At 36.8% G+C, this 144179-nt stretch overlaps 18 protein-coding genes across 18 annotated transcripts; all 18 read right to left on the reverse strand.

Moving 5' to 3' along the window:
• Window positions 1–1779: 1779 nt before the first annotated feature.
• Window positions 1780–2234, reverse strand: LOC142242606 (histone H3). The gene has a single exon (XM_075314172.1). It carries the CDS (start codon window positions 2188–2190, stop codon window positions 1780–1782), a length of 411 nt encoding a protein of 136 aa, XP_075170287.1. The 5' UTR covers window positions 2191–2234.
• Window positions 2235–7689: 5455 nt separating this feature from the next.
• LOC142242613 (histone H3) lies at window positions 7690–8144 on the reverse strand. The gene has a single exon (XM_075314180.1). It carries the CDS (start codon window positions 8098–8100, stop codon window positions 7690–7692), a length of 411 nt encoding a protein of 136 aa, XP_075170295.1. The 5' UTR covers window positions 8101–8144.
• A 5455-nt stretch (window positions 8145–13599) lies between these two features.
• LOC142242611 (histone H3) lies at window positions 13600–14054 on the reverse strand. The gene has a single exon (XM_075314178.1). The coding sequence runs from the start codon at window positions 14008–14010 to the stop codon at window positions 13600–13602; it is 411 nt and encodes a 136-aa protein (XP_075170293.1). The 5' UTR covers window positions 14011–14054.
• A 5455-nt stretch (window positions 14055–19509) lies between these two features.
• LOC142242612 (histone H3) lies at window positions 19510–19964 on the reverse strand. Its single transcript, XM_075314179.1, has one exon. It carries the CDS (start codon window positions 19918–19920, stop codon window positions 19510–19512), a length of 411 nt encoding a protein of 136 aa, XP_075170294.1. The 5' UTR covers window positions 19921–19964.
• Window positions 19965–25419: 5455 nt separating this feature from the next.
• On the reverse strand, window positions 25420–25874 carry LOC142242610 (histone H3). The gene has a single exon (XM_075314177.1). The coding sequence runs from the start codon at window positions 25828–25830 to the stop codon at window positions 25420–25422; it is 411 nt and encodes a 136-aa protein (XP_075170292.1). The 5' UTR covers window positions 25831–25874.
• A 5455-nt stretch (window positions 25875–31329) lies between these two features.
• LOC142242609 (histone H3) lies at window positions 31330–31784 on the reverse strand. Its single transcript, XM_075314176.1, has one exon. The coding sequence runs from the start codon at window positions 31738–31740 to the stop codon at window positions 31330–31332; it is 411 nt and encodes a 136-aa protein (XP_075170291.1). The 5' UTR covers window positions 31741–31784.
• A 5455-nt stretch (window positions 31785–37239) lies between these two features.
• Window positions 37240–37694, reverse strand: LOC142242608 (histone H3). Its single transcript, XM_075314174.1, has one exon. The coding sequence runs from the start codon at window positions 37648–37650 to the stop codon at window positions 37240–37242; it is 411 nt and encodes a 136-aa protein (XP_075170289.1). The 5' UTR covers window positions 37651–37694.
• Window positions 37695–43282: 5588 nt separating this feature from the next.
• On the reverse strand, window positions 43283–43693 carry LOC142242631 (histone H3). Its single transcript, XM_075314200.1, has one exon. The coding sequence runs from the start codon at window positions 43691–43693 to the stop codon at window positions 43283–43285; it is 411 nt and encodes a 136-aa protein (XP_075170315.1).
• An 11225-nt stretch (window positions 43694–54918) lies between these two features.
• Window positions 54919–55373, reverse strand: LOC142242607 (histone H3). The gene has a single exon (XM_075314173.1). It carries the CDS (start codon window positions 55327–55329, stop codon window positions 54919–54921), a length of 411 nt encoding a protein of 136 aa, XP_075170288.1. The 5' UTR covers window positions 55330–55373.
• Window positions 55374–60900: 5527 nt separating this feature from the next.
• On the reverse strand, window positions 60901–61311 carry LOC142242616 (histone H3). Its single transcript, XM_075314183.1, has one exon. It carries the CDS (start codon window positions 61309–61311, stop codon window positions 60901–60903), a length of 411 nt encoding a protein of 136 aa, XP_075170298.1.
• A 5626-nt stretch (window positions 61312–66937) lies between these two features.
• Window positions 66938–67348, reverse strand: LOC142242630 (histone H3). Its single transcript, XM_075314199.1, has one exon. The coding sequence runs from the start codon at window positions 67346–67348 to the stop codon at window positions 66938–66940; it is 411 nt and encodes a 136-aa protein (XP_075170314.1).
• Window positions 67349–73586: 6238 nt separating this feature from the next.
• LOC142242617 (histone H3) lies at window positions 73587–73997 on the reverse strand. The gene has a single exon (XM_075314184.1). It carries the CDS (start codon window positions 73995–73997, stop codon window positions 73587–73589), a length of 411 nt encoding a protein of 136 aa, XP_075170299.1.
• An 11124-nt stretch (window positions 73998–85121) lies between these two features.
• Window positions 85122–85532, reverse strand: LOC142242629 (histone H3). The gene has a single exon (XM_075314198.1). It carries the CDS (start codon window positions 85530–85532, stop codon window positions 85122–85124), a length of 411 nt encoding a protein of 136 aa, XP_075170313.1.
• Window positions 85533–91158: 5626 nt separating this feature from the next.
• LOC142242628 (histone H3) lies at window positions 91159–91569 on the reverse strand. The gene has a single exon (XM_075314197.1). It carries the CDS (start codon window positions 91567–91569, stop codon window positions 91159–91161), a length of 411 nt encoding a protein of 136 aa, XP_075170312.1.
• Window positions 91570–100715: 9146 nt separating this feature from the next.
• On the reverse strand, window positions 100716–101126 carry LOC142242624 (histone H3). Its single transcript, XM_075314192.1, has one exon. It carries the CDS (start codon window positions 101124–101126, stop codon window positions 100716–100718), a length of 411 nt encoding a protein of 136 aa, XP_075170307.1.
• Window positions 101127–106752: 5626 nt separating this feature from the next.
• Window positions 106753–107163, reverse strand: LOC142242627 (histone H3). Its single transcript, XM_075314196.1, has one exon. The coding sequence runs from the start codon at window positions 107161–107163 to the stop codon at window positions 106753–106755; it is 411 nt and encodes a 136-aa protein (XP_075170311.1).
• Window positions 107164–118116: 10953 nt separating this feature from the next.
• Window positions 118117–118527, reverse strand: LOC142242626 (histone H3). Its single transcript, XM_075314194.1, has one exon. It carries the CDS (start codon window positions 118525–118527, stop codon window positions 118117–118119), a length of 411 nt encoding a protein of 136 aa, XP_075170309.1.
• An 11347-nt stretch (window positions 118528–129874) lies between these two features.
• On the reverse strand, window positions 129875–130285 carry LOC142242625 (histone H3). Its single transcript, XM_075314193.1, has one exon. It carries the CDS (start codon window positions 130283–130285, stop codon window positions 129875–129877), a length of 411 nt encoding a protein of 136 aa, XP_075170308.1.
• Window positions 130286–144179: the final 13894 nt, after the last annotated feature.

Below are 144179 nucleotides of genomic sequence, written 5' to 3' on the forward strand. Positions count from 1 at the left end.
TTCCTAAATGTAAATTCATTAACTGTTTTGTATATATAGAATCTAAAGTACGAGCAACTGTGTCAGTGGGGCGTGTGTGGTCATAGCTTCTGTGTTCTGTTGAACAACAGGTGAAAGCGGTGAGCATGCACGTTGCAAGTGGGACATAAGTGTGACTTTGGTCATGTGATATGAGAATCGCATGCATCTAAGTGACGCTCCATGTCCTCCACTTCCAGGTGGTTTCTGTTGAAATAGTCCGGCTAAAAGTAGTAGTAAGTGCTTAACCAATTCTGTTGATCTGCCCTTCTGGTAGATCTACAGCGATTGGATTGGTGTAAGGAAACTGGGGTAGGGTGAAGTAGAATAGAGCCACAAGACAGGGATAGAAATAAAAGAAAATAGTGGGAGGCAGGTGGGCGGGAAGGAGGGATCCAAGAGGGGGGAGGGGGAGAGAGCAAGTGGAAGTAGGAGGAAGATAAGTGGGAATAGTAGGGCTGTGGGGTGCCGCCCCGGCGGTGTCGCAAGAAGAGAGGGAAAAATGATATTTTCAACGCGCGAGGGGCCTCCGCGGAGGCCCCTCGCGCGTTGAAAATATCATTTTTCCCTCTCTTCTTGCTCCTATATATATGAATAATACATACCGCTTTTCCTACGGCCATTCCCTCTGTTGCGGCACAAATTTCTTAAATTTTTCAATTAATAATATTTTAGTATTTTTATTGAAAATTGTATAAAATAAAAAAATTATAGGGAATCTTGATATGTTTTCTTTAAAAAAATACGAAAAAATTATACATTTTGCATAGTTTTCATGGTAAAATATTCAATTATATTATGTCGTCTATGACAGTGGAATTCATCATATTGGGATATTTTCCATGAATAAAAGTTTTTCTGCAAATTAATTTGAAAGCTCAAAAGTAAAAATGTTTTAGGAAATTTTCATTCAAAAATATAATAGAAATCACAAATTTCTACTAAAATATAACATTATTAATAAAAAGTGTCAAATTGTAACCAAAAGTTAAAATAATCGTGAAGGTGTGGTATATCATGTACAGCGATGTTAACAATGTTGAATATAGTTGAAACCATAAAATTAAAATATTTGCAAAAGAAATGAAATGTATATATGAAAAATATTAAAACATCGTAGAAAAAATACATGTCGGATTATAATACCATTTTAACAAAATTTTAAATCGAAATACTATGAATAAAAATTTGCCATAGCTGATATACCACCTCTAGCCAAATTTTAAGAAGTAAAGTAATTGGGTATTTTTGATATAAAATTTCGCAAAAAAAACTAAAAGAATTATAACAACAGATGGAATAAATTTAAGTCTAACGACTTTAGGAAATATATAAACAACAAACACCCTAGAAAATTCAAAAATAATCTCCGATTTAGATTAGGGTTAGAAAATATTTCATAAAATGTTTGCCGCATTGAATGTAGCATTAGATGAAAATAAGAAACAAATCATCCTACTTATATATTTTCTTCTTTTGAAAAAATAAATTAATAGAAAATAAATTGTGAATGAGTACGAAAAAATGTAAAACCATTGGAAAGCAAAATTTACATCATATAACAACATTCCCTTCATATCCAACCTAATACAAAAAAAAAACACAAATGCAATATAGTTTATTGATATCAAATAATAAAGAATAAATTCTTGTCAACTGTAAAGTATTGAAAAAAAATTTTCTCTTTTTATAAAAATATTGTGGTCCTGAAAAGGACCGATTGTTTTTGTAAAAAAAGTTGGCTTTTAATATGTCAAAAATTTAAGCACGTTCTCCACGAATACGTCTGGCCAATTGGATATCCTTAGGCATGATGGTGACACGCTTAGCATGGATAGCGCACAAGTTGGTATCTTCGAATAGACCAACCAAGTAGGCTTCGCTAGCTTCTTGCAAGGCCATGACAGCAGAACTCTGGAAACGCAAGTCAGTTTTGAAATCTTGGGCAATTTCACGAACCAAACGTTGGAAAGGCAATTTGCGGATCAACAATTCTGTGCTCTTTTGGTAACGACGGATTTCACGCAAAGCAACGGTACCAGGGCGGAAACGATGGGGTTTCTTGACACCGCCAGTGGCTGGGGCACTCTTACGAGCAGCTTTAGTAGCCAATTGCTTACGAGGGGCTTTGCCACCGGTAGATTTACGGGCAGTTTGCTTGGTACGAGCCATTTTTCACTTTATATTTTTTTTTTCACTTCACGATATGAACACAAACACTGTCAAAAAGGTATTACTTGTGTGCCGAGCATGAACGCCATATTTATAGAAAAATTGAGCGCGCAAACTGTTAGTTAAGGGTGTGTGTAGTGAAAGATTGAAATATTGTATCTTACAGCTGCCTGTATATACACGAAGTATACACGAACGAACCCGAGGGTAGATCGTGTTATTAATATTAGTAAGCATTTCAAGGAATTTTTGTATAAATAGAAGCGCATAGGCTGCGGAACAGTATTAGTTCTTGTACAACGTTTGTGAAGTGAATTTAAAAAAAAGTGAAAAATGACTGGTCGTGGTAAAGGTGGCAAAGGCTTGGGAAAAGGTGGCGCTAAACGTCATCGTAAAGTGTTGCGTGATAACATCCAAGGTATTACCAAGCCTGCAATCAGACGTTTGGCTCGTCGTGGCGGTGTAAAACGTATCTCTGGATTGATATACGAAGAAACCCGTGGTGTCCTCAAGGTGTTTTTGGAAAACGTTATTCGTGATGCTGTCACCTACACCGAACATGCTAAGCGTAAAACCGTCACCGCTATGGATGTCGTCTACGCTTTGAAGAGACAAGGCCGCACTTTGTACGGTTTCGGCGGTTAAACATTTTCTTGACGCTATTTGGAGAATATTTAAATACTTTAATACAAAAACAATCGGTCCTTTTCAGGACCACAAAATATATTTACAAAAGAGATCATCTTGTTACAAATTTATTTAATTATTTTAATAATAAAATTTTAAATTTACTTGGTTTAAATAAAATTACAAACATTTGGTTTGCCGTCGGCAAAACATTGTTACTAACCCAATGAAACAATTATGTATGGACTTACCAAAGGCGACTAATATGCTATTTTTCTGCCGTCGGCACTTGAAAAACATGACATACACTACAAAATAAAAACTCTACGAATGTAATACATACGAAACATATATGCAATTCTCTATATGTCATTTCTCGTCCCATTCCCCAAAGAAAATGATTCTATGATTCTCTTACTCTCTTTTTGCAGAAATCAAAGAAAATGATTCTATGTTGCACTGTACTCGATCCTAGTCTCATTTGTTCTTTTGCGTGACGCTCTTACTCTCTTTTTGCAGAAATCAGTTATGTATGTATTGATACAAACAGCTTTCTCTGTCATCAACTATTTGCAACTTCCCGCTAGAAGTTACGAACACTTACGATCCTACTAGACTTCGGCTTTGCCAAAGCATACAAAAGATACATATGTAGTAAATAATCAGAGCTGATACAGATGAAAATAAAATTTGTTGTTTTTCGATATTAGGAATAAATGGCATTAGATAGGAACAAAATGAAAAAATGAAGTGACGAAATTTTTCGATGCCATAACTAAACTAAATATATGTATATATATCTTCATATAAATTTTTTATAGTAAATTTTATTGTTACAGAAAAAAGTATGTATGAAATTATATTATTTGAAAATATTTTTTCTCTTTTTAAAAATGTTTTGTCGTCCTGAAAAGGACGGATTGTTGTTTGATAGAGATACGATGGTCTGTATTTACATTTTCTTGTAGATAATTTAAGCCTTCTTTTCGGTCTTCTTGGGCAAGAGAACAGCTTGGATGTTTGGCAATACACCACCTTGAGCAATGGTGACACCGGACAACAATTTGTTCAATTCTTCGTCATTACGGATAGCCAATTGCAAGTGACGAGGGATAATTCTTGTCTTTTTGTTGTCACGAGCAGCGTTACCAGCCAATTCAAGAACTTCAGCGGCCAAGTATTCCATCACAGCAGCCAAGTAAACTGGAGCTCCAGCACCAACACGCTCAGCATAGTTGCCTTTGCGCAAAAGACGATGAATACGACCGACGGGGAATTGAAGCCCAGCACGATTGGAACGAGACTTTGCCTTTCCCTTAACTTTGCCACCTTTACCGCGTCCAGACATGTTTCAATTTTTTTTTCTTTTTCACTTCACTTCACAAAACACTAATGATAGCGTTTAACTAGTTGTCAGTTCTTTATATACTTTTCGTTCGAGCTATTTAATACATTTGGGGGTTGTTTTGCTGCTCGTTTTCCGCTACCTGAATATCTTGTGCACGAAATGGTACAAATGTGTGCTCACTGCTGCGCACACACAAATTTCTCTAAGCAGTGTTAAAGTGTTTGTGTGAAAAATAATAACTAGTGAAAATGCCTCCAAAAGCCAGTGGTAAAGCAGCAAAGAAGGCCGGCAAAGCCCAAAAGAACATCACAAAGGGTGACAAGACCAAGAGACGCACCAAGCGTAAGGAGAGTTATGCCATCTACATTTACAAAGTGTTGAAGCAAGTACATCCCGATACTGGTATCTCTTCAAAGGCAATGAGCATCATGAACAGTTTCGTTAATGATATCTTCGAACGTATTGCCGCCGAAGCCTCTCGTTTGGCTCACTACAACAAGCGTTCCACCATCACCAGTCGGGAAATCCAAACTGCCGTTCGTCTATTATTGCCCGGTGAATTGGCTAAGCACGCTGTCAGTGAAGGTACCAAAGCCGTTACTAAGTACACCAGCTCCAAGTAAATGGCTTTATATTTCGTCGAAAATTTATTTCCTCCACCATCAAAGGCCCTTTTCAGGGCCACAAAAATCATTAAAAAAGAGATTTTCTTTGTTGATCAACTAAAGACAAAATATCTTTATTTTATTTCAATAAAAAAAAAATACATCTTCCATCGAATAATAAGAAATAATTGATTTTTCAACTAAGAAAAATTCAATGTTGTAATCTTCATTTTATTAAAATTCTATTATGGCATTTCATTACTATGTCTAACTTCTATTAAAATTCTAATTTGGCATTTCATTACTGTTTCTTCAATATTTCTTCTTTTTATTTTTCTTCATTATAATAACGTCGCTATAATATTTTTCTCAGAGTAAAAGACTTTATTACATTGATCGTATGCATTACTGTAAATGGCGTAGTTAAAGGATGTGTGTGTGTGTGAGAGAGAGTTTTGATGATGACTCTATGCGTAGGTACATGAAACCTTTTTTTCTAGAATTCTAATTGCTGTGGTTTATTACCACATCCCAATAGGCTAATCCAGTTTTGGAAAAATTCCCATAAAACATGTGATTATAAATTTCAATTTTACCGTGAAAAATAGATTAAGTACAATGTATATTTATTTAAATAAAAATTAGGTAACAAAACAAAATTGTTTGCATAAAATTTGTTCTCTTTTTCAAAGATATTTTGTAGCCCTGAAAAGGGCTGTTAGATAAACTGCTTTCGAATATCGAAAATAATCATTCTGCCATGAAATAGAAAATTTACTTCTTGGCGGCGGCTTTTTTAGCAGCTGGTTTCTTGGCAGCGGCGGCCTTTTTGGGTTTGGCTGCTGCTACTGTTTTTGCCTTGGGTGCTTTTGGTTTTGTGGCGGAGGCCTTGGCCTTGGCGGCGGTTTTTGCTGGTTTAGCTTTAACTGTACCGGTCTTTTTGGCAGTTTTAGCCTTAGCCTTTTCGGTCTTCTTCTTTTCTGCTGTCTTCTTAGCGGCAGAAGGTTTCTTTGCAGCAGCCTTCTTTTCTCCACTGGCCTTTTTGGGTGCGGCAGCCTTCTTTTTCTTATCACCAGCTGGGGCCTTCTTCTTTTCGGCGCTCATTGCTTTAGACATTTTGAATGAACCAGATGCACCCTTACCTTTAGTTTGGATCAATTTTCCACTGGCAACAGCGCCCTTCAAATACTTCTTGATGAAGGGAGCCAATTTTTGGGCATCAACTTTGTAGGTGCTGGCCAAATATTTCTTGATGGCAGGCAATGACGAACCACCACGTTCTTTCAATGTTTTGATGGCAGCATCGACCATTTGTTGGGTTGGTGGATGAGATGGGGCAGCAGAGGGCTTCTTTGCCTTGGCAGCAGCTTTTTTAGGTGCCTTTTTCTCAACAGCGGCAACTGGAGATGCGGTGGCTTCAACTACGGCGGCGTCAGACATGTTTTTGTTTTTCACTTTGATTCACTTCAAGCACTAATATACACTAACACGCGTGTACGTTTATTATATATGATTTTTACCGTTCAACCTAGCTATTCTTGGGTACATCGGAATTATGAGAAGTACATAGTAGTCAGCTACGAAATTTTGTGAATTCTTGTGTGGAAGAGAATAAATTTTTTCACAAAAGTTTTGATAGAATAATTAAATTTATGATGACATAGTAAATATATTTAATTGGAATTTATCACATTTCTCTAGTAGAGATATCCACCTTAATGACAAAAAGGATTTCAATTAATAATATTGAAGGGCTAGAGTATTATAATCTTTTGAGTTGAAAGTTTATAAAAGTGTCATCATAAATTTCCAACTAAATTATATAAATTTTACTATTTTTATTGAAAATTGTATAAAATAAAAAAATTATAGGGAATCTTGATATGTTTTCTTTAAAAAAATACGAAAAAATTATACATTTTGCATAGTTTTCATGGTAAAATATTCAATTATATTATGTCGTCTATGACAGTGGAATTCATCATATTGGGATATTTTCCATGAATAAAAGTTTTTCTGCAAATTAATTTGAAAGCTCAAAAGTAAAAATGTTTTAGGAAATTTTCATTCAAAAATATAATAGAAATCACAAATTTCTACTAAAATATAACATTATTAATAAAAAGTGTCAAATTGTAACCAAAAGTTAAAATAATCGTGAAGGTGTGGTATATCATGTACAGCGATGTTAACAATGTTGAATATAGTTGAAACCATAAAATTAAAATATTTGCAAAAGAAATGAAATGTATATATGAAAAATATTAAAACATCGTAGAAAAAATACATGTCGGATTATAATACCATTTTAACAAAATTTTAAATCGAAATACTATGAATAAAAATTTGCCATAGCTGATATACCACCTCTAGCCAAATTTTAAGAAGTAAAGTAATTGGGTATTTTTGATATAAAATTTCGCAAAAAAAACTAAAAGAATTATAACAACAGATGGAATAAATTTAAGTCTAACGACTTTAGGAAATATATAAACAACAAACACCCTAGAAAATTCAAAAATAATCTCCGATTTAGATTAGGGTTAGAAAATATTTCATAAAATGTTTGCCGCATTGAATGTAGCATTAGATGAAAATAAGAAACAAATCATCCTACTTATATATTTTCTTCTTTTGAAAAAATAAATTAATAGAAAATAAATTGTGAATGAGTACGAAAAAATGTAAAACCATTGGAAAGCAAAATTTACATCATATAACAACATTCCCTTCATATCCAACCTAATACAAAAAAAAAACACAAATGCAATATAGTTTATTGATATCAAATAATAAAGAATAAATTCTTGTCAACTGTAAAGTATTGAAAAAAAATTTTCTCTTTTTATAAAAATATTGTGGTCCTGAAAAGGACCGATTGTTTTTGTAAAAAAAGTTGGCTTTTAATATGTCAAAAATTTAAGCACGTTCTCCACGAATACGTCTGGCCAATTGGATATCCTTAGGCATGATGGTGACACGCTTAGCATGGATAGCGCACAAGTTGGTATCTTCGAATAGACCAACCAAGTAGGCTTCGCTAGCTTCTTGCAAGGCCATGACAGCAGAACTCTGGAAACGCAAGTCAGTTTTGAAATCTTGGGCAATTTCACGAACCAAACGTTGGAAAGGCAATTTGCGGATCAACAATTCTGTGCTCTTTTGGTAACGACGGATTTCACGCAAAGCAACGGTACCAGGGCGGAAACGATGGGGTTTCTTGACACCGCCAGTGGCTGGGGCACTCTTACGAGCAGCTTTAGTAGCCAATTGCTTACGAGGGGCTTTGCCACCGGTAGATTTACGGGCAGTTTGCTTGGTACGAGCCATTTTTCACTTTATATTTTTTTTTTCACTTCACGATATGAACACAAACACTGTCAAAAAGGTATTACTTGTGTGCCGAGCATGAACGCCATATTTATAGAAAAATTGAGCGCGCAAACTGTTAGTTAAGGGTGTGTGTAGTGAAAGATTGAAATATTGTATCTTACAGCTGCCTGTATATACACGAAGTATACACGAACGAACCCGAGGGTAGATCGTGTTATTAATATTAGTAAGCATTTCAAGGAATTTTTGTATAAATAGAAGCGCATAGGCTGCGGAACAGTATTAGTTCTTGTACAACGTTTGTGAAGTGAATTTAAAAAAAAGTGAAAAATGACTGGTCGTGGTAAAGGTGGCAAAGGCTTGGGAAAAGGTGGCGCTAAACGTCATCGTAAAGTGTTGCGTGATAACATCCAAGGTATTACCAAGCCTGCAATCAGACGTTTGGCTCGTCGTGGCGGTGTAAAACGTATCTCTGGATTGATATACGAAGAAACCCGTGGTGTCCTCAAGGTGTTTTTGGAAAACGTTATTCGTGATGCTGTCACCTACACCGAACATGCTAAGCGTAAAACCGTCACCGCTATGGATGTCGTCTACGCTTTGAAGAGACAAGGCCGCACTTTGTACGGTTTCGGCGGTTAAACATTTTCTTGACGCTATTTGGAGAATATTTAAATACTTTAATACAAAAACAATCGGTCCTTTTCAGGACCACAAAATATATTTACAAAAGAGATCATCTTGTTACAAATTTATTTAATTATTTTAATAATAAAATTTTAAATTTACTTGGTTTAAATAAAATTACAAACATTTGGTTTGCCGTCGGCAAAACATTGTTACTAACCCAATGAAACAATTATGTATGGACTTACCAAAGGCGACTAATATGCTATTTTTCTGCCGTCGGCACTTGAAAAACATGACATACACTACAAAATAAAAACTCTACGAATGTAATACATACGAAACATATATGCAATTCTCTATATGTCATTTCTCGTCCCATTCCCCAAAGAAAATGATTCTATGATTCTCTTACTCTCTTTTTGCAGAAATCAAAGAAAATGATTCTATGTTGCACTGTACTCGATCCTAGTCTCATTTGTTCTTTTGCGTGACGCTCTTACTCTCTTTTTGCAGAAATCAGTTATGTATGTATTGATACAAACAGCTTTCTCTGTCATCAACTATTTGCAACTTCCCGCTAGAAGTTACGAACACTTACGATCCTACTAGACTTCGGCTTTGCCAAAGCATACAAAAGATACATATGTAGTAAATAATCAGAGCTGATACAGATGAAAATAAAATTTGTTGTTTTTCGATATTAGGAATAAATGGCATTAGATAGGAACAAAATGAAAAAATGAAGTGACGAAATTTTTCGATGCCATAACTAAACTAAATATATGTATATATATCTTCATATAAATTTTTTATAGTAAATTTTATTGTTACAGAAAAAAGTATGTATGAAATTATATTATTTGAAAATATTTTTTCTCTTTTTAAAAATGTTTTGTCGTCCTGAAAAGGACGGATTGTTGTTTGATAGAGATACGATGGTCTGTATTTACATTTTCTTGTAGATAATTTAAGCCTTCTTTTCGGTCTTCTTGGGCAAGAGAACAGCTTGGATGTTTGGCAATACACCACCTTGAGCAATGGTGACACCGGACAACAATTTGTTCAATTCTTCGTCATTACGGATAGCCAATTGCAAGTGACGAGGGATAATTCTTGTCTTTTTGTTGTCACGAGCAGCGTTACCAGCCAATTCAAGAACTTCAGCGGCCAAGTATTCCATCACAGCAGCCAAGTAAACTGGAGCTCCAGCACCAACACGCTCAGCATAGTTGCCTTTGCGCAAAAGACGATGAATACGACCGACGGGGAATTGAAGCCCAGCACGATTGGAACGAGACTTTGCCTTTCCCTTAACTTTGCCACCTTTACCGCGTCCAGACATGTTTCAATTTTTTTTTCTTTTTCACTTCACTTCACAAAACACTAATGATAGCGTTTAACTAGTTGTCAGTTCTTTATATACTTTTCGTTCGAGCTATTTAATACATTTGGGGGTTGTTTTGCTGCTCGTTTTCCGCTACCTGAATATCTTGTGCACGAAATGGTACAAATGTGTGCTCACTGCTGCGCACACACAAATTTCTCTAAGCAGTGTTAAAGTGTTTGTGTGAAAAATAATAACTAGTGAAAATGCCTCCAAAAGCCAGTGGTAAAGCAGCAAAGAAGGCCGGCAAAGCCCAAAAGAACATCACAAAGGGTGACAAGACCAAGAGACGCACCAAGCGTAAGGAGAGTTATGCCATCTACATTTACAAAGTGTTGAAGCAAGTACATCCCGATACTGGTATCTCTTCAAAGGCAATGAGCATCATGAACAGTTTCGTTAATGATATCTTCGAACGTATTGCCGCCGAAGCCTCTCGTTTGGCTCACTACAACAAGCGTTCCACCATCACCAGTCGGGAAATCCAAACTGCCGTTCGTCTATTATTGCCCGGTGAATTGGCTAAGCACGCTGTCAGTGAAGGTACCAAAGCCGTTACTAAGTACACCAGCTCCAAGTAAATGGCTTTATATTTCGTCGAAAATTTATTTCCTCCACCATCAAAGGCCCTTTTCAGGGCCACAAAAATCATTAAAAAAGAGATTTTCTTTGTTGATCAACTAAAGACAAAATATCTTTATTTTATTTCAATAAAAAAAAAATACATCTTCCATCGAATAATAAGAAATAATTGATTTTTCAACTAAGAAAAATTCAATGTTGTAATCTTCATTTTATTAAAATTCTATTATGGCATTTCATTACTATGTCTAACTTCTATTAAAATTCTAATTTGGCATTTCATTACTGTTTCTTCAATATTTCTTCTTTTTATTTTTCTTCATTATAATAACGTCGCTATAATATTTTTCTCAGAGTAAAAGACTTTATTACATTGATCGTATGCATTACTGTAAATGGCGTAGTTAAAGGATGTGTGTGTGTGTGAGAGAGAGTTTTGATGATGACTCTATGCGTAGGTACATGAAACCTTTTTTTCTAGAATTCTAATTGCTGTGGTTTATTACCACATCCCAATAGGCTAATCCAGTTTTGGAAAAATTCCCATAAAACATGTGATTATAAATTTCAATTTTACCGTGAAAAATAGATTAAGTACAATGTATATTTATTTAAATAAAAATTAGGTAACAAAACAAAATTGTTTGCATAAAATTTGTTCTCTTTTTCAAAGATATTTTGTAGCCCTGAAAAGGGCTGTTAGATAAACTGCTTTCGAATATCGAAAATAATCATTCTGCCATGAAATAGAAAATTTACTTCTTGGCGGCGGCTTTTTTAGCAGCTGGTTTCTTGGCAGCGGCGGCCTTTTTGGGTTTGGCTGCTGCTACTGTTTTTGCCTTGGGTGCTTTTGGTTTTGTGGCGGAGGCCTTGGCCTTGGCGGCGGTTTTTGCTGGTTTAGCTTTAACTGTACCGGTCTTTTTGGCAGTTTTAGCCTTAGCCTTTTCGGTCTTCTTCTTTTCTGCTGTCTTCTTAGCGGCAGAAGGTTTCTTTGCAGCAGCCTTCTTTTCTCCACTGGCCTTTTTGGGTGCGGCAGCCTTCTTTTTCTTATCACCAGCTGGGGCCTTCTTCTTTTCGGCGCTCATTGCTTTAGACATTTTGAATGAACCAGATGCACCCTTACCTTTAGTTTGGATCAATTTTCCACTGGCAACAGCGCCCTTCAAATACTTCTTGATGAAGGGAGCCAATTTTTGGGCATCAACTTTGTAGGTGCTGGCCAAATATTTCTTGATGGCAGGCAATGACGAACCACCACGTTCTTTCAATGTTTTGATGGCAGCATCGACCATTTGTTGGGTTGGTGGATGAGATGGGGCAGCAGAGGGCTTCTTTGCCTTGGCAGCAGCTTTTTTAGGTGCCTTTTTCTCAACAGCGGCAACTGGAGATGCGGTGGCTTCAACTACGGCGGCGTCAGACATGTTTTTGTTTTTCACTTTGATTCACTTCAAGCACTAATATACACTAACACGCGTGTACGTTTATTATATATGATTTTTACCGTTCAACCTAGCTATTCTTGGGTACATCGGAATTATGAGAAGTACATAGTAGTCAGCTACGAAATTTTGTGAATTCTTGTGTGGAAGAGAATAAATTTTTTCACAAAAGTTTTGATAGAATAATTAAATTTATGATGACATAGTAAATATATTTAATTGGAATTTATCACATTTCTCTAGTAGAGATATCCACCTTAATGACAAAAAGGATTTCAATTAATAATATTGAAGGGCTAGAGTATTATAATCTTTTGAGTTGAAAGTTTATAAAAGTGTCATCATAAATTTCCAACTAAATTATATAAATTTTACTATTTTTATTGAAAATTGTATAAAATAAAAAAATTATAGGGAATCTTGATATGTTTTCTTTAAAAAAATACGAAAAAATTATACATTTTGCATAGTTTTCATGGTAAAATATTCAATTATATTATGTCGTCTATGACAGTGGAATTCATCATATTGGGATATTTTCCATGAATAAAAGTTTTTCTGCAAATTAATTTGAAAGCTCAAAAGTAAAAATGTTTTAGGAAATTTTCATTCAAAAATATAATAGAAATCACAAATTTCTACTAAAATATAACATTATTAATAAAAAGTGTCAAATTGTAACCAAAAGTTAAAATAATCGTGAAGGTGTGGTATATCATGTACAGCGATGTTAACAATGTTGAATATAGTTGAAACCATAAAATTAAAATATTTGCAAAAGAAATGAAATGTATATATGAAAAATATTAAAACATCGTAGAAAAAATACATGTCGGATTATAATACCATTTTAACAAAATTTTAAATCGAAATACTATGAATAAAAATTTGCCATAGCTGATATACCACCTCTAGCCAAATTTTAAGAAGTAAAGTAATTGGGTATTTTTGATATAAAATTTCGCAAAAAAAACTAAAAGAATTATAACAACAGATGGAATAAATTTAAGTCTAACGACTTTAGGAAATATATAAACAACAAACACCCTAGAAAATTCAAAAATAATCTCCGATTTAGATTAGGGTTAGAAAATATTTCATAAAATGTTTGCCGCATTGAATGTAGCATTAGATGAAAATAAGAAACAAATCATCCTACTTATATATTTTCTTCTTTTGAAAAAATAAATTAATAGAAAATAAATTGTGAATGAGTACGAAAAAATGTAAAACCATTGGAAAGCAAAATTTACATCATATAACAACATTCCCTTCATATCCAACCTAATACAAAAAAAAAACACAAATGCAATATAGTTTATTGATATCAAATAATAAAGAATAAATTCTTGTCAACTGTAAAGTATTGAAAAAAAATTTTCTCTTTTTATAAAAATATTGTGGTCCTGAAAAGGACCGATTGTTTTTGTAAAAAAAGTTGGCTTTTAATATGTCAAAAATTTAAGCACGTTCTCCACGAATACGTCTGGCCAATTGGATATCCTTAGGCATGATGGTGACACGCTTAGCATGGATAGCGCACAAGTTGGTATCTTCGAATAGACCAACCAAGTAGGCTTCGCTAGCTTCTTGCAAGGCCATGACAGCAGAACTCTGGAAACGCAAGTCAGTTTTGAAATCTTGGGCAATTTCACGAACCAAACGTTGGAAAGGCAATTTGCGGATCAACAATTCTGTGCTCTTTTGGTAACGACGGATTTCACGCAAAGCAACGGTACCAGGGCGGAAACGATGGGGTTTCTTGACACCGCCAGTGGCTGGGGCACTCTTACGAGCAGCTTTAGTAGCCAATTGCTTACGAGGGGCTTTGCCACCGGTAGATTTACGGGCAGTTTGCTTGGTACGAGCCATTTTTCACTTTATATTTTTTTTTTCACTTCACGATATGAACACAAACACTGTCAAAAAGGTATTACTTGTGTGCCGAGCATGAACGCCATATTTATAGAAAAATTGAGCGCGCAAACTGTTAGTTAAGGGTGTGTGTAGTGAAAGATTGAAATATTGTATCTTACAGCTGCCTGTATATACACGAAGTATACACGAACGAACCCGAGGGTAGATCGTGTTATTAATATTAGTAAGCATTTCAAGGAATTTTTGTATAAATAGAAGCGCATAGGCTGCGGAACAGTATTAGTTCTTGTACAACGTTTGTGAAGTGAATTTAAAAAAAAGTGAAAAATGACTGGTCGTGGTAAAGGTGGCAAAGGCTTGGGAAAAGGTGGCGCTAAACGTCATCGTAAAGTGTTGCGTGATAACATCCAAGGTATTACCAAGCCTGCAATCAGACGTTTGGCTCGTCGTGGCGGTGTAAAACGTATCTCTGGATTGATATACGAAGAAACCCGTGGTGTCCTCAAGGTGTTTTTGGAAAACGTTATTCGTGATGCTGTCACCTACACCGAACATGCTAAGCGTAAAACCGTCACCGCTATGGATGTCGTCTACGCTTTGAAGAGACAAGGCCGCACTTTGTACGGTTTCGGCGGTTAAACATTTTCTTGACGCTATTTGGAGAATATTTAAATACTTTAATACAAAAACAATCGGTCCTTTTCAGGACCACAAAATATATTTACAAAAGAGATCATCTTGTTACAAATTTATTTAATTATTTTAATAATAAAATTTTAAATTTACTTGGTTTAAATAAAATTACAAACATTTGGTTTGCCGTCGGCAAAACATTGTTACTAACCCAATGAAACAATTATGTATGGACTTACCAAAGGCGACTAATATGCTATTTTTCTGCCGTCGGCACTTGAAAAACATGACATACACTACAAAATAAAAACTCTACGAATGTAATACATACGAAACATATATGCAATTCTCTATATGTCATTTCTCGTCCCATTCCCCAAAGAAAATGATTCTATGATTCTCTTACTCTCTTTTTGCAGAAATCAAAGAAAATGATTCTATGTTGCACTGTACTCGATCCTAGTCTCATTTGTTCTTTTGCGTGACGCTCTTACTCTCTTTTTGCAGAAATCAGTTATGTATGTATTGATACAAACAGCTTTCTCTGTCATCAACTATTTGCAACTTCCCGCTAGAAGTTACGAACACTTACGATCCTACTAGACTTCGGCTTTGCCAAAGCATACAAAAGATACATATGTAGTAAATAATCAGAGCTGATACAGATGAAAATAAAATTTGTTGTTTTTCGATATTAGGAATAAATGGCATTAGATAGGAACAAAATGAAAAAATGAAGTGACGAAATTTTTCGATGCCATAACTAAACTAAATATATGTATATATATCTTCATATAAATTTTTTATAGTAAATTTTATTGTTACAGAAAAAAGTATGTATGAAATTATATTATTTGAAAATATTTTTTCTCTTTTTAAAAATGTTTTGTCGTCCTGAAAAGGACGGATTGTTGTTTGATAGAGATACGATGGTCTGTATTTACATTTTCTTGTAGATAATTTAAGCCTTCTTTTCGGTCTTCTTGGGCAAGAGAACAGCTTGGATGTTTGGCAATACACCACCTTGAGCAATGGTGACACCGGACAACAATTTGTTCAATTCTTCGTCATTACGGATAGCCAATTGCAAGTGACGAGGGATAATTCTTGTCTTTTTGTTGTCACGAGCAGCGTTACCAGCCAATTCAAGAACTTCAGCGGCCAAGTATTCCATCACAGCAGCCAAGTAAACTGGAGCTCCAGCACCAACACGCTCAGCATAGTTGCCTTTGCGCAAAAGACGATGAATACGACCGACGGGGAATTGAAGCCCAGCACGATTGGAACGAGACTTTGCCTTTCCCTTAACTTTGCCACCTTTACCGCGTCCAGACATGTTTCAATTTTTTTTTCTTTTTCACTTCACTTCACAAAACACTAATGATAGCGTTTAACTAGTTGTCAGTTCTTTATATACTTTTCGTTCGAGCTATTTAATACATTTGGGGGTTGTTTTGCTGCTCGTTTTCCGCTACCTGAATATCTTGTGCACGAAATGGTACAAATGTGTGCTCACTGCTGCGCACACACAAATTTCTCTAAGCAGTGTTAAAGTGTTTGTGTGAAAAATAATAACTAGTGAAAATGCCTCCAAAAGCCAGTGGTAAAGCAGCAAAGAAGGCCGGCAAAGCCCAAAAGAACATCACAAAGGGTGACAAGACCAAGAGACGCACCAAGCGTAAGGAGAGTTATGCCATCTACATTTACAAAGTGTTGAAGCAAGTACATCCCGATACTGGTATCTCTTCAAAGGCAATGAGCATCATGAACAGTTTCGTTAATGATATCTTCGAACGTATTGCCGCCGAAGCCTCTCGTTTGGCTCACTACAACAAGCGTTCCACCATCACCAGTCGGGAAATCCAAACTGCCGTTCGTCTATTATTGCCCGGTGAATTGGCTAAGCACGCTGTCAGTGAAGGTACCAAAGCCGTTACTAAGTACACCAGCTCCAAGTAAATGGCTTTATATTTCGTCGAAAATTTATTTCCTCCACCATCAAAGGCCCTTTTCAGGGCCACAAAAATCATTAAAAAAGAGATTTTCTTTGTTGATCAACTAAAGACAAAATATCTTTATTTTATTTCAATAAAAAAAAAATACATCTTCCATCGAATAATAAGAAATAATTGATTTTTCAACTAAGAAAAATTCAATGTTGTAATCTTCATTTTATTAAAATTCTATTATGGCATTTCATTACTATGTCTAACTTCTATTAAAATTCTAATTTGGCATTTCATTACTGTTTCTTCAATATTTCTTCTTTTTATTTTTCTTCATTATAATAACGTCGCTATAATATTTTTCTCAGAGTAAAAGACTTTATTACATTGATCGTATGCATTACTGTAAATGGCGTAGTTAAAGGATGTGTGTGTGTGTGAGAGAGAGTTTTGATGATGACTCTATGCGTAGGTACATGAAACCTTTTTTTCTAGAATTCTAATTGCTGTGGTTTATTACCACATCCCAATAGGCTAATCCAGTTTTGGAAAAATTCCCATAAAACATGTGATTATAAATTTCAATTTTACCGTGAAAAATAGATTAAGTACAATGTATATTTATTTAAATAAAAATTAGGTAACAAAACAAAATTGTTTGCATAAAATTTGTTCTCTTTTTCAAAGATATTTTGTAGCCCTGAAAAGGGCTGTTAGATAAACTGCTTTCGAATATCGAAAATAATCATTCTGCCATGAAATAGAAAATTTACTTCTTGGCGGCGGCTTTTTTAGCAGCTGGTTTCTTGGCAGCGGCGGCCTTTTTGGGTTTGGCTGCTGCTACTGTTTTTGCCTTGGGTGCTTTTGGTTTTGTGGCGGAGGCCTTGGCCTTGGCGGCGGTTTTTGCTGGTTTAGCTTTAACTGTACCGGTCTTTTTGGCAGTTTTAGCCTTAGCCTTTTCGGTCTTCTTCTTTTCTGCTGTCTTCTTAGCGGCAGAAGGTTTCTTTGCAGCAGCCTTCTTTTCTCCACTGGCCTTTTTGGGTGCGGCAGCCTTCTTTTTCTTATCACCAGCTGGGGCCTTCTTCTTTTCGGCGCTCATTGCTTTAGACATTTTGAATGAACCAGATGCACCCTTACCTTTAGTTTGGATCAATTTTCCACTGGCAACAGCGCCCTTCAAATACTTCTTGATGAAGGGAGCCAATTTTTGGGCATCAACTTTGTAGGTGCTGGCCAAATATTTCTTGATGGCAGGCAATGACGAACCACCACGTTCTTTCAATGTTTTGATGGCAGCATCGACCATTTGTTGGGTTGGTGGATGAGATGGGGCAGCAGAGGGCTTCTTTGCCTTGGCAGCAGCTTTTTTAGGTGCCTTTTTCTCAACAGCGGCAACTGGAGATGCGGTGGCTTCAACTACGGCGGCGTCAGACATGTTTTTGTTTTTCACTTTGATTCACTTCAAGCACTAATATACACTAACACGCGTGTACGTTTATTATATATGATTTTTACCGTTCAACCTAGCTATTCTTGGGTACATCGGAATTATGAGAAGTACATAGTAGTCAGCTACGAAATTTTGTGAATTCTTGTGTGGAAGAGAATAAATTTTTTCACAAAAGTTTTGATAGAATAATTAAATTTATGATGACATAGTAAATATATTTAATTGGAATTTATCACATTTCTCTAGTAGAGATATCCACCTTAATGACAAAAAGGATTTCAATTAATAATATTGAAGGGCTAGAGTATTATAATCTTTTGAGTTGAAAGTTTATAAAAGTGTCATCATAAATTTCCAACTAAATTATATAAATTTTACTATTTTTATTGAAAATTGTATAAAATAAAAAAATTATAGGGAATCTTGATATGTTTTCTTTAAAAAAATACGAAAAAATTATACATTTTGCATAGTTTTCATGGTAAAATATTCAATTATATTATGTCGTCTATGACAGTGGAATTCATCATATTGGGATATTTTCCATGAATAAAAGTTTTTCTGCAAATTAATTTGAAAGCTCAAAAGTAAAAATGTTTTAGGAAATTTTCATTCAAAAATATAATAGAAATCACAAATTTCTACTAAAATATAACATTATTAATAAAAAGTGTCAAATTGTAACCAAAAGTTAAAATAATCGTGAAGGTGTGGTATATCATGTACAGCGATGTTAACAATGTTGAATATAGTTGAAACCATAAAATTAAAATATTTGCAAAAGAAATGAAATGTATATATGAAAAATATTAAAACATCGTAGAAAAAATACATGTCGGATTATAATACCATTTTAACAAAATTTTAAATCGAAATACTATGAATAAAAATTTGCCATAGCTGATATACCACCTCTAGCCAAATTTTAAGAAGTAAAGTAATTGGGTATTTTTGATATAAAATTTCGCAAAAAAAACTAAAAGAATTATAACAACAGATGGAATAAATTTAAGTCTAACGACTTTAGGAAATATATAAACAACAAACACCCTAGAAAATTCAAAAATAATCTCCGATTTAGATTAGGGTTAGAAAATATTTCATAAAATGTTTGCCGCATTGAATGTAGCATTAGATGAAAATAAGAAACAAATCATCCTACTTATATATTTTCTTCTTTTGAAAAAATAAATTAATAGAAAATAAATTGTGAATGAGTACGAAAAAATGTAAAACCATTGGAAAGCAAAATTTACATCATATAACAACATTCCCTTCATATCCAACCTAATACAAAAAAAAAACACAAATGCAATATAGTTTATTGATATCAAATAATAAAGAATAAATTCTTGTCAACTGTAAAGTATTGAAAAAAAATTTTCTCTTTTTATAAAAATATTGTGGTCCTGAAAAGGACCGATTGTTTTTGTAAAAAAAGTTGGCTTTTAATATGTCAAAAATTTAAGCACGTTCTCCACGAATACGTCTGGCCAATTGGATATCCTTAGGCATGATGGTGACACGCTTAGCATGGATAGCGCACAAGTTGGTATCTTCGAATAGACCAACCAAGTAGGCTTCGCTAGCTTCTTGCAAGGCCATGACAGCAGAACTCTGGAAACGCAAGTCAGTTTTGAAATCTTGGGCAATTTCACGAACCAAACGTTGGAAAGGCAATTTGCGGATCAACAATTCTGTGCTCTTTTGGTAACGACGGATTTCACGCAAAGCAACGGTACCAGGGCGGAAACGATGGGGTTTCTTGACACCGCCAGTGGCTGGGGCACTCTTACGAGCAGCTTTAGTAGCCAATTGCTTACGAGGGGCTTTGCCACCGGTAGATTTACGGGCAGTTTGCTTGGTACGAGCCATTTTTCACTTTATATTTTTTTTTTCACTTCACGATATGAACACAAACACTGTCAAAAAGGTATTACTTGTGTGCCGAGCATGAACGCCATATTTATAGAAAAATTGAGCGCGCAAACTGTTAGTTAAGGGTGTGTGTAGTGAAAGATTGAAATATTGTATCTTACAGCTGCCTGTATATACACGAAGTATACACGAACGAACCCGAGGGTAGATCGTGTTATTAATATTAGTAAGCATTTCAAGGAATTTTTGTATAAATAGAAGCGCATAGGCTGCGGAACAGTATTAGTTCTTGTACAACGTTTGTGAAGTGAATTTAAAAAAAAGTGAAAAATGACTGGTCGTGGTAAAGGTGGCAAAGGCTTGGGAAAAGGTGGCGCTAAACGTCATCGTAAAGTGTTGCGTGATAACATCCAAGGTATTACCAAGCCTGCAATCAGACGTTTGGCTCGTCGTGGCGGTGTAAAACGTATCTCTGGATTGATATACGAAGAAACCCGTGGTGTCCTCAAGGTGTTTTTGGAAAACGTTATTCGTGATGCTGTCACCTACACCGAACATGCTAAGCGTAAAACCGTCACCGCTATGGATGTCGTCTACGCTTTGAAGAGACAAGGCCGCACTTTGTACGGTTTCGGCGGTTAAACATTTTCTTGACGCTATTTGGAGAATATTTAAATACTTTAATACAAAAACAATCGGTCCTTTTCAGGACCACAAAATATATTTACAAAAGAGATCATCTTGTTACAAATTTATTTAATTATTTTAATAATAAAATTTTAAATTTACTTGGTTTAAATAAAATTACAAACATTTGGTTTGCCGTCGGCAAAACATTGTTACTAACCCAATGAAACAATTATGTATGGACTTACCAAAGGCGACTAATATGCTATTTTTCTGCCGTCGGCACTTGAAAAACATGACATACACTACAAAATAAAAACTCTACGAATGTAATACATACGAAACATATATGCAATTCTCTATATGTCATTTCTCGTCCCATTCCCCAAAGAAAATGATTCTATGATTCTCTTACTCTCTTTTTGCAGAAATCAAAGAAAATGATTCTATGTTGCACTGTACTCGATCCTAGTCTCATTTGTTCTTTTGCGTGACGCTCTTACTCTCTTTTTGCAGAAATCAGTTATGTATGTATTGATACAAACAGCTTTCTCTGTCATCAACTATTTGCAACTTCCCGCTAGAAGTTACGAACACTTACGATCCTACTAGACTTCGGCTTTGCCAAAGCATACAAAAGATACATATGTAGTAAATAATCAGAGCTGATACAGATGAAAATAAAATTTGTTGTTTTTCGATATTAGGAATAAATGGCATTAGATAGGAACAAAATGAAAAAATGAAGTGACGAAATTTTTCGATGCCATAACTAAACTAAATATATGTATATATATCTTCATATAAATTTTTTATAGTAAATTTTATTGTTACAGAAAAAAGTATGTATGAAATTATATTATTTGAAAATATTTTTTCTCTTTTTAAAAATGTTTTGTCGTCCTGAAAAGGACGGATTGTTGTTTGATAGAGATACGATGGTCTGTATTTACATTTTCTTGTAGATAATTTAAGCCTTCTTTTCGGTCTTCTTGGGCAAGAGAACAGCTTGGATGTTTGGCAATACACCACCTTGAGCAATGGTGACACCGGACAACAATTTGTTCAATTCTTCGTCATTACGGATAGCCAATTGCAAGTGACGAGGGATAATTCTTGTCTTTTTGTTGTCACGAGCAGCGTTACCAGCCAATTCAAGAACTTCAGCGGCCAAGTATTCCATCACAGCAGCCAAGTAAACTGGAGCTCCAGCACCAACACGCTCAGCATAGTTGCCTTTGCGCAAAAGACGATGAATACGACCGACGGGGAATTGAAGCCCAGCACGATTGGAACGAGACTTTGCCTTTCCCTTAACTTTGCCACCTTTACCGCGTCCAGACATGTTTCAATTTTTTTTTCTTTTTCACTTCACTTCACAAAACACTAATGATAGCGTTTAACTAGTTGTCAGTTCTTTATATACTTTTCGTTCGAGCTATTTAATACATTTGGGGGTTGTTTTGCTGCTCGTTTTCCGCTACCTGAATATCTTGTGCACGAAATGGTACAAATGTGTGCTCACTGCTGCGCACACACAAATTTCTCTAAGCAGTGTTAAAGTGTTTGTGTGAAAAATAATAACTAGTGAAAATGCCTCCAAAAGCCAGTGGTAAAGCAGCAAAGAAGGCCGGCAAAGCCCAAAAGAACATCACAAAGGGTGACAAGACCAAGAGACGCACCAAGCGTAAGGAGAGTTATGCCATCTACATTTACAAAGTGTTGAAGCAAGTACATCCCGATACTGGTATCTCTTCAAAGGCAATGAGCATCATGAACAGTTTCGTTAATGATATCTTCGAACGTATTGCCGCCGAAGCCTCTCGTTTGGCTCACTACAACAAGCGTTCCACCATCACCAGTCGGGAAATCCAAACTGCCGTTCGTCTATTATTGCCCGGTGAATTGGCTAAGCACGCTGTCAGTGAAGGTACCAAAGCCGTTACTAAGTACACCAGCTCCAAGTAAATGGCTTTATATTTCGTCGAAAATTTATTTCCTCCACCATCAAAGGCCCTTTTCAGGGCCACAAAAATCATTAAAAAAGAGATTTTCTTTGTTGATCAACTAAAGACAAAATATCTTTATTTTATTTCAATAAAAAAAAAATACATCTTCCATCGAATAATAAGAAATAATTGATTTTTCAACTAAGAAAAATTCAATGTTGTAATCTTCATTTTATTAAAATTCTATTATGGCATTTCATTACTATGTCTAACTTCTATTAAAATTCTAATTTGGCATTTCATTACTGTTTCTTCAATATTTCTTCTTTTTATTTTTCTTCATTATAATAACGTCGCTATAATATTTTTCTCAGAGTAAAAGACTTTATTACATTGATCGTATGCATTACTGTAAATGGCGTAGTTAAAGGATGTGTGTGTGTGTGAGAGAGAGTTTTGATGATGACTCTATGCGTAGGTACATGAAACCTTTTTTTCTAGAATTCTAATTGCTGTGGTTTATTACCACATCCCAATAGGCTAATCCAGTTTTGGAAAAATTCCCATAAAACATGTGATTATAAATTTCAATTTTACCGTGAAAAATAGATTAAGTACAATGTATATTTATTTAAATAAAAATTAGGTAACAAAACAAAATTGTTTGCATAAAATTTGTTCTCTTTTTCAAAGATATTTTGTAGCCCTGAAAAGGGCTGTTAGATAAACTGCTTTCGAATATCGAAAATAATCATTCTGCCATGAAATAGAAAATTTACTTCTTGGCGGCGGCTTTTTTAGCAGCTGGTTTCTTGGCAGCGGCGGCCTTTTTGGGTTTGGCTGCTGCTACTGTTTTTGCCTTGGGTGCTTTTGGTTTTGTGGCGGAGGCCTTGGCCTTGGCGGCGGTTTTTGCTGGTTTAGCTTTAACTGTACCGGTCTTTTTGGCAGTTTTAGCCTTAGCCTTTTCGGTCTTCTTCTTTTCTGCTGTCTTCTTAGCGGCAGAAGGTTTCTTTGCAGCAGCCTTCTTTTCTCCACTGGCCTTTTTGGGTGCGGCAGCCTTCTTTTTCTTATCACCAGCTGGGGCCTTCTTCTTTTCGGCGCTCATTGCTTTAGACATTTTGAATGAACCAGATGCACCCTTACCTTTAGTTTGGATCAATTTTCCACTGGCAACAGCGCCCTTCAAATACTTCTTGATGAAGGGAGCCAATTTTTGGGCATCAACTTTGTAGGTGCTGGCCAAATATTTCTTGATGGCAGGCAATGACGAACCACCACGTTCTTTCAATGTTTTGATGGCAGCATCGACCATTTGTTGGGTTGGTGGATGAGATGGGGCAGCAGAGGGCTTCTTTGCCTTGGCAGCAGCTTTTTTAGGTGCCTTTTTCTCAACAGCGGCAACTGGAGATGCGGTGGCTTCAACTACGGCGGCGTCAGACATGTTTTTGTTTTTCACTTTGATTCACTTCAAGCACTAATATACACTAACACGCGTGTACGTTTATTATATATGATTTTTACCGTTCAACCTAGCTATTCTTGGGTACATCGGAATTATGAGAAGTACATAGTAGTCAGCTACGAAATTTTGTGAATTCTTGTGTGGAAGAGAATAAATTTTTTCACAAAAGTTTTGATAGAATAATTAAATTTATGATGACATAGTAAATATATTTAATTGGAATTTATCACATTTCTCTAGTAGAGATATCCACCTTAATGACAAAAAGGATTTCAATTAATAATATTGAAGGGCTAGAGTATTATAATCTTTTGAGTTGAAAGTTTATAAAAGTGTCATCATAAATTTCCAACTAAATTATATAAATTTTACTATTTTTATTGAAAATTGTATAAAATAAAAAAATTATAGGGAATCTTGATATGTTTTCTTTAAAAAAATACGAAAAAATTATACATTTTGCATAGTTTTCATGGTAAAATATTCAATTATATTATGTCGTCTATGACAGTGGAATTCATCATATTGGGATATTTTCCATGAATAAAAGTTTTTCTGCAAATTAATTTGAAAGCTCAAAAGTAAAAATGTTTTAGGAAATTTTCATTCAAAAATATAATAGAAATCACAAATTTCTACTAAAATATAACATTATTAATAAAAAGTGTCAAATTGTAACCAAAAGTTAAAATAATCGTGAAGGTGTGGTATATCATGTACAGCGATGTTAACAATGTTGAATATAGTTGAAACCATAAAATTAAAATATTTGCAAAAGAAATGAAATGTATATATGAAAAATATTAAAACATCGTAGAAAAAATACATGTCGGATTATAATACCATTTTAACAAAATTTTAAATCGAAATACTATGAATAAAAATTTGCCATAGCTGATATACCACCTCTAGCCAAATTTTAAGAAGTAAAGTAATTGGGTATTTTTGATATAAAATTTCGCAAAAAAAACTAAAAGAATTATAACAACAGATGGAATAAATTTAAGTCTAACGACTTTAGGAAATATATAAACAACAAACACCCTAGAAAATTCAAAAATAATCTCCGATTTAGATTAGGGTTAGAAAATATTTCATAAAATGTTTGCCGCATTGAATGTAGCATTAGATGAAAATAAGAAACAAATCATCCTACTTATATATTTTCTTCTTTTGAAAAAATAAATTAATAGAAAATAAATTGTGAATGAGTACGAAAAAATGTAAAACCATTGGAAAGCAAAATTTACATCATATAACAACATTCCCTTCATATCCAACCTAATACAAAAAAAAAACACAAATGCAATATAGTTTATTGATATCAAATAATAAAGAATAAATTCTTGTCAACTGTAAAGTATTGAAAAAAAATTTTCTCTTTTTATAAAAATATTGTGGTCCTGAAAAGGACCGATTGTTTTTGTAAAAAAAGTTGGCTTTTAATATGTCAAAAATTTAAGCACGTTCTCCACGAATACGTCTGGCCAATTGGATATCCTTAGGCATGATGGTGACACGCTTAGCATGGATAGCGCACAAGTTGGTATCTTCGAATAGACCAACCAAGTAGGCTTCGCTAGCTTCTTGCAAGGCCATGACAGCAGAACTCTGGAAACGCAAGTCAGTTTTGAAATCTTGGGCAATTTCACGAACCAAACGTTGGAAAGGCAATTTGCGGATCAACAATTCTGTGCTCTTTTGGTAACGACGGATTTCACGCAAAGCAACGGTACCAGGGCGGAAACGATGGGGTTTCTTGACACCGCCAGTGGCTGGGGCACTCTTACGAGCAGCTTTAGTAGCCAATTGCTTACGAGGGGCTTTGCCACCGGTAGATTTACGGGCAGTTTGCTTGGTACGAGCCATTTTTCACTTTATATTTTTTTTTTCACTTCACGATATGAACACAAACACTGTCAAAAAGGTATTACTTGTGTGCCGAGCATGAACGCCATATTTATAGAAAAATTGAGCGCGCAAACTGTTAGTTAAGGGTGTGTGTAGTGAAAGATTGAAATATTGTATCTTACAGCTGCCTGTATATACACGAAGTATACACGAACGAACCCGAGGGTAGATCGTGTTATTAATATTAGTAAGCATTTCAAGGAATTTTTGTATAAATAGAAGCGCATAGGCTGCGGAACAGTATTAGTTCTTGTACAACGTTTGTGAAGTGAATTTAAAAAAAAGTGAAAAATGACTGGTCGTGGTAAAGGTGGCAAAGGCTTGGGAAAAGGTGGCGCTAAACGTCATCGTAAAGTGTTGCGTGATAACATCCAAGGTATTACCAAGCCTGCAATCAGACGTTTGGCTCGTCGTGGCGGTGTAAAACGTATCTCTGGATTGATATACGAAGAAACCCGTGGTGTCCTCAAGGTGTTTTTGGAAAACGTTATTCGTGATGCTGTCACCTACACCGAACATGCTAAGCGTAAAACCGTCACCGCTATGGATGTCGTCTACGCTTTGAAGAGACAAGGCCGCACTTTGTACGGTTTCGGCGGTTAAACATTTTCTTGACGCTATTTGGAGAATATTTAAATACTTTAATACAAAAACAATCGGTCCTTTTCAGGACCACAAAATATATTTACAAAAGAGATCATCTTGTTACAAATTTATTTAATTATTTTAATAATAAAATTTTAAATTTACTTGGTTTAAATAAAATTACAAACATTTGGTTTGCCGTCGGCAAAACATTGTTACTAACCCAATGAAACAATTATGTATGGACTTACCAAAGGCGACTAATATGCTATTTTTCTGCCGTCGGCACTTGAAAAACATGACATACACTACAAAATAAAAACTCTACGAATGTAATACATACGAAACATATATGCAATTCTCTATATGTCATTTCTCGTCCCATTCCCCAAAGAAAATGATTCTATGATTCTCTTACTCTCTTTTTGCAGAAATCAAAGAAAATGATTCTATGTTGCACTGTACTCGATCCTAGTCTCATTTGTTCTTTTGCGTGACGCTCTTACTCTCTTTTTGCAGAAATCAGTTATGTATGTATTGATACAAACAGCTTTCTCTGTCATCAACTATTTGCAACTTCCCGCTAGAAGTTACGAACACTTACGATCCTACTAGACTTCGGCTTTGCCAAAGCATACAAAAGATACATATGTAGTAAATAATCAGAGCTGATACAGATGAAAATAAAATTTGTTGTTTTTCGATATTAGGAATAAATGGCATTAGATAGGAACAAAATGAAAAAATGAAGTGACGAAATTTTTCGATGCCATAACTAAACTAAATATATGTATATATATCTTCATATAAATTTTTTATAGTAAATTTTATTGTTACAGAAAAAAGTATGTATGAAATTATATTATTTGAAAATATTTTTTCTCTTTTTAAAAATGTTTTGTCGTCCTGAAAAGGACGGATTGTTGTTTGATAGAGATACGATGGTCTGTATTTACATTTTCTTGTAGATAATTTAAGCCTTCTTTTCGGTCTTCTTGGGCAAGAGAACAGCTTGGATGTTTGGCAATACACCACCTTGAGCAATGGTGACACCGGACAACAATTTGTTCAATTCTTCGTCATTACGGATAGCCAATTGCAAGTGACGAGGGATAATTCTTGTCTTTTTGTTGTCACGAGCAGCGTTACCAGCCAATTCAAGAACTTCAGCGGCCAAGTATTCCATCACAGCAGCCAAGTAAACTGGAGCTCCAGCACCAACACGCTCAGCATAGTTGCCTTTGCGCAAAAGACGATGAATACGACCGACGGGGAATTGAAGCCCAGCACGATTGGAACGAGACTTTGCCTTTCCCTTAACTTTGCCACCTTTACCGCGTCCAGACATGTTTCAATTTTTTTTTCTTTTTCACTTCACTTCACAAAACACTAATGATAGCGTTTAACTAGTTGTCAGTTCTTTATATACTTTTCGTTCGAGCTATTTAATACATTTGGGGGTTGTTTTGCTGCTCGTTTTCCGCTACCTGAATATCTTGTGCACGAAATGGTACAAATGTGTGCTCACTGCTGCGCACACACAAATTTCTCTAAGCAGTGTTAAAGTGTTTGTGTGAAAAATAATAACTAGTGAAAATGCCTCCAAAAGCCAGTGGTAAAGCAGCAAAGAAGGCCGGCAAAGCCCAAAAGAACATCACAAAGGGTGACAAGACCAAGAGACGCACCAAGCGTAAGGAGAGTTATGCCATCTACATTTACAAAGTGTTGAAGCAAGTACATCCCGATACTGGTATCTCTTCAAAGGCAATGAGCATCATGAACAGTTTCGTTAATGATATCTTCGAACGTATTGCCGCCGAAGCCTCTCGTTTGGCTCACTACAACAAGCGTTCCACCATCACCAGTCGGGAAATCCAAACTGCCGTTCGTCTATTATTGCCCGGTGAATTGGCTAAGCACGCTGTCAGTGAAGGTACCAAAGCCGTTACTAAGTACACCAGCTCCAAGTAAATGGCTTTATATTTCGTCGAAAATTTATTTCCTCCACCATCAAAGGCCCTTTTCAGGGCCACAAAAATCATTAAAAAAGAGATTTTCTTTGTTGATCAACTAAAGACAAAATATCTTTATTTTATTTCAATAAAAAAAAAATACATCTTCCATCGAATAATAAGAAATAATTGATTTTTCAACTAAGAAAAATTCAATGTTGTAATCTTCATTTTATTAAAATTCTATTATGGCATTTCATTACTATGTCTAACTTCTATTAAAATTCTAATTTGGCATTTCATTACTGTTTCTTCAATATTTCTTCTTTTTATTTTTCTTCATTATAATAACGTCGCTATAATATTTTTCTCAGAGTAAAAGACTTTATTACATTGATCGTATGCATTACTGTAAATGGCGTAGTTAAAGGATGTGTGTGTGTGTGAGAGAGAGTTTTGATGATGACTCTATGCGTAGGTACATGAAACCTTTTTTTCTAGAATTCTAATTGCTGTGGTTTATTACCACATCCCAATAGGCTAATCCAGTTTTGGAAAAATTCCCATAAAACATGTGATTATAAATTTCAATTTTACCGTGAAAAATAGATTAAGTACAATGTATATTTATTTAAATAAAAATTAGGTAACAAAACAAAATTGTTTGCATAAAATTTGTTCTCTTTTTCAAAGATATTTTGTAGCCCTGAAAAGGGCTGTTAGATAAACTGCTTTCGAATATCGAAAATAATCATTCTGCCATGAAATAGAAAATTTACTTCTTGGCGGCGGCTTTTTTAGCAGCTGGTTTCTTGGCAGCGGCGGCCTTTTTGGGTTTGGCTGCTGCTACTGTTTTTGCCTTGGGTGCTTTTGGTTTTGTGGCGGAGGCCTTGGCCTTGGCGGCGGTTTTTGCTGGTTTAGCTTTAACTGTACCGGTCTTTTTGGCAGTTTTAGCCTTAGCCTTTTCGGTCTTCTTCTTTTCTGCTGTCTTCTTAGCGGCAGAAGGTTTCTTTGCAGCAGCCTTCTTTTCTCCACTGGCCTTTTTGGGTGCGGCAGCCTTCTTTTTCTTATCACCAGCTGGGGCCTTCTTCTTTTCGGCGCTCATTGCTTTAGACATTTTGAATGAACCAGATGCACCCTTACCTTTAGTTTGGATCAATTTTCCACTGGCAACAGCGCCCTTCAAATACTTCTTGATGAAGGGAGCCAATTTTTGGGCATCAACTTTGTAGGTGCTGGCCAAATATTTCTTGATGGCAGGCAATGACGAACCACCACGTTCTTTCAATGTTTTGATGGCAGCATCGACCATTTGTTGGGTTGGTGGATGAGATGGGGCAGCAGAGGGCTTCTTTGCCTTGGCAGCAGCTTTTTTAGGTGCCTTTTTCTCAACAGCGGCAACTGGAGATGCGGTGGCTTCAACTACGGCGGCGTCAGACATGTTTTTGTTTTTCACTTTGATTCACTTCAAGCACTAATATACACTAACACGCGTGTACGTTTATTATATATGATTTTTACCGTTCAACCTAGCTATTCTTGGGTACATCGGAATTATGAGAAGTACATAGTAGTCAGCTACGAAATTTTGTGAATTCTTGTGTGGAAGAGAATAAATTTTTTCACAAAAGTTTTGATAGAATAATTAAATTTATGATGACATAGTAAATATATTTAATTGGAATTTATCACATTTCTCTAGTAGAGATATCCACCTTAATGACAAAAAGGATTTCAATTAATAATATTGAAGGGCTAGAGTATTATAATCTTTTGAGTTGAAAGTTTATAAAAGTGTCATCATAAATTTCCAACTAAATTATATAAATTTTACTATTTTTATTGAAAATTGTATAAAATAAAAAAATTATAGGGAATCTTGATATGTTTTCTTTAAAAAAATACGAAAAAATTATACATTTTGCATAGTTTTCATGGTAAAATATTCAATTATATTATGTCGTCTATGACAGTGGAATTCATCATATTGGGATATTTTCCATGAATAAAAGTTTTTCTGCAAATTAATTTGAAAGCTCAAAAGTAAAAATGTTTTAGGAAATTTTCATTCAAAAATATAATAGAAATCACAAATTTCTACTAAAATATAACATTATTAATAAAAAGTGTCAAATTGTAACCAAAAGTTAAAATAATCGTGAAGGTGTGGTATATCATGTACAGCGATGTTAACAATGTTGAATATAGTTGAAACCATAAAATTAAAATATTTGCAAAAGAAATGAAATGTATATATGAAAAATATTAAAACATCGTAGAAAAAATACATGTCGGATTATAATACCATTTTAACAAAATTTTAAATCGAAATACTATGAATAAAAATTTGCCATAGCTGATATACCACCTCTAGCCAAATTTTAAGAAGTAAAGTAATTGGGTATTTTTGATATAAAATTTCGCAAAAAAAACTAAAAGAATTATAACAACAGATGGAATAAATTTAAGTCTAACGACTTTAGGAAATATATAAACAACAAACACCCTAGAAAATTCAAAAATAATCTCCGATTTAGATTAGGGTTAGAAAATATTTCATAAAATGTTTGCCGCATTGAATGTAGCATTAGATGAAAATAAGAAACAAATCATCCTACTTATATATTTTCTTCTTTTGAAAAAATAAATTAATAGAAAATAAATTGTGAATGAGTACGAAAAAATGTAAAACCATTGGAAAGCAAAATTTACATCATATAACAACATTCCCTTCATATCCAACCTAATACAAAAAAAAAACACAAATGCAATATAGTTTATTGATATCAAATAATAAAGAATAAATTCTTGTCAACTGTAAAGTATTGAAAAAAAATTTTCTCTTTTTATAAAAATATTGTGGTCCTGAAAAGGACCGATTGTTTTTGTAAAAAAAGTTGGCTTTTAATATGTCAAAAATTTAAGCACGTTCTCCACGAATACGTCTGGCCAATTGGATATCCTTAGGCATGATGGTGACACGCTTAGCATGGATAGCGCACAAGTTGGTATCTTCGAATAGACCAACCAAGTAGGCTTCGCTAGCTTCTTGCAAGGCCATGACAGCAGAACTCTGGAAACGCAAGTCAGTTTTGAAATCTTGGGCAATTTCACGAACCAAACGTTGGAAAGGCAATTTGCGGATCAACAATTCTGTGCTCTTTTGGTAACGACGGATTTCACGCAAAGCAACGGTACCAGGGCGGAAACGATGGGGTTTCTTGACACCGCCAGTGGCTGGGGCACTCTTACGAGCAGCTTTAGTAGCCAATTGCTTACGAGGGGCTTTGCCACCGGTAGATTTACGGGCAGTTTGCTTGGTACGAGCCATTTTTCACTTTATATTTTTTTTTTCACTTCACGATATGAACACAAACACTGTCAAAAAGGTATTACTTGTGTGCCGAGCATGAACGCCATATTTATAGAAAAATTGAGCGCGCAAACTGTTAGTTAAGGGTGTGTGTAGTGAAAGATTGAAATATTGTATCTTACAGCTGCCTGTATATACACGAAGTATACACGAACGAACCCGAGGGTAGATCGTGTTATTAATATTAGTAAGCATTTCAAGGAATTTTTGTATAAATAGAAGCGCATAGGCTGCGGAACAGTATTAGTTCTTGTACAACGTTTGTGAAGTGAATTTAAAAAAAAGTGAAAAATGACTGGTCGTGGTAAAGGTGGCAAAGGCTTGGGAAAAGGTGGCGCTAAACGTCATCGTAAAGTGTTGCGTGATAACATCCAAGGTATTACCAAGCCTGCAATCAGACGTTTGGCTCGTCGTGGCGGTGTAAAACGTATCTCTGGATTGATATACGAAGAAACCCGTGGTGTCCTCAAGGTGTTTTTGGAAAACGTTATTCGTGATGCTGTCACCTACACCGAACATGCTAAGCGTAAAACCGTCACCGCTATGGATGTCGTCTACGCTTTGAAGAGACAAGGCCGCACTTTGTACGGTTTCGGCGGTTAAACATTTTCTTGACGCTATTTGGAGAATATTTAAATACTTTAATACAAAAACAATCGGTCCTTTTCAGGACCACAAAATATATTTACAAAAGAGATCATCTTGTTACAAATTTATTTAATTATTTTAATAATAAAATTTTAAATTTACTTGGTTTAAATAAAATTACAAACATTTGGTTTGCCGTCGGCAAAACATTGTTACTAACCCAATGAAACAATTATGTATGGACTTACCAAAGGCGACTAATATGCTATTTTTCTGCCGTCGGCACTTGAAAAACATGACATACACTACAAAATAAAAACTCTACGAATGTAATACATACGAAACATATATGCAATTCTCTATATGTCATTTCTCGTCCCATTCCCCAAAGAAAATGATTCTATGATTCTCTTACTCTCTTTTTGCAGAAATCAAAGAAAATGATTCTATGTTGCACTGTACTCGATCCTAGTCTCATTTGTTCTTTTGCGTGACGCTCTTACTCTCTTTTTGCAGAAATCAGTTATGTATGTATTGATACAAACAGCTTTCTCTGTCATCAACTATTTGCAACTTCCCGCTAGAAGTTACGAACACTTACGATCCTACTAGACTTCGGCTTTGCCAAAGCATACAAAAGATACATATGTAGTAAATAATCAGAGCTGATACAGATGAAAATAAAATTTGTTGTTTTTCGATATTAGGAATAAATGGCATTAGATAGGAACAAAATGAAAAAATGAAGTGACGAAATTTTTCGATGCCATAACTAAACTAAATATATGTATATATATCTTCATATAAATTTTTTATAGTAAATTTTATTGTTACAGAAAAAAGTATGTATGAAATTATATTATTTGAAAATATTTTTTCTCTTTTTAAAAATGTTTTGTCGTCCTGAAAAGGACGGATTGTTGTTTGATAGAGATACGATGGTCTGTATTTACATTTTCTTGTAGATAATTTAAGCCTTCTTTTCGGTCTTCTTGGGCAAGAGAACAGCTTGGATGTTTGGCAATACACCACCTTGAGCAATGGTGACACCGGACAACAATTTGTTCAATTCTTCGTCATTACGGATAGCCAATTGCAAGTGACGAGGGATAATTCTTGTCTTTTTGTTGTCACGAGCAGCGTTACCAGCCAATTCAAGAACTTCAGCGGCCAAGTATTCCATCACAGCAGCCAAGTAAACTGGAGCTCCAGCACCAACACGCTCAGCATAGTTGCCTTTGCGCAAAAGACGATGAATACGACCGACGGGGAATTGAAGCCCAGCACGATTGGAACGAGACTTTGCCTTTCCCTTAACTTTGCCACCTTTACCGCGTCCAGACATGTTTCAATTTTTTTTTCTTTTTCACTTCACTTCACAAAACACTAATGATAGCGTTTAACTAGTTGTCAGTTCTTTATATACTTTTCGTTCGAGCTATTTAATACATTTGGGGGTTGTTTTGCTGCTCGTTTTCCGCTACCTGAATATCTTGTGCACGAAATGGTACAAATGTGTGCTCACTGCTGCGCACACACAAATTTCTCTAAGCAGTGTTAAAGTGTTTGTGTGAAAAATAATAACTAGTGAAAATGCCTCCAAAAGCCAGTGGTAAAGCAGCAAAGAAGGCCGGCAAAGCCCAAAAGAACATCACAAAGGGTGACAAGACCAAGAGACGCACCAAGCGTAAGGAGAGTTATGCCATCTACATTTACAAAGTGTTGAAGCAAGTACATCCCGATACTGGTATCTCTTCAAAGGCAATGAGCATCATGAACAGTTTCGTTAATGATATCTTCGAACGTATTGCCGCCGAAGCCTCTCGTTTGGCTCACTACAACAAGCGTTCCACCATCACCAGTCGGGAAATCCAAACTGCCGTTCGTCTATTATTGCCCGGTGAATTGGCTAAGCACGCTGTCAGTGAAGGTACCAAAGCCGTTACTAAGTACACCAGCTCCAAGTAAATGGCTTTATATTTCGTCGAAAATTTATTTCCTCCACCATCAAAGGCCCTTTTCAGGGCCACAAAAATCATTAAAAAAGAGATTTTCTTTGTTGATCAACTAAAGACAAAATATCTTTATTTTATTTCAATAAAAAAAAAATACATCTTCCATCGAATAATAAGAAATAATTGATTTTTCAACTAAGAAAAATTCAATGTTGTAATCTTCATTTTATTAAAATTCTATTATGGCATTTCATTACTATGTCTAACTTCTATTAAAATTCTAATTTGGCATTTCATTACTGTTTCTTCAATATTTCTTCTTTTTATTTTTCTTCATTATAATAACGTCGCTATAATATTTTTCTCAGAGTAAAAGACTTTATTACATTGATCGTATGCATTACTGTAAATGGCGTAGTTAAAGGATGTGTGTGTGTGTGAGAGAGAGTTTTGATGATGACTCTATGCGTAGGTACATGAAACCTTTTTTTCTAGAATTCTAATTGCTGTGGTTTATTACCACATCCCAATAGGCTAATCCAGTTTTGGAAAAATTCCCATAAAACATGTGATTATAAATTTCAATTTTACCGTGAAAAATAGATTAAGTACAATGTATATTTATTTAAATAAAAATTAGGTAACAAAACAAAATTGTTTGCATAAAATTTGTTCTCTTTTTCAAAGATATTTTGTAGCCCTGAAAAGGGCTGTTAGATAAACTGCTTTCGAATATCGAAAATAATCATTCTGCCATGAAATAGAAAATTTACTTCTTGGCGGCGGCTTTTTTAGCAGCTGGTTTCTTGGCAGCGGCGGCCTTTTTGGGTTTGGCTGCTGCTACTGTTTTTGCCTTGGGTGCTTTTGGTTTTGTGGCGGAGGCCTTGGCCTTGGCGGCGGTTTTTGCTGGTTTAGCTTTAACTGTACCGGTCTTTTTGGCAGTTTTAGCCTTAGCCTTTTCGGTCTTCTTCTTTTCTGCTGTCTTCTTAGCGGCAGAAGGTTTCTTTGCAGCAGCCTTCTTTTCTCCACTGGCCTTTTTGGGTGCGGCAGCCTTCTTTTTCTTATCACCAGCTGGGGCCTTCTTCTTTTCGGCGCTCATTGCTTTAGACATTTTGAATGAACCAGATGCACCCTTACCTTTAGTTTGGATCAATTTTCCACTGGCAACAGCGCCCTTCAAATACTTCTTGATGAAGGGAGCCAATTTTTGGGCATCAACTTTGTAGGTGCTGGCCAAATATTTCTTGATGGCAGGCAATGACGAACCACCACGTTCTTTCAATGTTTTGATGGCAGCATCGACCATTTGTTGGGTTGGTGGATGAGATGGGGCAGCAGAGGGCTTCTTTGCCTTGGCAGCAGCTTTTTTAGGTGCCTTTTTCTCAACAGCGGCAACTGGAGATGCGGTGGCTTCAACTACGGCGGCGTCAGACATGTTTTTGTTTTTCACTTTGATTCACTTCAAGCACTAATATACACTAACACGCGTGTACGTTTATTATATATGATTTTTACCGTTCAACCTAGCTATTCTTGGGTACATCGGAATTATGAGAAGTACATAGTAGTCAGCTACGAAATTTTGTGAATTCTTGTGTGGAAGAGAATAAATTTTTTCACAAAAGTTTTGATAGAATAATTAAATTTATGATGACATAGTAAATATATTTAATTGGAATTTATCACATTTCTCTAGTAGAGATATCCACCTTAATGACAAAAAGGATTTCAATTAATAATATTGAAGGGCTAGAGTATTATAATCTTTTGAGTTGAAAGTTTATAAAAGTGTCATCATAAATTTCCAACTAAATTATATAAATTTTACTATTTTTATTGAAAATTGTATAAAATAAAAAAATTATAGGGAATCTTGATATGTTTTCTTTAAAAAAATACGAAAAAATTATACATTTTGCATAGTTTTCATGGTAAAATATTCAATTATATTATGTCGTCTATGACAGTGGAATTCATCATATTGGGATATTTTCCATGAATAAAAGTTTTTCTGCAAATTAATTTGAAAGCTCAAAAGTAAAAATGTTTTAGGAAATTTTCATTCAAAAATATAATAGAAATCACAAATTTCTACTAAAATATAACATTATTAATAAAAAGTGTCAAATTGTAACCAAAAGTTAAAATAATCGTGAAGGTGTGGTATATCATGTACAGCGATGTTAACAATGTTGAATATAGTTGAAACCATAAAATTAAAATATTTGCAAAAGAAATGAAATGTATATATGAAAAATATTAAAACATCGTAGAAAAAATACATGTCGGATTATAATACCATTTTAACAAAATTTTAAATCGAAATACTATGAATAAAAATTTGCCATAGCTGATATACCACCTCTAGCCAAATTTTAAGAAGTAAAGTAATTGGGTATTTTTGATATAAAATTTCGCAAAAAAAACTAAAAGAATTATAACAACAGATGGAATAAATTTAAGTCTAACGACTTTAGGAAATATATAAACAACAAACACCCTAGAAAATTCAAAAATAATCTCCGATTTAGATTAGGGTTAGAAAATATTTCATAAAATGTTTGCCGCATTGAATGTAGCATTAGATGAAAATAAGAAACAAATCATCCTACTTATATATTTTCTTCTTTTGAAAAAATAAATTAATAGAAAATAAATTGTGAATGAGTACGAAAAAATGTAAAACCATTGGAAAGCAAAATTTACATCATATAACAACATTCCCTTCATATCCAACCTAATACAAAAAAAAAACACAAATGCAATATAGTTTATTGATATCAAATAATAAAGAATAAATTCTTGTCAACTGTAAAGTATTGAAAAAAAATTTTCTCTTTTTATAAAAATATTGTGGTCCTGAAAAGGACCGATTGTTTTTGTAAAAAAAGTTGGCTTTTAATATGTCAAAAATTTAAGCACGTTCTCCACGAATACGTCTGGCCAATTGGATATCCTTAGGCATGATGGTGACACGCTTAGCATGGATAGCGCACAAGTTGGTATCTTCGAATAGACCAACCAAGTAGGCTTCGCTAGCTTCTTGCAAGGCCATGACAGCAGAACTCTGGAAACGCAAGTCAGTTTTGAAATCTTGGGCAATTTCACGAACCAAACGTTGGAAAGGCAATTTGCGGATCAACAATTCTGTGCTCTTTTGGTAACGACGGATTTCACGCAAAGCAACGGTACCAGGGCGGAAACGATGGGGTTTCTTGACACCGCCAGTGGCTGGGGCACTCTTACGAGCAGCTTTAGTAGCCAATTGCTTACGAGGGGCTTTGCCACCGGTAGATTTACGGGCAGTTTGCTTGGTACGAGCCATTTTTCACTTTATATTTTTTTTTTCACTTCACGATATGAACACAAACACTGTCAAAAAGGTATTACTTGTGTGCCGAGCATGAACGCCATATTTATAGAAAAATTGAGCGCGCAAACTGTTAGTTAAGGGTGTGTGTAGTGAAAGATTGAAATATTGTATCTTACAGCTGCCTGTATATACACGAAGTATACACGAACGAACCCGAGGGTAGATCGTGTTATTAATATTAGTAAGCATTTCAAGGAATTTTTGTATAAATAGAAGCGCATAGGCTGCGGAACAGTATTAGTTCTTGTACAACGTTTGTGAAGTGAATTTAAAAAAAAGTGAAAAATGACTGGTCGTGGTAAAGGTGGCAAAGGCTTGGGAAAAGGTGGCGCTAAACGTCATCGTAAAGTGTTGCGTGATAACATCCAAGGTATTACCAAGCCTGCAATCAGACGTTTGGCTCGTCGTGGCGGTGTAAAACGTATCTCTGGATTGATATACGAAGAAACCCGTGGTGTCCTCAAGGTGTTTTTGGAAAACGTTATTCGTGATGCTGTCACCTACACCGAACATGCTAAGCGTAAAACCGTCACCGCTATGGATGTCGTCTACGCTTTGAAGAGACAAGGCCGCACTTTGTACGGTTTCGGCGGTTAAACATTTTCTTGACGCTATTTGGAGAATATTTAAATACTTTAATACAAAAACAATCGGTCCTTTTCAGGACCACAAAATATATTTACAAAAGAGATCATCTTGTTACAAATTTATTTAATTATTTTAATAATAAAATTTTAAATTTACTTGGTTTAAATAAAATTACAAACATTTGGTTTGCCGTCGGCAAAACATTGTTACTAACCCAATGAAACAATTATGTATGGACTTACCAAAGGCGACTACTATGCTATTTTTCTGCCGTCGGCACTTGAAAAACATGACATACGCTACAAAAGAAAAACACTACGAATGTAATACATACGAAACATATATGCAATTCTCTATATGTCATTTCTCGTCCCATTCCCCAAAGAAAATGATTCTATGATTCTCTTACTCTCTTTTTGCAGAAATCAAAGAAAATGATTCTATGTTGCACTGTACTCGATCCTAGTGTCATTTATTTGTTCTTTTGCGTGACGTTCTTACTCTCTTTTTGCAGAAATCAGTTATGTATGTATTGATACAAACAGCTTTCTCTGTCATCAACTATTTGCAACTTCCCGCTAGAAGTTACGAACACTTACGATCCTACTAGACTTCGGCTTTGCCAAAGCATACAAAAGATACATATGTAGTAAATAATCAGAGTTGATACAGATGAAAATAAAAACACTTCGGCTCAGAAAACGAATGCTCTCTTAATGAAATTGGTGGGAATTTGTTGTTTTTCGATATTAGGAATAAATGACATTAGATAGGAACAAAATGAAAAAATGAAGTGACGAAATTTTTCGATGTCATAACAGATGAAAACTAAATATATGTATATATATCTTCATATAATTTTTTTATAGTAAATTTTATTGTTACTGAAAAAAAGTATGTATGAAATTATATTGTTTGAAAATATTTTTTCTCTTTTTAAAAATGTTTTGTCGTCCTGAAAAGGACGGATTGTTGTTTGATAGAGATACGATGGTCTGTATTTACATTTTCTTGTAGATAATTTAAGCCTTCTTTTCGGTCTTCTTGGGCAAGAGAACAGCTTGGATGTTTGGCAATACACCACCTTGAGCAATGGTGACACCGGACAACAATTTGTTCAATTCTTCGTCATTACGGATAGCCAATTGCAAGTGACGAGGGATAATTCTTGTCTTTTTGTTGTCACGAGCAGCGTTACCAGCCAATTCAAGAACTTCAGCGGCCAAGTATTCCATCACAGCAGCCAAGTAAACTGGAGCTCCAGCACCAACACGCTCAGCATAGTTGCCTTTGCGCAAAAGACGATGAATACGACCGACGGGGAATTGAAGCCCAGCACGATTGGAACGAGACTTTGCCTTTCCCTTAACTTTGCCACCTTTACCGCGTCCAGACATGTTTCAATTTTTTTTTCTTTTTCACTTCACTTCACAAAACACTAATGATAGCGTTTAACTAGTTGTCAGTTCTTTATATACTTTTCGTTCGAGCTATTTAATACATTTGAGGGTTGTTTTGCTGCACGAAGAGGCTACCTGAATATCTTGTCCACGAAATGGTACAAATGTGTGCTCATCGCTGCGCACACACAAAATTCTCTTTTGAACAGTGTAAACAGTGTTTGTGTGAAAAAAAAATAGTGAAAATGCCTCCAAAAGCCAGTGGTAAAGCAGCAAAGAAGGCCGGCAAAGCCCAAAAGAACATCACAAAGGGTGACAAGACCAAGAGACGCACCAAGCGTAAGGAGAGTTATGCCATCTACATTTACAAAGTGTTGAAGCAAGTACATCCCGATACTGGTATCTCTTCAAAGGCAATGAGCATCATGAACAGTTTCGTTAATGATATCTTCGAACGTATTGCCGCCGAAGCCTCTCGTTTGGCTCACTACAACAAGCGTTCCACCATCACCAGTCGGGAAATCCAAACTGCCGTTCGTCTATTATTGCCCGGTGAATTGGCTAAGCACGCTGTCAGTGAAGGTACCAAAGCCGTTACTAAGTACACCAGCTCCAAGTAAATGGCTTTATATTTCGTCGAAAATTTATTTCCTCCACCATCAAAGGCCCTTTTCAGGGCCACAAAAATCATTAAAAAAGAGATTTTCTTTGTTGATCAACTAAAAACAAAATATCCTTATTTTATTTCAATAACAAAAAAAAAAATAAATACATCTTCCATCGAATAATAACAAATAATTGATTTTTCAACTAAGATAAATTCAATGTTGTAATCTTCATTTTATTAAAATTCTATTATGGCATTTCATTACTATGTCTAACTTCTATTAAAATTCTAATTTGGCATTTCATTACTGTTTCTTCAATATTTCTTCTTTTTATTTTTCTTCATTATAATAACGTCGCTATAATATTTTTCTCAGAGTAAAAGACTTCAATATTTCTTCTTTTTATTTTTCTTCATTATAATAACGTCGCTATAATATTTTTCTCAGAGTAAAAGACTCTATTACATTGATCGTATGCATTACTGTAAATGGCGTAGTTAAAGGATGTGTGTGTGTGAGAGAGAGTTTTGATGATGACTCTATGCGTAGGTACATGAAACCTTTTTTTCTAGAATTCTAATTGCTGCGGTTTATTACCACATCCCAATTGGCTAATCCAGTTTTGGAAAAATTCCCATAAAACATGTGATTATAAATTTCAATTTTACCGTGAAAAATAGATTAAGTACAATGTATATTTATTTAAATAAAAATTAGGTAAAAAAACAAAATTGTTTGCATAAAATTTGTTCTCTTTTTCAAAGATATTTTGTAGCCCTGAAAAGGGCTGTTAGATAAACTGCTTTCGAATATCGAAAATAATCATTCTGCCATGAAATAGAAAATTTACTTCTTGGCGGCGGCTTTTTTAGCAGCTGGTTTCTTGGCAGCGGCGGCCTTTTTGGGTTTGGCTGCTGCTACTGTTTTTGCCTTGGGTGCTTTTGGTTTTGTGGCGGAGGCCTTGGCCTTGGCGGCGGTTTTTGCTGGTTTAGCTTTAACTGTACCGGTCTTTTTGGCAGTTTTAGCCTTAGCCTTTTCGGTCTTCTTCTTTTCTGCTGTCTTCTTAGCGGCAGAAGGTTTCTTTGCAGCAGCCTTCTTTTCTCCACTGGCCTTTTTGGGTGCGGCAGCCTTCTTTTTCTTATCACCAGCTGGGGCCTTCTTCTTTTCGGCGCTCATTGCTTTAGACATTTTGAATGAACCAGATGCACCCTTACCTTTAGTTTGGATCAATTTTCCACTGGCAACAGCGCCCTTCAAATACTTCTTGATGAAGGGAGCCAATTTTTGGGCATCAACTTTGTAGGTGCTGGCCAAATATTTCTTGATGGCAGGCAATGATGAACCACCACGTTCTTTCAATGTTTTGATGGCAGCATCGACCATTTGTTGGGTTGGTGGATGAGATGGGGCAGCAGAGGGCTTCTTTGCCTTGGCAGCAGCTTTTTTAGGTGCCTTTTTCTCAACAGCGGCAACTGGAGATGCGGTGGCTTCAACTACGGCGGCGTCAGACATGTTTCACTATATTTTTCACTTCAAACACTAATATACACTAACACGCGTGTACGTTGGTTATATATATTTTTTACCGTTCAACGTAGCTATTCTTGGGTACATCGGAATTATGAGAAGTACATAGTAGTCAGCTACGAAATTTTGTGAATTCTTGTGTGGAAGAGAATAAATTTTTTCACAAAAGTTTTGATAGAATAATTAAATTTATGATGACATAGTAAATATATTTAATTGGAATTTATCACATTTCTCTAGTAGAGATATCCACCTAAATGACAAAAAGGACTTCAATTAATAATATTGAAGGACTAGAGTATTATAATCTTTTGAGTTGAAAGTTTATAAAAGTGTCATCATAAATTTCCAACTAAATTATATAAATTTTAGTATTTTTATTGAAAATTGTATAAAATAAAAAAATTATAGGGAATCTTGATATGTTTTCTTTAAAAAAATACGAAAAAATTATACATTTTGCATAGTTTTCATGGTAAAATATTCAATTATATTATGTCGTCTATGACAGTGGAATTCATCATATTGGGATATTTTCCATGAATAAAAGTTTTTCTGCAAATTAATTTGAAAGCTCAAAAGTGAAAATGTTTTAGGAAATTTTCATTCAAAAATATAATAGAAATCACAAATTTCTACTAAAATATAACATTAATAATAAAAAGTGTCAAATTGTAACGAAAAGTTAAAATAATCGTGAAGGTGTGGTATATCATGTACAGCGATGTTAACAATGTTGAATATAGTTGAAACCATAAAATTAAAATATTTGCAAAAGAAATGAAATGTATATATGAAAAATATTAAAACATCGTAGAAAAAATACATGTCGGATTATAATACCATTTTAACAAAATTTTAAATCGAAATACTATGAATAAAAATTTGCCATAGCTGATATACCACCTCTAGCCAAATTTTAAGAAGTAAAGTAATTGGCTATTTTTGATATAAAATTTCGCAAAAAAAAAACTAAAAGAATTATAACAACAGATGGAATAAATTTAAGTCTAACGACTTTAGGAAATATATAAACAATAAACACCCTAGAAAATTCAAAAACCATCTCCGATTTAGATTAGGGTTAGAAAATATTTCATAAAATGTTTGCCGCATTGAATGTAGCATTAGATGAAAATAAGAAACAAATCCTCCTACTTATATCTTTTCTTCTTTTGAAAAAATAAATTAATAGAAAATAAATTGTGAATGAGTACGAAAAAATGTAAAACCATTGGAAAGCAAAATCTACATCATATATCAACATTCCCTTCATATCCAACCTAATACAAAAAAAAAAACACAAATGCAATATATTTTATTGATATCAAATAATTAAGAATAAATTCTTGTCAACTGTAAAGTATTGAAAAAATTTTTTCTCTTTTTATAAAAATATTGTGGTCCTGAAAAGGACCGATTGTTTTTGTAAAAAAAGTTGGCTTTTAATATGTCAAAAATTTAAGCACGTTCTCCACGAATACGTCTGGCCAATTGGATATCCTTAGGCATGATGGTGACACGCTTAGCATGGATAGCGCACAAGTTGGTATCTTCGAATAGACCAACCAAGTAGGCTTCGCTAGCTTCTTGCAAGGCCATGACAGCAGAACTCTGGAAACGCAAGTCAGTTTTGAAATCTTGGGCAATTTCACGAACCAAACGTTGGAAAGGCAATTTGCGGATCAACAATTCTGTGCTCTTTTGGTAACGACGGATTTCACGCAAAGCAACGGTACCAGGGCGGAAACGATGGGGCTTCTTGACACCGCCGGTGGCTGGGGCACTCTTACGAGCAGCTTTAGTAGCCAATTGCTTACGAGGGGCTTTGCCACCGGTAGATTTACGGGCAGTTTGCTTAGTACGAGCCATTTTTCACTTTAATTCTTCACTTCACAAGATATGAACACAAACACTGTCAAAACGTTATTACTTGTGTGCCGAGCATGAACGCGCATATTTATAGAAAAATTGAGCGCGCAAACTGTTAGTTAAGGGTGTGTGTGGGGAAAGATTGAAATATTGTATCTTACAGCTGCCTGTATATACACGAAGTATACACGAACGAACCCGAGGGTAGATCGTGTTATTAATATTAGTAAGCATTTCAAGGAATTTTTGTATAAATAGAAGCGCATAGGCTGCGGAACAGTATTAGTTCTTGTGCATCATTCGTGAAGTGAAATTTAAAAGTGAAAAATGACTGGTCGTGGTAAAGGTGCCAGTCCACTTTAATACTCACAGTGTCAGTGCAAAGTGATAAAGACTAAAAAACTATATAACACAAATTGCTGTTTTACCGACGGCTTTTTGATAATTGACAATTGGTGTTTTGCCGACGGCTTTTGTATTTCACTACACTAGCTTGAAACAAAATTTTAATCCACTCAGTTTGAAACAAAAAATAATCTAAATCGCAGTGAATTTTGTGATACTTACCTGGATTTTTGAGAAGAAATAGTAGTCTTCGAATATTTTGACTATTGGTGTCACTTACCTGAAAAAGTGAGAATCACATAGTAAGCAGAAAATTTTTTCAACATTTTTCTGGTCACATGAAATTTTGAGAATCGAAAAGGAGGCAGTGAAAATTGAACTTTCTTCATATTGGACTCTCTAAGGAGGGTTGTTGCAACGGCCTCAAGCATGAGTGCCAGCGGTGGACGTGAGGAAGCCGTTGGTCATCTTGGGGCAGTTAAAAAGACTGGTAATATGTCTAATATAACTATTACAAACAACAATGGACATGGAAAAGCCATTGAAATAATCAATAATAATATGGGTGCCCCTGACAACGAGGGTGAATGTGCAACTGACGCCACCCTATGTACTTCAGATGGCTTTCAGCCCGTCGTGGATAAGAAGCATCGTAAGAAGAAAAGGAAGAAGAAGACTGGGGAAGACAGCGACTCCCCGTACGAAACCTTGAAATTCAATTTGGCTATCAAACAATTCAATGAGACAATTGAAAAATTGCAACAAGAAAGGCAACTTTTATTGAATAGAATAGCCGAACTGGAGAGGTATGTCCACGATAATAACAATGGCGCAGAAATTATTAATGCCTCGAATAATGCTGTGGATGAATTTATTCCATCAAATTTAAATAATAATAATAATGCTATCGAAGTAGCCGGAGGCTTCGATATGGCGTGTGGATATGAAGATGTCACAATGCAGGTGACTCCCAATGAAAATGAAATACCTTGCACAACCAACCGATACAGGGATTTAGCGGACGAGAGACACATTGACACCAGCAGAGGAGCCATCCCAAAGGGAGGTGGAGTGGAAATAGGTGCCTCAACTAAAAATGCAGAACAAGGAAATGATGACAACAATAACAATAACCAAAACAACAGGAAATCAGGTAAGACTAGACCACCTGTTATTAAAATATATAATGCCAATATTAAAGAATTAGGAAATAGAATCAGAAATTTGATAGGCCATGACCTCTTCACCTTAAGAATAGCAAACCGTAACATGGTATGTCTAAAGATGGTAGAACTTGTAGATTACGACAAAGTATGTAAGATGCTAGTGGATAGGATGTATCGTTTCTTTACTTACACTCCGAAGAATAGGAAACCATATACTTTGGCGATAAATGGGTTGTCAAAGACCTATGATGTTGAGGAGGTTAGGGCTTTTCTACTCAAGAAAAACCTTGACATAGACATAAAGAATTTAATGAACCTTGAGAATGACAGGTGGATCGTACAGCTCTCCATGGGGTCGGATGTCCAGGCGTTCCGCAAGATTCAGTATATCATAAACTGCAAAGTGAGCATGTCCAGGCTGAAGAAAGGAGGATTATTGCAATGCAGAAATTGCCAGCGATTTGGGCATTCGTCAGTAAATTGTCATTTAGAATTTCGATGTGTTAAGTGTGGTCAGTCCCATGGCCCCGGAAAATGCGAGATTCCTGATAAAGAACACAATAACAAGGAGTTCACCACCACTGACCCGAAAACTGGAGCAATAGTACAGACGATTGGGATTCCAGTCCGATGTGTTAACTGTAACATGGAAGGACATGTTGCTAGCGATAGGAACTGTCCCAGAAGACTTGATTTAGTCCGCAAAATAGCAGAAAGAAAGGCTGCTGATCAGGCAGCCAAGGCCGCGAGATATAATGCTATACCTGCTCGCAATGTTCCAAACCCGGGACGTAGTGCCCCCAGGACTGGCAATTTGTCTTATGCAAATGTTACACGAGGACCACAGGCGATGCCCTCCTCATTTTTGTTTATGAGCCCTGAGGGGAGAGAAGAAGTTCGAGGGAACAATACTGAAATGGCAAAGGCTAGCGCGGCAATGGCTGGCTTCAATAATGAGGTCAAAAGAGTATTAGGTCAGGATTTTCTGACCTGTATGAGAAGGATTGATCAGTTCCGGGTTGAGTATAGCCGCCTGAGAAATGATGACGAGAAGATGCAAGCCATGATGGGGTTGTTATGGAGTTTCCGTGAAAATGGACAACATTAAATGTATTTTCATCAATGTCAACTCTATAGTGTCCCTAGCTAGGAGACACTATCTTAATCTGTTTGTGAAGGCGAAAAAACCTGACGTCTTAATGGTCGCTGAGCATAAACTTAAGGACAATCATATTTTTGAACTGGAGGGCTACACGGTTTTTCGTCAAAATAGGAATAATGGTAATGGGGGTGGTACGGCGATATGCCTCAGGGAAAATATAAAGGGGGAAAGACTGTCTGTCCGTTTCATAGATCTGGAGGGTACTATTGTTAAAGTTAGGGGTATAGGCAATAGGGCGATTTTATTTATATCATTATATTCGAGCCCCAGGGCAGTGTTGAATAGGATAGACTTAGATATGTTAGAGACTATAATAGGACCTGATTATGCAGTGATTGGTGGTGATCTCAATGCGAGACACACATATTGGGGGGATTGTCTGGATAACACCCGTGGAAGGACTCTTAAAAGATGGCTTGATATGAGCCCAACGTTGGTAATTAGACCAACTAATAGCCCAACAACTGGGACATCATTTATAGACATTTTCTTGACTTCAGCTGATATAAGACTTACTGACGGACCAAACGGTGGACAAACAGTGAACGGACTGCGGACACTAGATTATGACTCGGACCATAGGGCAGTTGAGATTAATATTATGCTCAGCGACCTGGAGGTACGGGACCCTGATGAAATCTACTTATATGGGAAAATGAGGAACCGTGTATTTAACGACTCTTTGAATGAAATTTTGTCTACAAGAATCCCACCTGTGGACCGGAATTTGACAATATCTGAAATTGATGAGCACGTGGACTTCCTCACGGCTTCAGTGAAGACGGCCATGGAAAACAGCATTCCGAAGAGAAAACCAGGAGTCGGCAGGATGAATCGACTACCGAGGGACATAATTTCCTTAATCTCCCAGAAGAAAAACCTTAGAAGACGGATTTTCAGAATACACGATCATCAAGACGCAAGAGAAATTAGAGTGCAAATCCGCCTATTGGATAAGATAATAAGAGAAAGAATAACATTATTCGAGGAGGAACATTGTGTTAGGATACTGTCGTCGATTAGACCAGGTAATAATCTTTTCAAAGATGTGAAAAAACTCACATGCACCAAGGCAGGAAGGGCGACTGGTGATCTCATATGCAATGGAGGCCAGATTATTAGCTCTGATAGGGAGAAGACGGAGTTATTGGCATCAACTTTTGCTGACATCCAGGGACAGGTGAATACGGCTGGACTGGCAGTTTCTGGCGATCCCCCGCCCCCTTTAGCGTCTTTTGGATCTCAAATACTTGCAAATGGAGAACGAACTGGAGCATCATATACAAGTCCTATTAGGTTCATCAAATCCGATGAGATAGGTGCTAGATTGAGAAGATTGAACAATAAAAAGAGCTCCGGTGAGGATGGCATACCTAATTTTGTGGTAAGGAGAATTGATCGTAGAATCTGGACACACCTGGCCATTTTATATAATCAATGCCTAAACTCTGCATATTTCCCATCTAAATGGAAGAGGGCTATTGTTGTGCCGATATTAAAACCAGGAAAAGACCCAACAGACCCTAAGTCTTACAGGCCCATATCATTATTATCAAATCTTGGCAAACTATTTGAAGCTTTGATTCTGGATAGATTGGAGGATCAAATTGAGGATAACCATGTGGTTGGAGATTTCCAATTTGGTTTTAGAGCAGAGACATCCACGGAGCATGCTCTAACTGTTTTAACCGATAAAGTGTCCAGGGGCTTCATGGACCGTAGTGCGACGGTGGCGGTCAGCCTCGATTTTGAAAAAGCATTCGATACGGTCTGGCACGAGGGCCTTTTGGAGAAAATGGGAGATTATGGTATTGAATCACACTTGACCAAATTGATTGGAAATTATCTCATGGGAAGATCGTTCTCGGTGCGAGTTCAAGAGGAGACATCGGGTCCCAGGAGTGTCTTGGCTGGAGTGCCTCAGGGATCAATCCTGGGCCCGACACTATATAATTTATATCTGGCAGATATCCCACAGCCCCATGGTAATGATCTGTTGATAATGTATGCTGATGACATACTGGTAGCGGCTACTCATGCGAGGGCTAGGATCGCGCAAACCCGCCTAGAACAGTATTTAACAGTACTCTCGGACTACTTCGATAGATGGAGGCTGAAACTGAACATACCCAAATGTAGATCTATCATCTTCAAGGGCAGAAGAAACACATTATATAGGAATGCTAGGGGATTCACCCCTATGATCAGGATTAGAAATGAGGTTATCCGGAATGATGGTGAACTGAAATACCTGGGTGTGAAATTCCAAGAGAACTTTTCCTTCACCAAACAGGTGGATGAAGCAATTAGGAAAGGTAGGGCGGCGTATCAGGCGCTACAAAAGGCCATGGGACAAAGAAGGGGACTCACTCGACAGGTGAAAATGATAATATACAAGGTTGCTGTCAGACCAGTTATATCATATGGTTTCCCCATATGGTTTAATGTTTCCTCGACTCAAATGGAGAGAGTAAGAATACTCGAAAGGAAGATTTTGAGACATTGCCTCTGCCTTCGGGGCACTTCCATAGATGGACGTTATCGTTCGCCCTCTAATGAACTGGTATATGAATCAAGTGGAACGCCAAGGATAGACGCCTTCATGGTGAGGTCGACGCTGGCCAGAATTGGAAAGAATATAACGCACCCGAATGGTTTAGTCAGGGGTGGTTGTGCTACAAGGGAGGTTTATCAGAGGGCCGCTGAGATGGGCAGCCATCTCCCCCCTATATGCCTTCAGTACCTCGATGATGATGGTCTCTTATTTGATGATGATGGAAGACTGGTTTTCTTCAATAGAACGCTCGGGTCACTAGACTCTTTGAGCAATACGTACAGCCTAGCACAATGACCTTGTCGTGATCCACATAGTCCGGCAATCTTTGTAAATACGTTCCCTTAGTTTCTTTTTTTTCCTATTCCAATCTTTTTTTCTTTTTGTAAATACCTTCAATTAGTAGACTTGAATTCCCTATTTTATTTTATTTTATTTTATTATTTTTTAGTTTTATTTTTGTAAATAGTGTAAATATCGTAGTAGTTAAGCATCAATGAAAAAACCAAAAAGTGTTCCCGATTTTTTTACCCTTTTTTAACGGGAAATTCATACAAATTGAAATAACAAACAAAATTGGCATTATAAAGTGGTCTAGTCTTTCTGAGCTACTTAATATTTAACGAAACGAATGCATTCCTAGAAAAATGAATCTCTATGTTCATGCTGAGGAGTAGATATCAATATAATATAAGATACAAGATTTAAATATTGTAAAATTAGATTTAAGACTAATGGAAAATAAAAACGAATCTGAATCTGAATCTGAATCTGCGGAACAGTATTAGTTCTTGTACAACGTTTGTGAAGTGAATTTAAAAAAAAGTGAAAAATGACTGGTCGTGGTAAAGGTGGCAAAGGCTTGGGAAAAGGTGGCGCTAAACGTCATCGTAAAGTGTTGCGTGATAACATCCAAGGTATTACCAAGCCTGCAATCAGACGTTTGGCTCGTCGTGGCGGTGTAAAACGTATCTCTGGATTGATATACGAAGAAACCCGTGGTGTCCTCAAGGTGTTTTTGGAAAACGTTATTCGTGATGCTGTCACCTACACCGAACATGCTAAGCGTAAAACCGTCACCGCTATGGATGTCGTCTACGCTTTGAAGAGACAAGGCCGCACTTTGTACGGTTTCGGCGGTTAAACATTTTCTTGACGCTATTTGGAGAATATTTAAATACTTTAATACAAAAACAATCGGTCCTTTTCAGGACCACAAAATATATTTACAAAAGAGATCATCTTGTTACAAATTTATTTAATTATTTTAATAATAAAATTTTAAATTTACTTGGTTTAAATAAAATTACAAACATTTGGTTTGCCGTCGGCAAAACATTGTTACTAACCCAATGAAACAATTATGTATGGACTTACCAAAGGCGACTAATATGCTATTTTTCTGCCGTCGGCACTTGAAAAACATGACATACACTACAAAATAAAAACTCTACGAATGTAATACATACGAAACATATATGCAATTCTCTATATGTCATTTCTCGTCCCATTCCCCAAAGAAAATGATTCTATGATTCTCTTACTCTCTTTTTGCAGAAATCAAAGAAAATGATTCTATGTTGCACTGTACTCGATCCTAGTCTCATTTGTTCTTTTGCGTGACGCTCTTACTCTCTTTTTGCAGAAATCAGTTATGTATGTATTGATACAAACAGCTTTCTCTGTCATCAACTATTTGCAACTTCCCGCTAGAAGTTACGAACACTTACGATCCTACTAGACTTCGGCTTTGCCAAAGCATACAAAAGATACATATGTAGTAAATAATCAGAGCTGATACAGATGAAAATAAAATTTGTTGTTTTTCGATATTAGGAATAAATGGCATTAGATAGGAACAAAATGAAAAAATGAAGTGACGAAATTTTTCGATGCCATAACTAAACTAAATATATGTATATATATCTTCATATAAATTTTTTATAGTAAATTTTATTGTTACAGAAAAAAGTATGTATGAAATTATATTATTTGAAAATATTTTTTCTCTTTTTAAAAATGTTTTGTCGTCCTGAAAAGGACGGATTGTTGTTTGATAGAGATACGATGGTCTGTATTTACATTTTCTTGTAGATAATTTAAGCCTTCTTTTCGGTCTTCTTGGGCAAGAGAACAGCTTGGATGTTTGGCAATACACCACCTTGAGCAATGGTGACACCGGACAACAATTTGTTCAATTCTTCGTCATTACGGATAGCCAATTGCAAGTGACGAGGGATAATTCTTGTCTTTTTGTTGTCACGAGCAGCGTTACCAGCCAATTCAAGAACTTCAGCGGCCAAGTATTCCATCACAGCAGCCAAGTAAACTGGAGCTCCAGCACCAACACGCTCAGCATAGTTGCCTTTGCGCAAAAGACGATGAATACGACCGACGGGGAATTGAAGCCCAGCACGATTGGAACGAGACTTTGCCTTTCCCTTAACTTTGCCACCTTTACCGCGTCCAGACATGTTTCAATTTTTTTTTCTTTTTCACTTCACTTCACAAAACACTAATGATAGCGTTTAACTAGTTGTCAGTTCTTTATATACTTTTCGTTCGAGCTATTTAATACATTTGGGGGTTGTTTTGCTGCTCGTTTTCCGCTACCTGAATATCTTGTGCACGAAATGGTACAAATGTGTGCTCACTGCTGCGCACACACAAATTTCTCTAAGCAGTGTTAAAGTGTTTGTGTGAAAAATAATAACTAGTGAAAATGCCTCCAAAAGCCAGTGGTAAAGCAGCAAAGAAGGCCGGCAAAGCCCAAAAGAACATCACAAAGGGTGACAAGACCAAGAGACGCACCAAGCGTAAGGAGAGTTATGCCATCTACATTTACAAAGTGTTGAAGCAAGTACATCCCGATACTGGTATCTCTTCAAAGGCAATGAGCATCATGAACAGTTTCGTTAATGATATCTTCGAACGTATTGCCGCCGAAGCCTCTCGTTTGGCTCACTACAACAAGCGTTCCACCATCACCAGTCGGGAAATCCAAACTGCCGTTCGTCTATTATTGCCCGGTGAATTGGCTAAGCACGCTGTCAGTGAAGGTACCAAAGCCGTTACTAAGTACACCAGCTCCAAGTAAATGGCTTTATATTTCGTCGAAAATTTATTTCCTCCACCATCAAAGGCCCTTTTCAGGGCCACAAAAATCATTAAAAAAGAGATTTTCTTTGTTGATCAACTAAAGACAAAATATCTTTATTTTATTTCAATAAAAAAAAAATACATCTTCCATCGAATAATAAGAAATAATTGATTTTTCAACTAAGAAAAATTCAATGTTGTAATCTTCATTTTATTAAAATTCTATTATGGCATTTCATTACTATGTCTAACTTCTATTAAAATTCTAATTTGGCATTTCATTACTGTTTCTTCAATATTTCTTCTTTTTATTTTTCTTCATTATAATAACGTCGCTATAATATTTTTCTCAGAGTAAAAGACTTTATTACATTGATCGTATGCATTACTGTAAATGGCGTAGTTAAAGGATGTGTGTGTGTGTGAGAGAGAGTTTTGATGATGACTCTATGCGTAGGTACATGAAACCTTTTTTTCTAGAATTCTAATTGCTGTGGTTTATTACCACATCCCAATAGGCTAATCCAGTTTTGGAAAAATTCCCATAAAACATGTGATTATAAATTTCAATTTTACCGTGAAAAATAGATTAAGTACAATGTATATTTATTTAAATAAAAATTAGGTAACAAAACAAAATTGTTTGCATAAAATTTGTTCTCTTTTTCAAAGATATTTTGTAGCCCTGAAAAGGGCTGTTAGATAAACTGCTTTCGAATATCGAAAATAATCATTCTGCCATGAAATAGAAAATTTACTTCTTGGCGGCGGCTTTTTTAGCAGCTGGTTTCTTGGCAGCGGCGGCCTTTTTGGGTTTGGCTGCTGCTACTGTTTTTGCCTTGGGTGCTTTTGGTTTTGTGGCGGAGGCCTTGGCCTTGGCGGCGGTTTTTGCTGGTTTAGCTTTAACTGTACCGGTCTTTTTGGCAGTTTTAGCCTTAGCCTTTTCGGTCTTCTTCTTTTCTGCTGTCTTCTTAGCGGCAGAAGGTTTCTTTGCAGCAGCCTTCTTTTCTCCACTGGCCTTTTTGGGTGCGGCAGCCTTCTTTTTCTTATCACCAGCTGGGGCCTTCTTCTTTTCGGCGCTCATTGCTTTAGACATTTTGAATGAACCAGATGCACCCTTACCTTTAGTTTGGATCAATTTTCCACTGGCAACAGCGCCCTTCAAATACTTCTTGATGAAGGGAGCCAATTTTTGGGCATCAACTTTGTAGGTGCTGGCCAAATATTTCTTGATGGCAGGCAATGACGAACCACCACGTTCTTTCAATGTTTTGATGGCAGCATCGACCATTTGTTGGGTTGGTGGATGAGATGGGGCAGCAGAGGGCTTCTTTGCCTTGGCAGCAGCTTTTTTAGGTGCCTTTTTCTCAACAGCGGCAACTGGAGATGCGGTGGCTTCAACTACGGCGGCGTCAGACATGTTTTTGTTTTTCACTTTGATTCACTTCAAGCACTAATATACACTAACACGCGTGTACGTTTATTATATATGATTTTTACCGTTCAACCTAGCTATTCTTGGGTACATCGGAATTATGAGAAGTACATAGTAGTCAGCTACGAAATTTTGTGAATTCTTGTGTGGAAGAGAATAAATTTTTTCACAAAAGTTTTGATAGAATAATTAAATTTATGATGACATAGTAAATATATTTAATTGGAATTTATCACATTTCTCTAGTAGAGATATCCACCTTAATGACAAAAAGGATTTCAATTAATAATATTGAAGGGCTAGAGTATTATAATCTTTTGAGTTGAAAGTTTATAAAAGTGTCATCATAAATTTCCAACTAAATTATATAAATTTTACTATTTTTATTGAAAATTGTATAAAATAAAAAAATTATAGGGAATCTTGATATGTTTTCTTTAAAAAAATACGAAAAAATTATACATTTTGCATAGTTTTCATGGTAAAATATTCAATTATATTATGTCGTCTATGACAGTGGAATTCATCATATTGGGATATTTTCCATGAATAAAAGTTTTTCTGCAAATTAATTTGAAAGCTCAAAAGTAAAAATGTTTTAGGAAATTTTCATTCAAAAATATAATAGAAATCACAAATTTCTACTAAAATATAACATTATTAATAAAAAGTGTCAAATTGTAACCAAAAGTTAAAATAATCGTGAAGGTGTGGTATATCATGTACAGCGATGTTAACAATGTTGAATATAGTTGAAACCATAAAATTAAAATATTTGCAAAAGAAATGAAATGTATATATGAAAAATATTAAAACATCGTAGAAAAAATACATGTCGGATTATAATACCATTTTAACAAAATTTTAAATCGAAATACTATGAATAAAAATTTGCCATAGCTGATATACCACCTCTAGCCAAATTTTAAGAAGTAAAGTAATTGGGTATTTTTGATATAAAATTTCGCAAAAAAAACTAAAAGAATTATAACAACAGATGGAATAAATTTAAGTCTAACGACTTTAGGAAATATATAAACAACAAACACCCTAGAAAATTCAAAAATAATCTCCGATTTAGATTAGGGTTAGAAAATATTTCATAAAATGTTTGCCGCATTGAATGTAGCATTAGATGAAAATAAGAAACAAATCATCCTACTTATATATTTTCTTCTTTTGAAAAAATAAATTAATAGAAAATAAATTGTGAATGAGTACGAAAAAATGTAAAACCATTGGAAAGCAAAATTTACATCATATAACAACATTCCCTTCATATCCAACCTAATACAAAAAAAAAACACAAATGCAATATAGTTTATTGATATCAAATAATAAAGAATAAATTCTTGTCAACTGTAAAGTATTGAAAAAAAATTTTCTCTTTTTATAAAAATATTGTGGTCCTGAAAAGGACCGATTGTTTTTGTAAAAAAAGTTGGCTTTTAATATGTCAAAAATTTAAGCACGTTCTCCACGAATACGTCTGGCCAATTGGATATCCTTAGGCATGATGGTGACACGCTTAGCATGGATAGCGCACAAGTTGGTATCTTCGAATAGACCAACCAAGTAGGCTTCGCTAGCTTCTTGCAAGGCCATGACAGCAGAACTCTGGAAACGCAAGTCAGTTTTGAAATCTTGGGCAATTTCACGAACCAAACGTTGGAAAGGCAATTTGCGGATCAACAATTCTGTGCTCTTTTGGTAACGACGGATTTCACGCAAAGCAACGGTACCAGGGCGGAAACGATGGGGTTTCTTGACACCGCCAGTGGCTGGGGCACTCTTACGAGCAGCTTTAGTAGCCAATTGCTTACGAGGGGCTTTGCCACCGGTAGATTTACGGGCAGTTTGCTTGGTACGAGCCATTTTTCACTTTATATTTTTTTTTTCACTTCACGATATGAACACAAACACTGTCAAAAAGGTATTACTTGTGTGCCGAGCATGAACGCCATATTTATAGAAAAATTGAGCGCGCAAACTGTTAGTTAAGGGTGTGTGTAGTGAAAGATTGAAATATTGTATCTTACAGCTGCCTGTATATACACGAAGTATACACGAACGAACCCGAGGGTAGATCGTGTTATTAATATTAGTAAGCATTTCAAGGAATTTTTGTATAAATAGAAGCGCATAGGCTGCGGAACAGTATTAGTTCTTGTACAACGTTTGTGAAGTGAATTTAAAAAAAAGTGAAAAATGACTGGTCGTGGTAAAGGTGGCAAAGGCTTGGGAAAAGGTGGCGCTAAACGTCATCGTAAAGTGTTGCGTGATAACATCCAAGGTATTACCAAGCCTGCAATCAGACGTTTGGCTCGTCGTGGCGGTGTAAAACGTATCTCTGGATTGATATACGAAGAAACCCGTGGTGTCCTCAAGGTGTTTTTGGAAAACGTTATTCGTGATGCTGTCACCTACACCGAACATGCTAAGCGTAAAACCGTCACCGCTATGGATGTCGTCTACGCTTTGAAGAGACAAGGCCGCACTTTGTACGGTTTCGGCGGTTAAACATTTTCTTGACGCTATTTGGAGAATATTTAAATACTTTAATACAAAAACAATCGGTCCTTTTCAGGACCACAAAATATATTTACAAAAGAGATCATCTTGTTACAAATTTATTTAATTATTTTAATAATAAAATTTTAAATTTACTTGGTTTAAATAAAATTACAAACATTTGGTTTGCCGTCGGCAAAACATTGTTACTAACCCAATGAAACAATTATGTATGGACTTACCAAAGGCGACTAATATGCTATTTTTCTGCCGTCGGCACTTGAAAAACATGACATACACTACAAAATAAAAACTCTACGAATGTAATACATACGAAACATATATGCAATTCTCTATATGTCATTTCTCGTCCCATTCCCCAAAGAAAATGATTCTATGATTCTCTTACTCTCTTTTTGCAGAAATCAAAGAAAATGATTCTATGTTGCACTGTACTCGATCCTAGTCTCATTTGTTCTTTTGCGTGACGCTCTTACTCTCTTTTTGCAGAAATCAGTTATGTATGTATTGATACAAACAGCTTTCTCTGTCATCAACTATTTGCAACTTCCCGCTAGAAGTTACGAACACTTACGATCCTACTAGACTTCGGCTTTGCCAAAGCATACAAAAGATACATATGTAGTAAATAATCAGAGCTGATACAGATGAAAATAAAATTTGTTGTTTTTCGATATTAGGAATAAATGGCATTAGATAGGAACAAAATGAAAAAATGAAGTGACGAAATTTTTCGATGCCATAACTAAACTAAATATATGTATATATATCTTCATATAAATTTTTTATAGTAAATTTTATTGTTACAGAAAAAAGTATGTATGAAATTATATTATTTGAAAATATTTTTTCTCTTTTTAAAAATGTTTTGTCGTCCTGAAAAGGACGGATTGTTGTTTGATAGAGATACGATGGTCTGTATTTACATTTTCTTGTAGATAATTTAAGCCTTCTTTTCGGTCTTCTTGGGCAAGAGAACAGCTTGGATGTTTGGCAATACACCACCTTGAGCAATGGTGACACCGGACAACAATTTGTTCAATTCTTCGTCATTACGGATAGCCAATTGCAAGTGACGAGGGATAATTCTTGTCTTTTTGTTGTCACGAGCAGCGTTACCAGCCAATTCAAGAACTTCAGCGGCCAAGTATTCCATCACAGCAGCCAAGTAAACTGGAGCTCCAGCACCAACACGCTCAGCATAGTTGCCTTTGCGCAAAAGACGATGAATACGACCGACGGGGAATTGAAGCCCAGCACGATTGGAACGAGACTTTGCCTTTCCCTTAACTTTGCCACCTTTACCGCGTCCAGACATGTTTCAATTTTTTTTTCTTTTTCACTTCACTTCACAAAACACTAATGATAGCGTTTAACTAGTTGTCAGTTCTTTATATACTTTTCGTTCGAGCTATTTAATACATTTGGGGGTTGTTTTGCTGCTCGTTTTCCGCTACCTGAATATCTTGTGCACGAAATGGTACAAATGTGTGCTCACTGCTGCGCACACACAAATTTCTCTAAGCAGTGTTAAAGTGTTTGTGTGAAAAAAAAATAGTGAAAATGCCTCCAAAAGCCAGTGGTAAAGCAGCAAAGAAGGCCGGCAAAGCCCAAAAGAACATCACAAAGGGTGACAAGACCAAGAGACGCACCAAGCGTAAGGAGAGTTATGCCATCTACATTTACAAAGTGTTGAAGCAAGTACATCCCGATACTGGTATCTCTTCAAAGGCAATGAGCATCATGAACAGTTTCGTTAATGATATCTTCGAACGTATTGCCGCCGAAGCCTCTCGTTTGGCTCACTACAACAAGCGTTCCACCATCACCAGTCGGGAAATCCAAACTGCCGTTCGTCTATTATTGCCCGGTGAATTGGCTAAGCACGCTGTCAGTGAAGGTACCAAAGCCGTTACTAAGTACACCAGCTCCAAGTAAATGGCTTTATATTTCGTCGAAAATTTATTTCCTCCACCATCAAAGGCCCTTTTCAGGGCCACAAAAATCATTAAAAAAGAGATTTTCTTTGTTGATCAACTAAAAACAAAATATCCTTATTTTATTTCAATAACAAAAAAAAAAATAAATACATCTTCCATCGAATAATAACAAATAATTGATTTTTCAACTAAGATAAATTCAATGTTGTAATCTTCATTTTATTAAAATTCTATTATGGCATTTCATTACTATGTCTAACTTCTATTAAAATTCTAATTTGGCATTTCATTACTGTTTCTTCAATATTTCTTCTTTTTATTTTTCTTCATTATAATAACGTCGCTATAATATTTTTCTCAGAGTAAAAGACTTCAATATTTCTTCTTTTTATTTTTCTTCATTATAATAACGTCGCTATAATATTTTTCTCAGAGTAAAAGACTCTATTACATTGATCGTATGCATTACTGTAAATGGCGTAGTTAAAGGATGTGTGTGTGTGAGAGAGAGTTTTGATGATGACTCTATGCGTAGGTACATGAAACCTTTTTTTCTAGAATTCTAATTGCTGCGGTTTATTACCACATCCCAATTGGCTAATCCAGTTTTGGAAAAATTCCCATAAAACATGTGATTATAAATTTCAATTTTACCGTGAAAAATAGATTAAGTACAATGTATATTTATTTAAATAAAAATTAGGTAAAAAAACAAAATTGTTTGCATAAAATTTGTTCTCTTTTTCAAAGATATTTTGTAGCCCTGAAAAGGGCTGTTAGATAAACTGCTTTCGAATATCGAAAATAATCATTCTGCCATGAAATAGAAAATTTACTTCTTGGCGGCGGCTTTTTTAGCAGCTGGTTTCTTGGCAGCGGCGGCCTTTTTGGGTTTGGCTGCTGCTACTGTTTTTGCCTTGGGTGCTTTTGGTTTTGTGGCGGAGGCCTTGGCCTTGGCGGCGGTTTTTGCTGGTTTAGCTTTAACTGTACCGGTCTTTTTGGCAGTTTTAGCCTTAGCCTTTTCGGTCTTCTTCTTTTCTGCTGTCTTCTTAGCGGCAGAAGGTTTCTTTGCAGCAGCCTTCTTTTCTCCACTGGCCTTTTTGGGTGCGGCAGCCTTCTTTTTCTTATCACCAGCTGGGGCCTTCTTCTTTTCGGCGCTCATTGCTTTAGACATTTTGAATGAACCAGATGCACCCTTACCTTTAGTTTGGATCAATTTTCCACTGGCAACAGCGCCCTTCAAATACTTCTTGATGAAGGGAGCCAATTTTTGGGCATCAACTTTGTAGGTGCTGGCCAAATATTTCTTGATGGCAGGCAATGATGAACCACCACGTTCTTTCAATGTTTTGATGGCAGCATCGACCATTTGTTGGGTTGGTGGATGAGATGGGGCAGCAGAGGGCTTCTTTGCCTTGGCAGCAGCTTTTTTAGGTGCCTTTTTCTCAACAGCGGCAACTGGAGATGCGGTGGCTTCAACTACGGCGGCGTCAGACATGTTTCACTATATTTTTCACTTCAAACACTAATATACACTAACACGCGTGTACGTTGGTTATATATATTTTTTACCGTTCAACGTAGCTATTCTTGGGTACATCGGAATTATGAGAAGTACATAGTAGTCAGCTACGAAATTTTGTGAATTCTTGTGTGGAAGAGAATAAATTTTTTCACAAAAGTTTTGATAGAATAATTAAATTTATGATGACATAGTAAATATATTTAATTGGAATTTATCACATTTCTCTAGTAGAGATATCCACCTAAATGACAAAAAGGACTTCAATTAATAATATTGAAGGACTAGAGTATTATAATCTTTTGAGTTGAAAGTTTATAAAAGTGTCATCATAAATTTCCAACTAAATTATATAAATTTTAGTATTTTTATTGAAAATTGTATAAAATAAAAAAATTATAGGGAATCTTGATATGTTTTCTTTAAAAAAATACGAAAAAATTATACATTTTGCATAGTTTTCATGGTAAAATATTCAATTATATTATGTCGTCTATGACAGTGGAATTCATCATATTGGGATATTTTCCATGAATAAAAGTTTTTCTGCAAATTAATTTGAAAGCTCAAAAGTGAAAATGTTTTAGGAAATTTTCATTCAAAAATATAATAGAAATCACAAATTTCTACTAAAATATAACATTAATAATAAAAAGTGTCAAATTGTAACGAAAAGTTAAAATAATCGTGAAGGTGTGGTATATCATGTACAGCGATGTTAACAATGTTGAATATAGTTGAAACCATAAAATTAAAATATTTGCAAAAGAAATGAAATGTATATATGAAAAATATTAAAACATCGTAGAAAAAATACATGTCGGATTATAATACCATTTTAACAAAATTTTAAATCGAAATACTATGAATAAAAATTTGCCATAGCTGATATACCACCTCTAGCCAAATTTTAAGAAGTAAAGTAATTGGCTATTTTTGATATAAAATTTCGCAAAAAAAAAACTAAAAGAATTATAACAACAGATGGAATAAATTTAAGTCTAACGACTTTAGGAAATATATAAACAATAAACACCCTAGAAAATTCAAAAACCATCTCCGATTTAGATTAGGGTTAGAAAATATTTCATAAAATGTTTGCCGCATTGAATGTAGCATTAGATGAAAATAAGAAACAAATCCTCCTACTTATATCTTTTCTTCTTTTGAAAAAATAAATTAATAGAAAATAAATTGTGAATGAGTACGAAAAAATGTAAAACCATTGGAAAGCAAAATCTACATCATATATCAACATTCCCTTCATATCCAACCTAATACAAAAAAAAAAACACAAATGCAATATATTTTATTGATATCAAATAATTAAGAATAAATTCTTGTCAACTGTAAAGTATTGAAAAAATTTTTTCTCTTTTTATAAAAATATTGTGGTCCTGAAAAGGACCGATTGTTTTTGTAAAAAAAGTTGGCTTTTAATATGTCAAAAATTTAAGCACGTTCTCCACGAATACGTCTGGCCAATTGGATATCCTTAGGCATGATGGTGACACGCTTAGCATGGATAGCGCACAAGTTGGTATCTTCGAATAGACCAACCAAGTAGGCTTCGCTAGCTTCTTGCAAGGCCATGACAGCAGAACTCTGGAAACGCAAGTCAGTTTTGAAATCTTGGGCAATTTCACGAACCAAACGTTGGAAAGGCAATTTGCGGATCAACAATTCTGTGCTCTTTTGGTAACGACGGATTTCACGCAAAGCAACGGTACCAGGGCGGAAACGATGGGGCTTCTTGACACCGCCGGTGGCTGGGGCACTCTTACGAGCAGCTTTAGTAGCCAATTGCTTACGAGGGGCTTTGCCACCGGTAGATTTACGGGCAGTTTGCTTAGTACGAGCCATTTTTCACTTTAATTCTTCACTTCACAAGATATGAACACAAACACTGTCAAAACGTTATTACTTGTGTGCCGAGCATGAACGCGCATATTTATAGAAAAATTGAGCGCGCAAACTGTTAGTTAAGGGTGTGTGTGGGGAAAGATTGAAATATTGTATCTTACAGCTGCCTGTATATACACGAAGTATACACGAACGAACCCGAGGGTAGATCGTGTTATTAATATTAGTAAGCATTTCAAGGAATTTTTGTATAAATAGAAGCGCATAGGCTGCGGAACAGTATTAGTTCTTGTGCATCATTCGTGAAGTGAAATTTAAAAGTGAAAAATGACTGGTCGTGGTAAAGGTGGCAAAGGCTTGGGAAAAGGTGGCGCTAAACGTCATCGTAAAGTGTTGCGTGATAACATCCAAGGTATTACCAAGCCTGCAATCAGACGTTTGGCTCGTCGTGGCGGTGTAAAACGTATCTCTGGATTGATATACGAAGAAACCCGTGGTGTCCTCAAGGTGTTTTTGGAAAACGTTATTCGTGATGCTGTCACCTACACCGAACATGCTAAGCGTAAAACCGTCACCGCTATGGATGTCGTCTACGCTTTGAAGAGACAAGGCCGCACTTTGTACGGTTTCGGCGGTTAAACATTTTCTTGACGCTATTTGGAGAATATTTAAATACTTTAATACAAAAACAATCGGTCCTTTTCAGGACCACAAAATATATTTACAAAAGAGATCATCTTGTTACAAATTTATTTAATTATTTTAATAATAAAATTTTAAATTTACTTGGTTTAAATAAAATTACAAACATTTGGTTTGCCGTCGGCAAAACATTGTTACTAACCCAATGAAACAATTATGTATGGACTTACCAAAGGCGACTACTATGCTATTTTTCTGCCGTCGGCACTTGAAAAACATGACATACGCTACAAAAGAAAAACACTACGAATGTAATACATACGAAACATATATGCAATTCTCTATATGTCATTTCTCGTCCCATTCCCCAAAGAAAATGATTCTATGATTCTCTTACTCTCTTTTTGCAGAAATCAAAGAAAATGATTCTATGTTGCACTGTACTCGATCCTAGTGTCATTTATTTGTTCTTTTGCGTGACGTTCTTACTCTCTTTTTGCAGAAATCAGTTATGTATGTATTGATACAAACAGCTTTCTCTGTCATCAACTATTTGCAACTTCCCGCTAGAAGTTACGAACACTTACGATCCTACTAGACTTCGGCTTTGCCAAAGCATACAAAAGATACATATGTAGTAAATAATCAGAGTTGATACAGATGAAAATAAAAACACTTCGGCTCAGAAAACGAATGCTCTCTTAATGAAATTGGTGGGAATTTGTTGTTTTTCGATATTAGGAATAAATGACATTAGATAGGAACAAAATGAAAAAATGAAGTGACGAAATTTTTCGATGTCATAACAGATGAAAACTAAATATATGTATATATATCTTCATATAATTTTTTTATAGTAAATTTTATTGTTACTGAAAAAAAGTATGTATGAAATTATATTGTTTGAAAATATTTTTTCTCTTTTTAAAAATGTTTTGTCGTCCTGAAAAGGACGGATTGTTGTTTGATAGAGATACGATGGTCTGTATTTACATTTTCTTGTAGATAATTTAAGCCTTCTTTTCGGTCTTCTTGGGCAAGAGAACAGCTTGGATGTTTGGCAATACACCACCTTGAGCAATGGTGACACCGGACAACAATTTGTTCAATTCTTCGTCATTACGGATAGCCAATTGCAAGTGACGAGGGATAATTCTTGTCTTTTTGTTGTCACGAGCAGCGTTACCAGCCAATTCAAGAACTTCAGCGGCCAAGTATTCCATCACAGCAGCCAAGTAAACTGGAGCTCCAGCACCAACACGCTCAGCATAGTTGCCTTTGCGCAAAAGACGATGAATACGACCGACGGGGAATTGAAGCCCAGCACGATTGGAACGAGACTTTGCCTTTCCCTTAACTTTGCCACCTTTACCGCGTCCAGACATGTTTCAATTTTTTTTTCTTTTTCACTTCACTTCACAAAACACTAATGATAGCGTTTAACTAGTTGTCAGTTCTTTATATACTTTTCGTTCGAGCTATTTAATACATTTGAGGGTTGTTTTGCTGCACGAAGAGGCTACCTGAATATCTTGTCCACGAAATGGTACAAATGTGTGCTCATCGCTGCGCACACACAAAATTCTCTTTTGAACAGTGTAAACAGTGTTTGTGTGAAAAAAAAATAGTGAAAATGCCTCCAAAAGCCAGTGGTAAAGCAGCAAAGAAGGCCGGCAAAGCCCAAAAGAACATCACAAAGGGTGACAAGACCAAGAGACGCACCAAGCGTAAGGAGAGTTATGCCATCTACATTTACAAAGTGTTGAAGCAAGTACATCCCGATACTGGTATCTCTTCAAAGGCAATGAGCATCATGAACAGTTTCGTTAATGATATCTTCGAACGTATTGCCGCCGAAGCCTCTCGTTTGGCTCACTACAACAAGCGTTCCACCATCACCAGTCGGGAAATCCAAACTGCCGTTCGTCTATTATTGCCCGGTGAATTGGCTAAGCACGCTGTCAGTGAAGGTACCAAAGCCGTTACTAAGTACACCAGCTCCAAGTAAATGGCTTTATATTTCGTCGAAAATTTATTTCCTCCACCATCAAAGGCCCTTTTCAGGGCCACAAAAATCATTAAAAAAGAGATTTTCTTTGTTGATCAACTAAAAACAAAATATCCTTATTTTATTTCAATAACAAAAAAAAAAATAAATACATCTTCCATCGAATAATAACAAATAATTGATTTTTCAACTAAGATAAATTCAATGTTGTAATCTTCATTTTATTAAAATTCTATTATGGCATTTCATTACTATGTCTAACTTCTATTAAAATTCTAATTTGGCATTTCATTACTGTTTCTTCAATATTTCTTCTTTTTATTTTTCTTCATTATAATAACGTCGCTATAATATTTTTCTCAGAGTAAAAGACTTCAATATTTCTTCTTTTTATTTTTCTTCATTATAATAACGTCGCTATAATATTTTTCTCAGAGTAAAAGACTCTATTACATTGATCGTATGCATTACTGTAAATGGCGTAGTTAAAGGATGTGTGTGTGTGAGAGAGAGTTTTGATGATGACTCTATGCGTAGGTACATGAAACCTTTTTTTCTAGAATTCTAATTGCTGCGGTTTATTACCACATCCCAATTGGCTAATCCAGTTTTGGAAAAATTCCCATAAAACATGTGATTATAAATTTCAATTTTACCGTGAAAAATAGATTAAGTACAATGTATATTTATTTAAATAAAAATTAGGTAAAAAAACAAAATTGTTTGCATAAAATTTGTTCTCTTTTTCAAAGATATTTTGTAGCCCTGAAAAGGGCTGTTAGATAAACTGCTTTCGAATATCGAAAATAATCATTCTGCCATGAAATAGAAAATTTACTTCTTGGCGGCGGCTTTTTTAGCAGCTGGTTTCTTGGCAGCGGCGGCCTTTTTGGGTTTGGCTGCTGCTACTGTTTTTGCCTTGGGTGCTTTTGGTTTTGTGGCGGAGGCCTTGGCCTTGGCGGCGGTTTTTGCTGGTTTAGCTTTAACTGTACCGGTCTTTTTGGCAGTTTTAGCCTTAGCCTTTTCGGTCTTCTTCTTTTCTGCTGTCTTCTTAGCGGCAGAAGGTTTCTTTGCAGCAGCCTTCTTTTCTCCACTGGCCTTTTTGGGTGCGGCAGCCTTCTTTTTCTTATCACCAGCTGGGGCCTTCTTCTTTTCGGCGCTCATTGCTTTAGACATTTTGAATGAACCAGATGCACCCTTACCTTTAGTTTGGATCAATTTTCCACTGGCAACAGCGCCCTTCAAATACTTCTTGATGAAGGGAGCCAATTTTTGGGCATCAACTTTGTAGGTGCTGGCCAAATATTTCTTGATGGCAGGCAATGATGAACCACCACGTTCTTTCAATGTTTTGATGGCAGCATCGACCATTTGTTGGGTTGGTGGATGAGATGGGGCAGCAGAGGGCTTCTTTGCCTTGGCAGCAGCTTTTTTAGGTGCCTTTTTCTCAACAGCGGCAACTGGAGATGCGGTGGCTTCAACTACGGCGGCGTCAGACATGTTTCACTATATTTTTCACTTCAAACACTAATATACACTAACACGCGTGTACGTTGGTTATATATATTTTTTACCGTTCAACGTAGCTATTCTTGGGTACATCGGAATTATGAGAAGTACATAGTAGTCAGCTACGAAATTTTGTGAATTCTTGTGTGGAAGAGAATAAATTTTTTCACAAAAGTTTTGATAGAATAATTAAATTTATGATGACATAGTAAATATATTTAATTGGAATTTATCACATTTCTCTAGTAGAGATATCCACCTAAATGACAAAAAGGACTTCAATTAATAATATTGAAGGACTAGAGTATTATAATCTTTTGAGTTGAAAGTTTATAAAAGTGTCATCATAAATTTCCAACTAAATTATATAAATTTTAGTATTTTTATTGAAAATTGTATAAAATAAAAAAATTATAGGGAATCTTGATATGTTTTCTTTAAAAAAATACGAAAAAATTATACATTTTGCATAGTTTTCATGGTAAAATATTCAATTATATTATGTCGTCTATGACAGTGGAATTCATCATATTGGGATATTTTCCATGAATAAAAGTTTTTCTGCAAATTAATTTGAAAGCTCAAAAGTGAAAATGTTTTAGGAAATTTTCATTCAAAAATATAATAGAAATCACAAATTTCTACTAAAATATAACATTAATAATAAAAAGTGTCAAATTGTAACGAAAAGTTAAAATAATCGTGAAGGTGTGGTATATCATGTACAGCGATGTTAACAATGTTGAATATAGTTGAAACCATAAAATTAAAATATTTGCAAAAGAAATGAAATGTATATATGAAAAATATTAAAACATCGTAGAAAAAATACATGTCGGATTATAATACCATTTTAACAAAATTTTAAATCGAAATACTATGAATAAAAATTTGCCATAGCTGATATACCACCTCTAGCCAAATTTTAAGAAGTAAAGTAATTGGCTATTTTTGATATAAAATTTCGCAAAAAAAAAACTAAAAGAATTATAACAACAGATGGAATAAATTTAAGTCTAACGACTTTAGGAAATATATAAACAATAAACACCCTAGAAAATTCAAAAACCATCTCCGATTTAGATTAGGGTTAGAAAATATTTCATAAAATGTTTGCCGCATTGAATGTAGCATTAGATGAAAATAAGAAACAAATCCTCCTACTTATATCTTTTCTTCTTTTGAAAAAATAAATTAATAGAAAATAAATTGTGAATGAGTACGAAAAAATGTAAAACCATTGGAAAGCAAAATCTACATCATATATCAACATTCCCTTCATATCCAACCTAATACAAAAAAAAAAACACAAATGCAATATATTTTATTGATATCAAATAATTAAGAATAAATTCTTGTCAACTGTAAAGTATTGAAAAAATTTTTTCTCTTTTTATAAAAATATTGTGGTCCTGAAAAGGACCGATTGTTTTTGTAAAAAAAGTTGGCTTTTAATATGTCAAAAATTTAAGCACGTTCTCCACGAATACGTCTGGCCAATTGGATATCCTTAGGCATGATGGTGACACGCTTAGCATGGATAGCGCACAAGTTGGTATCTTCGAATAGACCAACCAAGTAGGCTTCGCTAGCTTCTTGCAAGGCCATGACAGCAGAACTCTGGAAACGCAAGTCAGTTTTGAAATCTTGGGCAATTTCACGAACCAAACGTTGGAAAGGCAATTTGCGGATCAACAATTCTGTGCTCTTTTGGTAACGACGGATTTCACGCAAAGCAACGGTACCAGGGCGGAAACGATGGGGCTTCTTGACACCGCCGGTGGCTGGGGCACTCTTACGAGCAGCTTTAGTAGCCAATTGCTTACGAGGGGCTTTGCCACCGGTAGATTTACGGGCAGTTTGCTTAGTACGAGCCATTTTTCACTTTAATTCTTCACTTCACAAGATATGAACACAAACACTGTCAAAACGTTATTACTTGTGTGCCGAGCATGAACGCGCATATTTATAGAAAAATTGAGCGCGCAAACTGTTAGTTAAGGGTGTGTGTGGGGAAAGATTGAAATATTGTATCTTACAGCTGCCTGTATATACACGAAGTATACACGAACGAACCCGAGGGTAGATCGTGTTATTAATATTAGTAAGCATTTCAAGGAATTTTTGTATAAATAGAAGCGCATAGGCTGCGGAACAGTATTAGTTCTTGTGCATCATTCGTGAAGTGAAATTTAAAAGTGAAAAATGACTGGTCGTGGTAAAGGTGGCAAAGGCTTGGGAAAAGGTGGCGCTAAACGTCATCGTAAAGTGTTGCGTGATAACATCCAAGGTATTACCAAGCCTGCAATCAGACGTTTGGCTCGTCGTGGCGGTGTAAAACGTATCTCTGGATTGATATACGAAGAAACCCGTGGTGTCCTCAAGGTGTTTTTGGAAAACGTTATTCGTGATGCTGTCACCTACACCGAACATGCTAAGTAGTCTTGGGCAAAATCGTTCACCATAGTGATTCGGACTCGTCGTTCCTTTTGTACAAAGGAACTAGTTCCTTCAAATCGTTCCATCGTTCCTTTTCGTTCCAGCTTTTTATATTTGTCATCACTGTCATCTACTAAAGACAGAGATGACATTGTTTACTTTGTGCAACGAAGTTCGTGGTCAAATGAAAGATACAAACAATATTAAAAATTGAATAAAATTACTTAAAACAGTTTATAGAAATATAGGAAGAAAAAATAATGAATGGAAAATTTAAAGAAGTAACTAAACTCATTGCAAGAAATTAAGAATCATTAGTTCCTGAAATGGAACTAATGGTTCTATTGAATAGCAGCATACCAATCAATGATTTAATATACATACGCGCCAAAATGAATAAATTGTCAAATATCTCAAACAAAAGTCAAAAAATCAAATTGCGATCCGCGGAACTATGGAGCGTAAGATGAACATAAAACTAAATGACAAAAGGAACGACGAGGACGAAAGAGATGGAACTAGTGACAATCGTTCCTTTTAGTGAACCGTTCATTGGAACTAGTTCGTTCCGGAACGACACAAGACTAATGCTAAGCGTAAAACCGTCACCGCTATGGATGTCGTCTACGCTTTGAAGAGACAAGGCCGCACTTTGTACGGTTTCGGCGGTTAAACATTTTCTTGACGCTATTTGGAGAATATTTAAATACTTTAATACAAAAACAATCGGTCCTTTTCAGGACCACAAAATATATTTACAAAAGAGATCATCTTGTTACAAATTTATTTAATTATTTTAATAATAAAATTTTAAATTTACTTGGTTTAAATAAAATTACAAACATTTGGTTTGCCGTCGGCAAAACATTGTTACTAACCCAATGAAACAATTATGTATGGACTTACCAAAGGCGACTACTATGCTATTTTTCTGCCGTCGGCACTTGAAAAACATGACATACGCTACAAAAGAAAAACACTACGAATGTAATACATACGAAACATATATGCAATTCTCTATATGTCATTTCTCGTCCCATTCCCCAAAGAAAATGATTCTATGATTCTCTTACTCTCTTTTTGCAGAAATCAAAGAAAATGATTCTATGTTGCACTGTACTCGATCCTAGTGTCATTTATTTGTTCTTTTGCGTGACGTTCTTACTCTCTTTTTGCAGAAATCAGTTATGTATGTATTGATACAAACAGCTTTCTCTGTCATCAACTATTTGCAACTTCCCGCTAGAAGTTACGAACACTTACGATCCTACTAGACTTCGGCTTTGCCAAAGCATACAAAAGATACATATGTAGTAAATAATCAGAGTTGATACAGATGAAAATAAAAACACTTCGGCTCAGAAAACGAATGCTCTCTTAATGAAATTGGTGGGAATTTGTTGTTTTTCGATATTAGGAATAAATGACATTAGATAGGAACAAAATGAAAAAATGAAGTGACGAAATTTTTCGATGTCATAACAGATGAAAACTAAATATATGTATATATATCTTCATATAATTTTTTTATAGTAAATTTTATTGTTACTGAAAAAAAGTATGTATGAAATTATATTGTTTGAAAATATTTTTTCTCTTTTTAAAAATGTTTTGTCGTCCTGAAAAGGACGGATTGTTGTTTGATAGAGATACGATGGTCTGTATTTACATTTTCTTGTAGATAATTTAAGCCTTCTTTTCGGTCTTCTTGGGCAAGAGAACAGCTTGGATGTTTGGCAATACACCACCTTGAGCAATGGTGACACCGGACAACAATTTGTTCAATTCTTCGTCATTACGGATAGCCAATTGCAAGTGACGAGGGATAATTCTTGTCTTTTTGTTGTCACGAGCAGCGTTACCAGCCAATTCAAGAACTTCAGCGGCCAAGTATTCCATCACAGCAGCCAAGTAAACTGGAGCTCCAGCACCAACACGCTCAGCATAGTTGCCTTTGCGCAAAAGACGATGAATACGACCGACGGGGAATTGAAGCCCAGCACGATTGGAACGAGACTTTGCCTTTCCCTTAACTTTGCCACCTTTACCGCGTCCAGACATGTTTCAATTTTTTTTTCTTTTTCACTTCACTTCACAAAACACTAATGATAGCGTTTAACTAGTTGTCAGTTCTTTATATACTTTTCGTTCGAGCTATTTAATACATTTGAGGGTTGTTTTGCTGCACGAAGAGGCTACCTGAATATCTTGTCCACGAAATGGTACAAATGTGTGCTCATCGCTGCGCACACACAAAATTCTCTTTTGAACAGTGTAAACAGTGTTTGTGTGAAAAAAAAAATAGTGAAAATGCCTCCAAAAGCCAGTGGTAAAGCAGCAAAGAAGGCCGGCAAAGCCCAAAAGAACATCACAAAGGGTGACAAGACCAAGAGACGCACCAAGCGTAAGGAGAGTTATGCCATCTACATTTACAAAGTGTTGAAGCAAGTACATCCCGATACTGGTATCTCTTCAAAGGCAATGAGCATCATGAACAGTTTCGTTAATGATATCTTCGAACGTATTGCCGCCGAAGCCTCTCGTTTGGCTCACTACAACAAGCGTTCCACCATCACCAGTCGGGAAATCCAAACTGCCGTTCGTCTATTATTGCCCGGTGAATTGGCTAAGCACGCTGTCAGTGAAGGTACCAAAGCCGTTACTAAGTACACCAGCTCCAAGTAAATGGCTTTATATTTCGTCGAAAATTTATTTCCTCCACCATCAAAGGCCCTTTTCAGGGCCACAAAAATCATTAAAAAAGAGATTTTCTTTGTTGATCAACTAAAAACAAAATATCCTTATTTTATTTCAATAACAAAAAAAAAAATAAATACATCTTCCATCGAATAATAACAAATAATTGATTTTTCAACTAAGATAAATTCAATGTTGTAATCTTCATTTTATTAAAATTCTATTATGGCATTTCATTACTATGTCTAACTTCTATTAAAATTCTAATTTGGCATTTCATTACTGTTTCTTCAATATTTCTTCTTTTTATTTTTCTTCATTATAATAACGTCGCTATAATATTTTTCTCAGAGTAAAAGACTTCAATATTTCTTCTTTTTATTTTTCTTCATTATAATAACGTCGCTATAATATTTTTCTCAGAGTAAAAGACTCTATTACATTGATCGTATGCATTACTGTAAATGGCGTAGTTAAAGGATGTGTGTGTGTGAGAGAGAGTTTTGATGATGACTCTATGCGTAGGTACATGAAACCTTTTTTTCTAGAATTCTAATTGCTGCGGTTTATTACCACATCCCAATTGGCTAATCCAGTTTTGGAAAAATTCCCATAAAACATGTGATTATAAATTTCAATTTTACCGTGAAAAATAGATTAAGTACAATGTATATTTATTTAAATAAAAATTAGGTAAAAAAACAAAATTGTTTGCATAAAATTTGTTCTCTTTTTCAAAGATATTTTGTAGCCCTGAAAAGGGCTGTTAGATAAACTGCTTTCGAATATCGAAAATAATCATTCTGCCATGAAATAGAAAATTTACTTCTTGGCGGCGGCTTTTTTAGCAGCTGGTTTCTTGGCAGCGGCGGCCTTTTTGGGTTTGGCTGCTGCTACTGTTTTTGCCTTGGGTGCTTTTGGTTTTGTGGCGGAGGCCTTGGCCTTGGCGGCGGTTTTTGCTGGTTTAGCTTTAACTGTACCGGTCTTTTTGGCAGTTTTAGCCTTAGCCTTTTCGGTCTTCTTCTTTTCTGCTGTCTTCTTAGCGGCAGAAGGTTTCTTTGCAGCAGCCTTCTTTTCTCCACTGGCCTTTTTGGGTGCGGCAGCCTTCTTTTTCTTATCACCAGCTGGGGCCTTCTTCTTTTCGGCGCTCATTGCTTTAGACATTTTGAATGAACCAGATGCACCCTTACCTTTAGTTTGGATCAATTTTCCACTGGCAACAGCGCCCTTCAAATACTTCTTGATGAAGGGAGCCAATTTTTGGGCATCAACTTTGTAGGTGCTGGCCAAATATTTCTTGATGGCAGGCAATGATGAACCACCACGTTCTTTCAATGTTTTGATGGCAGCATCGACCATTTGTTGGGTTGGTGGATGAGATGGGGCAGCAGAGGGCTTCTTTGCCTTGGCAGCAGCTTTTTTAGGTGCCTTTTTCTCAACAGCGGCAACTGGAGATGCGGTGGCTTCAACTACGGCGGCGTCAGACATGTTTCACTATATTTTTCACTTCAAACACTAATATACACTAACACGCGTGTACGTTGGTTATATATATTTTTTACCGTTCAACAGATTTCAAAATCAACGTAGCTATTCTTGGGTACATCGGAATTATGAGAAGTACATAGTAGTCAGCTACGAAATTTTGTGAATTCTTGTGTGGAAGAGAATAAATTTTTTCACAAAAGTTTTGATAGAATAATTAAATTTATGATGACATAGTAAATATATTTAATTGGAATTTATCACATTTCTCTAGTAGAGATATCCACCTAAATGACAAAAAGGACTTCAATTAATAATATTGAAGGACTAGAGTATTATAATCTTTTGAGTTGAAAGTTTATAAAAGTGTCATCATAAATTTCCAACTAAATTATATAAATTTTAGTATTTTTATTGAAAATTGTATAAAATAAAAAAATTATAGGGAATCTTGATATGTTTTCTTTAAAAAAATACGAAAAAATTATACATTTTGCATAGTTTTCATGGTAAAATATTCAATTATATTATGTCGTCTATGACAGTGGAATTCATCATATTGGGATATTTTCCATGAATAAAAGTTTTTCTGCAAATTAATTTGAAAGCTCAAAAGTGAAAATGTTTTAGGAAATTTTCATTCAAAAATATAATAGAAATCACAAATTTCTACTAAAATATAACATTAATAATAAAAAGTGTCAAATTGTAACGAAAAGTTAAAATAATCGTGAAGGTGTGGTATATCATGTACAGCGATGTTAACAATGTTGAATATAGTTGAAACCATAAAATTAAAATATTTGCAAAAGAAATGAAATGTATATATGAAAAATATTAAAACATCGTAGAAAAAATACATGTCGGATTATAATACCATTTTAACAAAATTTTAAATCGAAATACTATGAATAAAAATTTGCCATAGCTGATATACCACCTCTAGCCAAATTTTAAGAAGTAAAGTAATTGGCTATTTTTGATATAAAATTTCGCAAAAAAAAAACTAAAAGAATTATAACAACAGATGGAATAAATTTAAGTCTAACGACTTTAGGAAATATATAAACAATAAACACCCTAGAAAATTCAAAAACCATCTCCGATTTAGATTAGGGTTAGAAAATATTTCATAAAATGTTTGCCGCATTGAATGTAGCATTAGATGAAAATAAGAAACAAATCCTCCTACTTATATCTTTTCTTCTTTTGAAAAAATAAATTAATAGAAAATAAATTGTGAATGAGTACGAAAAAATGTAAAACCATTGGAAAGCAAAATCTACATCATATATCAACATTCCCTTCATATCCAACCTAATACAAAAAAAAAAACACAAATGCAATATATTTTATTGATATCAAATAATTAAGAATAAATTCTTGTCAACTGTAAAGTATTGAAAAAATTTTTTCTCTTTTTATAAAAATATTGTGGTCCTGAAAAGGACCGATTGTTTTTGTAAAAAAAGTTGGCTTTTAATATGTCAAAAATTTAAGCACGTTCTCCACGAATACGTCTGGCCAATTGGATATCCTTAGGCATGATGGTGACACGCTTAGCATGGATAGCGCACAAGTTGGTATCTTCGAATAGACCAACCAAGTAGGCTTCGCTAGCTTCTTGCAAGGCCATGACAGCAGAACTCTGGAAACGCAAGTCAGTTTTGAAATCTTGGGCAATTTCACGAACCAAACGTTGGAAAGGCAATTTGCGGATCAACAATTCTGTGCTCTTTTGGTAACGACGGATTTCACGCAAAGCAACGGTACCAGGGCGGAAACGATGGGGCTTCTTGACACCGCCGGTGGCTGGGGCACTCTTACGAGCAGCTTTAGTAGCCAATTGCTTACGAGGGGCTTTGCCACCGGTAGATTTACGGGCAGTTTGCTTAGTACGAGCCATTTTTCACTTTAATTCTTCACTTCACAAGATATGAACACAAACACTGTCAAAACGTTATTACTTGTGTGCCGAGATTTTTAGATTTAGATTTTGCACAAAGGCTATTTTTATTCCATTTCATTCCTATATACTTTACAATAACCTATATGTAAAATTTCTAAAATTACTACCCAGCCATATAGTTATCAGGGTCTTCCAAAATGTATTATATTTGTGATTAACAATATATATTCGATTACTCTACATACCCGTAGATATGCTAATATTTGAACATCGCTGCAAAAATTTAGGACTTTAAAAACAGCTCGTTTTTAGTAGTGATAAAAACAAAACAAAAAGAAAAACAAATTAACTAATCCAGTTCAACTTATATCTAATTACTATGCTACATATTTACAACTTATTACTAATTTTGATAATATCTACAACTTACAAACTAATAAACTATTTACATATATACAAATTTTATTGTACAGTAATATATACTGTATTGGTGAGGTCGAGAGAATCACTGCGTCTGTGGTAATACATCAATTTATCATCGGAATATAAATACCCCTGCTCATTCAGGCCCAGTAGGGCAGCTGGGCGAAGGTGCCTCATAGTTAAATTAGACTGCGGATCAAAGTCAGCCTCCATGCAAGCCTGCACTATCGTGTTCGTGGTGTCCTTACATTTATTCAGATGTTTCAATGCACATCGAATCATAAAAACGTCTATCCTATGAAAGCCAGCTGTATCATAGATCCTTCTACATGAAGGCGCTTTGATAGAGCCGTCTGCACATTGACGGTGACGGAGGCCCATACACATTTTCACTATACTTCTCTCCCATCTGCGAATCCTCTCCATCTGGTGAGAGGATATACCAAGAAAACATGGAAACGCATATGCTAGAATCGGTCTAATTATCTGCTTATAAATCAATAATTTTATCCTCGGAGAGAGGCCTTCCCTCATTCGAAGAACTCTGGAATACCCAAAATAAACTTTCCTAGATTTGCTAAGAATATGGTCAATGTGCCTGCAAAAGTCAAACCTCTCGTGAAATATTACGCCCAAGTATTTGATAGATTCCTCTACCAGTATTTGTTCCCCGCCTATCATAAGTACCGGTTTGTGCTTTCTGAAATTTGGGAATGTCACCCTGGGTTTGCCCCTGAGTTTCACAGCTACACATTTATCCACGTTGAGTCGTAGTCCCCAATCGCCAAAATACTGATTAAGATCCTCTAAATAAACATTAATAATTTTACATACATTGCTTGCCCTTGGACCAGTGGACACTATGAGCACATCATCGGCATAAGTCAGTAGCAGACTTCTCTCAGGAGGCCCAGGAATATCGCTGATGAAAATGTTGTACAGTATGGGTCCCAGCAGAGAGCCCTGGGGCACCCCTGCGTGTACCACATACTGTCCAGACAATTTTTCACCAACTTTAACCCTGTATATCCGTCCTTTAAGAAAGCTTGCTACTAACCTACACGTCTGATGATCAAAGCCGAATGAACGAAGTTTATATAATAGTCCATTATGCCATACTGAGTCAAATGCCTTGGCGAAATCCAGCCCAACCGCTATGGATCCCCACTTCCTCGCAAAACCTTTAACGACAAAGTCGGTGAAAGCCATGAGAGCATGTGAGGTTCCAAGGCCAGGCCGGAAACCGAATTGGCAGTCCCTCAGTATGTCTTTGTCCTCAATGGTCCTCTGGATCCTGGCCAGTACAAATGACTCATACAATTTTCCAAATGAGGATAATAATGAAATAGGCCTATATCCGCCAACTGAACCGCGATCAGCACCAGGTTTAGCAATCGGGACCACGACTGCCTCCTTCCAAATCTTAGGGAAATATCCGAGGTTCAGACATTGGTTGAAAAGCACAGTGAGAAATACCAGGGCATTCTCATTTGCTTGTTTCAAAACAATGTCTGGGACCCCATCAATTCCATAAGACTTTTTGGGAGGTCTTCGGGACAGGGCATCACGAACAGACCCCGGGGTGATAAAACCGCAGTTATACCACATATCTCTGTCCAATATCATAGAACCATCCGCCAAAAGTTCAAACGAAAAATTTACCATAGGGGCAACATTCCCAAATTCACAGACAGCACTATCTACTCTAGTCCGAAGTGAGTCATTCCTTGTAAAACCGTCTTGTATCTGTGTCCCCTGTATATACACAGCCAACGCCTCAGCCTTATGCGCATCATCTACAATCGTCAGTCCGTCAGCCCCAACAATGTCCCCCACAGGCTCCCTTGATGTCAGTCCTACAGCATTTTTCACCTTACTATACGTGCTCGAGTTCACCCGTATATCCTCTAACCGTTTCTTGAAGCGATCCTCCTCATAAGTCCGGATTGACCCCTGTATAATTCTGTCCAAATTGTAAATATCCGCCCTAAGAGTCGCATGTCGTCCAGGATCGCCTGTCGTATGTAACGTCCTTCGAAGTCTTTTGCGTTGCCTAATGAAACGAAGTATATGTGGTGGGAGATTTCCAAGAAAGCCCGCCCTCGCCTCTACTTTGGCAATAGATATTCTCATAGCCTCCGTAAAAACATCGTTCATGCCATCAATGCAATGATCAATCTCATCCACCGTTGCATTCGTGTCAATAGGCAACGCATGTCCTGGCAGATTGTCGTCTAAATGTCTCCTAAAACGTCGAATATTAAATTTCTTAAAGTCATAATAAGATGTCCTTTCCCTACTAATAATTCCCTGATTCGTCAAAGTAAATTCCAAAGCCCTGTGGTCAGATTCATACTCATGAGTCTTAATTAGGTCACGTCCACTATATGATAAACCCGCTGTCCAAAGAAAAAGGTCAATATATGTCCCTGTCAATCCGTTTGGTCTGGTGGGCAAGTCCGCTGGTCTTGTCTCAAAGTTCGGAAAGTCAATCAAAAACTGATGTAACTGTCTACCCTTCGTGTCACATTCGTCACCCCCCCAATCAATATGTCTTGCATTCATGTCACAACCAATCAATACCTCCCCCTGAGCGTTTAAATCCGTCAACGGCTCCAAGTCACACTGTCTGATGGCATCGCCCGGTCTCGAATACATTGAAACGAAAATAATCGACGTCCCGTCAGATCTGAAAACTTTACAGGCACATGACTCAATTAACCCGGTATCAATATGGACTCTCTCCGATTTAAATGTATCTCTAATAAAAACCGCTGTACCTCCTCCCATACCCTGTGTCCTATCCTGTCTATATATCGTATAGCCATTCAGTGAAATTCTATGTCGCGATGATAATTTGGTCTCAGCCAGTAAAACTACATCAGGGTCATGTTCCTTGACAAAAATACTCAAAAAATGTCTCCTAGAGATAGAAACAATAGAGTTGACATTAATAAATACAATTTTAAACATCATTAGAAACCCTGTATATGCATAAGCAAACCTAACAGTGCACTGGGGCCATTCCCCTCGCTCTCAAGTCTCCTGAATTCAGGGCCAAAATTTCTTATGTCAGCCATCACTGACAAAATATCTTTGCCAAAGTATGTTTGGCAAGACTCTGCAATAGATCTACCCCTTTGTGAGGCAGCATTTGTGGTCATCGGCAAAGTCGCCGTTGTTCTAATTTGGCCAGGGAGAGGAATTGCCCGGCCACTCAGGTCCGAAATATTTGCATGTGCGGTGGTGTGTGCGCGTGCAGCGCTGGCATATGAAACGCCGGCATTTAAGCCAGATAATCTTATAGAGCGTGTCTGAGCCCTATTTTGTGCCTCCAATTTCCTTTCAGCCACTTTCGCCAAAAGTGCCACTCGTTTGGGGCAAGTACGAGAGCTGGCGGCATGACCATCAACCTCACAGTTCGCACACCGCAATTTGGAGTCGTCAATCATAGCCGAGCCGTCCTCCAAAGCCACTGACCTTTGTCCCTTCGGTAAAATTTCACATTTACCCGGGCCGTGTGAACCAGCACACTTAACGCACCGATATTTCATTGTGCAATTCAAGGAGACATGTGAAAAGCGTTGACAATTATAGCACTGTACTACATCGCGGCTCTTGCTTTTCTTCATCTTAACACAACAGTTAATGATTACATTCATCCTATAGACACTTTCAATATCCGTATCCCTGCCTAGACGTACTATCCATTTATCCTCAGCAATGTTTTTAGCATCTAAGAAAACTACTTTAAATGGCTGCTCTAAGAAAAAATCACAAATCTCCTCTTTAGAATAATCATGGGATAAACCCAAAATTAGTACCGAGTACGGCAATAAAATCTTAGGTGTATGTGTATGGGCCTCATATCCCCTTTCTTTAAATATGTTCCTAATTTTGTCAAAATTATCAAGACCACGAATTCTAATTGATAGTGCAGACTTACCAGCTATTTTGATTATATATGCATCTTTTTGTAGATGTATATTAAGTAAATTGGTGATCTCTCTCACTCCTACATTATATATAGTTATTGCAGGTGAAAGTTTTCCTGCATTCGTTTTTGTACTGGGCGGTGTATTCATGTCCGCGGTATTTGTAACTGCTTGAGTTGCTTTTGGAATCGCACCGGTTTTCGTGCTGTTGGATGTTGATGTTGTGGCATTTTTTATGCCCGATGTTGTTGTTGTTGCATTTTCTATGCTGGATGCTGATGGTGTCATTTTTGCATTTTTTATGCCCGATGTTGATGGTGTCATTGTTGATTTCATTGTTGGCTTCATTGTTGTTGTTTTTGTTGCCGTCATCTTCGTTGTTGATATGTTATCCAGCTTCTTTGGTGGGATTTTGCTATTAACCATATCTTCAGGTTCTTCATTGCAGTCGACCGCCATACCTGTGTCTTCGGCTACACAGGCAGCATTATTGTTTGAAACTCCCCCAGCAATGGAGTTTCTAAGCTGACTAATTTCATAAGTGAGTTTTTCAATTGTCATTGTAAGCGCTTGTATTTGCTTGCGCTGGTCTTCAATGATGGAAATGAGTTGATGCGTGTTTGCTTTCTCTGATTGCAGGTCCTCAATCAGTTTTTCATTGGTCAGTTGTAGACGCATATTTTGATATGCCTCGCCTGAGTCTTCGCTACTATAGCCTTTTTTACGTCTTTTCTTTTTTCCCTTTTTAAGGGGTACTTGATTGTTGTCTGATATGGTACCAGCATCAGAGCCGTTAGTCCATATCAAATTGTCGTTGTTATTTTCATTTACATTTAATTCACTAGCCGCAACTAGTGAGGCATTTTGTTGTTGTTCAGCCATTATATGATGATATTCGACGATATTTAATGGATTTTTTGCAATTAAATTTTGGCAAACGGCCCCTTTCATCAGAAGGGGATTTATGCCAGCTCTGTTGGGTGCAGCGGCTTCCTCGCGTCCACCGCTGCACTTATTTTCCTCGAGTTTTTCGATGATTTCAGCCAATTTAAATTTTACTGCCTACTATGCAATTCTCAATGTACGCACTTAAACAAAAGTTCTTGCACTAGTTTTTGAGATTAAATCTCGTTTCAAACTAATTTTTTCTTCCGCTTCTCGATGTTATCACTTCAAGCACTGACACTAGAATCCTCACTTGTGTGCCGAGCATGAACGCGCATATTTATAGAAAAATTGAGCGCGCAAACTGTTAGTTAAGGGTGTGTGTGGGGAAAGATTGAAATATTGTATCTTACAGCTGCCTGTATATACACGAAGTATACACGAACGAACCCGAGGGTAGATCGTGTTATTAATATTAGTAAGCATTTCAAGGAATTTTTGTATAAATAGAAGCGCATAGGCTGCGGAACAGTATTAGTTCTTGTGCATCATTCGTGAAGTGAAATTTAAAAGTGAAAAATGACTGGTCGTGGTAAAGGTGGCAAAGGCTTGGGAAAAGGTGGCGCTAAACGTCATCGTAAAGTGTTGCGTGATAACATCCAAGGTATTACCAAGCCTGCAATCAGACGTTTGGCTCGTCGTGGCGGTGTAAAACGTATCTCTGGATTGATATACGAAGAAACCCGTGGTGTCCTCAAGGTGTTTTTGGAAAACGTTATTCGTGATGCTGTCACCTACACCGAACATGCTAAGCGTAAAACCGTCACCGCTATGGATGTCGTCTACGCTTTGAAGAGACAAGGCCGCACTTTGTACGGTTTCGGCGGTTAAACATTTTCTTGACGCTATTTGGAGAATATTTAAATACTTTAATACAAAAACAATCGGTCCTTTTCAGGACCACAAAATATATTTACAAAAGAGATCATCTTGTTACAAATTTATTTAATTATTTTAATAATAAAATTTTAAATTTACTTGGTTTAAATAAAATTACAAACATTTGGTTTGCCGTCGGCAAAACATTGTTACTAACCCAATGAAACAATTATGTATGGACTTACCAAAGGCGACTACTATGCTATTTTTCTGCCGTCGGCACTTGAAAAACATGACATACGCTACAAAAGAAAAACACTACGAATGTAATACATACGAAACATATATGCAATTCTCTATATGTCATTTCTCGTCCCATTCCCCAAAGAAAATGATTCTATGATTCTCTTACTCTCTTTTTGCAGAAATCAAAGAAAATGATTCTATGTTGCACTGTACTCGATCCTAGTGTCATTTATTTGTTCTTTTGCGTGACGTTCTTACTCTCTTTTTGCAGAAATCAGTTATGTATGTATTGATACAAACAGCTTTCTCTGTCATCAACTATTTGCAACTTCCCGCTAGAAGTTACGAACACTTACGATCCTACTAGACTTCGGCTTTGCCAAAGCATACAAAAGATACATATGTAGTAAATAATCAGAGTTGATACAGATGAAAATAAAAACACTTCGGCTCAGAAAACGAATGCTCTCTTAATGAAATTGGTGGGAATTTGTTGTTTTTCGATATTAGGAATAAATGACATTAGATAGGAACAAAATGAAAAAATGAAGTGACGAAATTTTTCGATGTCATAACAGATGAAAACTAAATATATGTATATATATCTTCATATAATTTTTTTATAGTAAATTTTATTGTTACTGAAAAAAAGTATGTATGAAATTATATTGTTTGAAAATATTTTTTCTCTTTTTAAAAATGTTTTGTCGTCCTGAAAAGGACGGATTGTTGTTTGATAGAGATACGATGGTCTGTATTTACATTTTCTTGTAGATAATTTAAGCCTTCTTTTCGGTCTTCTTGGGCAAGAGAACAGCTTGGATGTTTGGCAATACACCACCTTGAGCAATGGTGACACCGGACAACAATTTGTTCAATTCTTCGTCATTACGGATAGCCAATTGCAAGTGACGAGGGATAATTCTTGTCTTTTTGTTGTCACGAGCAGCGTTACCAGCCAATTCAAGAACTTCAGCGGCCAAGTATTCCATCACAGCAGCCAAGTAAACTGGAGCTCCAGCACCAACACGCTCAGCATAGTTGCCTTTGCGCAAAAGACGATGAATACGACCGACGGGGAATTGAAGCCCAGCACGATTGGAACGAGACTTTGCCTTTCCCTTAACTTTGCCACCTTTACCGCGTCCAGACATGTTTCAATTTTTTTTTCTTTTTCACTTCACTTCACAAAACACTAATGATAGCGTTTAACTAGTTGTCAGTTCTTTATATACTTTTCGTTCGAGCTATTTAATACATTTGAGGGTTGTTTTGCTGCACGAAGAGGCTACCTGAATATCTTGTCCACGAAATGGTACAAATGTGTGCTCATCGCTGCGCACACACAAAATTCTCTTTTGAACAGTGTAAACAGTGTTTGTGTGAAAAAAAAATAGTGAAAATGCCTCCAAAAGCCAGTGGTAAAGCAGCAAAGAAGGCCGGCAAAGCCCAAAAGAACATCACAAAGGGTGACAAGACCAAGAGACGCACCAAGCGTAAGGAGAGTTATGCCATCTACATTTACAAAGTGTTGAAGCAAGTACATCCCGATACTGGTATCTCTTCAAAGGCAATGAGCATCATGAACAGTTTCGTTAATGATATCTTCGAACGTATTGCCGCCGAAGCCTCTCGTTTGGCTCACTACAACAAGCGTTCCACCATCACCAGTCGGGAAATCCAAACTGCCGTTCGTCTATTATTGCCCGGTGAATTGGCTAAGCACGCTGTCAGTGAAGGTACCAAAGCCGTTACTAAGTACACCAGCTCCAAGTAAATGGCTTTATATTTCGTCGAAAATTTATTTCCTCCACCATCAAAGGCCCTTTTCAGGGCCACAAAAATCATTAAAAAAGAGATTTTCTTTGTTGATCAACTAAAAACAAAATATCCTTATTTTATTTCAATAACAAAAAAAAAAATAAATACATCTTCCATCGAATAATAACAAATAATTGATTTTTCAACTAAGATAAATTCAATGTTGTAATCTTCATTTTATTAAAATTCTATTATGGCATTTCATTACTATGTCTAACTTCTATTAAAATTCTAATTTGGCATTTCATTACTGTTTCTTCAATATTTCTTCTTTTTATTTTTCTTCATTATAATAACGTCGCTATAATATTTTTCTCAGAGTAAAAGACTTCAATATTTCTTCTTTTTATTTTTCTTCATTATAATAACGTCGCTATAATATTTTTCTCAGAGTAAAAGACTCTATTACATTGATCGTATGCATTACTGTAAATGGCGTAGTTAAAGGATGTGTGTGTGTGAGAGAGAGTTTTGATGATGACTCTATGCGTAGGTACATGAAACCTTTTTTTCTAGAATTCTAATTGCTGCGGTTTATTACCACATCCCAATTGGCTAATCCAGTTTTGGAAAAATTCCCATAAAACATGTGATTATAAATTTCAATTTTACCGTGAAAAATAGATTAAGTACAATGTATATTTATTTAAATAAAAATTAGGTAAAAAAACAAAATTGTTTGCATAAAATTTGTTCTCTTTTTCAAAGATATTTTGTAGCCCTGAAAAGGGCTGTTAGATAAACTGCTTTCGAATATCGAAAATAATCATTCTGCCATGAAATAGAAAATTTACTTCTTGGCGGCGGCTTTTTTAGCAGCTGGTTTCTTGGCAGCGGCGGCCTTTTTGGGTTTGGCTGCTGCTACTGTTTTTGCCTTGGGTGCTTTTGGTTTTGTGGCGGAGGCCTTGGCCTTGGCGGCGGTTTTTGCTGGTTTAGCTTTAACTGTACCGGTCTTTTTGGCAGTTTTAGCCTTAGCCTTTTCGGTCTTCTTCTTTTCTGCTGTCTTCTTAGCGGCAGAAGGTTTCTTTGCAGCAGCCTTCTTTTCTCCACTGGCCTTTTTGGGTGCGGCAGCCTTCTTTTTCTTATCACCAGCTGGGGCCTTCTTCTTTTCGGCGCTCATTGCTTTAGACATTTTGAATGAACCAGATGCACCCTTACCTTTAGTTTGGATCAATTTTCCACTGGCAACAGCGCCCTTCAAATACTTCTTGATGAAGGGAGCCAATTTTTGGGCATCAACTTTGTAGGTGCTGGCCAAATATTTCTTGATGGCAGGCAATGATGAACCACCACGTTCTTTCAATGTTTTGATGGCAGCATCGACCATTTGTTGGGTTGGTGGATGAGATGGGGCAGCAGAGGGCTTCTTTGCCTTGGCAGCAGCTTTTTTAGGTGCCTTTTTCTCAACAGCGGCAACTGGAGATGCGGTGGCTTCAACTACGGCGGCGTCAGACATGTTTCACTATATTTTTCACTTCAAACACTAATATACACTAACACGCGTGTACGTTGGTTATATATATTTTTTACCGTTCAACGTAGCTATTCTTGGGTACATCGGAATTATGAGAAGTACATAGTAGTCAGCTACGAAATTTTGTGAATTCTTGTGTGGAAGAGAATAAATTTTTTCACAAAAGTTTTGATAGAATAATTAAATTTATGATGACATAGTAAATATATTTAATTGGAATTTATCACATTTCTCTAGTAGAGATATCCACCTAAATGACAAAAAGGACTTCAATTAATAATATTGAAGGACTAGAGTATTATAATCTTTTGAGTTGAAAGTTTATAAAAGTGTCATCATAAATTTCCAACTAAATTATATAAATTTTAGTATTTTTATTGAAAATTGTATAAAATAAAAAAATTATAGGGAATCTTGATATGTTTTCTTTAAAAAAATACGAAAAAATTATACATTTTGCATAGTTTTCATGGTAAAATATTCAATTATATTATGTCGTCTATGACAGTGGAATTCATCATATTGGGATATTTTCCATGAATAAAAGTTTTTCTGCAAATTAATTTGAAGGCTCAAAAGTGAAAATGTTTTAGGAAATTTTCATTCAAAAATATAATAGAAATCACAAATTTCTACTAAAATATAACATTAATAATAAAAAGTGTCAAATTGTAACGAAAAGTTAAAATAATCGTGAAGGTGTGGTATATCATGTACAGCGATGTTAACAATGTTGAATATAGTTGAAACCATAAAATTAAAATATTTGCAAAAGAAATGAAATGTATATATGAAAAATATTAAAACATCGTAGAAAAAATACATGTCGGATTATAATACCATTTTAACAAAATTTTAAATCGAAATACTATGAATAAAAATTTGCCATAGCTGATATACCACCTCTAGCCAAATTTTAAGAAGTAAAGTAATTGGCTATTTTTGATATAAAATTTCGCAAAAAAAAAACTAAAAGAATTATAACAACAGATGGAATAAATTTAAGTCTAACGACTTTAGGAAATATATAAACAATAAACACCCTAGAAAATTCAAAAACCATCTCCGATTTAGATTAGGGTTAGAAAATATTTCATAAAATGTTTGCCGCATTGAATGTAGCATTAGATGAAAATAAGAAACAAATCCTCCTACTTATATCTTTTCTTCTTTTGAAAAAATAAATTAATAGAAAATAAATTGTGAATGAGTACGAAAAAATGTAAAACCATTGGAAAGCAAAATCTACATCATATATCAACATTCCCTTCATATCCAACCTAATACAAAAAAAAAAACACAAATGCAATATATTTTATTGATATCAAATAATTAAGAATAAATTCTTGTCAACTGTAAAGTATTGAAAAAATTTTTTCTCTTTTTATAAAAATATTGTGGTCCTGAAAAGGACCGATTGTTTTTGTAAAAAAAGTTGGCTTTTAATATGTCAAAAATTTAAGCACGTTCTCCACGAATACGTCTGGCCAATTGGATATCCTTAGGCATGATGGTGACACGCTTAGCATGGATAGCGCACAAGTTGGTATCTTCGAATAGACCAACCAAGTAGGCTTCGCTAGCTTCTTGCAAGGCCATGACAGCAGAACTCTGGAAACGCAAGTCAGTTTTGAAATCTTGGGCAATTTCACGAACCAAACGTTGGAAAGGCAATTTGCGGATCAACAATTCTGTGCTCTTTTGGTAACGACGGATTTCACGCAAAGCAACGGTACCAGGGCGGAAACGATGGGGCTTCTTGACACCGCCGGTGGCTGGGGCACTCTTACGAGCAGCTTTAGTAGCCAATTGCTTACGAGGGGCTTTGCCACCGGTAGATTTACGGGCAGTTTGCTTAGTACGAGCCATTTTTCACTTTAATTCTTCACTTCACAAGATATGAACACAAACACTGTCAAAACGTTATTACTTGTGTGCCGAGCATGAACGCGCATATTTATAGAAAAATTGAGCGCGCAAACTGTTAGTTAAGGGTGTGTGTGGGGAAAGATTGAAATATTGTATCTTACAGCTGCCTGTATATACACGAAGTATACACGAACGAACCCGAGGGTAGATCGTGTTATTAATATTAGTAAGCATTTCAAGGAATTTTTGTATAAATAGAAGCGCATAGGCTGCGGAACAGTATTAGTTCTTGTGCATCATTCGTGAAGTGAAATTTAAAAGTGAAAAATGACTGGTCGTGGTAAAGGTGGCAAAGGCTTGGGAAAAGGTGGCGCTAAACGTCATCGTAAAGTGTTGCGTGATAACATCCAAGGTATTACCAAGCCTGCAATCAGACGTTTGGCTCGTCGTGGCGGTGTAAAACGTATCTCTGGATTGATATACGAAGAAACCCGTGGTGTCCTCAAGGTGTTTTTGGAAAACGTTATTCGTGATGCTGTCACCTACACCGAACATGCTAAGCGTAAAACCGTCACCGCTATGGATGTCGTCTACGCTTTGAAGAGACAAGGCCGCACTTTGTACGGTTTCGGCGGTTAAACATTTTCTTGACGCTATTTGGAGAATATTTAAATACTTTAATACAAAAACAATCGGTCCTTTTCAGGACCACAAAATATATTTACAAAAGAGATCATCTTGTTACAAATTTATTTAATTATTTTAATAATAAAATTTTAAATTTACTTGGTTTAAATAAAATTACAAACATTTGGTTTGCCGTCGGCAAAACATTGTTACTAACCCAATGAAACAATTATGTATGGACTTACCAAAGGCGACTACTATGCTATTTTTCTGCCGTCGGCACTTGAAAAACATGACATACGCTACAAAAGAAAAACACTACGAATGTAATACATACGAAACATATATGCAATTCTCTATATGTCATTTCTCGTCCCATTCCCCAAAGAAAATGATTCTATGATTCTCTTACTCTCTTTTTGCAGAAATCAAAGAAAATGATTCTATGTTGCACTGTACTCGATCCTAGTGTCATTTATTTGTTCTTTTGCGTGACGTTCTTACTCTCTTTTTGCAGAAATCAGTTATGTATGTATTGATACAAACAGCTTTCTCTGTCATCAACTATTTGCAACTTCCCGCTAGAAGTTACGAACACTTACGATCCTACTAGACTTCGGCTTTGCCAAAGCATACAAAAGATACATATGTAGTAAATAATCAGAGTTGATACAGATGAAAATAAAAACACTTCGGCTCAGAAAACGAATGCTCTCTTAATGAAATTGGTGGGAATTTGTTGTTTTTCGATATTAGGAATAAATGACATTAGATAGGAACAAAATGAAAAAATGAAGTGACGAAATTTTTCGATGTCATAACAGATGAAAACTAAATATATGTATATATATCTTCATATAATTTTTTTATAGTAAATTTTATTGTTACTGAAAAAAAGTATGTATGAAATTATATTGTTTGAAAATATTTTTTCTCTTTTTAAAAATGTTTTGTCGTCCTGAAAAGGACGGATTGTTGTTTGATAGAGATACGATGGTCTGTATTTACATTTTCTTGTAGATAATTTAAGCCTTCTTTTCGGTCTTCTTGGGCAAGAGAACAGCTTGGATGTTTGGCAATACACCACCTTGAGCAATGGTGACACCGGACAACAATTTGTTCAATTCTTCGTCATTACGGATAGCCAATTGCAAGTGACGAGGGATAATTCTTGTCTTTTTGTTGTCACGAGCAGCGTTACCAGCCAATTCAAGAACTTCAGCGGCCAAGTATTCCATCACAGCAGCCAAGTAAACTGGAGCTCCAGCACCAACACGCTCAGCATAGTTGCCTTTGCGCAAAAGACGATGAATACGACCGACGGGGAATTGAAGCCCAGCACGATTGGAACGAGACTTTGCCTTTCCCTTAACTTTGCCACCTTTACCGCGTCCAGACATGTTTCAATTTTTTTTTCTTTTTCACTTCACTTCACAAAACACTAATGATAGCGTTTAACTAGTTGTCAGTTCTTTATATACTTTTCGTTCGAGCTATTTAATACATTTGAGGGTTGTTTTGCTGCACGAAGAGGCTACCTGAATATCTTGTCCACGAAATGGTACAAATGTGTGCTCATCGCTGCGCACACACAAAATTCTCTTTTGAACAGTGTAAACAGTGTTTGTGTGAAAAAAAAATAGTGAAAATGCCTCCAAAAGCCAGTGGTAAAGCAGCAAAGAAGGCCGGCAAAGCCCAAAAGAACATCACAAAGGGTGACAAGACCAAGAGACGCACCAAGCGTAAGGAGAGTTATGCCATCTACATTTACAAAGTGTTGAAGCAAGTACATCCCGATACTGGTATCTCTTCAAAGGCAATGAGCATCATGAACAGTTTCGTTAATGATATCTTCGAACGTATTGCCGCCGAAGCCTCTCGTTTGGCTCACTACAACAAGCGTTCCACCATCACCAGTCGGGAAATCCAAACTGCCGTTCGTCTATTATTGCCCGGTGAATTGGCTAAGCACGCTGTCAGTGAAGGTACCAAAGCCGTTACTAAGTACACCAGCTCCAAGTAAATGGCTTTATATTTCGTCGAAAATTTATTTCCTCCACCATCAAAGGCCCTTTTCAGGGCCACAAAAATCATTAAAAAAGAGATTTTCTTTGTTGATCAACTAAAAACAAAATATCCTTATTTTATTTCAATAACAAAAAAAAAAATAAATACATCTTCCATCGAATAATAACAAATAATTGATTTTTCAACTAAGATAAATTCAATGTTGTAATCTTCATTTTATTAAAATTCTATTATGGCATTTCATTACTATGTCTAACTTCTATTAAAATTCTAATTTGGCATTTCATTACTGTTTCTTCAATATTTCTTCTTTTTATTTTTCTTCATTATAATAACGTCGCTATAATATTTTTCTCAGAGTAAAAGACTTCAATATTTCTTCTTTTTATTTTTCTTCATTATAATAACGTCGCTATAATATTTTTCTCAGAGTAAAAGACTCTATTACATTGATCGTATGCATTACTGTAAATGGCGTAGTTAAAGGATGTGTGTGTGTGAGAGAGAGTTTTGATGATGACTCTATGCGTAGGTACATGAAACCTTTTTTTCTAGAATTCTAATTGCTGCGGTTTATTACCACATCCCAATTGGCTAATCCAGTTTTGGAAAAATTCCCATAAAACATGTGATTATAAATTTCAATTTTACCGTGAAAAATAGATTAAGTACAATGTATATTTATTTAAATAAAAATTAGGTAAAAAAACAAAATTGTTTGCATAAAATTTGTTCTCTTTTTCAAAGATATTTTGTAGCCCTGAAAAGGGCTGTTAGATAAACTGCTTTCGAATATCGAAAATAATCATTCTGCCATGAAATAGAAAATTTACTTCTTGGCGGCGGCTTTTTTAGCAGCTGGTTTCTTGGCAGCGGCGGCCTTTTTGGGTTTGGCTGCTGCTACTGTTTTTGCCTTGGGTGCTTTTGGTTTTGTGGCGGAGGCCTTGGCCTTGGCGGCGGTTTTTGCTGGTTTAGCTTTAACTGTACCGGTCTTTTTGGCAGTTTTAGCCTTAGCCTTTTCGGTCTTCTTCTTTTCTGCTGTCTTCTTAGCGGCAGAAGGTTTCTTTGCAGCAGCCTTCTTTTCTCCACTGGCCTTTTTGGGTGCGGCAGCCTTCTTTTTCTTATCACCAGCTGGGGCCTTCTTCTTTTCGGCGCTCATTGCTTTAGACATTTTGAATGAACCAGATGCACCCTTACCTTTAGTTTGGATCAATTTTCCACTGGCAACAGCGCCCTTCAAATACTTCTTGATGAAGGGAGCCAATTTTTGGGCATCAACTTTGTAGGTGCTGGCCAAATATTTCTTGATGGCAGGCAATGATGAACCACCACGTTCTTTCAATGTTTTGATGGCAGCATCGACCATTTGTTGGGTTGGTGGATGAGATGGGGCAGCAGAGGGCTTCTTTGCCTTGGCAGCAGCTTTTTTAGGTGCCTTTTTCTCAACAGCGGCAACTGGAGATGCGGTGGCTTCAACTACGGCGGCGTCAGACATGTTTCACTATATTTTTCACTTCAAACACTAATATACACTAACACGCGTGTACGTTGGTTATATATATTTTTTACCGTTCAACGTAGCTATTCTTGGGTACATCGGAATTATGAGAAGTACATAGTAGTCAGCTACGAAATTTTGTGAATTCTTGTGTGGAAGAGAATAAATTTTTTCACAAAAGTTTTGATAGAATAATTAAATTTATGATGACATAGTAAATATATTTAATTGGAATTTATCACATTTCTCTAGTAGAGATATCCACCTAAATGACAAAAAGGACTTCAATTAATAATATTGAAGGACTAGAGTATTATAATCTTTTGAGTTGAAAGTTTATAAAAGTGTCATCATAAATTTCCAACTAAATTATATAAATTTTAGTATTTTTATTGAAAATTGTATAAAATAAAAAAATTATAGGGAATCTTGATATGTTTTCTTTAAAAAAATACGAAAAAATTATACATTTTGCATAGTTTTCATGGTAAAATATTCAATTATATTATGTCGTCTATGACAGTGGAATTCATCATATTGGGATATTTTCCATGAATAAAAGTTTTTCTGCAAATTAATTTGAAAGCTCAAAAGTGAAAATGTTTTAGGAAATTTTCATTCAAAAATATAATAGAAATCACAAATTTCTACTAAAATATAACATTAATAATAAAAAGTGTCAAATTGTAACGAAAAGTTAAAATAATCGTGAAGGTGTGGTATATCATGTACAGCGATGTTAACAATGTTGAATATAGTTGAAACCATAAAATTAAAATATTTGCAAAAGAAATGAAATGTATATATGAAAAATATTAAAACATCGTAGAAAAAATACATGTCGGATTATAATACCATTTTAACAAAATTTTAAATCGAAATACTATGAATAAAAATTTGCCATAGCTGATATACCACCTCTAGCCAAATTTTAAGAAGTAAAGTAATTGGCTATTTTTGATATAAAATTTCGCAAAAAAAAAACTAAAAGAATTATAACAACAGATGGAATAAATTTAAGTCTAACGACTTTAGGAAATATATAAACAATAAACACCCTAGAAAATTCAAAAACCATCTCCGATTTAGATTAGGGTTAGAAAATATTTCATAAAATGTTTGCCGCATTGAATGTAGCATTAGATGAAAATAAGAAACAAATCCTCCTACTTATATCTTTTCTTCTTTTGAAAAAATAAATTAATAGAAAATAAATTGTGAATGAGTACGAAAAAATGTAAAACCATTGGAAAGCAAAATCTACATCATATATCAACATTCCCTTCATATCCAACCTAATACAAAAAAAAAAACACAAATGCAATATATTTTATTGATATCAAATAATTAAGAATAAATTCTTGTCAACTGTAAAGTATTGAAAAAATTTTTTCTCTTTTTATAAAAATATTGTGGTCCTGAAAAGGACCGATTGTTTTTGTAAAAAAAGTTGGCTTTTAATATGTCAAAAATTTAAGCACGTTCTCCACGAATACGTCTGGCCAATTGGATATCCTTAGGCATGATGGTGACACGCTTAGCATGGATAGCGCACAAGTTGGTATCTTCGAATAGACCAACCAAGTAGGCTTCGCTAGCTTCTTGCAAGGCCATGACAGCAGAACTCTGGAAACGCAAGTCAGTTTTGAAATCTTGGGCAATTTCACGAACCAAACGTTGGAAAGGCAATTTGCGGATCAACAATTCTGTGCTCTTTTGGTAACGACGGATTTCACGCAAAGCAACGGTACCAGGGCGGAAACGATGGGGCTTCTTGACACCGCCGGTGGCTGGGGCACTCTTACGAGCAGCTTTAGTAGCCAATTGCTTACGAGGGGCTTTGCCACCGGTAGATTTACGGGCAGTTTGCTTAGTACGAGCCATTTTTCACTTTAATTCTTCACTTCACAAGATATGAACACAAACACTGTCAAAACGTTATTACTTGTGTGCCGAGCATGAACGCGCATATTTATAGAAAAATTGAGCGCGCAAACTGTTAGTTAAGGGTGTGTGTGGGGAAAGATTGAAATATTGTATCTTACAGCTGCCTGTATATACACGAAGTATACACGAACGAACCCGAGGGTAGATCGTGTTATTAATATTAGTAAGCATTTCAAGGAATTTTTGTATAAATAGAAGCGCATAGGCTGCGGAACAGTATTAGTTCTTGTGCATCATTCGTGAAGTGAAATTTAAAAGTGAAAAATGACTGGTCGTGGTAAAGGTGGCAAAGGCTTGGGAAAAGGTGGCGCTAAACGTCATCGTAAAGTGTTGCGTGATAACATCCAATCCATCCATTAAATGTATTTTCATCAATGTCAACTCTATAGTGTCCCTAGCTAGGAGACACTATCTTAATCTGTTTGTGAAGGCAAAAAAACCTGACGTCTTAATGGTCGCTGAGCATAAACTTAAGGACAATCATATTTTTGAACTGGAGGGCTACACGGTTTTTCGTCAAAATAGGAATAATGGTAATGGGGGTGGTACGGCGATATGCCTCAGGGAAAATATAAAGGGGGAAAGACTGTCTGTCCGTTTCATAGATCTGGAGGGTACTATTGTTAAAGTTAGGGGTATGGGCAATAGGGCGATTTTATTTATATCATTATATTCGAGCCCTAGGGCGGTGTTGAATAGGATAGATTTAGATATGTTAGAGACCATAATAGGACCTGATTATGCAGTGATTGGTGGTGATCTCAATGCGAGACACACATATTGGGGGGATTGTCTGGATAACACCCGTGGAAGGACTCTCAAAAGATGGCTTGATATGAGCCCAACGTTGGTAATTAGACCAACTAATAGCCCAACAACTGGGACATCATTTATAGACATTTTCTTGACTTCAGCTGATATAAGACTTACTGACGGACCAAACGGTGGACAAACAGTGAACGGACTACGGACACTAGATTATGACTCGGACCATAGGGCAGTTGAGATTAATATTATGCTCAGCGACCTGGAGGTACGGGACCCTGATGAAATCTACTTATATGGGAAAATGAGGAACCGTGTATTTAACGACTCTTTGAATGAAATTTTGTCTACAAGAATCCCACCTGTGGACCGGAATTTGACAATATCTGAAATTGATGAGCACGTGGACTTCCTCACGGCTTCAGTGAAGACGGCCATGGAAAACAGCATTCCGAAGAGAAAACCAGGAGTCGGCAGGATGAATCGACTACCGAGGGACATAATTTCCTTAATCTCCCAGAAGAAAAACCTTAGAAGACGGATTTTCAGAATACACGATCATCAAGACGCAAGAGAAATTAGAGTGCAAATCCGCCTATTGGATAAGATAATAAGAGAAAGAATAACATTATTCGAGGAGGAACATTGTGTTAGGATACTGTCGTCGATTAGACCAGGTAATAATCTTTTCAAAGATGTGAAAAAACTCACATGCACCAAGGCGGGAAGGGCGACTGGTGATCTCATATGCAATGGGGGCCAGATTATTAGCTCTGATAGGGAGAAGACGGAGTTATTGGCATCAACTTTTTCTGACATCCAGGGACAGGTGAATACGGCTGGACTGGCAGTTTCTGGCGATCCCCCGCCCCATTTAGTGTCTTTTGGATCTCAAATACTTGCAAATGGAGAACGAACTGGAGCATCATATACAAGTCCTATTAGGTTCATCAAATCCGATGAGATAGGTGCTAGATTGAGAAGATTGAACAATAAAAAGAGCTCCGGTGAGGATGGCATACCTAATTTTGTGGTAAGGAGAATTGATCGCAGAATCTGGACACACCTGGCCATTTTATATAATCAATGCCTAAACTCTGCATATTTCCCATCTAAATGGAAGAGGGCTATTGTTGTGCCGATATTAAAACCAGGAAAAGACCCAACAGACCCTAAGTCTTACAGGCCCATATCATTATTATCAAATCTTGGCAAACTATTTGAAGCTTTGATTCTGGATAGATTGGAGGATCAAATTGAGGATAACCATGTGGTTGGAGATTTCCAATTTGGTTTTAGAGCAGAGACATCCACAGAGCATGCTCTAACTGTTTTAACCGATAAAGTGTCCAGGGGCTTCATGGACCGTAGTGCGACGGTGGCGGTCAGCCTCGATTTTGAAAAAGCATTCGATACGGTCTGGCACGAGGGCCTTTTGGAGAAAATGGGAGATTATGGTATTGAATCACACTTGACCAAATTGATTGGAAATTATCTCATGGGAAGATCGTTCTCGGTGCGAGTTCAAGAGGAGACATCGGGTCCCAGGAGTGTCTTGGCTGGAGTGCCTCAGGGATCAATCCTGGGCCCGACACTATATAATTTATATCTGGCAGATATCCCACAACCCCATGGTAATGATCTGTTGATAATGTATGCTGATGACATACTGGTAGCGGCTACTCATGCGAGGGCTAGGATCGCGCAAACCCGCCTGGAACAGTATTTAACAGTACTCTCGGACTACTTCGATAGATGGAGGCTGAAACTGAACATACCCAAATGTAGATCTATCATCTTCAAGGGCAGAAAAAACACATTATATAGGAATGCGAGGGGATTCACCCCTATGATCAGGATTAGAAATGAGGTTATCCGGAATGATGGTGAACTGAAATACCTGGGTGTGAAATTCCAGGAGAACTTTTCCTTCACCAAACAGGTGGATGAAGCAATTAGGAAAGGTAGGGCGGCGTATCAGGCACTACAAAAGGCCATGGGACAAAGAAGGGGACTCACTCGACAGGTGAAAATGACAATATACAAGGTTGCTGTCAGACCAGTTATATCATATGGTTTCCCCATATGGTTCAATGTTTCCTCGACTCAAATGGAGAGAATAAGAATACTCGAAAGGAAGATTTTGAGGCATTGCCTCTGCCTTCGGGGCACTTCCATGGATGGACGTTATCGTTCGCCCTCTAATGAACTGGTATATGAATCAAGTGGAACGCCAAGGATAGACGCCTTCATGGTGAGGTCGGCGCTGGCCAGAATTGGAAGAAATAGAACGCACCCGAATGGTTTAGTCAGGGGTGGTTGTGCTACAAGAGAGGTTTATCAGAGGGCCGCTGAGATGGGCAGCCATCTCCCCCCTATATGCCTTCAGTACCTCGATGATGATGGTCTCTTATTTGATGGTGATGGAAGACTTGTTTTCTTCAATAGAACGCTCGGGTCACTAGACTCTTTGAGCAATACGTACAGCCTAGCACAATGACCTTGTCGTGATCCACATAGTCCGGCAATCTTTGTAAATACGTTCCCTTAGTTTCTTTTTTTCCTATTCCAATCTTTTTTTTCTTTTTGTAAATACCTTCAATTAGTAGACTTGAATTCCCTATTTTATTTTAATATTTTTAGTTTTATTTCTGTAAATAGTGTAAATATCGTAGTAGTTAAGCATCAATGAAAAAACCGAAAAGTGTTCCCGATTTTTTTACCCTTTTTTAACGGGAAATTCATACAAATTAAAATAACAGACAAAATTGGCATTATAAAGTGGTCTAGTCTTTCTGAGCTACTTAATATTTAACGAAACGAATGCATTCCTAGAAAAATGAATCTCTATGTTCATGCTGAGGAGTAGATATCAATATAATATAAGATACAAGATTTAAATATTGTAAAATTAGATTTAAGACTAATGGAAAATAAAAACGAATCTGAATCTGAATGCGGAACAGTATTAGTTCTTGTGCATCATTCGTGAAGTGAAATTTAAAAGTGAAAAATGACTGGTCGTGGTAAAGGTGGCAAAGGCTTGGGAAAAGGTGGCGCTAAACGTCATCGTAAAGTGTTGCGTGATAACATCCAAGGTATTACCAAGCCTGCAATCAGACGTTTGGCTCGTCGTGGCGGTGTAAAACGTATCTCTGGATTGATATACGAAGAAACCCGTGGTGTCCTCAAGGTGTTTTTGGAAAACGTTATTCGTGATGCTGTCACCTACACCGAACATGCTAAGCGTAAAACCGTCACCGCTATGGATGTCGTCTACGCTTTGAAGAGACAAGGCCGCACTTTGTACGGTTTCGGCGGTTAAACATTTTCTTGACGCTATTTGGAGAATATTTAAATACTTTAATACAAAAACAATCGGTCCTTTTCAGGACCACAAAATATATTTACAAAAGAGATCATCTTGTTACAAATTTATTTAATTATTTTAATAATAAAATTTTAAATTTACTTGGTTTAAATAAAATTACAAACATTTGGTTTGCCGTCGGCAAAACATTGTTACTAACCCAATGAAACAATTATGTATGGACTTACCAAAGGCGACTACTATGCTATTTTTCTGCCGTCGGCACTTGAAAAACATGACATACGCTACAAAAGAAAAACACTACGAATGTAATACATACGAAACATATATGCAATTCTCTATATGTCATTTCTCGTCCCATTCCCCAAAGAAAATGATTCTATGATTCTCTTACTCTCTTTTTGCAGAAATCAAAGAAAATGATTCTATGTTGCACTGTACTCGATCCTAGTGTCATTTATTTGTTCTTTTGCGTGACGTTCTTACTCTCTTTTTGCAGAAATCAGTTATGTATGTATTGATACAAACAGCTTTCTCTGTCATCAACTATTTGCAACTTCCCGCTAGAAGTTACGAACACTTACGATCCTACTAGACTTCGGCTTTGCCAAAGCATACAAAAGATACATATGTAGTAAATAATCAGAGTTGATACAGATGAAAATAAAAACACTTCGGCTCAGAAAACGAATGCTCTCTTAATGAAATTGGTGGGAATTTGTTGTTTTTCGATATTAGGAATAAATGACATTAGATAGGAACAAAATGAAAAAATGAAGTGACGAAATTTTTCGATGTCATAACAGATGAAAACTAAATATATGTATATATATCTTCATATAATTTTTTTATAGTAAATTTTATTGTTACTGAAAAAAAGTATGTATGAAATTATATTGTTTGAAAATATTTTTTCTCTTTTTAAAAATGTTTTGTCGTCCTGAAAAGGACGGATTGTTGTTTGATAGAGATACGATGGTCTGTATTTACATTTTCTTGTAGATAATTTAAGCCTTCTTTTCGGTCTTCTTGGGCAAGAGAACAGCTTGGATGTTTGGCAATACACCACCTTGAGCAATGGTGACACCGGACAACAATTTGTTCAATTCTTCGTCATTACGGATAGCCAATTGCAAGTGACGAGGGATAATTCTTGTCTTTTTGTTGTCACGAGCAGCGTTACCAGCCAATTCAAGAACTTCAGCGGCCAAGTATTCCATCACAGCAGCCAAGTAAACTGGAGCTCCAGCACCAACACGCTCAGCATAGTTGCCTTTGCGCAAAAGACGATGAATACGACCGACGGGGAATTGAAGCCCAGCACGATTGGAACGAGACTTTGCCTTTCCCTTAACTTTGCCACCTTTACCGCGTCCAGACATGTTTCAATTTTTTTTTCTTTTTCACTTCACTTCACAAAACACTAATGATAGCGTTTAACTAGTTGTCAGTTCTTTATATACTTTTCGTTCGAGCTATTTAATACATTTGAGGGTTGTTTTGCTGCACGAAGAGGCTACCTGAATATCTTGTCCACGAAATGGTACAAATGTGTGCTCATCGCTGCGCACACACAAAATTCTCTTTTGAACAGTGTAAACAGTGTTTGTGTGAAAAAAAAATAGTGAAAATGCCTCCAAAAGCCAGTGGTAAAGCAGCAAAGAAGGCCGGCAAAGCCCAAAAGAACATCACAAAGGGTGACAAGACCAAGAGACGCACCAAGCGTAAGGAGAGTTATGCCATCTACATTTACAAAGTGTTGAAGCAAGTACATCCCGATACTGGTATCTCTTCAAAGGCAATGAGCATCATGAACAGTTTCGTTAATGATATCTTCGAACGTATTGCCGCCGAAGCCTCTCGTTTGGCTCACTACAACAAGCGTTCCACCATCACCAGTCGGGAAATCCAAACTGCCGTTCGTCTATTATTGCCCGGTGAATTGGCTAAGCACGCTGTCAGTGAAGGTACCAAAGCCGTTACTAAGTACACCAGCTCCAAGTAAATGGCTTTATATTTCGTCGAAAATTTATTTCCTCCACCATCAAAGGCCCTTTTCAGGGCCACAAAAATCATTAAAAAAGAGATTTTCTTTGTTGATCAACTAAAAACAAAATATCCTTATTTTATTTCAATAACAAAAAAAAAAATAAATACATCTTCCATCGAATAATAACAAATAATTGATTTTTCAACTAAGATAAATTCAATGTTGTAATCTTCATTTTATTAAAATTCTATTATGGCATTTCATTACTATGTCTAACTTCTATTAAAATTCTAATTTGGCATTTCATTACTGTTTCTTCAATATTTCTTCTTTTTATTTTTCTTCATTATAATAACGTCGCTATAATATTTTTCTCAGAGTAAAAGACTTCAATATTTCTTCTTTTTATTTTTCTTCATTATAATAACGTCGCTATAATATTTTTCTCAGAGTAAAAGACTCTATTACATTGATCGTATGCATTACTGTAAATGGCGTAGTTAAAGGATGTGTGTGTGTGAGAGAGAGTTTTGATGATGACTCTATGCGTAGGTACATGAAACCTTTTTTTCTAGAATTCTAATTGCTGCGGTTTATTACCACATCCCAATTGGCTAATCCAGTTTTGGAAAAATTCCCATAAAACATGTGATTATAAATTTCAATTTTACCGTGAAAAATAGATTAAGTACAATGTATATTTATTTAAATAAAAATTAGGTAAAAAAACAAAATTGTTTGCATAAAATTTGTTCTCTTTTTCAAAGATATTTTGTAGCCCTGAAAAGGGCTGTTAGATAAACTGCTTTCGAATATCGAAAATAATCATTCTGCCATGAAATAGAAAATTTACTTCTTGGCGGCGGCTTTTTTAGCAGCTGGTTTCTTGGCAGCGGCGGCCTTTTTGGGTTTGGCTGCTGCTACTGTTTTTGCCTTGGGTGCTTTTGGTTTTGTGGCGGAGGCCTTGGCCTTGGCGGCGGTTTTTGCTGGTTTAGCTTTAACTGTACCGGTCTTTTTGGCAGTTTTAGCCTTAGCCTTTTCGGTCTTCTTCTTTTCTGCTGTCTTCTTAGCGGCAGAAGGTTTCTTTGCAGCAGCCTTCTTTTCTCCACTGGCCTTTTTGGGTGCGGCAGCCTTCTTTTTCTTATCACCAGCTGGGGCCTTCTTCTTTTCGGCGCTCATTGCTTTAGACATTTTGAATGAACCAGATGCACCCTTACCTTTAGTTTGGATCAATTTTCCACTGGCAACAGCGCCCTTCAAATACTTCTTGATGAAGGGAGCCAATTTTTGGGCATCAACTTTGTAGGTGCTGGCCAAATATTTCTTGATGGCAGGCAATGATGAACCACCACGTTCTTTCAATGTTTTGATGGCAGCATCGACCATTTGTTGGGTTGGTGGATGAGATGGGGCAGCAGAGGGCTTCTTTGCCTTGGCAGCAGCTTTTTTAGGTGCCTTTTTCTCAACAGCGGCAACTGGAGATGCGGTGGCTTCAACTACGGCGGCGTCAGACATGTTTTTGTTTTTCACTTTGATTCACTTCAAGCACTAATATACACTAACACGCGTGTACGTTTATTATATATGATTTTTACCGTTCGAACTAGCTATTCTTGGGTACATCGGAATTATGAGAAGTACATAGTAGTCAGCTACGAAATTTTGTGAATTCTTGTGTGGAAGAGAATAAATTTTTTCACAAAAGTTTTGATAGAATAATTAAATTTATGATGACATAGTAAATATATTTAATTGGAATTTATCACATTTCTCTAGTAGAGATATCCACCTAAATGACAAAAAGAATTTCAATTAATAATATTGAAGGGCTAGAGTATTATAATCTTTTGAGTTGAAAGTTTATAAAAGTGTCATCATAAATTTCCAACTAAATTATATAAATTTTAGTATTTTTATTGAAAATTGTATAAAATAAAAAAATTATAGGGAATCTTGATATGTTTTCTTTAAAAAAATACGAAAAAATTATACATTTTGCATAGTTTTCATGGTAAAATATTCAATTATATTATGTCGTCTATGACAGTGGAATTCATCATATTGGGATATTTTCCATGAATAAAAGTTTTTCTGCAAATTAATTTGAAAGCTCAAAAGTGAAAATGTTTTAGGAAATTTTCATTCAAAAATATAATAGAAATCACAAATTTCTACTAAAATATAACATTAATAATAAAAAGTGTCAAATTGTAACGAAAAGTTAAAATAATCGTGAAGGTGTGGTATATCATGTACAGCGATGTTAACAATGTTGAATATAGTTGAAACCATAAAATTAAAATATTTGCAAAAGAAATGAAATGTATATATGAAAAATATTAAAACATCGTAGAAAAAATACATGTCGGATTATAATACCATTTTAACAAAATTTTAAATCGAAATACTATGAATAAAAATTTGCCATAGCTGATATACCACCTCTAGCCAAATTTTAAGAAGTAAAGTAATTGGCTATTTTTGATATAAAATTTCGCAAAAAAAAAACTAAAAGAATTATAACAACAGATGGAATAAATTTAAGTCTAACGACTTTAGGAAATATATAAACAATAAACACCCTAGAAAATTCAAAAACCATCTCCGATTTAGATTAGGGTTAGAAAATATTTCATAAAATGTTTGCCGCATTGAATGTAGCATTAGATGAAAATAAGAAACAAATCCTCCTACTTATATCTTTTCTTCTTTTGAAAAAATAAATTAATAGAAAATAAATTGTGAATGAGTACGAAAAAATGTAAAACCATTGGAAAGCAAAATCTACATCATATATCAACATTCCCTTCATATCCAACCTAATACAAAAAAAAAAACACAAATGCAATATATTTTATTGATATCAAATAATTAAGAATAAATTCTTGTCAACTGTAAAGTATTGAAAAAATTTTTTCTCTTTTTATAAAAATATTGTGGTCCTGAAAAGGACCGATTGTTTTTGTAAAAAAAGTTGGCTTTTAATATGTCAAAAATTTAAGCACGTTCTCCACGAATACGTCTGGCCAATTGGATATCCTTAGGCATGATGGTGACACGCTTAGCATGGATAGCGCACAAGTTGGTATCTTCGAATAGACCAACCAAGTAGGCTTCGCTAGCTTCTTGCAAGGCCATGACAGCAGAACTCTGGAAACGCAAGTCAGTTTTGAAATCTTGGGCAATTTCACGAACCAAACGTTGGAAAGGCAATTTGCGGATCAACAATTCTGTGCTCTTTTGGTAACGACGGATTTCACGCAAAGCAACGGTACCAGGGCGGAAACGATGGGGCTTCTTGACACCGCCGGTGGCTGGGGCACTCTTACGAGCAGCTTTAGTAGCCAATTGCTTACGAGGGGCTTTGCCACCGGTAGATTTACGGGCAGTTTGCTTAGTACGAGCCATTTTTCACTTTAATTCTTCACTTCACAAGATATGAACACAAACACTGTCAAAACGTTATTACTTGTGTGCCGAGCATGAACGCGCATATTTATAGAAAAATTGAGCGCGCAAACTGTTAGTTAAGGGTGTGTGTGGGGAAAGATTGAAATATTGTATCTTACAGCTGCCTGTATATACACGAAGTATACACGAACGAACCCGAGGGTAGATCGTGTTATTAATATTAGTAAGCATTTCAAGGAATTTTTGTATAAATAGAAGCGCATAGGCTGCGGAACAGTATTAGTTCTTGTGCATCATTCGTGAAGTGAAATTTAAAAGTGAAAAATGACTGGTCGTGGTAAAGGTGGCAAAGGCTTGGGAAAAGGTGGCGCTAAACGTCATCGTAAAGTGTTGCGTGATAACATCCAAGGTATTACCAAGCCTGCAATCAGACGTTTGGCTCGTCGTGGCGGTGTAAAACGTATCTCTGGATTGATATACGAAGAAACCCGTGGTGTCCTCAAGGTGTTTTTGGAAAACGTTATTCGTGATGCTGTCACCTACACCGAACATGCTAAGCGTAAAACCGTCACCGCTATGGATGTCGTCTACGCTTTGAAGAGACAAGGCCGCACTTTGTACGGTTTCGGCGGTTAAACATTTTCTTGACGCTATTTGGAGAATATTTAAATACTTTAATACAAAAACAATCGGTCCTTTTCAGGACCACAAAATATATTTACAAAAGAGATCATCTTGTTACAAATTTATTTAATTATTTTAATAATAAAATTTTAAATTTACTTGGTTTAAATAAAATTACAAACATTTGGTTTGCCGTCGGCAAAACATTGTTACTAACCCAATGAAACAATTATGTATGGACTTACCAAAGGCGACTACTATGCTATTTTTCTGCCGTCGGCACTTGAAAAACATGACATACGCTACAAAAGAAAAACACTACGAATGTAATACATACGAAACATATATGCAATTCTCTATATGTCATTTCTCGTCCCATTCCCCAAAGAAAATGATTCTATGATTCTCTTACTCTCTTTTTGCAGAAATCAAAGAAAATGATTCTATGTTGCACTGTACTCGATCCTAGTGTCATTTATTTGTTCTTTTGCGTGACGTTCTTACTCTCTTTTTGCAGAAATCAGTTATGTATGTATTGATACAAACAGCTTTCTCTGTCATCAACTATTTGCAACTTCCCGCTAGAAGTTACGAACACTTACGATCCTACTAGACTTCGGCTTTGCCAAAGCATACAAAAGATACATATGTAGTAAATAATCAGAGTTGATACAGATGAAAATAAAAACACTTCGGCTCAGAAAACGAATGCTCTCTTAATGAAATTGGTGGGAATTTGTTGTTTTTCGATATTAGGAATAAATGACATTAGATAGGAACAAAATGAAAAAATGAAGTGACGAAATTTTTCGATGTCATAACAGATGAAAACTAAATATATGTATATATATCTTCATATAATTTTTTTATAGTAAATTTTATTGTTACTGAAAAAAAGTATGTATGAAATTATATTGTTTGAAAATATTTTTTCTCTTTTTAAAAATGTTTTGTCGTCCTGAAAAGGACGGATTGTTGTTTGATAGAGATACGATGGTCTGTATTTACATTTTCTTGTAGATAATTTAAGCCTTCTTTTCGGTCTTCTTGGGCAAGAGAACAGCTTGGATGTTTGGCAATACACCACCTTGAGCAATGGTGACACCGGACAACAATTTGTTCAATTCTTCGTCATTACGGATAGCCAATTGCAAGTGACGAGGGATAATTCTTGTCTTTTTGTTGTCACGAGCAGCGTTACCAGCCAATTCAAGAACTTCAGCGGCCAAGTATTCCATCACAGCAGCCAAGTAAACTGGAGCTCCAGCACCAACACGCTCAGCATAGTTGCCTTTGCGCAAAAGACGATGAATACGACCGACGGGGAATTGAAGCCCAGCACGATTGGAACGAGACTTTGCCTTTCCCTTAACTTTGCCACCTTTACCGCGTCCAGACATGTTTCAATTTTTTTTTCTTTTTCACTTCACTTCACAAAACACTAATGATAGCGTTTAACTAGTTGTCAGTTCTTTATATACTTTTCGTTCGAGCTATTTAATACATTTGAGGGTTGTTTTGCTGCACGAAGAGGCTACCTGAATATCTTGTCCACGAAATGGTACAAATGTGTGCTCATCGCTGCGCACACACAAAATTCTCTTTTGAACAGTGTAAACAGTGTTTGTGTGAAAAAAAAATAGTGAAAATGCCTCCAAAAGCCAGTGGTAAAGCAGCAAAGAAGGCCGGCAAAGCCCAAAAGAACATCACAAAGGGTGACAAGACCAAGAGACGCACCAAGCGTAAGGAGAGTTATGCCATCTACATTTACAAAGTGTTGAAGCAAGTACATCCCGATACTGGTATCTCTTCAAAGGCAATGAGCATCATGAACAGTTTCGTTAATGATATCTTCGAACGTATTGCCGCCGAAGCCTCTCGTTTGGCTCACTACAACAAGCGTTCCACCATCACCAGTCGGGAAATCCAAACTGCCGTTCGTCTATTATTGCCCGGTGAATTGGCTAAGCACGCTGTCAGTGAAGGTACCAAAGCCGTTACTAAGTACACCAGCTCCAAGTAAATGGCTTTATATTTCGTCGAAAATTTATTTCCTCCACCATCAAAGGCCCTTTTCAGGGCCACAAAAATCATTAAAAAAGAGATTTTCTTTGTTGATCAACTAAAAACAAAATATCCTTATTTTATTTCAATAACAAAAAAAAAAATAAATACATCTTCCATCGAATAATAACAAATAATTGATTTTTCAACTAAGATAAATTCAATGTTGTAATCTTCATTTTATTAAAATTCTATTATGGCATTTCATTACTATGTCTAACTTCTATTAAAATTCTAATTTGGCATTTCATTACTGTTTCTTCAATATTTCTTCTTTTTATTTTTCTTCATTATAATAACGTCGCTATAATATTTTTCTCAGAGTAAAAGACTTCAATATTTCTTCTTTTTATTTTTCTTCATTATAATAACGTCGCTATAATATTTTTCTCAGAGTAAAAGACTCTATTACATTGATCGTATGCATTACTGTAAATGGCGTAGTTAAAGGATGTGTGTGTGTGAGAGAGAGTTTTGATGATGACTCTATGCGTAGGTACATGAAACCTTTTTTTCTAGAATTCTAATTGCTGCGGTTTATTACCACATCCCAATTGGCTAATCCAGTTTTGGAAAAATTCCCATAAAACATGTGATTATAAATTTCAATTTTACCGTGAAAAATAGATTAAGTACAATGTATATTTATTTAAATAAAAATTAGGTAAAAAAACAAAATTGTTTGCATAAAATTTGTTCTCTTTTTCAAAGATATTTTGTAGCCCTGAAAAGGGCTGTTAGATAAACTGCTTTCGAATATCGAAAATAATCATTCTGCCATGAAATAGAAAATTTACTTCTTGGCGGCGGCTTTTTTAGCAGCTGGTTTCTTGGCAGCGGCGGCCTTTTTGGGTTTGGCTGCTGCTACTGTTTTTGCCTTGGGTGCTTTTGGTTTTGTGGCGGAGGCCTTGGCCTTGGCGGCGGTTTTTGCTGGTTTAGCTTTAACTGTACCGGTCTTTTTGGCAGTTTTAGCCTTAGCCTTTTCGGTCTTCTTCTTTTCTGCTGTCTTCTTAGCGGCAGAAGGTTTCTTTGCAGCAGCCTTCTTTTCTCCACTGGCCTTTTTGGGTGCGGCAGCCTTCTTTTTCTTATCACCAGCTGGGGCCTTCTTCTTTTCGGCGCTCATTGCTTTAGACATTTTGAATGAACCAGATGCACCCTTACCTTTAGTTTGGATCAATTTTCCACTGGCAACAGCGCCCTTCAAATACTTCTTGATGAAGGGAGCCAATTTTTGGGCATCAACTTTGTAGGTGCTGGCCAAATATTTCTTGATGGCAGGCAATGATGAACCACCACGTTCTTTCAATGTTTTGATGGCAGCATCGACCATTTGTTGGGTTGGTGGATGAGATGGGGCAGCAGAGGGCTTCTTTGCCTTGGCAGCAGCTTTTTTAGGTGCCTTTTTCTCAACAGCGGCAACTGGAGATGCGGTGGCTTCAACTACGGCGGCGTCAGACATGTTTCACTATATTTTTCACTTCAAACACTAATATACACTAACACGCGTGTACGTTGGTTATATATATTTTTTACCGTTCAACGTAGCTATTCTTGGGTACATCGGAATTATGAGAAGTACATAGTAGTCAGCTACGAAATTTTGTGAATTCTTGTGTGGAAGAGAATAAATTTTTTCACAAAAGTTTTGATAGAATAATTAAATTTATGATGACATAGTAAATATATTTAATTGGAATTTATCACATTTCTCTAGTAGAGATATCCACCTAAATGACAAAAAGGACTTCAATTAATAATATTGAAGGACTAGAGTATTATAATCTTTTGAGTTGAAAGTTTATAAAAGTGTCATCATAAATTTCCAACTAAATTATATAAATTTTAGTATTTTTATTGAAAATTGTATAAAATAAAAAAATTATAGGGAATCTTGATATGTTTTCTTTAAAAAAATACGAAAAAATTATACATTTTGCATAGTTTTCATGGTAAAATATTCAATTATATTATGTCGTCTATGACAGTGGAATTCATCATATTGGGATATTTTCCATGAATAAAAGTTTTTCTGCAAATTAATTTGAAAGCTCAAAAGTGAAAATGTTTTAGGAAATTTTCATTCAAAAATATAATAGAAATCACAAATTTCTACTAAAATATAACATTAATAATAAAAAGTGTCAAATTGTAACGAAAAGTTAAAATAATCGTGAAGGTGTGGTATATCATGTACAGCGATGTTAACAATGTTGAATATAGTTGAAACCATAAAATTAAAATATTTGCAAAAGAAATGAAATGTATATATGAAAAATATTAAAACATCGTAGAAAAAATACATGTCGGATTATAATACCATTTTAACAAAATTTTAAATCGAAATACTATGAATAAAAATTTGCCATAGCTGATATACCACCTCTAGCCAAATTTTAAGAAGTAAAGTAATTGGCTATTTTTGATATAAAATTTCGCAAAAAAAAAACTAAAAGAATTATAACAACAGATGGAATAAATTTAAGTCTAACGACTTTAGGAAATATATAAACAATAAACACCCTAGAAAATTCAAAAACCATCTCCGATTTAGATTAGGGTTAGAAAATATTTCATAAAATGTTTGCCGCATTGAATGTAGCATTAGATGAAAATAAGAAACAAATCCTCCTACTTATATCTTTTCTTCTTTTGAAAAAATAAATTAATAGAAAATAAATTGTGAATGAGTACGAAAAAATGTAAAACCATTGGAAAGCAAAATCTACATCATATATCAACATTCCCTTCATATCCAACCTAATACAAAAAAAAAAACACAAATGCAATATATTTTATTGATATCAAATAATTAAGAATAAATTCTTGTCAACTGTAAAGTATTGAAAAAATTTTTTCTCTTTTTATAAAAATATTGTGGTCCTGAAAAGGACCGATTGTTTTTGTAAAAAAAGTTGGCTTTTAATATGTCAAAAATTTAAGCACGTTCTCCACGAATACGTCTGGCCAATTGGATATCCTTAGGCATGATGGTGACACGCTTAGCATGGATAGCGCACAAGTTGGTATCTTCGAATAGACCAACCAAGTAGGCTTCGCTAGCTTCTTGCAAGGCCATGACAGCAGAACTCTGGAAACGCAAGTCAGTTTTGAAATCTTGGGCAATTTCACGAACCAAACGTTGGAAAGGCAATTTGCGGATCAACAATTCTGTGCTCTTTTGGTAACGACGGATTTCACGCAAAGCAACGGTACCAGGGCGGAAACGATGGGGCTTCTTGACACCGCCGGTGGCTGGGGCACTCTTACGAGCAGCTTTAGTAGCCAATTGCTTACGAGGGGCTTTGCCACCGGTAGATTTACGGGCAGTTTGCTTAGTACGAGCCATTTTTCACTTTAATTCTTCACTTCACAAGATATGAACACAAACACTGTCAAAACGTTATTACTTGTGTGCCGAGCATGAACGCGCATATTTATAGAAAAATTGAGCGCGCAAACTGTTAGTTAAGGGTGTGTGTGGGGAAAGATTGAAATATTGTATCTTACAGCTGCCTGTATATACACGAAGTATACACGAACGAACCCGAGGGTAGATCGTGTTATTAATATTAGTAAGCATTTCAAGGAATTTTTGTATAAATAGAAGCGCATAGGCTGCGGAACAGTATTAGTTCTTGTGCATCATTCGTGAAGTGAAATTTAAAAGTGAAAAATGACTGGTCGTGGTAAAGGTGCCAGCTCACTTTAAATCACAGTGTTAGTGCAAAGAGACAATAAACCAAGTTTAATTTTGACACAAAGACAATAAATCAACCCTTCAAGTGATAAAAAAGAACTTTTGATTAAGCAAGTGAAGTGGAAAGATGGGGGACCAAAGCGATGGTGCTTTTGGTACACCCAAAGTTGAGAATCGCATAGTAGGCGATTCAATAATTAATAAACCAAATACTGAAAGACGAATGAGTGGTGCTTCTAGTGTGTGCCAAAGTGACTGTAATGTTGTTGAAAGTGTTTCTGAGCACAAGAAAAGAAATTCTAAAAATAAAAATAAAAGAAGAAAAGGCAAATCGTCTGATTCATCTGCAGACGATTATGAATCGATGAAGGCAGCAGCGGCTATCGAAACATTAAGTAAACAGCTCGATGCCATGCGTAAAGACTATCAAGTAGCTCTTTTGAGAATTGAAGAACTTGTTAAAATAAATGAAGAGCTTACTCGTAAATTAACTGAGGGCAATTTTAGCATTAATTTACAATTGCCCCCTTTGACTGAAAATGGTCCTGTTGTAAAACAACAACAACAACAGCAACAATTTGATGACTGGGCGACTGAGACAGCCGAATCTCTCAGTACTGCGATGGAGACAAATGAATATGTTGCAAAGCCGGCAACACTGGATAGAAGCAAGGGCGCTATTCCGAAAAATGTTAGTAAGGGGAATGGAGGAGAAGAAAGGGAGAAGCCAGCTGAAAATCAAGAAAAAGTAATTGGAAAAACGGCTCAAGCGAAAACCGCGGGAAATGAGAAACAGCAACGGGGACAAATGACAGCAGATGAAAACAACAAAAGAAACCACATTGACAACAATAATAGAAAAGGTAAGGTCGGCCCACCTATTATAAAAATATATGGATCAAATGTTAGAGATCTTACTAGAGGTTTAGAGAAACATTTAGGACATAAATTATTTTCTTTAAAAATAATGAATAGAAACTTAGTGAATCTTAAATTGACTAAAGTAGAGGATCATGCTAAGGCTATTATGTTTTTGAAAGACAAAGGGTGGGACTCTTATACATACACGCCAAGGGAGATGAGGCCTCATAGCTTAATGATTAATGGACTGTCTAGTACATATGACGAGGACGAAGTGAGGGGATTTTTACTTGCCACTGGTTTAAGTATTGAGATTGTGGGTATCACCAAGTTGTTGGGTGACAGATGGGTCGTTCGACTTTCGAATGACTCTGATATAAGGGGATTCCACAAAATAGAATTCATAGATAGGTGCAGAGTGACTATTGAGAAGAATTCGAGAGAGGGACTTATACAGTGCTATAACTGTCAGCGATATGGGCATGTCTCTGTGAACTGTTCGATGAGGTATAGGTGTGTCAAGTGCGGTGGGCCTCATGGTGCGGGAAATTGTGAGTTGCCGGAGCCTGATAGTGGGGACCAGGAGGATATTTCGGTGGATCCGGTTACTGGACAGGTTGTGCGGAAAGTGGCCAGGCCTACTTTTTGTGTGAATTGCAAGGTTGAGGGGCATGTGGCTAGTGCTAGGGACTGCCCGAAGAGGATTGAATTATTAGAGAGAATGAGAGAGAAAAAGGAGATGGAGAAGATTCGTAGGGCCCAGGTCCGGGGGGGCATGTTGCGGCCACAGGCGCCGCTCCCACCGCCCCCGCCGCCTATTGTTGCGGGTGGGACGGCTGGGACTTTTGCGAGTGTTGCTCGTGGGCAAGGACGGATAGCGAATGTTGTGAGACCTCAGACTGATTTGGCTGTCAGGGTGAATGAGAATATGCGTATGTTTGATAATGAATGTAATAGATTGTTGGGTGGTGATTTTGTGACCTGTATGAGGAAGGTATCGAACTATGCGGTGAATTTTAGGCAGATGAAGACGGACGATGAAAAGATTCGCGGCTTATTTGGACTATTTTTCACTCTTGGTTTTGATGGATAGATATAAATGTATTTTTATTAATGTCTGTTCTGTAGTGTCTCGAAGCAAGAGACATTATCTTGCGGAATTTGTTGGGGAAAATAGACCAGATGTTCTGCTTTTGGCAGAACACATGTTGAGTAATAGGCATACTATGGAGTTGAAGGGTTATAAATCGTACAGACAGGACAGGATTGGTAGAAGAGGAGGGGGTACAGCAATTTTTGTGAGGGAGACTATTAAGGGTGAACGGGTGCCATTTGACGCCATGACATTAGAGGGCACAATTTTTAGGGCTAGAAGTACTGGAGGTGGTATAGTGTATTTTGTCTCACTATACCAGCCGCCAGACTTAAACGTACTGGGGACTGATTTGGACATTCTGGCGGGTATAGTTGACGCTCATGAGGCTGTGATAGGGGGGGATTTGAATGCCAAGCATCCTGACTGGGGTGGGAACGTCACCAATGTTAGTGGCAGGACTCTTAGGGAGTGGTTGAGGGTGAGCCCTAACCTGGGGATCAGACCGACGTGCGGCCCTACGAGACAGACTATGACATGTGCGTCATATATTGACATTTTTATGACAACTTCTGGAGTTACTGTTGATATGGGACCAGACTTGACGGGACTTCAGACGCTTGACTATGAGTCAGATCACAGAGCGGTGGTGCTAGTCTGTGAGTTGGGAACACTCGAGACTGACACCCCGAGGCTGGTATATGACTTTAAGTCAATTCGTCTTGGGTTATTTAATAACCTAATGGCGGATGGACTGGACAATTGTAGGTTGCCGACTGACAGAAATGTGACAGTGGACGAAATTGACCGGGCTATACAGGGTATGACTGACACTTTTAGGGATGCGATGGGGCGCTCGATTAGGAGGGTAAGACCATATAGGGGATTGCTTGAAGAGTTGCCTGCTGATATTTTGGATCTAATGCGGCAAAAGAAGAATTTACGCCGGAGGAGATATAGGCTGTTGAACCAGAGTGAAGCCCGCATTTTGCGGGCTGAGATCCGAAATATTGACAGGATAATTCAACAACGCATATCCAATTTTGAAAAGGAATCTTATCTGAGGAGACTACGCAGTGTCAGGCCTGGGTCGAATATGTTCAGACAGGTAAAAGGTCTTGCTGGGGTACTTGGACGGAATAAAGTTGGGGACCTAACGGACAGACAGGGACGGATAATGACTACGGATGATAGCAAGGTGGAGTTGATTGCAGATGAACTGGCGGGTATACAGGGTGGGGGCCTTGGTGATGTTCCCCATGGGGCTGCGGACCGATACAGGACATTTGTTGATTTTTCTCTGGGGATGACAGCGGACGGCTTGGTGAGAGGAGACGGACGGACACAGTTGATTAGACCTGATGATGTTGGCGCTGTTCTGAGGCGTTTGAATGGCAAGAAGAGTTGTGGAGAGGACGGGGTACCAAATTTTATACTCAAACGGACGGACATAAGGACGTGGAGGTTCCTGGCGGTGGTTTTTAACCACTGCTTCGGTTTGGGCTATTACCCTAGGATGTGGAAGAGGTCGAAGGTGGTACCTGTGCTGAAACCCGGTAGGGACCCTAGGGACCCCAGGAGCTACAGACCCATATCTTTGCTCTCCAGCATTGGAAAATTGTTGGAGATTTTCATGTTGGAGAGAATTGAGATGGGTATTGAGGATATGGGTGTGCTGAGGGATGAGCAGTTTGGCTTTAGGAGGGCGACGTCGACCACCCACGCGCTGATGCTCTTGACAGAGGGGGTTATAGGCGGATTTAACGCTCGCAGTGCCACCATAGCCGTGAGTCTGGACTTTGAAAAGGCCTTTGATACCGTGTGGCAAGATGGAATTGTCAATAAGATGCGTGCCTATGGATTTGATGAACAGACTTACGGCTTGGTGGAGGATTACCTTAAGGGTAGATCTTTCACTGTGAGTGTTGGAGATGCTTTGTCTGGCCAGCGATTGGTGACTGCGGGAGTTCCACAAGGTTCTGTGTTGGGGCCTGTCTTGTATAACTTGTATTTGGCGGATATGCCTGGGCCGCCTGAGGGGGTTCGGCTATTGGTGTATGCGGACGACATTTTGGTCACGTCGTCGCACCCGAGGGCAAGGACGGCCCAGGCTTTGATAAGGGGATATTTGGTGACGCTGGTGGATTATTTTCGGCAGTGGAGGCTTGTACTGAATGTTGATAAGTGCCAGTCCATTATATTCAAGGGGGGAAGGCGCCGTTTGTATAGAAATGCTAGGGGATTTGTGCCATCGATTTCTGTCCCGGGGGGGACTGTGGCGAATGGAACCACTCTGAGGTACCTTGGGGTCACATTTGACGAAGACTGGAGCTTCGTCAGACATGTGGACGGTGCGCTGGAGAGGGCTAGGGCGGTTTTCCACGCCTTTTCTCGAGTATTGAAGTCGAGAAGAGGGTTGTGTGGAAGGGTCAAATTGGCCATATACCGACAGGTAGTCCGCCCTACCCTGGCGTATGGGTACCCGGTGTGGTGTGACATCTCCTCTCGCCAGATGGAGAGGATTCGCATTTATGAGAGGAGAATGCTTAGGCATTGTTTGGGCCTGGTGACGCGATGGGATGGACAGTTAGGGCACTATATAGGACCCTCTCTCACGGCTATCTATGGAAACAGTGGTATCCCTCGGATTGACCGCTATTTGGTGGAGAATGGTATTCGACATTTGGAACACTATCATGATCACCCTAACAGCTTGGTTAGAGATATTGGAAAGACCCAGGAGGAATTTGACGAACTTTTAGCCAGTGGCAAGAGACTACCCCCGACTTGCCTTGGACTAATGGCAGAAAACGGACGACTATATGACGAAAGAGGCAGACTTATGTACTACCATAGACGACATAGGACAGATGACATATACGACATTGTTTATGACCCGACACAATAGGCCTATACTAGGACATAGGAATTGTAAATATTGTAAATATTGTAAATATGTAAATAATTAAATTGAATTTTCCACTTTTGTTAATTTATTATTGTAAATAGTTTTATTTTTAGTTAAATAGTTGTAAGTTAGCATTAGAAATCATATTAGTAATTGCCGGTTTTTACCCTTTTTCCGGACAAAAGAAGACTTAGGGATGCGATATCGCAATGGAAATTTAGAGGCAAATAGGCTGGGCCGGCCTGCCGTATTATTTACTAAAAAATCAAGAGTTATAATCCTAGAAAAAATTTATAGATTGCTAGGAATATGAATTTGAATGATAAGTTAAAAATGTATTGTATATAAATGATTTTGGGTAAATAAAACTAAACTAAACTAAACTGCGGAACAGTATTAGTTCTTGTGCATCATTCGTGAAGTGAAATTTAAAAGTGAAAAATGACTGGTCGTGGTAAAGGTGGCAAAGGCTTGGGAAAAGGTGGCGCTAAACGTCATCGTAAAGTGTTGCGTGATAACATCCAAGGTATTACCAAGCCTGCAATCAGACGTTTGGCTCGTCGTGGCGGTGTAAAACGTATCTCTGGATTGATATACGAAGAAACCCGTGGTGTCCTCAAGGTGTTTTTGGAAAACGTTATTCGTGATGCTGTCACCTACACCGAACATGCTAAGCGTAAAACCGTCACCGCTATGGATGTCGTCTACGCTTTGAAGAGACAAGGCCGCACTTTGTACGGTTTCGGCGGTTAAACATTTTCTTGACGCTATTTGGAGAATATTTAAATACTTTAATACAAAAACAATCGGTCCTTTTCAGGACCACAAAATATATTTACAAAAGAGATCATCTTGTTACAAATTTATTTAATTATTTTAATAATAAAATTTTAAATTTACTTGGTTTAAATAAAATTACAAACATTTGGTTTGCCGTCGGCAAAACATTGTTACTAACCCAATGAAACAATTATGTATGGACTTACCAAAGGCGACTACTATGCTATTTTTCTGCCGTCGGCACTTGAAAAACATGACATACGCTACAAAAGAAAAACACTACGAATGTAATACATACGAAACATATATGCAATTCTCTATATGTCATTTCTCGTCCCATTCCCCAAAGAAAATGATTCTATGATTCTCTTACTCTCTTTTTGCAGAAATCAAAGAAAATGATTCTATGTTGCACTGTACTCGATCCTAGTGTCATTTATTTGTTCTTTTGCGTGACGTTCTTACTCTCTTTTTGCAGAAATCAGTTATGTATGTATTGATACAAACAGCTTTCTCTGTCATCAACTATTTGCAACTTCCCGCTAGAAGTTACGAACACTTACGATCCTACTAGACTTCGGCTTTGCCAAAGCATACAAAAGATACATATGTAGTAAATAATCAGAGTTGATACAGATGAAAATAAAAACACTTCGGCTCAGAAAACGAATGCTCTCTTAATGAAATTGGTGGGAATTTGTTGTTTTTCGATATTAGGAATAAATGACATTAGATAGGAACAAAATGAAAAAATGAAGTGACGAAATTTTTCGATGTCATAACAGATGAAAACTAAATATATGTATATATATCTTCATATAATTTTTTTATAGTAAATTTTATTGTTACTGAAAAAAAGTATGTATGAAATTATATTGTTTGAAAATATTTTTTCTCTTTTTAAAAATGTTTTGTCGTCCTGAAAAGGACGGATTGTTGTTTGATAGAGATACGATGGTCTGTATTTACATTTTCTTGTAGATAATTTAAGCCTTCTTTTCGGTCTTCTTGGGCAAGAGAACAGCTTGGATGTTTGGCAATACACCACCTTGAGCAATGGTGACACCGGACAACAATTTGTTCAATTCTTCGTCATTACGGATAGCCAATTGCAAGTGACGAGGGATAATTCTTGTCTTTTTGTTGTCACGAGCAGCGTTACCAGCCAATTCAAGAACTTCAGCGGCCAAGTATTCCATCACAGCAGCCAAGTAAACTGGAGCTCCAGCACCAACACGCTCAGCATAGTTGCCTTTGCGCAAAAGACGATGAATACGACCGACGGGGAATTGAAGCCCAGCACGATTGGAACGAGACTTTGCCTTTCCCTTAACTTTGCCACCTTTACCGCGTCCAGACATGTTTCAATTTTTTTTTCTTTTTCACTTCACTTCACAAAACACTAATGATAGCGTTTAACTAGTTGTCAGTTCTTTATATACTTTTCGTTCGAGCTATTTAATACATTTGAGGGTTGTTTTGCTGCACGAAGAGGCTACCTGAATATCTTGTCCACGAAATGGTACAAATGTGTGCTCATCGCTGCGCACACACAAAATTCTCTTTTGAACAGTGTAAACAGTGTTTGTGTGAAAAAAAAATAGTGAAAATGCCTCCAAAAGCCAGTGGTAAAGCAGCAAAGAAGGCCGGCAAAGCCCAAAAGAACATCACAAAGGGTGACAAGACCAAGAGACGCACCAAGCGTAAGGAGAGTTATGCCATCTACATTTACAAAGTGTTGAAGCAAGTACATCCCGATACTGGTATCTCTTCAAAGGCAATGAGCATCATGAACAGTTTCGTTAATGATATCTTCGAACGTATTGCCGCCGAAGCCTCTCGTTTGGCTCACTACAACAAGCGTTCCACCATCACCAGTCGGGAAATCCAAACTGCCGTTCGTCTATTATTGCCCGGTGAATTGGCTAAGCACGCTGTCAGTGAAGGTACCAAAGCCGTTACTAAGTACACCAGCTCCAAGTAAATGGCTTTATATTTCGTCGAAAATTTATTTCCTCCACCATCAAAGGCCCTTTTCAGGGCCACAAAAATCATTAAAAAAGAGATTTTCTTTGTTGATCAACTAAAAACAAAATATCCTTATTTTATTTCAATAACAAAAAAAAAAATAAATACATCTTCCATCGAATAATAACAAATAATTGATTTTTCAACTAAGATAAATTCAATGTTGTAATCTTCATTTTATTAAAATTCTATTATGGCATTTCATTACTATGTCTAACTTCTATTAAAATTCTAATTTGGCATTTCATTACTGTTTCTTCAATATTTCTTCTTTTTATTTTTCTTCATTATAATAACGTCGCTATAATATTTTTCTCAGAGTAAAAGACTTCAATATTTCTTCTTTTTATTTTTCTTCATTATAATAACGTCGCTATAATATTTTTCTCAGAGTAAAAGACTCTATTACATTGATCGTATGCATTACTGTAAATGGCGTAGTTAAAGGATGTGTGTGTGTGAGAGAGAGTTTTGATGATGACTCTATGCGTAGGTACATGAAACCTTTTTTTCTAGAATTCTAATTGCTGCGGTTTATTACCACATCCCAATTGGCTAATCCAGTTTTGGAAAAATTCCCATAAAACATGTGATTATAAATTTCAATTTTACCGTGAAAAATAGATTAAGTACAATGTATATTTATTTAAATAAAAATTAGGTAAAAAAACAAAATTGTTTGCATAAAATTTGTTCTCTTTTTCAAAGATATTTTGTAGCCCTGAAAAGGGCTGTTAGATAAACTGCTTTCGAATATCGAAAATAATCATTCTGCCATGAAATAGAAAATTTACTTCTTGGCGGCGGCTTTTTTAGCAGCTGGTTTCTTGGCAGCGGCGGCCTTTTTGGGTTTGGCTGCTGCTACTGTTTTTGCCTTGGGTGCTTTTGGTTTTGTGGCGGAGGCCTTGGCCTTGGCGGCGGTTTTTGCTGGTTTAGCTTTAACTGTACCGGTCTTTTTGGCAGTTTTAGCCTTAGCCTTTTCGGTCTTCTTCTTTTCTGCTGTCTTCTTAGCGGCAGAAGGTTTCTTTGCAGCAGCCTTCTTTTCTCCACTGGCCTTTTTGGGTGCGGCAGCCTTCTTTTTCTTATCACCAGCTGGGGCCTTCTTCTTTTCGGCGCTCATTGCTTTAGACATTTTGAATGAACCAGATGCACCCTTACCTTTAGTTTGGATCAATTTTCCACTGGCAACAGCGCCCTTCAAATACTTCTTGATGAAGGGAGCCAATTTTTGGGCATCAACTTTGTAGGTGCTGGCCAAATATTTCTTGATGGCAGGCAATGATGAACCACCACGTTCTTTCAATGTTTTGATGGCAGCATCGACCATTTGTTGGGTTGGTGGATGAGATGGGGCAGCAGAGGGCTTCTTTGCCTTGGCAGCAGCTTTTTTAGGTGCCTTTTTCTCAACAGCGGCAACTGGAGATGCGGTGGCTTCAACTACGGCGGCGTCAGACATGTTTCACTATATTTTTCACTTCAAACACTAATATACACTAACACGCGTGTACGTTGGTTATATATATTTTTTACCGTTCAACGTAGCTATTCTTGGGTACATCGGAATTATGAGAAGTACATAGTAGTCAGCTACGAAATTTTGTGAATTCTTGTGTGGAAGAGAATAAATTTTTTCACAAAAGTTTTGATAGAATAATTAAATTTATGATGACATAGTAAATATATTTAATTGGAATTTATCACATTTCTCTAGTAGAGATATCCACCTAAATGACAAAAAGGACTTCAATTAATAATATTGAAGGACTAGAGTATTATAATCTTTTGAGTTGAAAGTTTATAAAAGTGTCATCATAAATTTCCAACTAAATTATATAAATTTTAGTATTTTTATTGAAAATTGTATAAAATAAAAAAATTATAGGGAATCTTGATATGTTTTCTTTAAAAAAATACGAAAAAATTATACATTTTGCATAGTTTTCATGGTAAAATATTCAATTATATTATGTCGTCTATGACAGTGGAATTCATCATATTGGGATATTTTCCATGAATAAAAGTTTTTCTGCAAATTAATTTGAAAGCTCAAAAGTGAAAATGTTTTAGGAAATTTTCATTCAAAAATATAATAGAAATCACAAATTTCTACTAAAATATAACATTAATAATAAAAAGTGTCAAATTGTAACGAAAAGTTAAAATAATCGTGAAGGTGTGGTATATCATGTACAGCGATGTTAACAATGTTGAATATAGTTGAAACCATAAAATTAAAATATTTGCAAAAGAAATGAAATGTATATATGAAAAATATTAAAACATCGTAGAAAAAATACATGTCGGATTATAATACCATTTTAACAAAATTTTAAATCGAAATACTATGAATAAAAATTTGCCATAGCTGATATACCACCTCTAGCCAAATTTTAAGAAGTAAAGTAATTGGCTATTTTTGATATAAAATTTCGCAAAAAAAAAACTAAAAGAATTATAACAACAGATGGAATAAATTTAAGTCTAACGACTTTAGGAAATATATAAACAATAAACACCCTAGAAAATTCAAAAACCATCTCCGATTTAGATTAGGGTTAGAAAATATTTCATAAAATGTTTGCCGCATTGAATGTAGCATTAGATGAAAATAAGAAACAAATCCTCCTACTTATATCTTTTCTTCTTTTGAAAAAATAAATTAATAGAAAATAAATTGTGAATGAGTACGAAAAAATGTAAAACCATTGGAAAGCAAAATCTACATCATATATCAACATTCCCTTCATATCCAACCTAATACAAAAAAAAAAACACAAATGCAATATATTTTATTGATATCAAATAATTAAGAATAAATTCTTGTCAACTGTAAAGTATTGAAAAAATTTTTTCTCTTTTTATAAAAATATTGTGGTCCTGAAAAGGACCGATTGTTTTTGTAAAAAAAGTTGGCTTTTAATATGTCAAAAATTTAAGCACGTTCTCCACGAATACGTCTGGCCAATTGGATATCCTTAGGCATGATGGTGACACGCTTAGCATGGATAGCGCACAAGTTGGTATCTTCGAATAGACCAACCAAGTAGGCTTCGCTAGCTTCTTGCAAGGCCATGACAGCAGAACTCTGGAAACGCAAGTCAGTTTTGAAATCTTGGGCAATTTCACGAACCAAACGTTGGAAAGGCAATTTGCGGATCAACAATTCTGTGCTCTTTTGGTAACGACGGATTTCACGCAAAGCAACGGTACCAGGGCGGAAACGATGGGGCTTCTTGACACCGCCGGTGGCTGGGGCACTCTTACGAGCAGCTTTAGTAGCCAATTGCTTACGAGGGGCTTTGCCACCGGTAGATTTACGGGCAGTTTGCTTAGTACGAGCCATTTTTCACTTTAATTCTTCACTTCACAAGATATGAACACAAACACTGTCAAAACGTTATTACTTGTGTGCCGAGCATGAACGCGCATATTTATAGAAAAATTGAGCGCGCAAACTGTTAGTTAAGGGTGTGTGTGGGGAAAGATTGAAATATTGTATCTTACAGCTGCCTGTATATACACGAAGTATACACGAACGAACCCGAGGGTAGATCGTGTTATTAATATTAGTAAGCATTTCAAGGAATTTTTGTATAAATAGAAGCGCATAGGCTGCGGAACAGTATTAGTTCTTGTGCATCATTCGTGAAGTGAAATTTAAAAGTGAAAAATGACTGGTCGTGGTAAAGGTGCCAGTCCACTATAGTGTTCACAGTGCAAATATAAAGTGCCAAAAAGAAACTAAAAGAACTATAGACACAAACTGCTGTTTTGCCGACGGCTTTTTGAAAATTGACAATTTATGTTTTGCCGACGGCTTTTGTATTCCACTACACTAGCTTGAAACAAAATTTAATCAACTGAAGTTTGAAACAAAATTAATCTGATCGGAGTGAATTTTGTGATTGCTTACTTGAACTTTTGAGAAGAAATAGTAGTCATCAAATATACTGACTATTGGTGTCACTCATTTGAAAAAGTGAGATTTGCATAGTAGGCAGAAAAAATCTTGAAAATTTTCATATCACATGAAAATTTGAGAATTGAAAAGGAGGCAGCAGAAAATTGAAAATTTTGAATATTGACTCTCAAAGGAGGGTTGATACAACGGCCTCAAGTATGAGCGCCAGCGGTGGACGTGAGGAAGCCGTTGGGCAACTTGGGGCAGATGGACGAGATTATTTGAATATTAACAATGGTGGACGTGAGGAAGCCATAGTTATTTCAAATATAAATTTGGGTGCTCATGCACTAAATATGAACAAGGAACGTGAGTGTGATACTGACACCACTATGTGCAACTCTGACGGCTTCCAAACTGTCAAGGACAGGAAGCAAAGAAAAAAAAGAAAGAAGAAGACAGGTGATGATAACGATTCACCATACGAGACAATGAAAATGAATCTTGCTCTTCAGCAATTTCAAGATACTATTGAGAAGTTGCAAGAAGAAAGAAAGCAACTGCTTGATAGAATAGCTGAGTTGGAAAAATATTTGGTGACAAATCAAAATCTTACGGGAGTTGCCACTTTTCATAGCCCAGAAAATACGCAACATTATGATGAAAGTAGAAAATTTTCTACTAACAATAATAATAATATGACTATTGAAGCAGCCGGAGGCTTCAATATGGCGAATATTAATGAGGAGGTCACAACGCCGGTGGCTCCCATGGAAATACAAACTGATACAACAACCTTGACGACAGTCACAGGAGTCAACAGGAAAAATATCATAAACCAGAATGGACAACAGGCCAACATCAACAAAGGAGCCATCCCGAAAAGGACTCAAAATGATATTGGACCTGCACCAGAGAAATCAAATGAGACCGGAGGAGGAAAAAAGACAGGTAAGACTAGCCCTCCAGTTATTAAAATTTATAACGCCAATGTCAGGGAATTAGGTATCCGAATTAAGAATTTGATTGGTCATAATCATTTTACAATTAAAATTGCAAATAGGAATATGGTTTGCCTGAAAATGGTACAGATAGATGATTACGATAAGGTTTGTAGTATGCTTATCGAGAAAATGTACAGATTTTTTACGTACACCCCAAAAAACAGAAAGCCATACACATTAGTAATAGATGGTTTGTCTAAAACATACGAGGTAGACGAGGTCAGGGATTTTATACTTGGCAAAGGGCTAGATATAGAAATTAAGACTTTGACGAACTTGGACAATGATAGGTGGCTTATCCAGTTGTCGATGGGGTCTGACGTCAAGGCCTTTCGTAAGATGGAGTACATCATACAATGCAGGGTGTACATGTCAAGGCCAAAGAAGGGTGGTCTTCTACAATGCCGAAACTGCCAACGTTTTGGCCACTCATCTATAAACTGCCATCTAGAATTTCGCTGTGTCAAATGCGGGCAGTCTCACGGACCTGCAAATTGCGATATCCCGGGAAAAGGGGAAAATAATGAAATGATCACCACGACACATCCGGACACTGGAGCTATAGTCCAGACCGTCGGAAAACCCGTTAGATGTGCAAATTGTAATGTGGAGGGCCATGTGGCCAGTGATAAGAGATGCCCAAGGAGATTAGAAATTCTACGAAGAATGAAGGAAAAGAAGACAGCAGAGCAGATGGCCAGATCTGAGCGTATTGTAGGCACTGGGGCACGGAGGGCCACAAATAGTGCGCAAGACAATATGAATCAACGAAGAAACGGAATGACATATGCAGGAGTGACAAGAGGGCCACAGGTGATGCCATCAAATTTTTTGCTTATGAATCCTCGACAAAGGGAGGAGGTTCGTCGCGGAAGAAATGGAGATGAGGACGAAATGTCGAGGGCAAACATGGCCATGAGTGGTTTTGACAACGAGGTCAAAAGAGTCCTGGGAGCAGATTTTCTCACTTGCATGAAAAGAATTGATCGTTTCAGGAGTGAGTATAGTCGACTTGAAAGTGATGACGAGAGAATGCAGGCCATGGTGGGTCTCCTATGGAGCTTCCGCGGAGATGGACAGCATTAAATGTATATTTGTAAATGTGAATTCGATAGTGTCTATGGTCAGAAGACACTATCTGCATCTTTTTGTAAAGGGACATCGGCCCGATGTACTCATGATTGCTGAACACAAACTTAGAGATGGTCGTGAATTTGATTTGGAGGGGTATAGGGTTTTCCGACAAAACAGATCTGGACAAAATGGAGGTGGGACGGCGATATGCCTTAGAAATAGTATTCGAGGGGAAAGGGTCTCAATTAGTTTTAGGGAGATTGAGGGGACAGTTATTAAGGTGAAAGGGTCAAGGGATCGGATTATTTATTTTGTGTCACTGTATTGTAGACCCCGGGGGGTATTATGTCGGGAGGATCTGGACTTACTTGAAGACTTAATTGGGTCGGACGATGCGATAATAGGGGGTGATTTGAATGCTAGGCATTACTCTTGGGGGGGTACTACTACAAATTTAAAAGGAAGGACTTTAAGAGAGTGGCTTGATATGAGCCCAACATTGGTAATTAGACCAACAAGGGAACCCACGACCAGGTCGAATTTTATTGACATATTTTTGACTACAGTAGGGGTAGGACTAAGTGATGGGCAAAATGGTAGACAGACTATTGACGGGTTACGGACTTTAGACTATGACTCGGACCATAGGGCGGTTGAAATGGATATTGTGTTCGGCAATCTTGAGACAGAGGTGCCATCTGAAATATACATTTATAGTAAGATGAGGAGACGGGTCTTTAATGACTCCCTGGCCACGACCCTGGCTACTGCGACACCACCAATTGACCGAAACTGCACAAAGATGGAAATTGATGAACAAGTGGACTTTCTGACCAGAGCTATAAATACTGCAATGGAGGGTAGTATACCGAAGGTGACACCAAGTGGTGGTAAAATGCTCAAACTTTCGCCAGATATTCTCTCGTTGATAGCACAGAAAAAGACCCTCCGGAGGACACTATTCAGAATACATGACAGCGATAGGGCTCGTTTGCTGAGGACGCAGATACGGCTCCTTGGGATCATCATTAAGGAAAGAATTGTACTTCTTGAAGAGAAAAGAAACTTCGGCATACTATCGAAAATAAGAAATGGGAACAATCTATTCAGGGACTTGAGGAAACTCACTGGTTCAAAGATTGGAAGAGAAATGTGTGACATAAGGGATGGTGATGGTAGACTAGTTTCATCTGATCGAGAAAAGGCCGAAGCACTTGCTTCAGTCTTTTCTGGGGAACAGGAATTAGTGGATGAGGAGACAACGAGGAGAAATTCCCCGATGCTGTTTTTTGGTCAACATTTCCTTGCAAATGGGGAGGCAATTGGAATGACAGATGCACCTCCGGTTCGGTTGGTCAAACCTGAGGAGATTGGAATGAAGTTAAGACGACTTTGCAATAAGAAGAGTGCGGGGAAAGACAGAATTCCCAATTTTGTAATTAGGAAAATGGATAATAGGACTTGGGGACATCTCGCTATTATCTTCAATCATTGCCTAAACATCGGCTATTTCCCGGATGGATGGAAGGAGGCGATAGTGGTGCCTATTTTGAAACCGGGTAAGGATCCGACCGATCCGAAGTCATATAGGCCCATCTCACTGACCTCGAACTTGGGGAAGTTATTCGAGATTATAATTCTGGACAGAATGGAGAATCATATTGATGCAGAAGGAGTCATAAAGGACTTTCAGCTGGGCTTTAGGGCCGGAACATCCACCGAGCATGCCCTTATGGTGCTTACTGATATGGTGTCAAAAGGTTTCTCGAATCGTAGTGCGACACTGGTGGTCAGCCTCGACTTTGAGAGAGCGTTTGACACGGTATGGCATATGGGCCTTATCACGAAGCTCGAGTCATATGGTTTTCACCCGCATTTGACGGATCTGCTGAGGAACTATCTAAGTGGAAGGCGGCTCTCTGTTTGCGTTCGTGGGGTAATGTCGCAGCCCCGGGATATTTTGGCAGGCGTGCCTCAGGGTTCGGTCCTGGCCCCGACCCTCTATAACCTCTATCTGGCGGATATTCCCCAGCCCCCGGATGATGTCCTAATTATAGCGTATGCCGATGACATTTTGGTGGCGTCTACTCATGCTAGAGCGAGGGCTGCGCAGGCTAGATTAGAGAGATACTTGGCTGAGCTCAATGGATATTTTGGAGAATGGAGACTGCGGTTGAATGTGTCGAAATGCAATTCCATAATTTTTAGGGCGAGGGGGGCTGGCATTTATAGAAATGCTATGCGTTTTGTTCCTTCCGTTAAAATTGGTGGGGAGGTGATCCAAAATGGGGATGAGTTGAAATATCTGGGAATTAGATTTCAGGAAAATTTCACGTTTACGCGTCAGGTGGATGATGCGATCAGGAGAGGCAGGGCTGCATATCAGACGCTGCGTAAGGTTATGGGTCAGAGTCGGGGTCTCACTGTTCGAGTAAAGATGACCATATACAAGACTATTGTGAGGCCTGTGATCTCCTACGGTTTTGCGGCATGGAGTGCGATATCATCCAGGCAGATGGAGAGGATAAGGCAGATGGAGAGGAGGATGCTCAGGCACTGCCTCGGTTTGGTGGGCTCACGTCAAATGGGGGTGTATAGGCTACCCCCGAATCAGGAGGTATATGATAAAAGTGGATTGGGCAGGGTAGATGCGTATATGGTAAGTTCGACAATTGCGCGACATAGAGGGCTTTCGGAACATCCAAATGGGATAGTTAGGCGATGTTGCATTTCTAGGGAATATTATGAGCGGGTTCTCGGGGCTGGGGGGCACCTCGCGCCCATGAGCCTCGTCTACCTCGATGAAGACGGCCTTCTTTTTGATGATGAGGGCAGGCTTATTTTTTACAATAGAAGTTTTGGGTCGTTTGATGTGATAAGTGACTCGTACAGTTTGTCACAATAAACTTATCGTGATCATTTGATAAGTACTTTCTCCTCTTTTGTATATAAAATTTCACTATCCTGAATTGATATCATTTATGTTATTTTATTACTTTTATTTTTGTGTTTTTTTTGTAAATAGTGTAAATAGTGTACATATCTTTTTAGCTTAAGTCTTAGTTATAGAAACAAACAAAAAAAAGAATAATGATATCCCGGTTTTTTCCTCCCTTTTTTAACGGGAAAATTGAAGAAAATGATAGACGAAAGTCATATTGGCGAAACGAAGTAGTAAATGGGCTAGTCTTACGTAGCTATTTAATTTGACAGATAATATATGAATTTCTAGAAAAATGTCACTTTATACATGCTAGAAGTATTTAAAACACACAAAAATCTTATATTACAAATTACAATGTAAAATTAGTTCTTAAGAGACATGGGAAATAAAAACTGAAAACTGAACTGAAACTGCGGAACAGTATTAGTTCTTGTGCATCATTCGTGAAGTGAAATTTAAAAGTGAAAAATGACTGGTCGTGGTAAAGGTGGCAAAGGCTTGGGAAAAGGTGGCGCTAAACGTCATCGTAAAGTGTTGCGTGATAACATCCAAGGTATTACCAAGCCTGCAATCAGACGTTTGGCTCGTCGTGGCGGTGTAAAACGTATCTCTGGATTGATATACGAAGAAACCCGTGGTGTCCTCAAGGTGTTTTTGGAAAACGTTATTCGTGATGCTGTCACCTACACCGAACATGCTAAGCGTAAAACCGTCACCGCTATGGATGTCGTCTACGCTTTGAAGAGACAAGGCCGCACTTTGTACGGTTTCGGCGGTTAAACATTTTCTTGACGCTATTTGGAGAATATTTAAATACTTTAATACAAAAACAATCGGTCCTTTTCAGGACCACAAAATATATTTACAAAAGAGATCATCTTGTTACAAATTTATTTAATTATTTTAATAATAAAATTTTAAATTTACTTGGTTTAAATAAAATTACAAACATTTGGTTTGCCGTCGGCAAAACATTGTTACTAACCCAATGAAACAATTATGTATGGACTTACCAAAGGCGACTACTATGCTATTTTTCTGCCGTCGGCACTTGAAAAACATGACATACGCTACAAAAGAAAAACACTACGAATGTAATACATACGAAACATATATGCAATTCTCTATATGTCATTTCTCGTCCCATTCCCCAAAGAAAATGATTCTATGATTCTCTTACTCTCTTTTTGCAGAAATCAAAGAAAATGATTCTATGTTGCACTGTACTCGATCCTAGTGTCATTTATTTGTTCTTTTGCGTGACGTTCTTACTCTCTTTTTGCAGAAATCAGTTATGTATGTATTGATACAAACAGCTTTCTCTGTCATCAACTATTTGCAACTTCCCGCTAGAAGTTACGAACACTTACGATCCTACTAGACTTCGGCTTTGCCAAAGCATACAAAAGATACATATGTAGTAAATAATCAGAGTTGATACAGATGAAAATAAAAACACTTCGGCTCAGAAAACGAATGCTCTCTTAATGAAATTGGTGGGAATTTGTTGTTTTTCGATATTAGGAATAAATGACATTAGATAGGAACAAAATGAAAAAATGAAGTGACGAAATTTTTCGATGTCATAACAGATGAAAACTAAATATATGTATATATATCTTCATATAATTTTTTTATAGTAAATTTTATTGTTACTGAAAAAAAGTATGTATGAAATTATATTGTTTGAAAATATTTTTTCTCTTTTTAAAAATGTTTTGTCGTCCTGAAAAGGACGGATTGTTGTTTGATAGAGATACGATGGTCTGTATTTACATTTTCTTGTAGATAATTTAAGCCTTCTTTTCGGTCTTCTTGGGCAAGAGAACAGCTTGGATGTTTGGCAATACACCACCTTGAGCAATGGTGACACCGGACAACAATTTGTTCAATTCTTCGTCATTACGGATAGCCAATTGCAAGTGACGAGGGATAATTCTTGTCTTTTTGTTGTCACGAGCAGCGTTACCAGCCAATTCAAGAACTTCAGCGGCCAAGTATTCCATCACAGCAGCCAAGTAAACTGGAGCTCCAGCACCAACACGCTCAGCATAGTTGCCTTTGCGCAAAAGACGATGAATACGACCGACGGGGAATTGAAGCCCAGCACGATTGGAACGAGACTTTGCCTTTCCCTTAACTTTGCCACCTTTACCGCGTCCAGACATGTTTCAATTTTTTTTTCTTTTTCACTTCACTTCACAAAACACTAATGATAGCGTTTAACTAGTTGTCAGTTCTTTATATACTTTTCGTTCGAGCTATTTAATACATTTGAGGGTTGTTTTGCTGCACGAAGAGGCTACCTGAATATCTTGTCCACGAAATGGTACAAATGTGTGCTCATCGCTGCGCACACACAAAATTCTCTTTTGAACAGTGTAAACAGTGTTTGTGTGAAAAAAAAATAGTGAAAATGCCTCCAAAAGCCAGTGGTAAAGCAGCAAAGAAGGCCGGCAAAGCCCAAAAGAACATCACAAAGGGTGACAAGACCAAGAGACGCACCAAGCGTAAGGAGAGTTATGCCATCTACATTTACAAAGTGTTGAAGCAAGTACATCCCGATACTGGTATCTCTTCAAAGGCAATGAGCATCATGAACAGTTTCGTTAATGATATCTTCGAACGTATTGCCGCCGAAGCCTCTCGTTTGGCTCACTACAACAAGCGTTCCACCATCACCAGTCGGGAAATCCAAACTGCCGTTCGTCTATTATTGCCCGGTGAATTGGCTAAGCACGCTGTCAGTGAAGGTACCAAAGCCGTTACTAAGTACACCAGCTCCAAGTAAATGGCTTTATATTTCGTCGAAAATTTATTTCCTCCACCATCAAAGGCCCTTTTCAGGGCCACAAAAATCATTAAAAAAGAGATTTTCTTTGTTGATCAACTAAAAACAAAATATCCTTATTTTATTTCAATAACAAAAAAAAAAATAAATACATCTTCCATCGAATAATAACAAATAATTGATTTTTCAACTAAGATAAATTCAATGTTGTAATCTTCATTTTATTAAAATTCTATTATGGCATTTCATTACTATGTCTAACTTCTATTAAAATTCTAATTTGGCATTTCATTACTGTTTCTTCAATATTTCTTCTTTTTATTTTTCTTCATTATAATAACGTCGCTATAATATTTTTCTCAGAGTAAAAGACTTCAATATTTCTTCTTTTTATTTTTCTTCATTATAATAACGTCGCTATAATATTTTTCTCAGAGTAAAAGACTCTATTACATTGATCGTATGCATTACTGTAAATGGCGTAGTTAAAGGATGTGTGTGTGTGAGAGAGAGTTTTGATGATGACTCTATGCGTAGGTACATGAAACCTTTTTTTCTAGAATTCTAATTGCTGCGGTTTATTACCACATCCCAATTGGCTAATCCAGTTTTGGAAAAATTCCCATAAAACATGTGATTATAAATTTCAATTTTACCGTGAAAAATAGATTAAGTACAATGTATATTTATTTAAATAAAAATTAGGTAAAAAAACAAAATTGTTTGCATAAAATTTGTTCTCTTTTTCAAAGATATTTTGTAGCCCTGAAAAGGGCTGTTAGATAAACTGCTTTCGAATATCGAAAATAATCATTCTGCCATGAAATAGAAAATTTACTTCTTGGCGGCGGCTTTTTTAGCAGCTGGTTTCTTGGCAGCGGCGGCCTTTTTGGGTTTGGCTGCTGCTACTGTTTTTGCCTTGGGTGCTTTTGGTTTTGTGGCGGAGGCCTTGGCCTTGGCGGCGGTTTTTGCTGGTTTAGCTTTAACTGTACCGGTCTTTTTGGCAGTTTTAGCCTTAGCCTTTTCGGTCTTCTTCTTTTCTGCTGTCTTCTTAGCGGCAGAAGGTTTCTTTGCAGCAGCCTTCTTTTCTCCACTGGCCTTTTTGGGTGCGGCAGCCTTCTTTTTCTTATCACCAGCTGGGGCCTTCTTCTTTTCGGCGCTCATTGCTTTAGACATTTTGAATGAACCAGATGCACCCTTACCTTTAGTTTGGATCAATTTTCCACTGGCAACAGCGCCCTTCAAATACTTCTTGATGAAGGGAGCCAATTTTTGGGCATCAACTTTGTAGGTGCTGGCCAAATATTTCTTGATGGCAGGCAATGATGAACCACCACGTTCTTTCAATGTTTTGATGGCAGCATCGACCATTTGTTGGGTTGGTGGATGAGATGGGGCAGCAGAGGGCTTCTTTGCCTTGGCAGCAGCTTTTTTAGGTGCCTTTTTCTCAACAGCGGCAACTGGAGATGCGGTGGCTTCAACTACGGCGGCGTCAGACATGTTTCACTATATTTTTCACTTCAAACACTAATATACACTAACACGCGTGTACGTTGGTTATATATATTTTTTACCGTTCAACGTAGCTATTCTTGGGTACATCGGAATTATGAGAAGTACATAGTAGTCAGCTACGAAATTTTGTGAATTCTTGTGTGGAAGAGAATAAATTTTTTCACAAAAGTTTTGATAGAATAATTAAATTTATGATGACATAGTAAATATATTTAATTGGAATTTATCACATTTCTCTAGTAGAGATATCCACCTAAATGACAAAAAGGACTTCAATTAATAATATTGAAGGACTAGAGTATTATAATCTTTTGAGTTGAAAGTTTATAAAAGTGTCATCATAAATTTCCAACTAAATTATATAAATTTTAGTATTTTTATTGAAAATTGTATAAAATAAAAAAATTATAGGGAATCTTGATATGTTTTCTTTAAAAAAATACGAAAAAATTATACATTTTGCATAGTTTTCATGGTAAAATATTCAATTATATTATGTCGTCTATGACAGTGGAATTCATCATATTGGGATATTTTCCATGAATAAAAGTTTTTCTGCAAATTAATTTGAAAGCTCAAAAGTGAAAATGTTTTAGGAAATTTTCATTCAAAAATATAATAGAAATCACAAATTTCTACTAAAATATAACATTAATAATAAAAAGTGTCAAATTGTAACGAAAAGTTAAAATAATCGTGAAGGTGTGGTATATCATGTACAGCGATGTTAACAATGTTGAATATAGTTGAAACCATAAAATTAAAATATTTGCAAAAGAAATGAAATGTATATATGAAAAATATTAAAACATCGTAGAAAAAATACATGTCGGATTATAATACCATTTTAACAAAATTTTAAATCGAAATACTATGAATAAAAATTTGCCATAGCTGATATACCACCTCTAGCCAAATTTTAAGAAGTAAAGTAATTGGCTATTTTTGATATAAAATTTCGCAAAAAAAAAACTAAAAGAATTATAACAACAGATGGAATAAATTTAAGTCTAACGACTTTAGGAAATATATAAACAATAAACACCCTAGAAAATTCAAAAACCATCTCCGATTTAGATTAGGGTTAGAAAATATTTCATAAAATGTTTGCCGCATTGAATGTAGCATTAGATGAAAATAAGAAACAAATCCTCCTACTTATATCTTTTCTTCTTTTGAAAAAATAAATTAATAGAAAATAAATTGTGAATGAGTACGAAAAAATGTAAAACCATTGGAAAGCAAAATCTACATCATATATCAACATTCCCTTCATATCCAACCTAATACAAAAAAAAAAACACAAATGCAATATATTTTATTGATATCAAATAATTAAGAATAAATTCTTGTCAACTGTAAAGTATTGAAAAAATTTTTTCTCTTTTTATAAAAATATTGTGGTCCTGAAAAGGACCGATTGTTTTTGTAAAAAAAGTTGGCTTTTAATATGTCAAAAATTTAAGCACGTTCTCCACGAATACGTCTGGCCAATTGGATATCCTTAGGCATGATGGTGACACGCTTAGCATGGATAGCGCACAAGTTGGTATCTTCGAATAGACCAACCAAGTAGGCTTCGCTAGCTTCTTGCAAGGCCATGACAGCAGAACTCTGGAAACGCAAGTCAGTTTTGAAATCTTGGGCAATTTCACGAACCAAACGTTGGAAAGGCAATTTGCGGATCAACAATTCTGTGCTCTTTTGGTAACGACGGATTTCACGCAAAGCAACGGTACCAGGGCGGAAACGATGGGGCTTCTTGACACCGCCGGTGGCTGGGGCACTCTTACGAGCAGCTTTAGTAGCCAATTGCTTACGAGGGGCTTTGCCACCGGTAGATTTACGGGCAGTTTGCTTAGTACGAGCCATTTTTCACTTTAATTCTTCACTTCACAAGATATGAACACAAACACTGTCAAAACGTTATTACTTGTGTGCCGAGCATGAACGCGCATATTTATAGAAAAATTGAGCGCGCAAACTGTTAGTTAAGGGTGTGTGTGGGGAAAGATTGAAATATTGTATCTTACAGCTGCCTGTATATACACGAAGTATACACGAACGAACCCGAGGGTAGATCGTGTTATTAATATTAGTAAGCATTTCAAGGAATTTTTGTATAAATAGAAGCGCATAGGCTGCGGAACAGTATTAGTTCTTGTGCATCATTCGTGAAGTGAAATTTAAAAGTGAAAAATGACTGGTCGTGGTAAAGGTGGCAAAGGCTTGGGAAAAGGTGGCGCTAAACGTCATCGTAAAGTGTTGCGTGATAACATCCAAGGTATTACCAAGCCTGCAATCAGACGTTTGGCTCGTCGTGGCGGTGTAAAACGTATCTCTGGATTGATATACGAAGAAACCCGTGGTGTCCTCAAGGTGTTTTTGGAAAACGTTATTCGTGATGCTGTCACCTACACCGAACATGCTAAGCGTAAAACCGTCACCGCTATGGATGTCGTCTACGCTTTGAAGAGACAAGGCCGCACTTTGTACGGTTTCGGCGGTTAAACATTTTCTTGACGCTATTTGGAGAATATTTAAATACTTTAATACAAAAACAATCGGTCCTTTTCAGGACCACAAAATATATTTACAAAAGAGATCATCTTGTTACAAATTTATTTAATTATTTTAATAATAAAATTTTAAATTTACTTGGTTTAAATAAAATTACAAACATTTGGTTTGCCGTCGGCAAAACATTGTTACTAACCCAATGAAACAATTATGTATGGACTTACCAAAGGCGACTACTATGCTATTTTTCTGCCGTCGGCACTTGAAAAACATGACATACGCTACAAAAGAAAAACACTACGAATGTAATACATACGAAACATATATGCAATTCTCTATATGTCATTTCTCGTCCCATTCCCCAAAGAAAATGATTCTATGATTCTCTTACTCTCTTTTTGCAGAAATCAAAGAAAATGATTCTATGTTGCACTGTACTCGATCCTAGTGTCATTTATTTGTTCTTTTGCGTGACGTTCTTACTCTCTTTTTGCAGAAATCAGTTATGTATGTATTGATACAAACAGCTTTCTCTGTCATCAACTATTTGCAACTTCCCGCTAGAAGTTACGAACACTTACGATCCTACTAGACTTCGGCTTTGCCAAAGCATACAAAAGATACATATGTAGTAAATAATCAGAGTTGATACAGATGAAAATAAAAACACTTCGGCTCAGAAAACGAATGCTCTCTTAATGAAATTGGTGGGAATTTGTTGTTTTTCGATATTAGGAATAAATGACATTAGATAGGAACAAAATGAAAAAATGAAGTGACGAAATTTTTCGATGTCATAACAGATGAAAACTAAATATATGTATATATATCTTCATATAATTTTTTTATAGTAAATTTTATTGTTACTGAAAAAAAGTATGTATGAAATTATATTGTTTGAAAATATTTTTTCTCTTTTTAAAAATGTTTTGTCGTCCTGAAAAGGACGGATTGTTGTTTGATAGAGATACGATGGTCTGTATTTACATTTTCTTGTAGATAATTTAAGCCTTCTTTTCGGTCTTCTTGGGCAAGAGAACAGCTTGGATGTTTGGCAATACACCACCTTGAGCAATGGTGACACCGGACAACAATTTGTTCAATTCTTCGTCATTACGGATAGCCAATTGCAAGTGACGAGGGATAATTCTTGTCTTTTTGTTGTCACGAGCAGCGTTACCAGCCAATTCAAGAACTTCAGCGGCCAAGTATTCCATCACAGCAGCCAAGTAAACTGGAGCTCCAGCACCAACACGCTCAGCATAGTTGCCTTTGCGCAAAAGACGATGAATACGACCGACGGGGAATTGAAGCCTTATTTTTTTTGTCTTTTATTAACCATTTTTAAGTCCTTAAACATTCTATCCTTAATACTAGAGATGGTCTACTCTAAAAACTAAACAGTAAATAAACATACTTTCAAATGGGTGTTAAAAGCATACAAAGTTAAGGCAAAAAATTGTCGTTATAGTTGGACTATGAACGAGTGAATCACAATATAAAAATTTAAAAAAATTACGTTAAAAAATGCCCCAAAAAGATGGACAAGCTAAAAAAGGGCTAAACTCAAAGTTTCTTAAAACTAATGTTGGAAAATTAAAACTAAGAACTTAAAACTAAGAATATATACAAGTATTTACAAATTCCTTGAGGCGACATCACTGAGCAGTGTTGTAGACCGTGTTTTCAAAGGAGAGGGAAAAGCGTCTTCTGTGGTAGAATAACAGCTTGCCGTCATTGTCATAAAGGTATCCACCATCTTTAAGGAGAGGAAGAGATGTTGCTGAGAAATATGTGTCGGGAATAATGTTCCTAGAAGATCCTGTTGAGAGGGTTTCAAGTACTAGGCGATTCCTTGAATAATTGCAACTTTCTATGAAGTTTAGGGCTTTTTCCATGAGAAGAGTATCGATTCTCTGGGTGTTGGCTTTCTCATAAATTAGGGAGTTGCGAGGATTTCTATATGATCCATCTGGTCTTCTTCTGCAGTAGAGGCCAAGGCAGGAAGACAAAATTTTCCTTTCCCATATGCGTATCTTTTCCATTTTGTAAGAGGTTATGTGGAACCATGAGGGGAACGCATAACCTAGAACAGGCCTAATGATTTGTTTGTACAGAAGTAATTTTACATCCGTAGGGAGTCCTCCGCGTATCTTTAGAATGCCATAGTAGCCGAAAAAGATCCTTTTGGCTTTCAGAATTATATAATCCACATGGTTGGTGAATGTAAATCTGCTGTCAAATATGACTCCCAGATATTTCAGCTCCTGCTTCTGCTGAATGGTTTCTCCGCCTATGGTTATGGAAGGGGTGAATCGCCGGTAGGATGAATGAGTACGTTTGCCAATAAAGGTGACTGAAGTACATTTATTCACGTTGAGTTTTAATCCCCATTTGCTGAAGAAGTTTTCCAGAGTACCCAAGTACTCGTTGAGTCTTCTCTGAGTTTCTACGGCATTTTTTCCAGAAAATGTTGTTAATACATCATCGGCATATACAAGGAGAAGGTCACCAGGTGGTGGTTCGGGGATGTCTGACATGAAGATATTGTAGAGCATTGGTCCTAGGATAGATCCTTGAGGTACACCGGCTACTATTGATCTCCAGTTGGAAGTATTGTCGCCCACGTTGACAGCAAATGTCCTGTTAGCTAGGAAACTTGCCACAATGCTGCAAATGCTATCACTGTATCCGAGGGACCTCATTTTGAAGATGATTCCATTCTGCCATACTGAGTCAAATGCCTTAGAAAAATCTAAGGCAACAGCAATGGCTCCTTTTGTTTGGTTGAAGGCGTTTACGATATAATCCGAAAACGTCACCAAAGCATGGTCGGTGGATAGGCTGGGTCTGAATCCGAATTGGCAGTCCTTCAGCAGATTTCGGTCCTCAGCAGCATCTTGGATCATTTCATGGATGAAATGTTCGAAGAGCTTGCCAAAAGAGGGTAACAGTGATATGGGTCTGTAGCTGGATACTTGTTGGGCGTCAGATCCTGGTTTCCTTATAGGTATGACCATGGCTTTCTTCCATGCCAAGGGAAAATAGGCATTGTTGATACAATGGTTATAAAGGGTGGTCAGGAATTCGTGTGTTTCCTTTCCAGTCTTTTTCAAGACGACATCTGGGATTCCATCGATTCCTGATGATCTCTTGGCTCGCTTTCGCTTAATGACATTGGCGATTCTCTTAGGTTTTATAAAACCAGATGAGGTCCAGAGGCGGGGGTCTTCAATAAGTGAGGCGTCGGCTTTCAAGAAATTGCTGAATTCCACGAGAGGTGGATTGTTGCTCATTTCATTAGCGGAGATATCAACAAGATTGCGCAGAGGTTCACTAATGGTGTCGTTTGGCGAGAAGGCTCCTTGTAGGTGTTCAGCCAGAATTTCCGCTTTGTCAAGGTCGCTGGTGATTAACTCTCCAGTGGCGTTGATCAGATCTCGAATGGGGTCTTTTCTTGTAAGGCCGGCAGCTTTCTTCACTTTGGTGTAAGTCCTATTATTCACCCTGATGGAGCTCAGGTTAGAGATAAGGCGCTCTCTTTCATGCGATTGTACAGCACATCGGATGATGGTATCGATGTTTCTGATGTTGGCTCTAATAATAGAAATCCTGGAGGCATCGCAGCATCTTCGAAGTAGGCGGCATTGTCTCTTTCTTTCATTCATGAATCCTATGATACGAGGGGGAAGTCCTGATTGAGTATCATTGGCTCTGTATTTAGGGATGGATGATTCCATGGCATCTTTAAAGGCTGTATTAAGGCCTTCAACACAGTCGTCGATTTCGGCTGCGCTGACCACTCTGTCTGTTGGGAGTTGGTGCTGCTGCAGACCTCTTCGTAGGTGATGACGAAAACGCCCAATGTTGGTTCGGTCAAAGTTATACTGGGTTTTGACTTCACGTGGTTGAACTTCACCAGTCTCAAAGGAGATGATGAGGGCTCTATGATCAGATTCAAATGTCGTCGTAGAGCAAGTTGAGCCTTGAGGGATGTCAATTCCTGAAGAAATCATAAAGAAATCCACGAATGTGCCTCCCGTTCCTATTGGACGAGTGGGTCGATCAGCAGCGATGATTCCAAGATCCGCAGAGCTGAGGATAAAGTTGGCAATCAAATTTCCACGATGCGTGGTCTCCTGGCCACCCCAAAATGGATGTTTGGCGTTGAAATCTCCTCCAACCACTACTTCGCCTTGTGAGCATAGCCTGACTAGTGGGTCCAAGTCGGCAGTGTTAATGGTGATAGATGGTGGTATGTAAGCTGCGACGAAGAAGATGACATTACCATCTTCAGTCCAGATTTTCGCTCCACATGATTCGATTCTTCCAGTGCTCAGGGGGACCCTTTCGCTTTTGTATTTGTCTTTGATGAAAACTGCAGTGCCGCCTCCATGGTAACTGTTATTGGCCCTGTCTTGCCTATAGATGCTGTAACCATCAATTTGCAGGACATGCCGTTGTGACAGTTTTGTTTCTGCCATAAGAAGAACGTCGACATCATGGTTATCAAGGAAGATCTTCGTATAGTGTCGTTTCACTGTTGAGACGATGGAATTTGCGTTTAAAAAGATGCACTTCAACATTTAAAATCCTTTCATATGTAGGAGTAGCCCCAGAATAGCACTGGCTCTACCTTCTGCATTTTCTAATTGTTTGTACTGAGGAGCAAAGGCGTCGATATCCTTCATAACCTCCAGAATTCCTTTACCGTAGAAGGCTACGCAATCACCATGGATGTTCCTTCCACTTGCAATGGCTTCATTTCCAGCATGGATGGGCCTTGATGGTCTTGCTGGTATTTGTGCATTTGTTACTGCTCTGCTGGTTGTAGGGCGAACAACATTTGCATATGATATGCTTTGGCGAGTCAAGCGGGCTGCTTGGTTCACCATTTTCTCTTTGGCGGCTTCCTTCTTAGCTGCTACTTTCTCCAAAATGGCTCTCTTTCTTGGGCAATCCCGAGAGCTGGCTGCATGACCTTCAACTTCACAGTTAGCACAATGAAGTGGTTGTGGGGAAGCAATTCCTTGCATATCCGGGTTTTCCTCGATTGCTCTTTTGGATGGGATGCTGCACTTTCCAGGACCATGGGGTTGTGCACACTTCACGCATCTGTATTGCATACCACAGTTGGATGCAACGTGTCCAAAGCGTTGACAATTGTGGCATTGTGGAACTCTCTCCTTTGTGTCTTTCTTTAATTGGACTATACAATCAAGAATTTTGTCTATCTTGTATAGTTTTTCAATATCAGTGTTCCGTGAGCATCTGAGTATCCATTTACTTGGAGTTAACGGGGCTGTATAGACGACTTCAATAGCAAAGTCGGCTTTTTCCTGGAGGAAGTTAGCAACTTCCTCTTTGGTATATTCGTCTGATAGTCCCTCTACTAAAACGTTGTAAGGGATGAGCTCCTTCGGTGTGTGAGTGTGGAATTTATATTTCCTCTCACTCAGCATTTGTTTCGCCTTAGAATAATGAATTAGTCCTCTCATTCGCAGGGAGATTAGGTTTTTCCTGATGAATTTTATTTCGTATACATCATTTGGGAAATTTGACCTCATTAGGGTTGCAATTTCCCTTACAGTTGCGTCATAAATAGTTATGGCAGGCAAGGATTTACCTCTAGGGTTTTTTATAGTGACAGCTGGTTTTGCAGCTGCGGTCTGGGGTGTTTCTTGGGCCGTAGGTAGGCCGTTGTCCTTCTTGTTTTGTTTTTCTGGGAAAACCTTTTTACCCTTTGGGATGGCGCCTTTGCCATTTGGGTTTTCCTTTTTAGGTAGGTTGCTGTTATTTGCACGTGTCTCCTCAGGTACATCAGCTACCTCCGATGCCCAACAAACACTTGGTGCAGATGGTTTTATAACATCCACAGGTTTTTCCGTCTTTCTTATGGCTTTTATTTCTTGCTCGAGGGTAAGAATTCTCTGAGCCTGTTGATTTCTCTCATACTCTGATTGTTTCAGCGCTGTTTGCAAATTCTTGATCAGTATTTGCATATTTTTCATCTCATTTCCAGAGTCGCCATCTGAGCTTCCCTTCTTCTTTTGTTTCTTCCTTTTCCTCCTCTCGACAGGTTGGAAGCCGTCGGTGGATTCATCTAACTGGTTAGGGAGAATTACATCGCTTACAATATATTTTCCAGCGTACTCTTCGCTGCTGTAGTCATCCATCATGGTTGAATTGGAGGATGACAAGTTTCCAGAAGATTGTGCCCCAGTTGTTGCTGGTGGCAAAAGATTGGCCATAGGGTGGGTTTTGCTCTCTAGCTGTATCGAGGAGTCCTTCTCCTTTGGCAGTCCAACGCAATGGTAGGTGTAGCGTTTCCCACTACAGCTGATGCCTGTTCCAATAATCTTACCGCTTTGATTAACGGTGTATTTTTGTTTTGTCGCTTCACTTGGTTTTTTATTTTTCACTTCCATTTATGTATATTTTTACATCGGACCTTTACCGCGTCCAGACATGTTTCAATTTTTTTTTCTTTTTCACTTCACTTCACAAAACACTAATGATAGCGTTTAACTAGTTGTCAGTTCTTTATATACTTTTCGTTCGAGCTATTTAATACATTTGAGGGTTGTTTTGCTGCACGAAGAGGCTACCTGAATATCTTGTCCACGAAATGGTACAAATGTGTGCTCATCGCTGCGCACACACAAAATTCTCTTTTGAACAGTGTAAACAGTGTTTGTGTGAAAAAAAAATAGTGAAAATGCCTCCAAAAGCCAGTGGTAAAGCAGCAAAGAAGGCCGGCAAAGCCCAAAAGAACATCACAAAGGGTGACAAGACCAAGAGACGCACCAAGCGTAAGGAGAGTTATGCCATCTACATTTACAAAGTGTTGAAGCAAGTACATCCCGATACTGGTATCTCTTCAAAGGCAATGAGCATCATGAACAGTTTCGTTAATGATATCTTCGAACGTATTGCCGCCGAAGCCTCTCGTTTGGCTCACTACAACAAGCGTTCCACCATCACCAGTCGGGAAATCCAAACTGCCGTTCGTCTATTATTGCCCGGTGAATTGGCTAAGCACGCTGTCAGTGAAGGTACCAAAGCCGTTACTAAGTACACCAGCTCCAAGTAAATGGCTTTATATTTCGTCGAAAATTTATTTCCTCCACCATCAAAGGCCCTTTTCAGGGCCACAAAAATCATTAAAAAAGAGATTTTCTTTGTTGATCAACTAAAAACAAAATATCCTTATTTTATTTCAATAACAAAAAAAAAAATAAATACATCTTCCATCGAATAATAACAAATAATTGATTTTTCAACTAAGATAAATTCAATGTTGTAATCTTCATTTTATTAAAATTCTATTATGGCATTTCATTACTATGTCTAACTTCTATTAAAATTCTAATTTGGCATTTCATTACTGTTTCTTCAATATTTCTTCTTTTTATTTTTCTTCATTATAATAACGTCGCTATAATATTTTTCTCAGAGTAAAAGACTTCAATATTTCTTCTTTTTATTTTTCTTCATTATAATAACGTCGCTATAATATTTTTCTCAGAGTAAAAGACTCTATTACATTGATCGTATGCATTACTGTAAATGGCGTAGTTAAAGGATGTGTGTGTGTGAGAGAGAGTTTTGATGATGACTCTATGCGTAGGTACATGAAACCTTTTTTTCTAGAATTCTAATTGCTGCGGTTTATTACCACATCCCAATTGGCTAATCCAGTTTTGGAAAAATTCCCATAAAACATGTGATTATAAATTTCAATTTTACCGTGAAAAATAGATTAAGTACAATGTATATTTATTTAAATAAAAATTAGGTAAAAAAACAAAATTGTTTGCATAAAATTTGTTCTCTTTTTCAAAGATATTTTGTAGCCCTGAAAAGGGCTGTTAGATAAACTGCTTTCGAATATCGAAAATAATCATTCTGCCATGAAATAGAAAATTTACTTCTTGGCGGCGGCTTTTTTAGCAGCTGGTTTCTTGGCAGCGGCGGCCTTTTTGGGTTTGGCTGCTGCTACTGTTTTTGCCTTGGGTGCTTTTGGTTTTGTGGCGGAGGCCTTGGCCTTGGCGGCGGTTTTTGCTGGTTTAGCTTTAACTGTACCGGTCTTTTTGGCAGTTTTAGCCTTAGCCTTTTCGGTCTTCTTCTTTTCTGCTGTCTTCTTAGCGGCAGAAGGTTTCTTTGCAGCAGCCTTCTTTTCTCCACTGGCCTTTTTGGGTGCGGCAGCCTTCTTTTTCTTATCACCAGCTGGGGCCTTCTTCTTTTCGGCGCTCATTGCTTTAGACATTTTGAATGAACCAGATGCACCCTTACCTTTAGTTTGGATCAATTTTCCACTGGCAACAGCGCCCTTCAAATACTTCTTGATGAAGGGAGCCAATTTTTGGGCATCAACTTTGTAGGTGCTGGCCAAATATTTCTTGATGGCAGGCAATGATGAACCACCACGTTCTTTCAATGTTTTGATGGCAGCATCGACCATTTGTTGGGTTGGTGGATGAGATGGGGCAGCAGAGGGCTTCTTTGCCTTGGCAGCAGCTTTTTTAGGTGCCTTTTTCTCAACAGCGGCAACTGGAGATGCGGTGGCTTCAACTACGGCGGCGTCAGACATGTTTCACTATATTTTTCACTTCAAACACTAATATACACTAACACGCGTGTACGTTGGTTATATATATTTTTTACCGTTCAACAGATTTCAGATTTCAAAATTTAGGTTTTATTGGTCAAAAATTTCTAAACTATTACAGTTGAAACCTTACAACTACAATTTTCAACTACATACATACATATATAGATTCTTATATTTAGCGTATATATAATACTTTTCTAAATTTATCTAAATATTACAAAATACGGCTTAAACTATTTATTTAAGCTAGTCTCTATTTCAAATTTTTTCTCAATTAAACAAAATTTCCCTGAAAAATGACTAATAAAAACAGGGGCCATAACATTTTTCTATTATTTACTTAAAAACTATCACTTAAAACTAAAAATCAAAAAAATATATACAATTGTCCTTAGAGTTACTATTGTGCCAAACTGTAAACAGTGTCGTCCACGTCTAGCGTACCATATCGTCGATGATAAAACACAAGCCTCTCATCCCTAAAGAGAAGTCCCTGTCTATCTAACTGTAACAGACATATCGGCGGTCGATATGTTAAATGAGGAAGATTGGCTGGACTGATGTCCTCTACCAAGCAACCCCTCACTAGCGGATTGTCTACAAAAGATGCCCTATCTAGAAAATTTAATGCATTTCTAGTCAGAAATACATCAATCCTATCAATCTCTGCAGAGTCGTAGATGGATTGGTTGGAAGGTCTCCGCCATACACCATCCTCTCCTCTAACAGGCACTAAACCTACACAAGAAGCTAAAATTCTTCTCTCCCATATCCTGAGTAATTCCATTTGGTGTGAAGAAATTCCATACCAAATTGGAAAAGCATTAGCGATGATTGGCCTAATGATTTGTCGATAAATCAATAGTTTCACCTCCTTACTCAGGCCATTTGAGCGTCGAAAGACGCTCAAATAGCAGAAGAACATCCTCTTAACCTTGTCAAGAAGATAGCTAATATGCGACACAAAATCAAATCTGCCTTGGAGAATCACGCCTAAGTATTTAATGCTTTCACAAGTGCGAATGGTACGATCACCAATTGCAATGGCTGGCTCGTATCTTCTAGAGCGAGGATACAAGTTTCGCCTATTGCCTTTGAAAATCACACCTTCACACTTGTCCACATTAAGCCTTAGTCGCCACATATCGAAATATGTGGATAGTTCACCCAAGTATTGATTCAATCTGTCATTGACAACCGCTGCATCTGCTCCTGATGCTGCGACGAATATGTCGTCAGCATATATCAGGAGTAAATCTCCAGATGGTGGTTGCGGTATGTCACTAATAAAAATGTTGTAGAGGACTGGACCCAGTAAAGAGCCCTGGGGTACACCAGTCCTTACAACCCTATCGCTAGAGTAGTCATCGCCTACTCTAACCCTAAATGTCCTGTCCCTAAGAAAGTCCGCGACGATCCTACATAAACTAGTATCAAAGCCTAATACTCTCATTTTGTATATGAGAGCATCATGCCAGACACTATCAAATGCCCTAGAGAAATCGAGACTAACGGCGATAGTCACGCGACGTCTATTGAGCGATCTAACCACATGATCACCGAGCACAGTCAGCGCATGTGTTGTGGAGAGGCCTTGTCTAAAGCCAAATTGGCTATCAGACAAGATCGACCTATCATCTAGCGTCTCCCTAATACCGTCGAGTATGAAATACTCGAAAAGTTTACCGAGCGATGACAGTAAACTAATCGGTCTATAACTCTTACTGCTCGTTGGATCTTTTCCTGCCTTTAGGATGGGGACGGTGATCGCCCTTTTCCATAAGGCCGGAAAATAACCAATGTTCAAGCAGTGGTTATATAGAATCGCGAGAAAAGTCCATGTGTGGTGGTCAGTTTTCCTTAACACCACATCAGGAATTTTATCCTCGCCGCTAGATTTGAGATTTTTTCTTGATCTCAAAGCTGTCCTAATCCTTTCACACGAAACGAACCTATTTCTATTCGCACTAACGTCCCTTATTTCACCATCAGCCGTAAGAAACGGCGAAAAGTGAACTAAGGGATTTCTATCAACCAAGGGAAAAGTATTTTCCCTAACGGTTGTGTCAATCGGCATTCCCCGATCGGCCACATCAGCTAAATCGCCTTGTACCACGTCGGCCAAGAGATCAGCTTTACGGCAATCCTGCGAAATCGTCAATCCATCATCTGTTTTCAAATCAGGAATTGACGTTTTTCGATTTAAACCGATAGCAGATTTAACTCTGCTATATACCCTATCATTAACGCGGATACTACGAAGAAAGCGAATATTTCGCTCTTCTTCATAGTCCCTAATAGCCGAACTAATCACCGAATCTAGTTCGCGAATTTCCGCTTTGAGTATATCATACCTCAAAGGATTAGTCGTTCTATGAAGAGTTCTTCTCAGCCTCTTCTTTCGAGCGATCACCTCGAGGACATGAGGTGGCAGCTGTCTTGGGCCTCTATTCCCAGGACGAATCTTGGGAATAGATGCATCCATTGCTTCACGAAATGCCTCGCCCATAGTATCAATGCAAGCATCAATTTCTGAGCAAGTCGCATTTCGATCCACTGGCAGCTGACAACCCTCTAATGCCCTATTTAACGACCGATTAAAACGTCGCCTATCCATACGCCGAAAATTATAAATTAATTCGCGTTCCCTATCAACCGTTTCGCCACTAGAGATAATAATCTCTAGGGCTCTATGGTCAGACTCATAGTCTAACGTCCTAATTTGACCATTGGCATTGGGAACAATTATTCCAGCAGATGCCATACAAATATCGATAAAAGAGCTGGTGCTCCTACCGATTCTTGTTGGTCCTTCTGTTGGAATTATCCCTAAATCAGGACAACCCAACAGAAAATCCCTAATTAACCGGCCTCTAGCGCATGTTGTGCTTCCTCCCCAGTCAACATTTCTGGCATTGAGGTCAGCCGCGACGACCACATCATTGGCTGATGCCAATGATGCGATTGTGTCCAAATCTGATGCAACGAAATTTGCATTTGGCGCACAATATAACGAGATAACATAGAGATGGTTACCGTCCATTCTATGTATCTTTACACACGTTCCCTCTATCGAACCTAACTCTATTTCAAATCGTTCGCTTTTAATCGAATCTCTAACTAACACGGCCGTACCGCCCCCTGAGCGTTCGCGCCTAATCTGGGTATATATCGAATACCCATCCATATCAAACACGTGTCCTGAATTCAGCTTATGTTCGGCCATAAGCATGACATCAGGACAATGCCTATCTAAAAATAATTTTAGATAATGTCTCTTCAGTCGTGATACCACTGAATTGACATTTGCAAAGATTATTTTCATTTCCCTAGACATCGCATAAAGAATCGACAACAGACATCATAGCGCCGCAGATGTCCCCTTTCGTGATTAATGCTCTTACGTCATCCATACGTCGACGCAACACACTTGCACAGGCAAGGAAATCCTTGCCAAACGCCTCGCGACACTTTTCATCAAAAGTGGCAAACAAGCCAGCTGTCGATGTAAGGGTCGACGAGGCGTTGCTACCTCTGTTACCTGTGGTAACAGCTGCAGCTGCACGTGGTTTTACCGCGGTCGAGTAGGAAATTCCCGCGCGAACGTTGTTACTACCTGACCTACCTGTGTTGCTGTCCTTTATGACCGCAACACGTGCGTTGGCTGTAGAGGCTGGCTTTGGGATTTTCCCCTCAGCCTGCTTAGCCATTAAAGATTGCCTGTAAGGGCAATTCTTTGAATTTGCCGAGTGACCGCTCACTCCACAATTTGCACACCTGAGCACGAACTCAGGCTGCATACTAACCGCACCTGTCTTACTGTCCCTAACAGCCACGACGCGCGGTTTCGAAACGCCCTTAGGTATGGTGCATTTACCGGCACCATGGTCGCCCGCGCACTTAACACACCTGTAAGGCATGTTGCAACCGTTCGCGGTATGTCCGTACCTCTGGCAATTGAAGCATTGCGTCAAGCCCTTCTTCGTGTCTTTTCTCACGTAGACACGATGGCTTAGCAATCTTTCCACACCGTATAACGCGACGATATCCGATTCTTTATCTAGGTGAATAAGCCATTTGCCTTCACCTAGATTCACGACGCGTTTGATAATGATGTTAATGGGAAGAGCACATAATGCACTCTTCACATCACCATCGCTAAACGATGACGACAAGCCCTCTATCACGACCGAGTGAGCCTGTCCTTTCGGGGAATAGGTTATCGCAGAGATAGCCTTTTCCTTAATCAACTTTAAAATAGCAGAATGCTCTTCTAAAGTCGAGACCCGAACACTAGCTCCATTACGCCCGAGCAATGACAAAGTAAATTTGTCATGGCCTAGCAACGTTTTTAGGTTTTCACCGAACTCGCGAATATTCGTGTTATAAATTTTCACGATCGGCACTTTTTCACTTTTTCCGCGTTTCTCCGTCGACTCGCGTTTTTCCCTAGCTTCACACTCGCGATTGTCCGTCTTCGAAACACTGTTCACACTTTTTTCACTATTTTTCACTCTACTCACGTTATTTTCGTTTTCATTCTCCAACTTCCTCGATCTTTTTGCCTCTTCCGGCGTCTTTCCATCGATTACAGGGCCAGCGTATAGTACCACGGCCTTCCTTTTGGCCTTC

The sequence above is a fragment of the Haematobia irritans genome, unplaced genomic scaffold (assembly GCF_050003625.1).
Source record: "Haematobia irritans isolate KBUSLIRL unplaced genomic scaffold, ASM5000362v1 scaffold_6, whole genome shotgun sequence".
Classification (NCBI taxonomy): domain Eukaryota; kingdom Metazoa; phylum Arthropoda; class Insecta; order Diptera; family Muscidae; genus Haematobia; species Haematobia irritans.

What these genes read in the sequence shown, in the direction of transcription:
- LOC142242606 (XM_075314172.1), bottom strand. Translation starts at nt 2,190, where the DNA reads ATGGCTCGTACCAAGCAAACTGCCCGTAAATCTACCGGTGGCAAAGCC.
- LOC142242613 (XM_075314180.1), bottom strand. Translation starts at nt 8,100, where the DNA reads ATGGCTCGTACCAAGCAAACTGCCCGTAAATCTACCGGTGGCAAAGCC.
- LOC142242611 (XM_075314178.1), bottom strand. Translation starts at nt 14,010, where the DNA reads ATGGCTCGTACCAAGCAAACTGCCCGTAAATCTACCGGTGGCAAAGCC.
- LOC142242612 (XM_075314179.1), bottom strand. Translation starts at nt 19,920, where the DNA reads ATGGCTCGTACCAAGCAAACTGCCCGTAAATCTACCGGTGGCAAAGCC.
- LOC142242610 (XM_075314177.1), bottom strand. Translation starts at nt 25,830, where the DNA reads ATGGCTCGTACCAAGCAAACTGCCCGTAAATCTACCGGTGGCAAAGCC.
- LOC142242609 (XM_075314176.1), bottom strand. Translation starts at nt 31,740, where the DNA reads ATGGCTCGTACCAAGCAAACTGCCCGTAAATCTACCGGTGGCAAAGCC.
- LOC142242608 (XM_075314174.1), bottom strand. Translation starts at nt 37,650, where the DNA reads ATGGCTCGTACCAAGCAAACTGCCCGTAAATCTACCGGTGGCAAAGCC.
- LOC142242631 (XM_075314200.1), bottom strand. Translation starts at nt 43,693, where the DNA reads ATGGCTCGTACTAAGCAAACTGCCCGTAAATCTACCGGTGGCAAAGCC.
- LOC142242607 (XM_075314173.1), bottom strand. Translation starts at nt 55,329, where the DNA reads ATGGCTCGTACCAAGCAAACTGCCCGTAAATCTACCGGTGGCAAAGCC.
- LOC142242616 (XM_075314183.1), bottom strand. Translation starts at nt 61,311, where the DNA reads ATGGCTCGTACTAAGCAAACTGCCCGTAAATCTACCGGTGGCAAAGCC.
- LOC142242630 (XM_075314199.1), bottom strand. Translation starts at nt 67,348, where the DNA reads ATGGCTCGTACTAAGCAAACTGCCCGTAAATCTACCGGTGGCAAAGCC.
- LOC142242617 (XM_075314184.1), bottom strand. Translation starts at nt 73,997, where the DNA reads ATGGCTCGTACTAAGCAAACTGCCCGTAAATCTACCGGTGGCAAAGCC.
- LOC142242629 (XM_075314198.1), bottom strand. Translation starts at nt 85,532, where the DNA reads ATGGCTCGTACTAAGCAAACTGCCCGTAAATCTACCGGTGGCAAAGCC.
- LOC142242628 (XM_075314197.1), bottom strand. Translation starts at nt 91,569, where the DNA reads ATGGCTCGTACTAAGCAAACTGCCCGTAAATCTACCGGTGGCAAAGCC.
- LOC142242624 (XM_075314192.1), bottom strand. Translation starts at nt 101,126, where the DNA reads ATGGCTCGTACTAAGCAAACTGCCCGTAAATCTACCGGTGGCAAAGCC.
- LOC142242627 (XM_075314196.1), bottom strand. Translation starts at nt 107,163, where the DNA reads ATGGCTCGTACTAAGCAAACTGCCCGTAAATCTACCGGTGGCAAAGCC.
- LOC142242626 (XM_075314194.1), bottom strand. Translation starts at nt 118,527, where the DNA reads ATGGCTCGTACTAAGCAAACTGCCCGTAAATCTACCGGTGGCAAAGCC.
- LOC142242625 (XM_075314193.1), bottom strand. Translation starts at nt 130,285, where the DNA reads ATGGCTCGTACTAAGCAAACTGCCCGTAAATCTACCGGTGGCAAAGCC.